Genomic DNA, 144,179 nt, shown 5'->3' with positions numbered 1-144,179 from the left:
CCCTAGCAAAACAATCAACAATGCGGACACATGGATATGCTAGCCATATCCACGCCCTATAAAATTACCAGATGTAATTTGAAGAAGCTTGCAGCAGCCAACATTTAAAATGTAACTCTTTCACACTTGAAGTAACAGAAACCACCATAAATTTTTTCCTGTGTTTGAGAGAGTATGTAGACTACACAAAATTAAGAGTACTATATGTTTCTTTCACAAAACAAAATGGTCAACTGGAAAATGTATGATTAAGAATCAAATGATAAAGTTTATAATGTCTCACTTGGCCTTACATTAATCAAAATAATTTTTTCATAAATATGTAATATCAATCATTAATTAAACTAGAACAACTCTACACTCCAAATATAATAATTCACTCCCATTTAGAGTAAACCAGGTACAAATCACTAAGTCAGTTAAGAACTAAGTAATTGTTCAAATTTTTATTTTGATGCACAGTATGAGGAATGAACTCTTAAATCAACTGAATTTTATAGAAATGAAACAGCAAATAAATTAGACCCATGTTAAAATAGAAGGTCAGTTAAATGTCCAAATTTAAGGACATAACAGCCACAGATAAACTTCAATTCTATATTCTTCTTTCAGGAAGTCAAAGTCTTTCAAACACAACTTTACTATGAACTGGTCCAGAGCTCAACAGCATACGGGAATGCTTAACAGGGGTGGTGATCAGGGACACGCTTCCTGTAAGAATTAAAATAGGGCAATAGTGAAAATGAAAAGCATGACTGTAACCGAAGGTCTATATTAAATACAAACGCAGCTAGAGTACTACTTTTATTAAAACCAATTTTAAATGTGTAAAAAGGATGTTTCTATCTCACAGTTAACATCCCTTAATTATTGTATTGTTAAGAGAACAGGAAAAATCTGCAGTGTGCGGGTTGCAGGTAGGTACTCAGCAGTTCTCAGCTTCTCACCCAAACAACCTACTTACCAAATATATACTTTCCAGAAAATGGTTAGTTCATGTTTTTAGCTTATGCTAGTTAATTTTACGAAATGAGTCAAAGATGGTTCTCTCAGTCAGAAGTTGTAAAATGACAAGTCTTTGGGGTTTCTAAATTAAAACTTCTGGGTCACTATTCTAAATGAATGAAAACAAAAAGTTGGTGATGGACTTGGGTAATTCACTCAAGTATGTCAACAGTACCTCCCACATCTTTAATGTTAAATTTTTATTCTCTGGTAACCATACAGTGAATCAGGAAGGGGGCATGGTAGGGGTACTAGTGAAATTTTCTTACTTCCTGACTGTGGAAACACTACTTCATGAGGCAAGCACAACAGTTAAGAGAAGCGAAAAAGCATAAAAACAGATCCAGACTAAAACATATTAGGATCATATAGAGATAAACCTTCCAATTTATGGGAGTATGACCAAAGGATGTCAATAAAGAAAAAGTTGTCAAGCATCTGTCACTAAACACTCCCTGGAGATTAATAATGAGTATGAAGAGAAGTCCACAGTCCAGTATGTTTGGGAAGCACAACCAAGTTTTAAAAAATTCATATTTCTTTACTGCAAATTACTCAGACTGTCTAATATTTTTAAGACACTTGAACTTCAAAAACAGTGATACCAGCTCAAACAAGGTACTATAGTTTGTATTTCAAATGTGGTTAAGGGAGCCAAGTTATTACAAAAACTTCTGAGGCAGCTATGCGACCTTGCCCCCAAGTCAGAAAATTTTACCTATGTAACTGTTTTGCCTTGCTATCATTCTACTTGAAGACAACAAAAAATGTAGCAGTATTTACCCATCTTTGTTGGCACTGCTTCCAAGAAAATTTTGTCAACTTTTCCTTCCCTCGTTAACTTTCCATTTCAAAATGAGTGCTCCTCATTACCCTATTCTCCCAATGCTAGAAGAAGAGAGAATCTAGATTTTGTAGCCCAGTCCTTTCCACTCACCACAGTGGGAGATCTGAGTATCATTTTAGCTTTTCTGTCCACATCCAAATCACTCTTTTCTACTCTTTCCTTCCTCTAACAGAAAGAGGACAGCTGCCATTCATAGGAGAAATCCAATGGAAGGAGTGCTGCAGGGGCACGAAGAACTTCGTCCACGTGGGACATCATTTCCTAGTAACATTCCTACTTCCTCCCGTTCCTCCTCTTGTTCCCTAGGTCCAACAGCAGCTGCTGGCGGACTGCGCCCCTCTTCTGCATCCATCACTTCCTCTTGATGAAACTGCTCCCAGATGAACACACTCAATTTTCACAGAAATGACCACACCTCCTCTAGCTACCATCCCACTTCTCTGCTCTCATTCACAGTAACATTCCCTGAAAAAGCAGACTACATACAATTCCTCTTTCCCCAGACTCTATCGAATTTACTTCAAGCTTTTGCCCTCTCTATTCCACTGAAACTGCCCATTAAGAACACCAACAACCTCGATGCTAAATCCAATTTTTAAGATCAATTTTCAGTCCTTACTTGACCTATTTGCATCATCTTGGGAGCTGATCACTCCTCCTCCCCAAATACATTACCTGGCTGCTACACACATTCCTCCTACCTCAGGGGCACTCCCCCAACCCAACCTTAGACTTTTGAATTATGGGAAACTTCAAAAGTATATAAAAGTAGAGACTGTACAATGAATCCTCATGTATCCATTATCCAGTTTAATAAAATCCTTCTTACTGACTCTTGACGGCTGTTCTAATTCAAACTTATTACTGGAATTTCAAGCATTCAGTCCTTTAAAAAAAAACAAAAAACCCTTTCCCTTCTCTAGATACATTCACGCTTTTGGGAACTCAATTAGTAGTGTGACCTTCTATACTACCACATACAGGCTGACAACTCCTAAAACTTTAACGATAGTTGAATTTCTTCCCTAAATTACAGGCTCAATGATCCAACTAATCGCTTTCTCAAAGATTACTATCTCAAATGTCCAAAGCTGACAACCCCCATCTTTCCTCCCAAAGCCTTCCTCCACCTCAGTTAAGAGAAACTTCTATTTTCCACAACAAAAACCTTGAATGACGTGGCCCAGTATTGTTTTGTTACTGTTATTTTAGTTGCTGGGAATTTACATGTTTTATTTCTGAACTAAAAATGTTTAATACTGTCATGTTAAAACATAACTGAGATATTTCTGACAAAATTTAGAATTTCCCCCCACTTCCCATGAAGTGGGAATATGCTTAATGTATTGGAGAAATGTGGCAATTATTAAGGAGCTTTGAATAAAAATCTTTAAGACTGCCCCCTCAAAAACCCACCCTTGAATTATCAATTCCCTTTTCTCACAGACCTTATATCCAACCCATCATCAAATCCTGCTGACTCTACCACCTAAAATAGATTTATTATCAATCCCTCCTTACCACCTTCACCTCTATCTGCCGGTCCAAGCCACCATCCCCTCCCATATCCCTGAACTTCCCACTAATAAAAATTAATGGTTTTGGTAACTAACTAGCTACAAGCAGTTAATTTAATTAAAATTATTAACTGAATCTTCAAATGCTAAGATTTTTCTGGCCACCTAGTCATTTTTGCGTGAATGAGTTTCATCTGAGAAAAGCTGCTGGAGGGATTTCCCTGGCAGTCCAGTGGTTAAGACTCTGCATTTCCACTGCAGGAGGCTCGGGTTCAATCCCCGACTGGGGAACTACAATCTCGTAAGTAATGGCCAAAAAAATGGTACTGGAATAGGACGGGGAAATAATGGAAACAGTGACAGACTTATTTTCTTGGGTTCCAAAATCACTGCAGATGGTGACTGCAGCCATGAAATTAAAAGATGCTTGCTAAGATGCTTGCTCCTTGGAAGAAAAGCTATGACCAATCTAGACAGCATCTTAAAAAAGAGACATTACTTGGCTGACAAAGGTCCATCTAGTCAAAGCTACGGTTTTTCCAGTAGTCATGTATGTATGTGAGAGTTGGACTTTAAAGAAATCTGAGTGCGGAAGAATTGATGATAGAACTGTGGTATTGGAGATGACTTTTCAGAGTCCTTTGGACTGCAAGATCAAACCAGTCAATCCTAAAGGAAATCAATCCTGAATATTCATCAGAAGGACTGATGCTGAAGCTGAAAACTCCAATACTTTGGCCACGTGACGTGAAGAACTGACTCATTGAAAAAGACCCTGATGCTGGGAAAGACTGAAGCCAGGAGAAGGGGACGACAGAGGAAAAGATGGTTGGACGGCATCACCAACTCGACAGACCTAAGTTTGAGCAAGCTCCGGGACAGGGAAGCCTGGCATGCTGCAGTCCATGGGGTCGCAAAGAGTCAGACATGAACTGGAATAGGACACATTCCAGTCAGACTGAATTGGAATAGGAACATGTAAGGAACTCTGCACATTATGTGCTGAAGAATATATACATATATATAGAAATATATGAAATATATAGAAATACTTTTCTATATATATAGAAAAGTATACCCAGACATAAAATGACTGGAGCCAACTCATCCTGGTAAACAGACATCATTTCTTACTACTACCTCCCTACCTATATGCTCTCTGGTTTTAGACTTTCCGAAGCCTACTCTTTTGTGCCCTTTCAATCTTGAGGGCTACCCTGTGTTACCCATATCCTTCTCCCCACTAAGCTTTTCTGGTTTAAATCTAAGAGTTGTGACCACGTATTTTAAGTAACTGGCAAAATACTGCTATCTAGACAAAATGGCTCCACTTCCCATCAACTACAATTAACAAAAATACAGCTGTTGTTTCCATGTTAATTTTTCCTAAGAGATGGTTTTTAAAGTGTTACAATACCTTGGTGCTGCCTTGATGATGTTGTCCACACGCAGAATCACCTCTGCTGCTTCAGCTGCACTTAAAAGAACTTGTCGCTTCACCTGGAAACTTTCTGTTATACCCAGTACCGACATATCTCCAATGGTACCTTCCTTCATATCTGAGAAATATTCACTAGATAAACAACTAGTCTTAACTAAAGTATCAAAACATATCTAATAACAGAACACATTAATAAAATTAAACCTGACTTATAAAAAAATATATAATTACAAAGCCAACTATTCAATTTAATTAGAGTATTCTCATCAGATTATCACTCAAGGAAAACCTTTTAGAAAATTAAAAGATCAACTACTGATTATCTGTATTAATGAAGGGTAACTATGTCAAATAATAGAAAATTTATATGCAACACATCACCTATAAAACTGAAGAAAATTTGTTCATCACGACTACATCATGGAATCTAAAGAACTGAAGGAGAATTTAAATCATCTATTTTTCTTATTAGACTCCCCCTTCATCTTCTGTAAGATCGTTATTCATTAACTCTCTTTTGTCCAGTGCCAGGATTACCTACCCTTAAAAATATTCCTTTTACGTCCTAGACCATTTTATTGGGAAAATTTTCAATCTGAAGTAAGTCTTTTTTAGGCCACTTTCCCCCTGGTGGCTCAGTAGTAAAGAATTTGCCTGCCAATGCAGGAGACATGGGTTTGATCCAAGGGTTGGAAGATCCCCTGAAGAAGAGAATGGCAACCCACTCCAGTCTTCTTGCTTAGGAAATCCCATGGACAGAGGAGCCTAATGAGCTACAGTCCATAGGGTCAAAATGAGTCAGATACAACATAGCAACTAAATAACAACATAATGGTTATGAAGGCAAGGGTCATAGGAATCTTTTACATGGTTGTTATGAAAATTCACATTAAAAAAAAGAACTTGGTAAAGAGCTACTCTTAAGAACTCCCACAAGATGCCAATCACTTTCTTACCCAGTCCAGCAGTTGTTTTGCCTTCACTATGGGCAGCTCGGAGCTGTGCCACCAGGTCTGCACTGTCATAGCCCGCATTGTCAGCTATGATGGTTGGCAACTACAAAGTGAAGAGGACATGGTTAACTATCTACTCTACCAACAGAGTTCATTTACCAACTAGAAGAAAAGCTTTCTAAAACTGTACATTTAGAAATAATGTAAAATCTGTTTCCTCTTAATTACTGCTCATGAAGAGGTTTATAAACTCCAAAATCGAATTTAAGCAGTGTAAACCATTCTTTTCTTAAAGCCAAAAAAGGAAACATTTTCTGTCCAAGATAAAAGAATGTATAAATTCAGGGCTCCCTTTTTCATTAACTTACCATTCTCAGTGCTTTAGCGTAAGACTCCATTGCAACAGCTTCTTTGCCTGGTGTTCTACTGGCAAGCTGTGTCACGGCATGAGCCATCAGCATCTCAGAACAGCCTACAGATTAAAATTCCAAGAACATAAATCATTACACTCAGTTGCCTCCAAGACACTAAATAAGACTTCAAGATCTATTAAAAATTAAGTGCACAGGCAGTACGAAGTAAGAAGCATTAAAAGTCAAAAGCCACTACTACACTTCAATAAATAAAATATTTTCAATATTTTTCAAATGCTTACCTCCTCCATAAACTGTTCTAGAATCTTTCACAGTCTGGGCAAGAACACAAAGAGCATCATGCAAAGATCTTTCTGCTTCATCTAAAATTTGCTGAGTGGCACCACGCAGAACAATGGTGCAAGCCTCACCTAAAATTAAAAAGAAAATAATGTTCTCATGTCACAACGAACTCAAGCTGTAAAACATAAAAATTTGCCTTCTATTATTTAGGTTATATTATGTGGTTTTGAAAGCTGATATGTCTTTTATTGCTGCACATTCTCTTTGCTAACAATCCACATTCCTAGCAGTTCTAAATTATCTGAAACAATTACATTGAATATGCATTGCTCACAAAGACAAGGTTAACAGGCTGCCCTCAAGACACTGAAATTAGCATACACCATGTTTTTTAAGAATTAAGACATATATTCTAGTAACTGTAGTAACTTTCTTTCACTTCAACAGAGCCTAAACAAAAGGTTTAGGAACCTAAACCAACAGAGCCTAAAAGGTTTAGGAACCTAAACAACAGAGCCTAAACAAAAGGTTTAGGAACCTAAACCAGAATCTACATAAGCACTCACCAAGGGCTACCCCAGAAAAGTGAATGAGTTTGTCTTCTCCAATCATGACCTCCTCAATAAGTTTGCAACTTCCAAGCTTCACTAGTTCTGGATGGTCAAAGGTAGAGGCAATTTCACCACCTATGAACAAAAATATTCATTAATTAAATGCACAATAGGTTTGAAATTTCCGCTTTCTTACAAGCAAAAATGAACAGAAAACATATTAAGTTGACTGCTTACTATATGCCAAGCACTCTGAAGCACTTTATACAAACTAAATTATTTAATCTTCACAACAACCATAAGAAGACAGGTTTCATTTATCACTCCATTTAGAAATGGTAAAACTGAGGCAAGGAAATGTTTCGTTTTCATCTAAGGTTACATAGTTCAAACAAATATGAAACTGAAATTCAAATACAAGCAATCTGGCTTCCTCTATGCATGTTATATAATTCCACCTTAACTGAGATTTTGACATTTACCTTTAAGGCTGAATTTATCAACAAATTCAGACTTTCTTCTGAATTCAGTCTAGAAGACTAGTATTCTATGATCTAGTATCACCAAACATGAAAATATTTGGCTAATCTTATTATATCAACAGGTGCACTGACATTAGGAACTGCTTCAAATAGTGAGCACTTGGTATCTGTGAATTATTACAATAACTGAAGTGTCAGAAAGCTCCTGTAATATAAGGCCTAGAGAAGGGGGAAATGTATACTGAGGATTTCCCAGAGCAAACTTAATGAGAAGGCAAAAAAGCAAATTCATTTTCTTCCTTAGGTCTTCCCTTTATTCCTATCTTCCCTCCACCTTCCATGCTATAAACATTTCCTTTCCTGGTTCTTAATTAAGACAAAGTTAGGCTTCCATTTTAAAATCCTTTTCTCAGACTTCCCTGGTGATCCAGTAATGAAGACTCTGCTTCCACTTGAGGGGGCATGGGTTCGATTCACGGTCTGGGAACTAAGATTTCACTTGCTGCGTGAGGTAGCCAATAAAATAAATAAATCAAACAAAACCCCTTTCTCTAGCTCTTTACTCTCTCTCTTAATAAGATACCCTCAATCATCAACCCAACCCCTTTTCCTACACCTTACCGATAAATTGGCTAAATAATTCATGCTTTATTTCTACTGTACAATTAACTTTATAAAAAGGACTCTGGTCTTCCCAACTCTACTAATTTATACTCACTTGTATAGCTGAAGCTCTTATTTTTGGTTGGCAAATTCCAGAGACAGTTCTGGAACGTGAGACACAATAGATGTTTGGGATATCATATGCCCCAACTGAGACCAATTTGGCTTATGAGAATTTTCACTGATCCTACACTCACTCACTCATGTACACCTGCTTACAAAATATTTAAAGTCCATTTGCAAGACCCAATTTCACACATCTTGACAACAGATGAGTTTACTAAGGATGGGAGCCACCATGGAGTCTAATTCACAGCCAAACAGCTGGTGTGCTTGAAGCAGTAAATCTTCTGAATGTATGTGGCAATTTCACATTATCAAGTCCTTGTGATAATAACTTATACCATGAATGTGCTATCATTCACATTTCTTATATCTTTAATTTTGCTGCATTAAGGAAGTAATTAAATAAAATGAACATCATAAGATTTATCACCTAAGTATCAAATATGCAATAACTTCTAAAGGAAGTAAACCCACCTCCAAGTAAAACGTCTCTTTTTAGGTCAGAAGACTATGCTTCTCAAATTATTGAAAATGGCTTAAGACGTTATTTTGAAGTAAGTCCAATCCTACCATCTACTTAGTATAATTTCGTCTAATACAAATAGCAGTTCCAAACTGAATGTGGTGTTCCTTGTGGCTTTACATCTAAACCCCATTCGTGGAATTCTCACTGCCAGATCACAAACCAACTTTCCAACCTATACATTGTCAAGCTCTTGAAACAGGATAAATGTTGTTATACTTAGTTTTCAAGGGCTACTTAGCAGTTACCACCACTAAAAAAGTGAGTAACTGCACTGTATGTCATTTTGATGTAGATATATCTGTAAATGCACTTTTTAGTCTACACTGTGACTATAAAACCCATACCCGTATTGAACGATACTGGAGTAAACCAACTTTTCATCATACACTCCTGGACTGTTTCACACTTATTCAACATTTATTACTTTCATAAATTTAAAAAAGTTAACAAAAACAATGTTTAAGTATTTGACCCACTGTCTGGCATATAGTTAAATGTTCAATAGAGTACTATTCACCAGGCACATAGAGTGAACAGGGAGTACCACACCAGGCACAAAGTGAATACTACTCACTTAGCATTAGAATTAAATGAATAAACTAAAACTCAAGACTCCTTTTTTTAAGCTTCAGTTTATCTAGACTATGTTTAGAATAGCGGTCCTGAGTGTTTGTGAGAAAAAGATATAGTACCTTTAAAACAACACAGCAAAAATAAATCTAAACCTACAGTGAAGCTGGCATTTGATATGTTAAAAATGAATGTGACTAAAGATATCAAAGATTGTGAATAGCTGTTTAGATTCTAGGGACCATAAGGGCACTTTAAGGTACCCTTTTCAGGTACGAAGTACTTTCTTTTTACTTTTAGAAATGAGTTACATACACTAATTCTCAATAAATCCAAGAGTGATTATTTGTTAGAAGTTAATGTCTTTTTTCCATACCTGTGACAAGAGCGAGGCGTTCCACGCCTACAAAATCTGCATGCTCAATAGCCATAACACCAGCAGCACCAAAGAGTTGTTCAGGATAATTATAAATTAGTTGCCTATAAATAAAAATATGAAAAAACATTGTTCAAAATTGTTACTTCACAAGATAAAATACATCAGATTAAGAAAAACATGAAAACATTTTTACCTTGCCAGCAATCAAAGAAATGCAAATCAGAAAACTGCTATCATTGATAGAGAAAAGGTTTCATAAAGCATATTAAATGATTTAGTAAGGCAACTGCCTTGCTGTACAATCTTACTTATATTTTGGGGAAAAAACCACTTCCTAAATAATAAACAACTAAATTCTATAAGAATTTTTCTAAATCATTCCAGAAAAACAAGGCCCTTTCTTGGATCATTATAATGTTAGCAAATACAAACACACCTGTTAATAAAGCAATTTATCCCATGCTTAAGAATACGTTCAACTTTCTCCTTCATTTTTTCCTTTTCTGCGTGTTCTATTTCAGCAACCTTTGCTGTAGAATCAACTCTCACCCGGGAACCAAATATCTAAAACAAAGGAAAGCATAAAAAATAGCATCACTTTCCTTAAGTTTCACAGCATACTTAAAACTTTTTAATGTAAATACAACAAAACTGTGTGCACTGTGAACGCACACATACAATATAAATACACACTCATATATATTCTCACACACACACACACACACACACACACACACACACACACACACACATATATATCAAGTACAACTGATTCCCAACCCAAGTTTACAGCAGCTAACAATCAGAAATCCAGGAAATGTAGTTAATATACCTTAATTTTGTCTGTATCCATACCAGTATTTGCAATAAGAATTTTAGCATTTTCAATTCGTTTTGGTTGATTTACACCAATTTTTTTATCCAACAGAAAGCCTGTTAAAACAGAATTTTATTAAATACTTCAAGGCTGTATCAATGAATCTTTTAAAGTAATATGCTTTATCAAATTACTCTTTCAAAGAACGCCATTTCTAGTCTAATTCATCAAGCTCCTAGAACCTAAATTGCATTCCACACCAGTGACCATAAAAATTAACTTAGCAGATTATTTAAAAAATAACATGCAAAAAAGAAAATATGAGGCACAGTAGAAATATGAAAAGTAAACAGACCATTTTTTTGTACAACTTATATACTTCAATAAAAATGAGCTAATTAAAAAAAAGTTATTTTTGAATCTTTTATCTCAGATACATATTATGTTTGCAGGTGTGTGAGTTGCAATGCAAACTTATTAATCCACTTTCATTAGCTTAAAACCAACACAAAACAAGCTCTTAAGATTCAGATAGAGACTACTGAACTTTTTAAAAAACTGAGGCTGTGATTAACATGAAACACCATGGAAAGCAGTCAGACAAACCTGTCCCCCTCATGCTCATGCTGCTTATGGGCTATGTATACAAGCTTGGACCAAATTTCCAACCCTAACTACTCATCTATAAACAGGAATATCAACAGTAGCAGAGATGTCATTAGTAGCCAAGGGGCCCAAAATGATCATACGAATTGAATACTGTGTTAACTGTATTCATACGAATTGAAAATACTTGTGTTTAACTGCTTCCTTTAGATACATCTTTTATCTTTTAACTCATTTATCACACCTTGGGTTTTCTGCTATATTCAGCTGAACTTAATTCTCATTCAATGGATCAACATCATGATAAAGAAATGAGATTTTGAGTACAATTCCAGTAGAATGCCTGGCACAGAGTAGACATTCAATGGTCACTATTCTTGCCTTAATTCTTTCTCTACCACCAAACTCGATTAGAAATGCTATACAGCCCTTGCCTATAAATTCAACCTAAAGTATTTTCAGAATTGTTACACCTGTGAAAGAGAGACAACATGAATTTCTGCAACTAACCCCGACTCCAAATCACTGACTAGTAAAGCAGAAACTATAAAACATAATTTATTCCTTTTTTCCCCCCTTCTCTATAGAATGCCTACACTGTCTACAGGTCCCTTTGTGAAGTAAATGTACTGTGAACATACTGTAAGAAGAAAACATACTATTATTAAGGACATAGCATAAAAATACTAAGACATTTATCACTCCTCAAGAACACCAGAAACTGTGTCTTCAACATCTGTCAACCAACATGACCTACCCAGACCCTTCCTAGAGAACACTTTCAATCCCATAAAAAATACCATTTGACAATAGCTGACTTTAAGTAGAAGAAAACTAAGTCTCTTTATTAGAAACTGTAACTTACTTCATAGTATAAACTAAAACCTAGAGGTTATCAAAGAAATGCTGGGATAGTATGAGTAGGTCAAGTACACTGTCAATATAACAAGTGGATTAAGATGACAAAAATCATTGCAACATGATTTGTTCCCTTAAAGTCAAGTTTTCTCGCTTTGTAAAGTGTCACTAGTCCTGACTAAATAAATAAGGATTCACTCAGTATTTAGCTTTCAACATCTAGTCAACACATCTTTTCCCATATACAATATATACATACCTTCATCTAAATAGGAATCTGCCAGACTTCCTCCTAGCTTTTTGATAACATGAATTGCCTCCAGGTTACCAGAGCCTTTTAGTCTGAGAACAGCTTCCACAGCTAACTTAGTAAAGTGGTCTTTATGATGAGTAAGAAGTTTTGAGGAAAGTGTTGTTCCTGCAATGTTCATTAAATCTTGACGGAACTTAACTTCATCAGAACTAAAATACAAACCAAAAAAAAACCAAGCAAAAAAATTCACGTCAGGTCTTAAAATGCTTCTCCAAAGTTATCAACTTTGCTTTACGTTTCCAAAACTTATCCAAATAGTGTTTGCCAATAGATACTGTTACCTCAACCAGTCAGGGTTCTTTAGTCATAGAAAAAAATTAAACCTTATCAGTAATCAAGAAATACAAACAAACTAATACTATTTTCCCCACCAAGCTGGCAAGCTACCGAAGCAGAGACACAAGCAAACAAAAATTTCAAGAACACGGGGAAAGAGACAGTTACACAGCCAGTGGATCTGTAAATTAACGATCTTTTTCTAGAGAACTACTTGTAAGGTAAACAAAGGACCCAGAAATTATACTACTTTTTTAAGTAACGACTTTGTCACAACATTATAAAATAAAAAATTGTCAAAACTCAAAATCTCCAATTACAGATAAGTGAATTACAGCAGTAACATAATCAAATGCATATACCTCTACTAAAATTAATAAAGTACACCAACACCTAAAAATTGTGCTTGCTATTCAACTAGGTTAAAGAGGCTAAAAAATCTTCTATATAATACTACTTTATTGTGATTATATATGCAAAAAGCCAGAACCCCAAATTTTAACTTAGGGACTACCTCTGGCAGGTAATGTGGGGCTTTTCTGGTTGCTGTTGAGGCAGGATGAGGTAACAGAACCATGTCCCTGTGTGCTTTCCACTGCTCTCTAGACTTCCTGAACTAAGTATATTTTGAAAAGAATATTAAATGTTTAATACAGTAGTACTGTGGTATACCAACCCATGGTCGACTGCAGAATTCAATAGAGCCTGTCTTGCTGCCTTTGTGGCTTCTCTCCAACCCGCAATAATGGTCTGTGGATGAATCTTTTTTGCAATTAAGGATTCTGCTTCCTATTAATAAATAGTGGAAACACACATCAATAGCAAATTTGTAATAAGAAAGAATCTGATTACTTATGACACTCAATACCAGAGTAGGAAAAAATATCCAGCGAGATGAAGTTACTCAGATATTCTTACCCTTAGCAATTCTGCTGCGAGAACAGTAACAGATGTAGTGCCATCACCAACTTCATCATCTTGAACCCTTGACATATCTACCAGGAAAAAGCTAGTTAATAACTCACTTATATGTGATTCTGCTTTTGAAATTATTAATACTTCTTGGTACCTCATCTAATTCTCCAAACATACTCACTACCAGTCTAAATCTTACTTATCTAGGTGTCCTCACCTAACAAATTCTTTGGAACTCTTCAGTCTGAAATACAGTAGTTTCACCATCAGTAAGTACATCACACTCCAAGACTCTATTTAAAAAATTTTGCTCAAGTATAGTTGACTTAAAATGTTAATTTTTATTATACAACAAAGTGATTCAGTTGTACACATATTCTTTTTCATATTATTTTCAGTTACAGCTTATCACAGGATACTGAATACAGTTCCCTGGGCTATATATTAGGGCTTTGTTGTTTATCCATTCTACATACAATATAGTTTGCATCTGCTAATCTCAAACTCCCAATCCTTCCTTCTTTCACCTCTCCCTTCTCTCCTGGCAACCACAAGTTTGTCTGTGTATCTAAGTCTGTTCTTATTTCATAAATATGTTCATTTCTGTCATAATCCACAAATAAATGATATCATATGGTATTTGTCCTTCTCTAACCTACTTCACATAGTTTGATAAGCTCTAGGTTCATCCATGTTGCTGCAAATGGCATTATTTCATTCTTTTTTACGGTTGAGTAATATTCCATCATGTATATGTACCACATCTAGGAGTTTGTATTTTAATAATGATAATTATCAGTAAAAAAGTAGACATCGATTAATCAAAAGGACAGTCAGTCAACACAGTCTGTTTAAAAACTGTTTCCAAATGCTAACAAATGCTGTCCTAAGACTCACCAACTAGAACTTTAGCAGCTGGGTTGTCCACACCAATGTTTTTTAAAATAGTTGCACCATCATTGGTTACCATAAGAGATGCATCTCGTCCACTGCTTAACAATATTTTGTCCTGAAAGGAACATATTTGCTTCAGGTTAAGACAGAAGTACATCTGGAATGATGCATGGATTAATCAGTAACCTCAGATTGCTAATGTGTAAATACTCTGAAGGGTTATATGGCAGACTCCAAACTGTTTCACTGTATATACCCGCTCCCAAAGCAAACCTTGATGTCCTACCCTTCTCCAGTCCTAGAGACACTAGAAGAGCGAGACATTAACAAGGCTGTTTGAATACTGTAAGAGAAAAACTAAGTGTACCTCACAATACAATAATAAATACAAATGATAAAATAAGCAAGATGCAGAAAAGTATTTGACAGAGCAGAGGGAGTATATCTAGTTATACTGAAAAAAAAACTAAAAAAACAGAAGCTACAGAAAAAGTACACATCAATCCTATCTTTGACGAGACAAAACATCGTCATGAAAAGAATATATAAACAAATGTCTTATAATTCATAAGATACCTGTACATCCACATAAAGACAGCCGTTAGATTTATATCCAAAGGATATAAGTGGTTATCACTGGGGAAGGGAGTGGTATTGGGGATAGTGATCAGAAGGAGACCTTAGTCCTAGGGGTACGGTCTTGATTTTCAGTAAGGAGAATGTACCTATGTCTGAATTTTTATAATTAACAGTTAAGTTTTAAATATGAAAAAGCACCCACAAGTTTTTGTATTCCCAAGGGCTCTATAACGACAGTAAAATACTAAAATTCCCTGTTTTTCTTACCATGCCCTTGGGTCCCAACGTGCTCTTTACCAAGTCTCCAATAGCAATGGCACCAATAAAAGAAGACTGGAATAAAAATCAGAGATGACCAAAATAAACTTCAGTCTTAAAATCGTAAAACAAACAAAAAAGCACTCTTCTATCTTTGTAAGAACGAGGAAAAGGCTTACCAGGCGAGCTGTCTCTGCTCTCTCTTCATCAGCTCCAGCCTTGAAGATATTAACAGGTGCAAGGGAAAGGGACGCCTAAAATTGAAAACCAAGAATCAGTCTGAATACCAGTATTCTTTAACATACATACTTAGATGAGTTTCACTAGACTTAGAAGTAGATACCTAAAAGAACATGAATTTAAAGAAGAAATGTTCCTTTTTAAACAAATGAAGCACTCCATGATTAGGCAGTCATTTATTTAAAGCGAAGGGAGCGACTTAGGTGACATTCCTTTTTTGGATATCTTAAGCGCTCCGCGAAAAAAATTCTACACCGAAGACACGGACTCTAAGTATGGCAGGACCAAAGACCGCAAAAATGATTTTAAACTAAAAATAAGGATGCCGCCAGGAGGGGGAGGGAACGCGACAGCCTGGCTTCCATCACCACCTTCGGGCCGCTCCAGGCTCCGCCCTGAGAGGGAGGGAGGGGCCCAGCGCGATGACCCGCCCGGTGCACTAGAAATTTCTTAGCTTAGGGTTAGTCCTAGGTTTCGAGGTTCTGGGCCTATCCAGAGACCGAGTCAGAACAAATGCCAGCCTTCAGGCCCACCCTTCCTTCTGGCTCACAGGGAGGGCCTCACCCGCGGGCCCGGCGCAGACCACACGCCGCGGCCTGCGCCATGTGCAGCGGACCCGGGGTACAGGCACAGCGATGCTGGGATACAGATGGGGCAGCGGACGGCGGAGGACAGCAGAGGGCGGCGGGGGACAGCAGAGGGCGGCGGGGGACGGGAGGTCTCGGGCAGGGACTATGGGGCGAGACTCACCATGGTTCCGAGGAGTTAGGCACACACGTTATCCCCTCACAGCTCGCGCCCGCGACCGGAGGGACGAGAGGGCGGAAGTGACGCCACACGCTCTGCCGCAAGGGGCGGAGCCTCGACAGCCGCGCTTCACGTCAGGGCACCGCCCTCACGGGGGATGGGAGGGGGCAGCATTTTGAGGGTCGGAAAGCCTGCCCGTCACACTGGAGAGGCGGGGCCTTGACTAAGGCCTTGCTTTCTGCTTTGGCACCTACTGAAAAACAGGAAGGGGAGGGCTGGACATCTTGCCTGCGGCCCAGAGGTTTGAGAGTAGAACCCGCAAAGAGAAAAGAAGTTGCGCTGTGGGCTGTTGCCATAGCAACGGAGTTTTTTCTCGCAGGTTTTCTTCTAAATTTAGCCTTTAAAAAAATGTTGCCTTAAAGTACTGCATATACAGAATTTAAAGCGATATATATTAATGTAATAGGGGCCAGACAGGCATGTGGCTGTTACCATAGGTCTCTCTCTCTCTCTCCCCTCATCCTCTGTATAAATGGAACCTGAATTAGGACTGAGGGAAGATGGTCTTTTGAGACACTAGTCTGTCATCTTCTTGGTCTGCTAGCTTCCCAATTAAATTCATTATTCTTTGCCTGAACAACTCATCTCCTGACTTATTGGCCTGTTGTGCAGCAAACAGCCACTCCAGTGTTCTTGCCTGGAGAATCCCAGGGACGGGGGAGCCTGGTGGGCTGCCATCTATGAGGTCGTACAGAGTCGGACACGACTGAAGCGACTTAGCAGCAGCAGCAGCAGCAGCAAACAGAGTAAACCTGGTCTTGGTAAATTTTGGCAGTGCCAGTCAGGAACCTTTGTTGTTGTCAGCTGGCTCCAGTTTGGGAATTTTTAGGTTAAGCCCTAGCAGCTTCCTGAACCACTCTTCCTGAGGATCTTACCTTCAAAATTCCCTGAAGTATTACCAGCTGCCCCTGCGCTTGGCAGTTGGAGGAAAGAATCCACATTTGGGAAAGGGCTTCTCAGGTGGCACTAGTGGTAAAGAACCCACCTGCTAATGACCACAGACCTAAGAGTCGCGGGTTCGATCCCTGGGTCGAGAAGCTATCCTGGAAAAGGAAATGGCATCCCACTCCAGTATTCTTGCCTGGAAAATCCCATGGGCATAGGAGCCTGGCAGTCCATGGGGTCGCGAAGAGTCGGACACGACTGAGCAACTGAGCACACACAAGCTCCATATAGTAAGTTGTAAGTTGCTTGCTGTATAAAACCGATGCCATCAGCCCACAGTTTCTTTTATTGTTTTCCTGCTTATTAGCCTGGTGCAATCTTTTCCCCAATGTTATTCCTCCTTACAGTAAGTGCACTGTTTCTTCCCTGATGGTGGCTCACCTCTCTTTGGGTTACTGGCCTTCCAGGAATCCAATGCTGCTGTCAAAAAAGTAGCGTTCCATCCTGCATTCTCTTGCTTCTGCTGTTGTGCCCTATTGTTGAACACTTTAAAAGCAACATCTACCAATTAAGAAGGGTTCATTCCAATGTACCATCTAACTTCAGTAGTTTTCTTCTTATATCGGGGGTGCTTTGCCCAACAAATGTCATATCTAGCATTCTCTTATTTCTGGGGCCCTTGGGTTCTGCCTCAGTGTCTATAAGCTTGATAAATTCTTTCTAAAAAACATGGATGGATCCTCACTGGATTTTTGGTGTATCTCCTGAATTTTGTTTAAGCTCCTTTGCCTAGGTACTCCCTTTCAAAGACCCGCTAAGGTACACTTCCTACAATGCTGCAGGTGTGGTTGCATATCTCCATCATTAGGATCCTAGTCAGGCTCGGCAATAGGAGCTGCCAGATTTGCTTTTCTGCAGTTACATCTGGGAATCTGCTAGATGATGCTGGTGTGCTTCCTCCCTAGTGTCAATGACCATCCTCCTCTCATCCCCAGAAAGCATCTTATTCAGGAATGTAAATATCTGCCCAAGAGGGATGGTGAGTGGCAAAGACAGAAGGGAAAAGTTCAGTCACATGGTGGGGGGGGGGGGGGCAGTCTTTCAGTAAGTAGGGTTATGGCTTTTTAGTTCCTCTTCACTTTCTGCCCATAAGGGTGGTGTCATCTGCATATCTGAGGTGATTGATATTTCTCCTGGCAATCTTGATTCCAGCTTGTGCTTCTTCCAGCCCAGCGTTTCTCATGATGTACTCTGCATATAAGTTAAATAAGCAGGGTGACAATATACAGCCTTGACATACTCCTTTTCCTATTTGGAACCAGTCTGTTGTTCCATGTTCTAACTGTTGCTTCCTGACCTGCATGCAGGTTTCTCAAGAGGCAGGTCAATTTTCCACAATTTATTGTGATCCACACAGTCAAAAGCTTTGGCATAGTCAATAAAGCAGAAATAGATGTCTGAAGAACTGCAAGTTAACTAGAAGTTACATTCACCCTGGAGACCACAATTTATAGGAAAACCCAAGAAAATGAATTATACATTAAAAAGGAACATTGCTAAAATATGTTGAGACCAACTTAACTTGGGATATAGCCTTGCCAGTTGCCCTTATATGCATCACAACGGCTCCCAGAAGCAGGCTTAAATTAAGCCCCTTTGAAATATTGTATAGTAGGCCATTTCAGGTGTCTGCCCAGGCATGAGAATCTATAAATGCTTTGAAAGATCTAGCAGTTGCCAATTATGTTAAAACGCTGGGCACTGTACTACTGTTCATAAGTTTGCTTCCAGCAGGTCTGCCTATCCAGCTGCGATAGCCCTACATCCTTTCTAGGCTGGAGACCGAGTCCTCCTTAAAACCTGGAGAGTACAGGGGCCTGAATACCACTGTATAAGATCACTGAATACAAGTGATCTTACCTACCAGGCACTCATCTGTCAAGTTAGCGGCAGTAAAGCTGTGAACTCATCACACTCAGGTTAAAGCAGCCCCACTGTCATCAGAAAATGACCCAACTCCTAAGAGACCTTGAGAGCAGTGGATTTGTGAACACTTAGAAGATTTAAAGTTGCTCTTCAAAAAGGGTAAGGACTGAACTTAAAATTTTCATTGTAGAAAGAATCTCATCAGATTCAAATAATTGTAGTTTCAGAAAAAGAATTGTATCATTTACTAAAAATTTTAAGGAATATTCCCAACCTGAAACTCATCAATTCCATTTCACAATCACCCCCTCACCTCCCCCATTTGGCAGGAAGCAGCAAGAAAGATCATTGCCCCCTTTTCTACACAAGATTATGGAATGGACATTTGACAGTAGGGAATTGTAACGGAGCAGGGCAGGGGCTGGGCTGTTAGAGCAACTGGTCTTGCTCTGCCACTGGCATCACAGCACACACCGTCCCCTCCCCTTCCTCTGTATTAAAAAAAGCCTGAATTTGGACTCAGGGAAGATGGGTTTTTTGAGACACTCATCTGTCTTCTTGATCTGCTAGCTTTCCAACTAAAGTCATTATTCCTGCCCCAACAGCCTCATTACCAGATTCACTGGCCTGCAAGCAGAGCAAGCTTAGGCTCTGTAACTAATAATGGAAAAATGTAATTCATCATCAGCATTGATTCCTCTCCCCAGAAGCAACCACTTTCAACTTCTTTAGGTTTTTAAAAAATTTACCATCATCTTTCTAAATAATATTTTATTGCTATTTTAAACATTATTGAGTAAGATGAAGACCTACATTTCTTTTATTAATTTATAAAATGCTGTTTGTTCTTTTCTAATTACTTTTGGCCACGCTGGGTCTTCATTGCTGTGTGCAAGGACTACTCCCTAGTTGCAGCACACAGGCTTCTCATTGCCATGGCTCCTCTTGTTGCAGAGCATGGACTATAGAACTCACTGGCTCAGTAGTAGTTGCTCCCCAGCATGTGAAATGTTCCTGGACTAGGAATCGAACTCATGTCCCCAGCAATGGCAGGCAGATTAACCACTGGATCACCATGGAAGTCCAAATGCTGTTTTTATTTGGATGGTCCGGGACGAGGTCTTGTGAGCTCTGATGGAGACATTTATTTTGTCCTGCTTGCTCACTTTCAGGAGGTTTTGCCTTTCACTCATTCCCCACTCCACACAACACACAGCTGTAGAGATGACTAACATCCTTTTACATAATGGCTTGGTAGAGAGCAAAATCAATCCCAAATATTCCCATTTATTAAGAATAATTTTATACTTTCTCTAAGTTGACCCCCTAGGATATTTAAAACAAAGTTTTTGTGCTTAAAAATAATGTTTGGCTTTGCATCTGATACCTTTTTCTCCCTATGGCTGATCTCTTATCAAGTTCTTGTATTTTGGTAATTGTTAACATTGATAGCTGCTTTCAATTTTTAATCTTTTGTACCTTTGAGATGCATGCTAAGAGGGTTAGTTTACCCCAGGGATTGAGAAACCATTGGGAGCCAGATCCAACCTGCCACCTGATTTTATATGACCAGAGAGTTAAGAATGGTTTTTTACATTTTTAAATTATTAGAAACATAAAAACTGTTGTGATGCATTAAAATTATATGAAATTTATATTTTGATGTCCATAAAGCTTGGCTGTAACACAAGCAAATTCATTTTTATACTGAACAACACAAAACAGTTATACAATGGAAAGAGTAGTTGTGACAAACTGTGTAGCCCATAAAGCCTAAAACATTTACTATGTAATGTTTTACAGAAAAAGGCTGCTACCCCAGTTTACACTCTTTCCAAGGTCCATCATGAAAACGGATGTTCAGATTGGACAAATTATTTTAAATCAACCAGGAGTTTGTGTTCTTTGTCTGAAAGTTTGCTCTTCTTTCAGGGAATGCACCTCAACCAGAAGATTTCAAATCTCACACTGGAATGAGAAGAATTACAGGAAGGTAAGATAGCTGCACAGTATTGAAAACAGCTGTTTTTATTATGGGCAAAACCACATTATGTGGAAATACAGATTATGATGTCCTCTGGCAGGCAAGCATGAGACTATGGGTGATGGAGAACCCAGGGCTCCTTGCCTGCTGGCCTCTGGAGGGGGCACTGGGGAGGAGAAACTTAGTCAGGGCTTTTGGATGGGGACTAGGAGGCAGGCTTTGCCACCTGTGGAGTGGAGGCCAGAGACAGCCAGAAGCAGCCCCCTACATGGGGACTTCCAGCAATTTGTCCTTTCTCCTGTGCACGTGTTTTTTACTTTTCCTCCTTTACTGTGTTATTTGGTGTCACCCTGTACCTCCAGGGGCTGAACACTCAAGTTTCAGGAACCAGGCTGCATAGGTTTGGGTTTCAACCCTTCCATATATTAGTTTTGTAATTTGGGGTGGGTTCCATATGCCTGCCTACTCTGATCTATAGCAATGTGAGAATAACATGATTTGTTGCTTTAAGCCACTCAGTTTTAAGGTGGCTTGTGGCAGAGCAGCAAATAACCTCAAAACTCCTTTAAAAATACCTTTGAAAAAGCATTTATCCAGTTTTACCTCCATTTTAGTCTCCCTCCATTATTAAAATGTCATGTCCTCTACTGTATCCTCCATGTTGATGTCAAGAGTCATTTTTATAAAATGTTGTTTCTCCAATGTTTAAAATCCTTCAAATTCTCTCACTTGACTTAAAGTAAAACAAAAACTCTTGCGTTCTAAATCTATGGGATGTCTCTAATTTCTCCCTTCTCTATGCCCACAAACCTGCCTTTGCGCTCTATGCTCCAAGCAAATGGAATCTTTGCCATCACTGAACACTGTGATCTTTCTATACTTCTGTGCCTTTGTACTGGGTATTTCTTCTCCCTAAGATATCCTTGGGGAAGGAAATGGCAACCCACTTCAGTATCCTTGCCTGAAGAATCCCATGAACAGAAGACCCTGGTGGGCTGTGCAGTCCATGGGGTCGCAAAGAGTCGGACACGACTGAGCGACTAATGCACACACAAGATATCCTCTCCACCCTGCCCTAATTTGTAAAATCTCTCATCAAACACCTCAGGGATTACCTTCTTCAAAATTTTCTTAAAAATTAAAAACCTTCATTCTCAGGCTGAGTTAGATGCCTTTCCTTTGTACATGCCTTTATCACAAATTAAGAATTGGAATATTTTTTTTCAATTCTCCTAAGGTATATAGCTAGTATTATTCTAGACGTATCAGAGAGATTGTAATCTTTTATATATAATTTATATCTTAGGGTTTATTTCTCTAGGGAGAGGAAGGGCACTGCCTCCAGTTAGAATGGCTGTTCTAAACTACAGATTCTTTTGAGAACAAGAATTAACTATCTTCATTACTAACAGAGGGCCTAGTTTGTGCTTATTCATTAAACAAGAACATGTGAATAGTTATTATCTTCAAAGGAACTCAAAGGAAAAATACAGAAATAATCCCCAAAAGTTTTTAATTTCTGAGAATACCCAAGATACCTAAGATGTGGTCTCTGTCACATCTTAAACCGATCTATGTGTTCCACAGTGTCTGGTACATAGTAAGCACCTGATCATTTGTGGACATGTCTATTCCCTTTACTATTTAAATGATCTACATCTTGAGTTGTACCCAAATAGGCTTTGCAGTGCCACTAGGTGACAACAGGTTTGGAACCCCAGCCTAAGAACTAACTACTAGTTTGAATGACCAAGAAGATAAAAGTTCTTGAGAGTCTGGCAAATACTCAAAATTTCATTTCACTCTGAAACCTAATCCTTGACCCATGATATGTTCACTTTGAAAATGGAGGTGGTGATATGAGACTAAGAAATAAAACCTCTTATCATAAAGTCTCAAGAAACGTGTAAAGTATAAATACAGTGAAACTTTAAACAGGTAGCCAACCAAACTTTTATTGGGGTTTTATTGCAATCTACTTTCGGCAATAAGGGGAAAGTAATCATAAGAACTCTGATCAGATTTTATTAAACAAAGCAGTTTTTCATGAATGCTTAATGTTAGTTGTATAGTCAAGCTCAGCTTCCAGTATCAACTTGAGTACCTTGTCATGGGAATTTATGCCAGAATGACAACAGTAAGGCATTGCAAGATCCTAAATCATCTAAGATGAAACCATATTTTACATATAATTTTTAGGACAGTATACTAATACTCTACAATAAATAAGGATTTAAAAAATGTGTTGCTTAGCCCTTGTTGAACTAAATTCAGTTATTAGCTCATTCTTTACGTACTCCAGTTAATAAAGGCTTGATTGTACTTCCAGAACTCTGACTTTCCCAAAGATAAAAAATTAGTTAAAGACAAAAATTAAGCTTAAAAGCAACATTCACACTTGTCTTTAAAAGCATGTTCACATCATATACGAGATAATTTCCTCATGCCTGGAAACATGGTTTATGTGGCAGAAAGTCATATACAAAGCATAACTAGAGGGCAATCCTCCCATCTCCATATCCTCCAAAAAGCCACACTTGGCCTCAGTGTAAAAGTTATATTTTATTGCCATGCTACAAAATGTATGAAGTTGGCACTGACAGGGAGAAATAGAGAACAAGGGTGGGGAGGGCAAAAGATGTTGTTACATATACAACAAGGTTTAATCAACAGTGGTAAATTTTGCCAATATTAAAAATGCAAACCAAAATTTAAAATGCTGATATGAAACAGCATTAAAATACCATTTATGCATAGTACAGTATCACTTATGTCTTATTAGAGAAATACGGAATGTTTAGAAATGAAATTAACCGTAAGGGGTAAAATTCATATTTCATGTACAATTTGGCAATGGTAGTCCCACTGTTAGACAATTTTTTTTATAAAATACAAAATCAAAAATCTAATAAGCTACCTTTATACAAAGTTGCTATATTTATGCCTTTATGTAGGAAAAAAACATTTATAATGCAAATTAGGACATACAATAATCTTACAATATTATACAATGTAATGAAAATAAAAACATAACACAAAATTTGTCCTTTATAAAATGTATATTTTGCATTTACTAATGCAAATGTGGCACACTGGTGACTACTGTACTATTAATACCAGTCCGTTTCCATGCTGTTATTATCCAATTGTCATAGAATTGCAATTGTAATGATGCTACAAAAGACTTTTTATACCAAAAAAACGAGGAAGTAGGGATGGGGAAGAGGGATGTAAAGAAGAGCAAAGACAGGGTGCTGGTTTGGGCAGAGTATATTATGGTATGGTCATAAAATATTTGTTAGTTTTTCAAGCCAAAAACATTTTCTATACATTCTGTGATTTCGTACCAATGCCTTTATTCAAATTTGGCAAACATCAGGGAAAAGGTAATTTAGTACCATATACCTCACATATCAGAGATAAGAAAAAGATGCCAATACATTAGTTACTTCTGAATGTTGTCTCTGATGGTATGTCTGTTTCAAGGAGATATACATATATATATATGTATATGTGAATATACATATATATTTATACACACACACTATACATTGCACAAACACTTGGACATTATGGGTTAGGAACAGCACAAGGGGAAATGGGATGTATTTTTTAGCCTGCTAAAACCTTTACCTTGAGGCAAAAATATGGTGGCACATTATTGGGAAATTATGAAAACATAAGGCCCCTGTCCCATTTTTAATAGAACATTATTGAGGTACATTTTTATATGTTGTGCCACTGATATTTTGGGAGGGGGTGTGATAAACACTAGCTTGACTCATTGAACTGTGGGGTCAACATTAATATCTATAAAAACAAAGATTGCTTGGCAAATTTTCTTAAGTCCCAAATGTGATCTATTCTGGATATACTGAGAAGTGAAAAGCTTTTTGCTGAGTCTTCAAAAGTAAAGTGCATGTCTCATCACTCCACAGCAGCAGTAAATTAAAGGAATTATTTGCCAATCTTCCTGGAGGGAGGGAAGGCACCATATTTTCATTTTTAAAGGAAGATGAACCTGGGAAATAAAATACACTGAGAAAAAAACACATGTAATACCCATATCAGTTTCCAACCCTGGTCTGGGATAAAAGCTGCTATGATCCATACAGATAAGAGAGGATTCCATTAGGGAGAAAACACATGATCAATGATTATATTTCCAAAGCCAGAAAGTGGGATCACATGATCTATCAACAGAACAGAATATCTAAAACTAGGTCTGTCTCAGAAAATCTGAAACATATGGCCACAATTATATCCCAATAAAATATCTCATTCTAAAATGTACCAAGTAATTGGTACATTCTTCCAGGACAGAGCTTAATGCCCATTACTAGACTACAGCAAAGGACAAGTAGTGTTCTACATTACTTTTTATTAAATAGGGACACGGGATTTCCAGAGATATCTAGAAATTAATACCAGTTGTATACATCTTCCCTAATACTCGTAGTACCTAAAAATCAAATTCTTAACAGACAAACTGGTCCCATTTTCAATTTTAAAGCACACAGTATTTAAAGCATAAACTGCAATGGTTATATTATAGTTGCTTAAAAAATATAAAAAGTAATCAGAATCTGGAAGGAAAAATGAAAAGGCTGAGAGAAAGAAAGAAAAAAAAAGTACCCAACCTCCAAAATAAGTAAATAGGTCAGCCCTTTCGTTTGGAGGTTAACGTTCGGTCTTGACTGCTTGTTTCCGAGAAAACCATATGCACTGGTTCCGTCGTAATTCTTATTCCACGTTACAAAGATCATCACATAAATTTGGCACAATTAGCAATCTACTCAGAAGAAAGCATAAATGGAACAATACATGAAAATGGAAGCTGCACACCTATACCACTGTACTCTTTTTAGAGAACAGTGAACACTTTAATAAGCACCAAATTCACAGGAAAAAAAAAATTCTGCTATGCACATAAACCAATGGCACTGAAAATGATAAAGACACCTTTCATAATTTATTTTCTTTATAATGGTCCCACCACCCACTGTCCTATAATTAGGTCATTTACGGGACAGGTTGGATGCTATATGACTGAAACTTTTTTATGCTAAATTAACCTTAATTACATCTGATAAATCCAGATCATAATCTCAGAAACTTCCTCATTATTTAGAGGAAATAGTGACATATTTTGCAAGGTTATCCAACCTTCTTTCCACTCTACCTTCTCTTGTTTCTCTAGGATTTGGGAAACTGGAAAATTCTTGACTTTCCAAGAGCTAGACATATGGACTCTATAATCAGTTTACATAAACTTCATTTTCAATCCTAAATTATGACACAATCTCATTGCTATAAGACTTCCACTGTACCTGCTATGCTGGCAATAATCTTAACACTCTATTAAAATCAAGGGATAATCCAAGATCAGCTGTGAGTGAAAGGACAGAAGAGCTGAGGAGCAATCAGTGGGCGAAGTGTAACTGCAGCCCTGTGACTGAGGGGATCACTGCTAAAGTGCTGGAGAGTGCCCACAGAGAAGACACAGTACCTTTAGGGAACTTTGCATGTTAAAAGTACTTCCTTTTTTTCCCCCTCTCTTCTCAGCTGCTTAAGAGATCACCTATGGACACAAGTGAAATTTAAAATTGAGAGAATGCTTTTATCAACATGAAAAGTAAACAGCATATAAATAAATACTGGACAAGGGCAACCCTGTTACAGAATAACAGTTAAGTTCCAAATGAACCTTCAAAACCACAATTGGGCAAAAATGCAAACTAAACAACAACGAACATATACCAATTTCAAAACTATGTACAAACTCAAACATTTTAAATTGAAAAAGACATGAAGCAACAAAGTTAGACATCCCAAACACCAAAGGAAAAACTGAAGGTAAATGGTAATCTAATGGCACAAATGCCTCCAGAGGACAATGTTACTGTAAATAATCTGTAGGAGAGAAACTTTCAAGAGATCATGGTTCAGATTTTTCAAATGTTTTTGGATAAAGTGACCTGAGACTGATTCTTGAGCCTGTTTATAATTCTGATTAAGATACTTGGGCATGCCCTTCAAATGACATCATGAGATGACGAAACAGAAAATCTCATCTCTTTCTTGCCTTTCAACACATCAACGGCACACCATGTTCATGAATGTAGAACTTTCTAGAAATGCTGAAGGCAAAGCTGACTGGTACGTAGGAGGTGTGGTACTTCTATTTCCATTACATATGTTTTGGCTCAAGTCAAAAAGCCTACAATTAATGAAATAAAGGATTCCTGATGTTACATGCTGGAGGCCACATACCATGAATAGTGAATCTACAAATAGTACTTTCAAAGCTACAGTTATCTGTTAGCAATGCATGTTATCAAGAGGCTCTGTTTTAAATGCCAACCATGACTTACACATGAATGATACATGAGTTCAGAATTTTGATAAAAATCGACCAGCATGTCACTCACTTCAACTCTCATTTTAAATAGGCACTGTGAAAATGGGAATGCTGCTGTACAGTAATGAGTAGTATATAATGAAATTAGTGTTCTTTTATGAGTACCTGCTCTACATTAATTCCCTTTAAAGAAGCACATGAAATATTCAGAAAAAATTTTTTCTATCAGTCTACAAAAGGAGTTAGTGTTCAGAAATAAAAATGAAGCACTTGCGTCTTCATTTTTTTAAAAAAAAACTTCACAAAGGTGCAAATAATGTAAATGCTTTCCAGGGCTCACATCGGCAGATCAGTACTATTGTGTCTAGTTTTCCTAGATGTACCATCATCTCGCGGCAGTGCTTTCTGCAAATTGGACATAGCAGCAGTTCTCTCGATGTCTATCACAGCATACAGCTCTGTGCGCCTGGTAGGGGTCTGTGGAAGGGGAGTGGTAGGCGTTTTTGGAGTCTGAGGGTTGTCAGAGTCACTGCCACCTTCCAAGTCAACCTGTATGTAATTGAGCTGCCTGTGTTCTAAACTTGGGCGTCTGATATCAAAGTTAAAGACTGTCGGCGTACAGTCCCGACGCCTTGAATACTCTATTTTGTGAGCACTCGCCGGCACTGTTACATTCTCTGTATTTACATAGTTATGCATTGGATCTAGATTATTATGGTAGCCATTCAGAGATGGGGTCTTTGGTCCTAAGTTGTCATCTTCATCCCTACTTAGCTTGCGGGCTTCCCAAACAGGAGGCAAAGATGGTAGATTTTCGTAGTTTAACAATGCAGTTCTTCTCTGAGCTGAGTTGTTGATATTCTGGGTATCTGAGGTACTGGTGGACGGCAGACGACCTCTCCTGAACCCTGAAGCACTGGGGAGAGATAGGCCATTTAGATTTTCATACACCAGTTTGTTAACAGAGGGCACATCTCTTCGCTCATCACTGTCATAGCCAGTGTCCCATTCTGTGTTATTTGCACCACTTCCACTGATTTGATCTCTTCCAAGTTGTTCCAGTTTCTCTTTTTCCATTAATTGCTTTTGAACTGGTGTTGGTCCTAAGACAAATTTGACTCCTTCGGGTTCAAGAAGAATCTGAGGGTCCCTGTCCTCAATATTACTTGACTCTTCTTTTGGTGTGTTGCTTTCAGCATTAGAAACTCTTGCCTCCAATGGGACATGCACACTTGTGCGGTTTTTCCGTTCTTCTTGCACACCTGTAGTGTTGACATAGGTATGTACCTAAAACAAAACAGGAAAAGTGAGTAGCTTGGTTAAAAGAAAAGAAAAAAGAACAAAAAATCTGCCTGACTATATCAATTAATTAACTTTCTCTCTATATTCTTCAAAGCTTTTGTACCTGTTTTTTACTAATAAAAAGGTTGGGAGGAGGTGGGAGAAATGTAGAAATGTCTTCCTAGCTGGATAAAAGAATAACTACTTTAAAATAGATGTGATGGTGAAACATGATAAGCATTCTATAAAAAGTCAGGAACAAACAGGGATTATTACTTTGATGTTCTAGAAATTCTCATCAGTGCATTAAAACCTGATTTAGAAATAGGAAATAACAACTATTAAAAAGGAAGAGAGAAATTTATCATTATTTATAGATCATCTGACTATATAAAGAGATAAACCTTATTAGATTAATAAGAGTTCTATAAGATATATAGATATAAAATAGGTTCCACCTAGTAGGAAATTATCACTATTTAGAAAAGCTCATGGTATTTGGGGGAGATAATATATTAGTCTTTACATAAAATCTGAAAAACAAAAAATAAAATTCAAAAAGAGGGATATTTAATTATAGTAAGAACTCATTTAACAAGTAAAAAATACAAAGAAATGTATTTTAAAACAGTGAAAATTTCTTAATGATAAACAGTTATACTGTTGACAAAAGATAAGTACAGCTAATTAATACACAGACAATGTTCAACCAGGTACATCATTCCTAAAATGAAAACAGATTAGTTGGGAATATTAAAGTGCTCTGTTAAAAACACTGACAAAATCTGCCTTACTGCTAGTAGTGCACTATTTACAAAAACTGTACTATAAAAAGCTTTCCTTTGATGTTACTGTAAGAGAACTGAGCATTAGTTTGGTCCGTCTTCATCTATAGATGCACCTCTCCTGTGGACCCACAAACTTAACTGTAATGCTAAGTTTCCTTCAACACCTATACATATTTGGGTATATGTCAGCAAATATATGCTTTGTCCTCTGAATCTTCACTTCAAAGGTCATATACAAAAATGACAACTAAAATTCAAATTGACTAAAACCTTCAAGTGTTAGCATAATACTCTAGCCCCACACAATGCCACTGGACAGCAGCACATGCTTACTTGTTCCTCGGCCACCAGCAAAGGATGCGTAGATTCTTCACCTACTGAGGGCAGGCGGGCACTTCCCACGGAAGGATGTCTGCTGGAAGGATGGGATGAAGCATCTCCGAACGAGGGATATCGGGGATATCCATTGGGTAAGTTCTGAGCAGCAAACCCTGGAGCTGAGTTTGCGTTTATTGGTTTCAGAAAGAATGCAGGGGTAGGGCACAGAGAAGAAAATGAATGAGGATACAATCAGAACTGAGAGGTTTAAGGAGGTGTTTCTGGTAAGATACATAAGAAACTAGAGCAAAACAGAACCTCCCTCCACTTTTAACTTTCCACTCACATTTAAAATAATATGAAACACTTTGTGTTTTCATATTTAAAATGTTTACAATTATAGCTAAAAGTTTTTCAAAACTCACAACCACTATATTTATGTTAGCCAATGGTAATTTCTAACATGGTATAGATTAAATATCCATAGTCTACAGTTTATAATAGAAGAGGGGAAAATGACACTTACTTGTAGGTGTTCGAGGTGTCCTAGGGACTTCCAATTCTGTCTGATGGTTATTCCTTTCAACCACGGGTTCCTCCACTACATTTATACTATTATTCTGCATAATCTCTTGTAACATATTAAATAATTCTTCTGCACGAGCACACTTAAAGGCAAAGATTCCTACAAATATAAACCAGAAGAAAAAAACATGGTCACGACATCTAAAAAAGACAAAGGAACACCTGTCAAAGAACAAAATTATAAAGGAAGCATTCTGTGTACCAATAGCAAGAAAGGCCTTTCAAATAAATGTTTGATAAATTAATTATATTCCCTGTTTCAAAACACAAACCCAAAAGAAAGTTCACAGAATAATTTTCATTTGTCCATGGGTGATGGCTCAAAATAAGGAAGGCAAAAACAAGATTTGCACACTTGCTCTAGTCTGCTTTCTAACAGCAGGGGGAGTCTAACCTATCATTACCACAGGAATCCACCATTTGATAGGCGCTTGCTCTGTGGTTTACAATCGTTACCTTGTTTAATTATTGGGTACCATTCCATTCTGATACAGAAGGAATTTGATGCAAGAGGTTCCCCAACTTGTCCAAGGAATTTCAAGAAGTAGGTAGCAAAAAAATAAAACTATGTTCTGCTTAACTCCAAAGTTTAAGTTCTTTCCCCTAAGTTGTAACAGTAAAAGTGAAAGTCACTCAGTCATGTCAGACTCTTTTGCAACCCCATGGACTAGGCTAGGCTGTCAGGCTCCTCGGTCCATGGGATTTTCCAGGCAAGAATACTGGAGTGGGCTGCCATGCCCTCCTCCAGGGGATCTTCCCAACCCAGGGATCAAACTCAGGTCTCCCGCATCGCAGGCAGATTCTTTCCTGTCTGAGCCACCAGGGAAGCCCTATAACAGTAAAAGTGAAGTGAAAGTGAAGTTGTTCAGTCGTGTCGAACTCTTTGTGACCCCATGGACTGTAGCCTACCATGTGAAAATCCATCCATGGGATTTTCCAAGCAAGAATACTGGAGTGGGTTGCCATTTCCTTCTCCAGAGGAACTTCCCAACCCAGGGATTGAACCCAGATCTCCCACATTATAAGCAGAAACTTTACCGTCTGAGCCACCAGAGAAGTGTTATAACAGTAAAGACAGACAGAAGCAATTTACTGGGACTAATTCATTTACTTACTTCAAATCTTAAAGTTAATATGAGCCAAAATTCTAGACATAGAAAACATGCTTAATAAATGCTTGATAAGTGAATACATAGTGTACTATATCTCCTTTTTAAATAATCCGCTTGAGGATTTTTTTTCATTCAGCATAAAAGTAAAACAGTAATTTAAACATATATAAAATAATTGAATTACAGAATGATATTCAAATATGATGATGTTTGGAGAAAAAATAAAGGCTCTACCTACCTTGTCCAGTTTGACACCTTCGACCACTTTCAAAAGAAAAGAGATTCGAATCATAACCATAGCGTCGGAGGCAGAGGTAGTGCCATTTTACCGAGTCACGTTTGCGAGTGTATAAAATCAGTTCTGTGTCTGTAAGTTCCATTATGCCAGAACCTAACTCATTTCCATCATCATCCACATTAATGACCTAAAAAAAAAGTTTAATTAGTACTAACTTAATGCTCCTCTCGACAGTCATGCACATATTTCACTAATTTCAGGAAAATGTACTATTGCTGACTGGTTCAGTTATTGTTATTTCATTCAACAACCAATGTTTTTGTATGGCATGGATTATGTAGCAGGGCAATACCTGGTTCATAACTCCAAAGAACTCACATTCCCACTGAGGAAGTAAGATACACAAAGTCAACATCACAGAATTGTAAATGCTTAACTAACCTAACAACTGAGTACAACAGACCCTGCAGAATGCAGGAACTATAGCCAAGGGTTGTTAGAGAAGCCTTCACATATGAAGAAAAGGGACTTGAGCTGGGTTTTGGGTATAAGTAAGTTTGCACGCATGCATGTTCTGTCACTAAGTTGTGTCTAACGCTTTGCAGCCCCATGGATAGTACTAATAGCCCACCAGGGTCCTCTGTTCATGGGATTTCCCAGGCAAGAAGGAAATAGAGAGGGTGAGTTGGTGGGTCAGGACTTAGGGGGCGCAACCCTGAAGATACAGTGCTATAGCAGAGACAAGGTACATCTCAGACAGATCAAGACAGGACTGGCACTGAGTTCTTGTCAGGGAAGGCCTTACACTACTGAGTTTCAGAAAATGGCCAGAGACTTTAAAGAACAGATAACACTTAGGGAGAATTTACTATACTCCTGGGTTGGGCCAAGTGCTTTACTTGTATTTTGTCATTTAATGCCAATCTTAAACTGCAGGTAATACTATTGTCTTCATTGCATACAAATGAACAAAGACTTGGTGACAATGTAACTTGTCAAAGGTCACAGAGCTATGAAGCAAGAAGGTTGTGATTTACACCAAGGTTTATGTGATCCAGAGGCTGATTTATAGCAGACTGAGGTCAGAATATGAGAGGCATTAATAGCTGTGGATGAGTAAGGAATGGAGCACTTAGTGTCTAAGTAGCAGAACACCACTGAAGTTTTAGAATAACGCAAGAGGAAGATAAATCTGATGTCAACTGCAGGATGGATCACAGAGGTGACTGGAGGTAGAGTTCAGTTACGAAATTATCCAGGCATTAAACAATGACTGAGAACTAGCGACAGGACTGAAGAGGCACCTATAAAATGGCATTTTAAAGACAATATTATCAGGTCATTTCAAAGAGGGCTGATGGGACCAAATCCAGGGGCTCTTATCACTGTGACCAAAGATTGAGTTCTCCAGGGGGTGTAACAGTCACTCAATAGTGCTGTTGTTTTCCTGACGGAGATACAAGATTTAGCCACTCATATCCACAACTGATGATATAGGAAGGTAATAAATGTACATGTCTTCTAAGTTGGGGGAAAAAAACGAAAGTATTATCAGAATTGTGTGGTTCTAATTGGACACAGAAGACCAAAGGAAAAGAGGATTTCACAGTCAATAAAAAAATGTTGTCCTTGTTGGTTAAAACAAGAAAAGGAAGAATGGACAAAAAGGAAAATAAAGAGACTCTGAAGATACTAGTGAGGAAATAAGAAGATGTGTTAAGTGAAGTAAAAGAAGAGCATCCAGGTAGGCAGCAAGAGCTACAACTCATCCAGTTTTTACTGACCTTAAACTTGTTCCGATGGTTATCTGGGACAGTGTCTTTATCTGGACAGCTACAACAGCTACCCATGGCTTCTTCAGAAGACCATGTGAGCACTACATGAAAGATAATTTGCAAAAAATTATTAGATATAAGATATGCAAATCACAACACAGAAAAAGACTCTAGAAATCACCTAATAGTCCTGTATTATTTTAATGAGGAAAATTAAGCCCAGGAAGGTAAATGGCTAGAGCTAGACTTCACACAACTAGCTGGAGAATTTTACTCAGCATCAACAAGAATAAGTTTGTTAGGCAGACTTCATAGAAGCCTCATATTTAGTTTGCAAAAGTCTGCCTATTTTAAAACTATCTAAAAGAAACCAATTTAAGGTTTCATACATAACACTATTATACTTAAGTCATTCACGGAATTAACCCTTTATGGCTTACTAGGATTTCATGTCTATTTTCATTAATAAATTTCCAAAAAGATGACAGACTTCTGGCTTGGCAAGTATTTTGATTCATACTATGCACTGTCATATTTTTTATGGATCCCTCCAGACAAAAGTGGTTAATAAGACACAAAAACAAATCTGGAATAGTTCATTAAGAGAGAAAGAAAAACAGTAACAGAGAATATTGGCAAAACTCTAAATGTGTCTATCTAATCCTTTCCCACAGAGGGTAAGAGATAAGTGGTTATAGTTATATTAAGTGTTCAAGAACACTCCAAGTGAACAAAGGAAACTTCACTTACAAACAAGGGAAAGAATCAGAATGGATGTGAAAGTATTTGAAAAAAGGGGAAGGGAAGGAAGCATAAGAAGTTACTAAACATTAAAAATACAAAACTGATTAAAGCTTGTCTAGAATTCTTCAGCAGATCTTTACTACCTTCAGGAAAAAAAAAAATGCAAAAGCTCAAAAAGTCGTTTACCTTATGGTCCTTGTCTACAAATTCAGTCTAACCTCTCACTCCTCTCTGCTTCAAGCCGCACCCAGTCATACCAAACAGTTTCCCTAGAGCGTCTTGTTTCCTCACACCTTTCCATGCTGCTCCTTCCTCAAGATTCAACTCAGAAGACAGTGCCTTCAGGAAACCTTTTCTGACTCCAATCAACTGGGCAAGTTATATTCCTTATGTCCCTTATATCCCCAAAGCATCCTGAGCTTCCCAGTATCACAGCCTCTTTCACAGTTTACTTAGTAGAAATTGTGATGGACTGTTCACTTATCAATCTTCTTCCCTCCACTTTGAGCTCCTTTCCAGTAAGGATGGAATTTATTCATTCCTGCTATCCCTGTGCCTTACATAATAACTAGCACACAGTAGACACTCTAAGTCTCTTGTAAGTTAAATGAACCGCACTAAAGGAAGATAAAGAATGTTGGCAGGTATAAGGATTAAACCAATTAAAAAAAGTAAACTAGTGTATAAACCAAAAGAAGTGATAAATAAAATAGTAAAGTTAAGACTCATATTTTGTGGTGTCCTCACACTAGTCAGAATGGCCATCATTAAAAAGACGGTGTGGAGAAAAGGGAATCCTACTACACTGTTGGTGGGAATGTAAGTTAGAAGCCACTATGAAAAACAGTATGGAAGTTCTTTAAAAAAACACACACACACACACACACAAAACGAAAAATAGAATTGCCATATGATCCAGCAATCCTACTTCTGGGAAAAAATATATGGAGAAAACTCCAATTTGAAAAGATACATGCACCCCAATAATCATAACAGCACTATTTACAACAGCCAAGACATGGAAGCATGCTTAATGTCTGTTTAATGATGAATGGATCAAGATGTGGTATATACACCTTAAAGTGAAAGGTGCTCAGTTGTGTCCAACTCTCTGCGACCCCAAGGACTATACAGTCCATGGAATTCTCCAGGCCAGAATACTTGAGTGGGTAGCCGTTCCCTTCTCCAGGGAATGTTCCCAACCCAGGGATCAAACCCAGGTTTCCCGAATTGTACAATGGAATACTACTCAGCCATAAAAAAGAATGAAATCTGGCCATCTGCAGCAACATGGATAGACCTAGAGATCACTTACTTACTAAGTGAAGTAAGTCGGACAGAGAAAGATAAATAACACGTGACATGTCACTTATATGTGGAAACTAAAATGTGACACAAATGAACTTACTTACAAAACAGAAACAGGCTCACATACATAGAAAAAGAAACCTACAGTTACCAAAGGGCAAAGCGGGTGGAGGGAGGGATAAATTAGAGGAGGTTTAATAGATAAAACAACAACAAGGTCCTACTGTATAGAACAGAATTATATTCATTATCTTGTAATAACCTATAGTAAAGAAAAGAACCTGAAAAAGAATATATATATAAATAATATTTATATACTATTTACATATATATAAACTGAGTCACTTTGCTGTACACCACAAACTAACACAACATTATAAATCAACTATACTTCAATTAAAAGTTAATAAATTTATATAGGGAAAATGTGTGATGACATAAATAAAAAATCTTGTTACATAAAGGAAAAAGACAAAGACTCATATTTGGTATCTTGTAACTAATATGCCAGCTAAGTATCACGGTGTAAAGATGACAGTCAATCGTGTACCTCTCAAGAGTCATGAGTCTAAAGGCAAAGACAGAGCTGTCAACAGATAATGCATTATGATAAACCTTATATTAGATTATAAGAAGAGTTCTGTGGACACAGAAAGAAGCAACTAACTTTCTGGATTAGGAAGGAAAGGAAGCAGCATTTGAGCTGGTACTTTAAAAGGTGAGCAGAAACAGTGTGCTAGGCAAAACACAGAAATAGGCACTAGATAAAAAAGTAGGTGCAAAGATAAACGTCCTGAAAGGTGGTGCTATACTCAGGATAAAGTGAGGGATCCAGTACAACTGGAGTGCAGGGCAGGCTGAAATACAAGCAGAAGCCAAAGTACACATCCTGAACAACAACCTAGGGGTCTGGGATGCCAGCTAACTAACCTGAAGCCCACCTGTCCCCACCGCCCCTGCAGTCAGATGGACATGACTCCACCATGGCACTTATCATACTCTACTGTAATGTTTAGCTGTCTCACCAGCCACATCACTGTGTTCTCCATTAAGAGAGGAACCTTGTCTTCTGAATTTTCTAGGGCACTAAGCATACTGTTTGACATAGCAGATAATTATTTCATAAAAGTTTAATTTTTAAAAATCAAATCACTAAGTGTTTGGGACTTCCCTGGCAGCCATACTTCCACTGCAGGGGGCATGGGTTCAATCCTTAGTTAGAGAACAAAGATCCCACATGCCAGACAGCACAGTACAAAAAAAAAAAAAAAATTTAGTAAGTGTTTAATAAATTATGAGGAGGCCAAAAGAATATTTTTCAAAAAATTTTAAAGCAGAGAGATGACAGAAACAAAAATACAAAAGTCTTCTTGAAATTGCTTATCCATACTCACCACTAACTCCTCAAGAAAACAAAGAGCTAAATGATTACTACAGTGTGGCTTTTGCTTAAATAAAAAAGTCTCAAATGAATAGTTTTCAACTATTTCCAAAAAGGAGTAGAAAAACCATTCTTCCACTTGACATCTTCATAGGCTACCTGTTCAGGCAGCACCTCTAATTCTGTCAGGGATATATGAATGGTGGTACAATCTACTTGGGGACTCTATCTACATTGAGTGTTTCAGTTCAATGCAAACATAATTAATGAAAAGCCTAACATGTGACACGAAATCCTTATATGCCATTGCAAAGAGTAAAAATTTCATCCTACTCAAGATGGAAAGCCACTTAAGTATTTTAAGCAGAAAGTGAGGTGGTCAGGACTTCATTTTAGATAAAATTTTACCTTGGCTCAGAGGAAGGGTAAGCCAGTTAGAGACTACTGAAAACTGAAATATGCCAAAGACTTAAAACTGGAGCAGCAACAGTAGGAAAGATGAAAATGATGAATTTAAAAAATATTTAGGAAATCAAGTCAGCAGCACTGAGTGTCCAGCTAGGGATACAGGAAGTAAGAGGCAGTTTTCAGTGCAAATAAACGGTGCTGGTTCCATTACCTGAAATAGGAAAAATCTTTTCAGAGCTTCAAGAGGAAGTGATGGTGGTTAGTTCAGTTTTAGACATGTTAAACTGCGATTCCCAGAGAACAACCGAAAGGAGACATGTAATAGAGTTAAGTACATCAGAATGGGCTTGAGGGAAGAGGTAAAATATTGGGGCGCATGGTATTTGAAACTATAAAACAGAAGATCCTGCTCAAGAACAGGATGAAGAGCAGTCTGCTGAACCTGAAATTCTAGGGAACACAAATGTGTAAATACTAGAGAAAAACAAGTGAAGGAGAAGAAAATCAGAATGGTACAAACTAAGAAAAGAAAGTGTCAAGAAGGAGGGTCCTCTCCATGATGGAGTGTTAGGTAGAGGCAGAAGCCATTATGCCGTGAGCAAATGGAAGATGAGGAGTAGTCCTCCAGAAAACAGAAAAGGCTCTTTTAAGAACACAATGAGAAAGGAAAGCCTCAAGTGACAGGGTGTGGTTGGACATGGTTTCAAAAGAAAATACACTTCTTGAGTTATTTGTTGTTTTAAGATGACACAGGTTTGTGCAGATTTGTAATCAGTATGTCAGTAAAGTTTAAAGAATATAGGAAAAACCAAAGGAAAGAGACAGCCAGAAGACGGATCAAGACAAGCAGGGAGACGAGACTAGAGCTGAGTTCTGGGACCCAGACTCAAAAGCGTGCCCAGAGGAGAAGGAATGCCTTGTGATCTGAATAGATGTGAAAATGAAAGTCACTCAGTCATGTCCAACTCTTGATGACCCCATGGACTACGCAGTCCATGGAATTCCCCAGGCCAGAATACTGGAGTGGGTAGCCGTTCCCTCCTCCAGGGGATCTTCCCAACTCAGGGACTGAACCCAGGTCTCCTGCATTGCTGGCAGATTCTTTACCAGCTGAGCCATCAAGGAAGCCCTCTGAGGAGAGATAGCAGAAAAGAAAGATGAGTGGAACATATCAGAGAAGCTGAAACAGATAGTATCCATCATCTTACATTTCTTTTGTAAAATAGAAGGCAAGTTTGCAGAATGAGGGACTTGAGGAGAAGGGTAGGATTTTTCACTGAGGAGCTACACAAGAAAAGCAGCAGGATTATTAAGCAGGCTATGCTGAGACTGAGCAGAAGCTGGAGAATAAGTAGAAAAATAATATATTTTTCTAGCTGTGCTCAGCAGTCCAGAGGGTAGACAGATCAACTGACCCGAGTCAGAGGGCAAGAGGACAAATAAATGAAAGGATATTGGCAATATAGGGGTTTGAAGCGATGGGCCAACAGGTCTGCTCAGGAAAGAAGCAAAGAAAGAAGAGGGCTGATGAAACAGGAGAAAACAGAGGGAGGCAAAAAGGAACAGGAGGCCTCAGTATGGTTGAAAAATAGGCTTAGTATGAGTGAGAGTCTGAGGCCGTTCTGGTCAATCTTCCAACACAGAAGGAGACTTTTTTTTAATGCAGAGTTTTCACCCACGTCTCTGACTCCTCCTCCTGAAGCATAAACTCCCAGGCAGGGGTTAAAACAAGACACTAGACAGTCTACGTCTATGACAATCACATAAATACTTGGAGACAATCTGAGTTACCTAAGACCTACTAATATGCATGAATACTATAAACACTTGATGAGAAACTACATGATCTCATAAACTCATTCAAGTTTATAACTCCGCAAAAACACAAATAGATGTACTACACTCCCTCTAAAGGTAGCCTCTGTTTGGGAAGACCAACATTGCAACAACTGTGCCAGACATTTAAATTAGTAAATACTGTCTTCTTAAAGTCAACTGTCCTTATTTTGAGGTCTGGGAGGTAACAACGTAGTTTTTTAATCACTCAGTTGTGTCTGACTCTTTGCGAGCCCATGGATTGTAGCCCACCAGGCTCCTCTGCCCATGGCATTCTCCAGGGAAGAATGGGAGTGAATTACCATTCTTTTCTCCTGGGGATCTTCTTGACCCAGGGACTGAACCCAGGTCTTCTGCATTGCAGGCTGATTCTTTACCATCTGAGCTACCAGAGAAGCCCAAAGTGGTATCAGGAGGCAAAATAATTGCATTCAAAATACCATTATTAAAATCTCCAGTTCAAAAAACTATAATTTGTGGACTTAATGATTTTTTAAAAAGTAAACTTCAACTTACCTAGATCTGGCCATTAATATTCTTAGCCTCTGCTGCAGCATCAGGAGTTTAATCATACTTCAAAACACCATGTTTTCTTTGTTTGCTGACTTAACCTAAAATTAACAAGAAAACGTCAAGAAATTGTTATTTCTTTAAAAACAGTTTTTCTTATGAGACTTCTGGCAGCACTGTTAGTTCTGTTAATCTATTTAAACAAATAAAAAGTCTAAATTTTTATTAAAATGTAGTATTTTAAAAATTAATATAATGTCTACATGGTACCAATTAACACAGCCTTTTAGAAAGAAAAGTAAAAATGCGATAGCTCTAAAAGCCCATTTTAGCCAATGGCAGGCTAATTCTCCACCTCCAGTCACTTCTCTTAAACCTCACTGTCACTCCTCCTCCCAGAGTTGACTCTAGAATCCACGCTCTGTATCTTCCTAATCCACAAGAGCCCCCAGAATAAAATCAGAAGAGTCAGTCATCAGAAAACAGTATCAACAAGCATGCCATAGAGCCTCAGGATAATGACATAAATTATAGCAATAAATTACAATCTAGAGTTTCAAGAGATTACAATATACTTTTGAAAAACTTCTGGTTAATTTATTCACTTTTTACAACACATGAAAAAAAATTAAATTCAAAGGTGAGCACTAGCATTTACTAAATAGCTATACTATATTAGGCATTATGTTAGGGGGTTTTTTACAAAGCCTCATTTTAATCTATATATTAACAAATATGACTGATACCCAAAACACACATTTCTAAAACCATGAACCCACACACAAACAAAATTTTTCATGCTGGACTTCTAACCTATACATAAAACTGGCGATTCAGGTAGGAGTTTGCTCACACTTGTGAGCTGCTGCTACACCCTACATTACAGTGGGCAGCAACCAACTGTTTTTTCCTTAGCAGTTTTTTCTCCCCTCCAGAAGTTTAACATACATCATGCTTTACCTCTAGCTTATAAAACTGTCCACCTAATTCTACCATAAATCGTTCCTCTTACGTGATGTTTGTCCAGCTCTCTAAGAGATTTTAGCCAATTAACTAAGAAAAAAAAAATCTCTCTTCTTTTTACTTGATCCACTTATAAGCATCCCACAACCCCTATCCTGAAAAGAGTTTATTCATAGTAAACATGATTAAGAGATGTATTCCAATACCAAGGAAAAGTCATAAGTTCTAAAAGGAAGTTAAACATACAAAAGAACCAGTGTGCAAATCTACAAAGCTCTTGATAATATTAAAAATCCTCTGTGAGAAACTCTGGAAAATTTATATTCTCACCTTCAGATCTTTTTTAATTCTGATTTTTTAAATTGTGGGAAAATACACATAAAATTTACCATCTTACCCATTTTTAAGGGTACAGTTTAGTAGTGTTAAATATATTCACTACTGTACAACCAATCTCAAGAACTCTGAAACTCTACACCCATTAAAAAACAACTCATTTCCCCTCCACCCAAACACTAGCAACCACCATTCTACCTTCTGTTTTCATGAGTTTGACTAAACACATCATATAAGTAAGACTGTACAGTTCAGTTCAGTCGCTCAGTCATGTCCGACTCTTTGTGAGCCCACAGAGTGCAGCAAGCCAGGCTTTACCTGTCCTTCACTATCTCTGGAGTTTGCTCAAACTCACATCCATTGACATGACATGAGACTGTACAGTATTATCTTTTTGTGCCTGCCTTATCTCACTTAGCATAATGTCTTCACGGTTCATCCATGCTGTAATTATGTGTCAGAGTTCCTTTCCTTTTTTTAAAAAAACTTTTTATTTTGCATTGAGGTACAGCCGATTAACAATGCTATGATAGTTTCAGGTAAACTGAAAAAGGACTCAGCTATATATATACATGCATTCTTGCTCCCCCAAACTCCCCTCCCATCCAGGCTGCCACATACCACTGAGCAGAGTACTTTGTGCTATGCAGTTATGTCCTCATTGGTTACCCATTTTAAATACAGCAGGGTGTACAAGTCCATCCCAAACTCCTTAACTATCCCTTCCTCCCAGCAACCGTAAGTTCATTCTCTAAGTCTGTGAGTCTGTTTCTGTTTTGTAACTAAGTTCATTTATATCATTTCTTTTTGGATCACATATATCAGGGATATCATGCAAGATTTCTCTTTGTCTTACTTCACTCAGTAAGACAATCTCGAGGTCCACCCATGTTGCTGCAAATGGCATCATTTCGTTCTTTTTAATGGCTGAGTAATACTCCATTGTGTGTATGTGCCACATCTTCATCCATTGCTCTGTCGATGGACATTTAGGTTGCTTCTGTGTCCTGGCTATTGTTAATAGTGCTGCAATGAACACTGGGATGCATGTGTCTTTGAATTATTTTCTCATGGTATGTGTCCAGTAGTGGGACTGCTAGGTCACATGTAGTTCTACTTTTAGTTTTTTAAGGAACCTCCTTACTGTTCTCCATAGCAGCTGCACCAATTTACATTCCTACCAACAGTGTAGGAGGGTTCCCTTCCCTCCACAACCTCTAGCTTCATTGTTCGTGGATTTTTTGATGACAGCCATTCTGGCTTGTGTGAAGTGATATCTCACTGTAGTTCTGATTTGCATTTCTTTAATAATGAGCAATATTGAACATCTTTTCACATGCCTCTTGGTCATCTGTATGTCTTCTTTGGGGAAATGTCTGTTTAGATCTTCTGCCCAGAATTCCTTTCCAAGACTGAATAATATTCCACTGAATAAAAACTTGCTAATTCATCCACTGATGGACATTTATCTACCATCTGGCTATTGTGAATAATGGTGCTATGAACATGGATGCACAAATCTCTCTTCAAGACCCTGCTTTCAATTATTTTGGATACATACCCACAAGTGGTACTGCTAGATCATATAGTAATTCTATTTTTAATTTTTTGAGAAACTTCCATACTGCTCTCCACAGTATGTCTTCTTTAGAGAAATGTCTATTCAAGTCCTTTGAACATTTTTTAAACAGGCTGTCTATTCTTTTTGTTGACTTTTAGTATAAGTTCTCTATATATTCAGGATATTAATCCCTTATCAAATATATGATTTGCAAATATCTTCTCACATTCTTTGGGTTGTCCTTTTCACTCTGTTACATACTGTTTGAGGTAACAAATTTATTTCTCAGTAAGTCCAGTTTGTCTACTTTTGCTTTGGTGCCCATGCTTTTGGTGTCATATCCAGGAAAGCACTGCTGAAACCACTGTCGTGAAGCTTTTGCCCTATGTTGTCTTCTAAGAATTTCATTGTTTTATGTCTTACATTTAGGTCTTTGATCCAGTTTGACTTAATGTTTGTATATGGTGTTAGGTAAAGGTCCAAGTTCATTCTTTTGCATGTGGATATCCAATTGTCCCAGAAGCATTCGCTGAAGACTCGCTTCCCCACTGAATGGTCTTAGTACGCTTTTCAAAACTTATTTGACGAGACATGTGAGGGTTTATTTCTGGGTTCTCTATTCTATTCCACTGGTCTATGTCTGTATTTATGCCAGTACCACACTCTTTTTACTATGTGGCTTTGTAGTAAGTTTAGAAATCAAGAAGTGTGAGTCATCCAGTTTTAAGGTTGTTTTTGTTATCCAGGGTTCCAAGATTCCATATGAATTTCAGGATAGGCTTTCCTATTTTGGGGGGAAAAAATCATTGGAATTTTGACAGGGATTGCACTGAATCTGTAAATCTCTTTGGATAGGACTAATGTTTTAACAATATTGTGTCTTCTAATCCATGAATATGGGATGTGTTTTTATGTCCTCTGTAAGTGGTATTCTGTAGTTTTGTGTGTTCTGCCTCCCTGGTTAATTCCTGAGTATCCTATTTCTTTTGATGCCACTGTAAAAAGAACGGTTTTTGTAATTTTTTATTCACTGCAAATTTATAGAAACGCAACTAATGTTTACATGTTGACTTTCTACCCTGAATTCATTTATTAGTTCTGAAAATACTTTTTGTGTGGAATCTTTAGGGTTTTCCACATATAAGATCATCTCAGCTGCAAACAAAGATTATTTTACTTCTTTTCTCTCAACTTGGATGACTTTGCTCTGGCTAGAACTTCCAATACTATGTTAAATAAAAGTCATGAGAGTGGGCATCATTGCCTAGTTCCTGATCTTGAGGGAAAAGTTTTCAGTCTTTTACTATTGAAAATGATGTCCGCTGTGGATTTTTCATATATAGCTTTCATTATGTTGAGGTGGTTTCCTTCTATTCCTAGTTTTTTGAATGCTTTTATATGAAAAGGTGTTGAATTTTGTCAAGTGCTTTCTTTGCATTAATTGAGATTTTTTTTTCCCTTCATTCTCTTAATGTGGTGCATTATGTTGTACTATCCTTGCATTCCAAGAATAAATCCCACTTTGACATGGTATATAATCCTTTTATTATGTGACTCAATTTAGTTTCCTAGCATCTTGGACATTTCTCAATGTTTATAAGAGATACTGGCCTGTAGTTTTCCTGTAATATCTTTGTCTGGAATTGTTATCAGGGTAATGCTGGCCTCACAGAATGAATTGCAAAGTGTTCTCTCCTCTTCAAAATTTTGGAAAAGTTTTGAGGACAGACAGTAGTTCTTTAACTGGTAGACTTCACTAGTGAAGCTAGGGCTTTTCTACGTGAGAGACTTTTTATTATTGATTCAATCTCCTTATCTTATAGGTCTATTCAGATTTTCTATTTCTTTGTGATTTAGCCTTGGTAGGTTTTCTATTTCCAGGAATTTGTCCTGTTCATCTAGTTTCTTCAATTTGTTGGCATACAACTGTTCATATTACTCTCTCATAATCCTTTTTATTTCAGTAGAATTGGTAATGATGTCACCAGTTTCACTTCCAGTTTTAGTAATCTGAGTCTTTCCTCCTTTTTTCTTAGCCCATCCAGCCAAAAACTTGTCTATTTTGTTGATGTTTTCAAAAATCACACTTTTGGTTCACAGACTTTGTTTTTCTATTCTCTATCTCATTTCTCTCTCCTTTAATCTCTACTATTTCCTTCCTTCTGCTAGTTTGGTTTTAGTTTACCCTTTTTCTATTTCCTTAAGCTATAAAGCTATAGATCTTTTTATATTTTAACATAAGCATTTATAACTACCCAAATCCATTGTGTCCTGTTAAGTGTTGGCATGTTGTGTTTTCATCTTCTTTTGCCTCTAAGTATTTTCTAATTCCCTTTGTGATTTCTTCTTTTATTTGTTGTTTAAAAGTATGCTGTTTAATTCCTACAATTTTGTGAATTTTCCAGCTTTCTTTCTGTCATTGATTTCTAACTTCATCCTCTTCTAATTGAAGATGATACTTTGTATGATATTTATCTTTGAAAATCTTTTGAGACTTAATTTGTGGCCTAACATCACAGTCTACCCTGGAAAATGTTCCATGTATTCTTGCCCTACTGAACATTTTATCACTATGTAATATGTTCGTCTCTTATAACCTTTTAAAATTTAAAGTCTAGTTTGTTTCGTACTAATACAGCCACACCCGCCCTCCTTTTGGTTACTAAATGCATGTATATCTTTTCCATTTTTGCGATTTTTTTTTGTCCTTGAATCTCACATGAGTCTCTTATAGGCAGAGTATAGTTAGATCATGTTTTTATCCATTTGGCCAATCTGTCTTTTAATACTGATAAGGAGAGCTTTGTTATTGTTGCTGTTTAGTCACTACGTTGTGTCCGCGACTCTTTTGCGACCCTGTGTACTGTAGCCTGCCATGCTCCTCTGTCCATGAGGTTTCCCAGGAAAGAATACTAGAGTGGGTAACCATTTTCTTTTCCAGGGGCTCTACCCAACCCAGGGATCAAACTCGTGGCTCCTGGACTGGCTGCTGGATTCTTTACTGCTGAGCCACCAAGTATTACTTCTATCATATTACTGTTTGCTTTCTATATGCTTTAAGCTGCTTTGTATTAAGCTGTAGTAAAATGTTTAAATTCCTTTCTCAGATCCTTTTGTGTATATTCTATGGTTATTTTCTTTGTGGTGACCATGGGGACTGTATTTAACATACTAAAAGAATAGCAGTTCTACTTGAATTTATACCAGTTTAACTTCAACAACATACAAAAACTACTCCCTTACAACTTGATCCCCACTCCTTTCAGTTCTGATGTCACAAAATTGTATCTTTATACACCATGTGCCCCAAAATGTAAACTAATAATTAAATGCACTAATCTCTTAAATTACGTAGAAAATAATTACAAAGATAAAACAATATGAGCTTTTAGGCTAATAATTTTTTCCTTTTAATGTATTAACTTTTAAATCATGTAGAAAATAAAAAGTATAGTTATAAATCTTTGTTACAATAGAATTAGCTTTTATATTTCCCTCTGTATTTACCTTCATTGAGATTTCTCTCTCTCCTTACAACTGCAAGTTGCTGTATAGAACTGTTCACCTTGCAGAACTTTCTTGTGCATTTCTTGCAAGGCAAGTCTAGAGGTAATGAATTCCCTCAGCTTTTGTTTACTTGGGAATACCCTAATTTCTCACTCACTTCTGAAGGACAGTTTTGCTAGATAACAGGATTTTTGATGGGTAGACTTTTTCTCCTTTTGGCGCACTGTGAATATATCAGCCCACTCCCGTTTGGCCTCCACAGTTTCTGATGAGCTATCTGCTACTAATCTTACTGAGAATCCCTTGTAGTATGTGACAATTAAGTCTTCTTCCTGCTGTTTTCAAGATTTCTGGCCTTTGTCTTTTGGAAGGTTTATTATAATGTGTCTTGTTCTATGTCTCTGTGACTTAATCTTTCTTGGAGGGAAATGAGCTCCTTGGATGTTTATGTTCATGTCTTTTATCAACTTTGGGAAGTTTTCAATCATTATTTCCTCAAATGTTCTCTCTGCTCCTTTCTTTTTAGGACTTCCACAGAATGTCTGACAGTGTCCCATAAGTCCCTCAGGCTGTTTGTTTTTTTCTAATGTTTTCCTTGGGAATCTTAAATCTTTGTCTGCTGATTCTTTGTTCTGCCTGCTCAATGCTGCCTTTGAATTTTTGTACTAAATTTTACATTTTAGTTACTGTACTTTTCAGCTCCAGAATTTCATGATGCTGCAAATGGCATTATTTCATTCCTTTTATGGCTGAACATAAAAGGAATTTTATGTTCGGTATTCCACTGTATATAAACATATGACATCTTCTTTATCCATTCATCTGTCAATGGATATTTAGGCTGCTTCCACATCTTGGTTATAGTAAACAGTGCTGCTATGAATATTGGGGTGCATGTATCTTTTGGATGTAGTTTTCTCTGGATATGCCAAGGAATGGGATTGCTAGATCTTTTAAGGGTGCCACTCCTTTAAATTTTCTGGATATCACTTTAGTAGGTGGGGGAGGGGCTTGCAACAATGAGGTATGTGCAACAACAGTAGATGCTCACCTTTGTCTATACCTCTGTGACTAGAAGCAGCAATCTCTGACCCAATTACAGATTGCTGATATTTGGAGAAGAGGGTACTTTTTGCCTACTGTGTCTCCAAAAGCTGTATGAAAAGCTGCACAAAGGTGGCAAAAGAGAATGGCTACAATTTTACACCTGAGCCTCTTCCTGGCAGCCTTCAATAGTTCCATAGTTCTAAAACAGTTGTATCAGATTCTGCTATCTAGGTGGGGAAGACAGATTCCTGACGCTTCCTACTCCAGCTTCCCAGAATCCTCTCTAGGGCTCTTCTTGGGGATCAATATTATTTAGCTTCAGTGTTTTACTTTACTAGAAGTGCCAAATATTGTGACTTTTTTGCTTGCTTTTTTACTGCTTTTCAGTGCAAATATACAGCATATCAGTTGTATCAGGAATTAAATGACTTTATGTGCCTTATTTAAAAGGATGTGCTACACTGTGCGTGGTGCTAAGTTGCTTCAGTCGTGTCCAACCCTTCCCGACCCTATGGACTACTGTAGCCTGCCAGGCTCCGCTGTCTGTTGAATTCTCCAGGCAAGAATACTGGAGTGGTTGCCATGCACTCCTCCAGGGGATCTTCCTGACTCAGGGATTAAACCCATGTCTCTTATGTCTCCTGCATTTGCAGGCGGGTTCTTTACCACGGGCGCCACCTGGGAAGCCCATTTAAAAGGATACTTCCTATTAAAAAAAAAAATACATTCTGAGTTCCAAACAAGTGATATAACACAGCACTCCTGGAATGAACACCCTGGGTAGACAGAGGGTATCTTGCCTTTGACTTTGGAACATGGATGCCACAGATATCTTCTTTGGTTTCTTCTGACTAGCAGAAGGCTTGGAACTGAAAAGTGATGGGGAGGTAGTGAGAGGGAAGAAGTAGTTTAGCTACTATACAGAGCTATAATCTTGTAACATGGATGTTTTTCTATAGAACAGTTATATATGTGTTTATATACACACACAAACACACACACATAATGAACTGTGAGTTTATACTCAAGGGGAATACAATGATTTTATCAGAAAAATTATCAAAGAGCTAAAAGTTACACTAAATACAGTCAACTAACATGCTTTTTAAATAAATTGGTTTTAAAGCCCCTACTTTATACCTCACCTAGAGCCAGACATCCTGGAATGTGAAGTCAAGTGGACCTTCGAAAGCATCACTATGAACAAACCTAGTGGAGATGATGGAATTCCAGTTGAGCTATTTCAAATCCTAAAAGATGATGCTGTGAAAATGCTGCACTCAATATGCCAGCCAATTTGGAAAACTCAGCAGTGGCCACAGGACTGGAAAAGGTCAATTTTCATTCCAATCCCAAAGAAAGGCAACACCAAAGAATGCTCAAACTACCACACAATTGCACTCATCTCACACGCTAGTAAAGTAATGCTCAAAATTCTCCAAGCCAGGCTTCAGCAATACGTGAAGAGGAACCAGAGATCAAATTGCCAACATCTGCTGGATCATCAAAAAAGCAAGAGAGTTCCAGAAAAACATCTATTTCTGCTTTATTGACTATGCCAAAGCCTTTGACTGTGTGGATCACAATAAACTGTGGAAAATGCTGAAAGAGATGGGAATATCAGACCACCTGACCTGCCTCTTAAGAAACCTATATGCAGGTCAGGAAGCAACAGTTAGAATTGGACACGGAACAACAGACTGGTTCCAAATAGGAAAAGGAGTACGTCAAGGCTGTATATTGTCGCCCTGCTTATTTAACTTATATGCAGAGTACATCATGAGAAATGCTGGGCTGGAAGAAGCACAAACTGGAATCAAGATTGCCGGGAGAAATATCAATAACCTCAGATATGCAGATGACACCACCCTTATGGCAGAAAGTGAAGAGGAACTAAAAAGCCTCTTGATGAAAGTGAAAGTGGAGAGTGAAAAAGTTGGCCTAAAGCTCAACATTCAAAAAGTAAAATCATGGCATCTGGTCCCATTCAGTTCAGTTCAGTCGCTCACATGTGTCCCACTCTGCGACCCCATGAATTGCAGAATGCCAGGCCTCCCTGTCCATCACCAACTCCTGGAGTTCACCCAAACTCATGTCCATTGAGTCGGTGATGCTATCCAGCCATCTCATCCTCTGTTGTCCCCTTCTCCCCTGCCCCCAATCCCTCCTAGCATCAGAGTCTTTTCCAATGAGTCAACTCTTCGCATGAGGTGGCCAAAGTATTTGAGTTTCAGCTTTAGCATCAGTCCTTCCAAAGAACACCCAGGACCGATCTCCTTCAGAATGGACTCATTACTTCATGGCAAATAGATTGGGAAACGGTGTCAGACTTTATTTTTTTGGCCTCCAAAATCACTGCAGATGGTGACTGCAGCCATGAAATTAAAAGACGCTTACTCCTTGGAAGGAAAGTTATGACCAACCTAGATAGCATATTCAAAAGCAGAGACATTGCTTTGCCAGTCTAGTCAAGGCTATGGTTTTTCCAGTGGTCATGTATGGATGTGAGAGTTGGACTGTGAAGAAAGCTGAGCACTGAAGAATTGATGCTTTTGAACTGTGGTGTTGGAGAAGACTCTTGAGAGTCCCTTGGACTGCAGGAAGATCCAACCAGTCCATTCTGAAGGAGATCAGTCCTGGGTGTTCTTTGGAAAGGCTGATGCTAAAGCTGAAATTCCAGTACTTTGGCCACCTCATGTGAAGAGTTGACTCACTGGAAAAGACCCTGATGCTGGGAGGGATAGGAGGCAGGAAGAAAAGGGGACGACAGAGGATGAGATGGCTGGATGGCATCATGGACTTGATGGACATGAGTTTAAGTAAACTCCAGGAGTTGGTGATGGACAGGGAGGCCTGGCATGCTGTGATTCATGGGGTCACAAAGAGTCAGACACAACTGAGCGACTGAACTGACTGACGGACTTTATACCAGACATAGATTCACTTGGATTATCTCAATGCACAGGACCACCCTGTGAGGTACGTACTGCCATTATTTCTGTGAAGCAAATAAGGAAACCAAGGCTTGAAGAGGCTAGGTAGCTTTGCCAAGGTTAACAACTGATAAGAGGAAAGGCCAGAACTGAAGCCAGATCTAACTACAAAGTCCAGGTTCTAATTAATATATGTAAATAGCTTAAAATAGAGCTCAGCATATAGTAAGCATGTAGTAAATGATAGCTTCTGAAATAATAAGAATAATTTATTATAACACAATATTGTATGCCTTTGGCACTCAGTCAAAATTTCTATGCCTAAAATTTCTTATTCATAAGATTAGGACACCTATTTCACAAAGTTGTTTTGAAAACCAAATAAATTATGGCTATAAAGACATTAGAAAATATACAGTGCTTAAAAAGACAGTCATTATTATATCACCACTATATGTAAAATCCTGTCTCATATCACAAAGGAGCCTTTTGCATTGCAGACACAAAAGCCCAGAATTTAAGCACCATCCTTGTAACAGAAGTTACAGTAATAACTTTAGTAAAGCTGTCTTAAATGATTTCAATATAAATTCTTGCAGAATGACAGGCAAAGAGGACACTGAACTCTATTCATGAGCATGATTATACATTTATTGCTCAGCAAGATATATTTACTCTTTAGGTTCACTAGCATGGAGGGTGAACTTGGCTTTTACTACAGTAGTTATGTTCAAATACAACCATGACAGAATATCTCTAGTTAGAAGCATAACAATATAACTATATTTTGGGCACAGCTGTCATATTTATTGATAATTACATTAAGACAATCAAGAGAACAGCATTCAAAAACCGTATTCTTTGTGTCAGTGGTCTGGTTGACTGTTTTTAAACTACTGGGTAGGTCTTTTCTAGTTATCATTTTTATTTTTTTTAATGTTTATTTACTTATTTGGCTGTGCTGGGTCTTAGTTGCAGCAGGCGGGATCTTTTACTTGTCACAGGTGGTTCAAGTTGAACCTGCCCCCTGCATTTGGGAGCACGAAGACTGCCACTGGACCACCAGGGAAGTCCCTCTTTTTTTCTGTACTGATATACCCTGGTTTTCTGTTTATTCTTAACATTGTTAAGGATTTTTTTTAATTTACATTACTCTAATGAAGAGAAATTTTTAAAAAAGTTAAGGAAGGAGATTCTCGGTACATTCTGCTAGTCACTAAATCAGAGCCATTCTGTAAAAAGTGAGGATACATGCAACAGTTTCCTTGCTTAGCTGAAATTTTAAAATACACATGTATACAGTAAAACAAAAAAGTACTCAAGTATTTTAAGCATCTATCCATGAATATGGTTGTATCTGCATAACTCTAAAATTTTCTTCAGGTTTTTTATTCTACTAAGGGAAATGTTGGTGAACCATTCCCTTTTTTAACTCTCAAAAAAGTCAATTACATTACTTAAAAATCACTTCAATATCTAGTACTTTATTTTCTGGAAACTCCTTATGTTTAATCTAAATTCCTTGTATTGCAACTTAAACCAGATTCCTCTCATTTCAGTCTTCTCTGTAAGAGACAAGTAAAACCCGGATTGTCAAAAAGATGAAGTACATGCCTATACATATTTGAACAGCCAGGAACTGATTTTACTAAGGATAAATCTAAAATATTAATAAACATTTATTTCTTACTTTAGACATAGTTTTTTAATTAAGCTAACAAAAAGTTACTTAGTAAATAAAAATGATTATAAACAGCTATCAATAAAAATGAATTCATTTTTCCATCTATACAATAAAGCATCAAACAAGTATTTTCTGAGCACCAATTCTCTTTGCCAGGCACCGAGTTAAATGTTAAAGAAATAAAGATGAGTACACATTCCCTGATTCCAAGAAATATACTGTTTAGTGAGGGAGGCAGACAAGAAAAGGAATACAGGGCAGAGTTACAGATCCATGCAACAGTGCAATGTGAACATTTAACTCAGAGCAGAAGGAAAGGCAGAAGTGATCATGGAGCCACTAAGTCAAGTCCCAAAAGAGAGATGGGAGCTTGCTAGGTCAAGGGCAATCCAAATTAAGAAGAGTGCATACTATTAGGTTAGTAAAAAGTAACTGCAGTTTTGCATTGCTGAAATTTTCCAGTTGCTATTAGAATACATTTTTAAATAAATGTGGTTATGGTACACATCATTCTAATGTGCATTCCTCACTTTATGTTTTGTTGTTAGTGACTTATCACATGCTACTTATTTTACATTTATTTTAGACTATGGAAATGATGTTAAACAAAAAGCAAATTTGAGAGATTTTGTTATTCGAGTTCAAAATGGGTTGTAAAGCACTGCGGAAAACTCACAACATCAACAATGCATTTGGCTCAGGAACTGCTAACAAACATGCAGCGCAGTGGTGGTTCAAGAAGTTTTGCAAAGGAAACAAGCGTAGTGGCCGGCCATCGGAAGTTGACAACGACCAATTGAGAGCCATCATCAAAGCTGATCCTCTTACAACTAAATGAGAAGCTGCTGAAGAACTCAATTTTGACCATTCTATGGTCATCTGACATTTGGAGCAAATTGGAAAAGTGAAAAAGCTCAGTAAGTGAGTGCCTCGTGAGCTGAAAGGAGATTAAAAATAATAATAATAATCGTCATTTAAAAGTAAAAACTGCAATGCCTGCAGTTCATGGTCGACTGAAAGGGCCCAATTCTTCACGACAACACCCAATCGCACATCGCACAACCAGCACTTCAAAAGTTGAACAAATTGGGCTTCCAAGTTTTGCCTCATCTACCATATTCACCTGACCTTTCCTGCCAACGGACAACCATTTCTTTAAGCATCTCGACAACTTTTGCAGGGAAAATGCTTCCACAATAAGCAGGATGCAGACAATGTTTTCCAAGAGTTTGCCGAATCCCAAATTTTTACACTACAGGAATAAACAAACATATTTCTCATTGACAAAAATGTGTTGACTGTAATGGTTCCTATTTTGATTAATAAAGATGTATTTGAGAGTAGTAATAATGATTTAAAATTCATGGTCCGAAACCGCAATTACGTTTGCACCAGCCCAATAAAGCACAGAAACCTAAAAGAACTATGACAGCCTCCAAAAGCAAATAGGTCCTTTTAGTTGGAATGTAGGGTATGCATGGGAAAATAATAGGAGACAGTCAGGAAGGTGGGCTCATGCCATTTCATGAAGTGCCAGTTTATACTGCTGAGGACAGTTCACATTTTCCCTTACAATCTTAAATTGTAAATTCTACCAAAATACTTTCCTATAGAAGAATAAAGTCTAGAATAAATACAATGAGAATATCTAATTCCTAAGAATAAAATTAAATTCTACTAAATTGCCTGAGGTCTAACCAGTAAGTCACAGCATCTGTCTTTAAACAGAAACATACTTCCAACAGTATCCAGACCTGCAGTGAATGTCACTGTAAGATCATGACCTGATCATCAGATTCTCCCCATTTCATTTCTGGAAAATGTTACCCACTTTAACACACTGAATTTGACTATATCACTTTCAATCATGCATTTGGATTTAGGATAGAAATCCAAGAATCTGTATGTATATCTTTATCTCAGTTCAGTTTAGTCGCTCAGTTGTGTCCGACTATTTGCAACCCCAAGAATTGCAGCATGCCAGGCCTTCCTGTCCATCACCAACTCCTGGAGTTCACTCAGACTCATGTCCATCGAGTCAGTGATGCCATCCAGCCATCTCATCCTCTGTTGTCCCTTCTCCTCCTGCCCCCAGTCCTTCCCAGCATCAGAGGCTTTTCCAATGAGTCAACTCTTCACATGAGGTGGCCAAAGTACTGGAATTTCAGATTCAGCATCATTCCCTCCAAAGAAATCCCAGGACTAATCTCCTTTAGAATGGACTGGTTGGATCTCCTTGCAGTCCAAGGGACTCTCAAGAGTCTTCTCCAGCACCACAGTTCGTTCAAAAGCATCAATTCTTCGGCACTCAGCTTTCTTCACAGTCCAACTCACATCCATACATGACCACTGCGAAAAACCATAGCCTTGACTAGACAGACCTTTGTTGGCAAAGTAATGTCTCTGCTTTTCAATATGCTATCTAGGTTGGTCATAACTTTTCTTCCAAGGAATAAGCGTCGTTTACTTTCATGACTGCAGTCACCATCTGCAGTGATTCTGGAGCCCAAAAAAATAAAGTCTGACACTGTTTCCACTGTTTCCCCATGAAGTGATGGGACCAGATGCCATGATCTTCGTCTTCTGAATGTTGAGCTTTAGGCCAACTTTTTCACTCTCCTCTTTCACTTTCATCAAGAGGCTCTTTAGTTCCTCTTCACTTTCTGCCATAAGGATAGTGTCATCTGCATATCTGAGGTTATTGATATTTCTCCCAGCAGTCTTGATTCCAGCTTGTGCTTCTTCCAGCCCAGCGTTTCTTATGATGTACTCTGCATATAAGTTAAATAAGCAGGGTGACAATATACAGCCTTGATGTACTCCTTTTCCTATTTGGAACCAGTCTGTTGTTCCATGTCCAATTCTAACTGTTGCTTCCTGACCTGCATATAGGTTTCTCAAGAGGCAGGTCAGGTGGTCTGGTATTCCCATCTCTTTATCTACCATCCATATTACTATCAGTCAAGAATTGTATGTCTGTGTGTTTAGCAAATACTGAGAAAAAAGTACTAAAATGGCTTAAGATACAAAACACAACCTCTACCTTTAAGAACACCAGTCATAATTAAACCCTGGAATCATCTATAATCTTGGAACATACTTAAACTCAAAAACACTGGTGATGAAATTTACACAATTAAATCTACGTGCCCATAATCTCTGCCCTAAGATACAGAAACACACCTACAGATGTGCAAACCCAGTACATGAGTCACACTCTGCCTTAGATAATCCAGTACTGTAATTAGTTCCAATGGCAACAATCCCAGCACCTTCAATCACAAGAAAATTATTATCAGACTCAGGAACTCCCAAAGAAACTCTTAGTTTAAGTCTTCTGTTGTAATATAAAAATATATACCAGAAAATCATATCCAGCAATCAAGGGGTGCACAATCTGTTCAACAGATCACGTAGCTCTCTACACTAAAAATTCACAGACTGCACAACAGAAAGAAGATACATGATTGAAAGGTAGCAGCAAAAAGAGTATAGGTGTTCTCCATAAAGTATTTATCATAACTCTGAAAAATGGGATGATTACATATATCAGATCTCACGGAGACAGTGCATTTAATTTTCTGTATTTATAACAGAATGCTGTGTTGGTGTTCTTCAACTCAGTGATTATTTCTACATATCAATTCATAAAACTGTGTCAAATTAACCAATGACTGCTTGATCCTTATAATAAACCTCTAGTTTATAAATTTAGTAGTAGATACTAACCCCCTAGCAGGGACTGAATGCTATATAATAACTACTTAACTTAGGAGGTTTTACTAAACTGACCAACAATAAGAGGTAAAGTCCAAATATGAACTTTATAATCTTTTCCCTACTATGACACAACTAATAGTTCTTTAAAAGCTTTTGGCTTTATGGCTTATTCTTTAAAACAACAAAACACTAAACACAAGCAACTTGTACTTCAATTTCATGATAAAGAAATATACAAATTACTCAATATCAATCCAAACTGGTGGCTCACACGGTAAAGAATGTGTCTGCAATGTGAGACCTGGGTTCGACCCCTGGTTTGGGAAGATCCCCTGGAGAAGGAAACGGATACCCACTCCAGTCGGAGAAGGCGATGGCACCCCACTCCAGCACTCTTGCCTGGAAACTCCCACAGACGGAGGAGCCTGGTAGGCTGCAGTCCATGGGGCCGTGAAGAGTCAGACATGACTGAGCGACTTCACTTTCACTTTTCACTTTCATGCATTGGAGAAGGAAATGGCAACCCACTCCAGCATTCTTTCCTGGAGAATCCCAAGGACAGAGGAGCCTGGTAGGCTGGCTGTCTACAGGGTCACACAGAATTGGACACAACTGAAGTGACTTAGCAGCAGCAGCAGCAACCCACTCCAGTATTCTGACCCGGACAATTCCATGGACTGTACATGTACAGTCCATGTGGTAACAAAGAGTCGGACATGACTGAGCGACTTTCACTTTCACAAATATCAACGTAAGATTATAATAGATATACAAGAAAATCTCTAGGCATCTTCACTTTTTATATAATATGCTTTCAGTTCAGTTCAGTTCAGTCGCTCAGTTGTGTCTGACTCTTTGCGACCCCATGAATCACAGCACGCCAGCCTCCCTGTCCATCACCAACTCCCCGAGTTCACCCAAACTCACGTGTATCGAGTCGATGATGCCATCCAGCCATTTCATCCTCTGTCGTCCCCTTCTTCTCCTTCCCCCAATCCTTCCCAGCATAAGGGTCTTATCCAATGAGTCAACTATTCGCATGAGGTGCCCAAAGTATTGGAATTTCAGCCTCAGCATCAGTCCTTCCAATGAACACCCAGGACTGGTCTCCTTTAGGATGGACTGGTTGGATCTCATTGCAGTCCAAGGGACTCTCAAGAATCTTCTCCAACACCACAGTTCAAAAGCATCAATTCTTCAGCACTCAGCTTTCTTCACAGTCCAACTCTCACATCCATACATGACCACTGGGAAAAGCCATAGCCTTGACTAGACGGACTTTTGTTGGCAAAGTAATGTCTCTGCTTTTGAATATGCTATCTAGGTTGGTCATAACTTTCCTTCTAAGGAGTAAGCATCTTTTAATTTCATGGTGCAATCACCATCTGCAGTGATTTTGGAGCCCCAAAAAATAAAGTCTGACACTGTTTCCACTGTTTCCCCATCTATTTCCCATGAAGTGGTGGGACCGGATGCCATGATCTTCATTGTCTGAATGTTGAGCTTTAAGCCAACTTTTTCACTCTGCACTTTCACTTTCATCAAGAGGCTTTTGAGTTCCTCTTCACTTTCTGCAATAAGGGTGGTATCATCTGCATATCTGAGGTTATTGATATTTCTCCCGGCAATCTTGATTCCAGCTTGTGCTTCTTCCAGCCCAGCATTTTTCTTGATGTACTCTGCATGTAAGTTAAATAAGCAGGGTGACAATATACAGGCTTGACGTACTCCCTTTCCTATTTGGAACCAGTCTGTTGTTCCATGTCCAGTTCTAACTGTTGCTTCCTGACCTGCATATAGGTTTCTTAAGAGGCAGGTCAGGTTGTCTGATATTCCCATCTCTTTCAGAATTTTCCAGTTTATTGTGATCCACACAGTCAAAGGATTTGGCATAGTTGATAAAGCAGAAATAGACGTTTTTCTGGAACTCTCTTGCTTTTTTGATGATCCAGCAGATGTTGGCAACTTGCTCTCTGGTTCCTCTGCCTTTTCTAAAACCAGCTTGAACATCTGAAGTTCACAGTTCACGTACTGCTGAAGCCTGGCTTGGAGAATTTTGAGCATTACTTTACTAGCTTGTGAGATGAGTGCAGTGTGTGGTAGTTTGAGCATTCTTTGGCATTGCCTTTCTTTGGGATTGGAATGAAAACTGACCTTTTCCAGTCCTGTGGCCACTGCTGAGTTTTCCAAATTGGCTGGCACATTGAGTGCAGCACTTTCACAGCATCATCTTTCAGGATTTGAATAGTTCAACTGGAAATCCATCACCTCCACTAGGTTTGTTCATAGTGATGCTTTCCAAGGCCCATTTGACTTCACATTCCAGGATGTCTGGCTCTAGGTCAGTGATCAGACCATCGTGATTATCTGGGTCGTGAAAATCTTTTTTGTACAGTTTTTCTGTGTATTCTTGCCACCTCTTCTTAATATCTTCTGCTTCTGTTAGGTCTATACCATTTCTGTCCTTTATTGAGCCCATCTTTGCATAAAATGTTCCCTTGATATCTTTAATTTTCTTGAAGAGATCTCTAGTCTTTCCCATTCTGTTGTTTTCCTCTATTTCTTTGCACTGATCCCTGAGGAAGGCTTTCTTATCTCTCCTTGCTATTCCTTGGAACTCTGCATTCAGATGCTTATATCTTTCCTTTTCTCCTTTGCTTTTTGCTTCTCTTCTTTTCACAGCTATTTGTAAGGCCTCCCTAGACAGCCATTTTGCTTTTTGGCATTCTTTTCCATGGGGATGGTCTTGATCCCTGTCTCCTGTACGAACCTCTTTTCCATGGGGATGGTCTTGATCCCTGTCTCCTGTCACAAACCTCAGTCTATAGTTCATCACGCACTCTATCTATCAGATGTAGGCCCTTAAATCTATTTCTCATTTCCACTGTATAATCATAAGGGATTTTATTTAGGTCACACCAGAATTTTATTTAGGTCTAGTGGATTTCCCTACTTTCTTCAATTTCAGTCTGAATTTGGCAATAAGGAGTTCATCATCTGATCCACAGTCAGCTCCTGGTCTTGTTTTTGCTGACTGTATAGAGCTTCTCCATCTTTGGCTGCAAAGAATATAATCAGTCTGATTTCAGTGTTGACCATCTGGTGATGTCCATGTGTAGAGTCTTTTCTTGTGTTGTTGGAAGAGGGTGTTTGCTATGATCAGTGCGTTCTCTTGGCAAAACTCTATTAGCCTTTGCCCTGCTTCATTCCGTATTCCAAGGCCAAATTCGCCTGTTACTCCAGGTGTTTCTTGACTTCCTACTTTTGCATTCCAGTCCCCTATAATGAAAAGGACATCTTTTTGGGGTGCTGGTTCTAAAAGGTCTTGTAGGTCTTCATAGAACTGTTCAACTTCAGCTTCTTCAGCGTTACTGGTTGGGGCATAGGCTTGGATCATTGTGATATTGAACGGTTTGCCTTGGAAACAAACAGAAATCATTCTGTCCGTTTTTGAGATTGCATCTAAGTACTGCATTTCGGACTCTTTTGTTGACCATGATGGCTACTCCATTTCTTCTGAGGGATTCCTGCCCACAGTAGTAGATATAATGGTCATCTGAGTTAAAATCACCCATCCAGTCCATTTTAGTTCGCTAATTCCTAGAATGTCAACGTTCATTCTTGCCATTTCCTGTTTGACCACTTCCAATCTGCCTTGATTCATGGACCTGACATTCCAGGTTCCTATGCAATATTGCTCTTTACAGCATTGGACCTTGCTTCTATCACTAGTCACATCCACAACTGGGTATTGTTTTTGCTTTGGCTGCACCCCTTCATTCTTTCTGGAGTTTTTCTCCACTGATCTCCTGTAGCATACTGGGCACCTACTGACCTGGGGAGTTCCTCTTTCAGTATCCTATCATTTTGCCTTTTCATACTGTTCATGGGGTTCTCAAGGCAAGAATACTGAAGTGGTTTGCCATTCCCTCCTCCAGTGGACCACATTCTGTCAGACCTCTGCACTATGACCCATCTGTCTTGGGTGGCCCCACACGGCATGGCTTAGTTTCAGTTTCATTGAGTTTGACAAGGCTGTGGTCCATGTGATCACATTGGCTATGACAGCTGTGACGGACCTCGCAGAAGCACAGCCGAGAGGAGCTACCCCATGCCCAAGGTCAGGGGCAGTGACCGAAGAGTGCCAGGCTGCCACGGTGAAGGAGTGGCTGAGAGGAGGTCAGGAGGGGCGACCTCGTCCAAGGTAAGGAGCAGCAGCTGCGTTTGCTCGAGCAGCCATGAAGAGATACACCACGTCCAAGGTAAGAGAAACCCAAGTGAGACGGTAGATGTTGCAAGAGGGCATCAGAGGGCAGACACACTGAAACCATACTATGCTTTACATAGAACTAAATAAGTATTAATAAAGAATAACAGAAAAGTAAATAAAAAGATAAGTTTTCAAAACTGAATACACAGGTATATAAGAGGAATATACCATGAACCTGTATTTTCAAACCCAGGTGGTTATCATTCTAGTTACTAGACTTATTAAAATCTAAATATTGATTACATGTATGTAAAGCATACACACATATTCAATTTACTCAAAATACATTAAACCAAATGCCAAGCAACTCTTAAAAAAAAAAGAAAGAAAGAAAACCCTCAAAACAAACTGCTTCATGAATAGGTCTGTCTCAGTCCAAACAAATTATCTAAAGAAATAGGCTTGATAATTTATTTTACACTTTTAAAGCAATGTCTTCAAAAATAAAAAAGAAAATCATTCTTTTAAAATGCAATATGGTGTTCTGGACTGAATCTTGGAACAGAGAAGGACGTTAGTAGAAAAACTGGAAAAATCCAAATAAAGTCTGTAGTTTAGTTTTATACCAGTGTTAATTCCTTAGTTTTGACAAGTGTACCCAAGTTATATAAGATTAACATTAGGGAAAACTGAGTGAAGGATATATGAGAATCACTGTACTATCTTTGCAACTTTTTTGTGATTCTAAAATTGTTCCAGATTAAAAAAAAAAAAAAAAAAAGCTTTATTCTAAAAATCACCTTGCATGCTCAGTAGTAAGTTTGAGAGGATTTTCATTTTTAAAAATAACACTTACACTTACTTTTCTCTCCATCACCCCTAAACAAAAGGGAAAAGAAGATCAGACTAAAAGACATTAAAATGTTAACACTGGCTCACTCAGTAGTAAGATGAAAAGCATTTTTCTCTTCATATTTTCTATAGTGTGTGAACCGCTTTTATAATTAACAATAAATAGTTAACTAAAGAATATACAAACCAATACATTATTAAAGGCTCCTTCAGAAAGAAAAACTACAAATGTCTAAGCAGAGCCCAAAGGCAGATGACATACGAAACAGGTTACGGCAGAGTGTGAAGAAACAGTGGCAAGAAAGATTGCCAGGAGAATCTAAGTAGGCAATACCTAACTAGTAAACGCTGGAAACCTGCCAATCCACAGAGCTTAACATCTACTCTTAGGCCAAAGGTGCTCACAGTAAGCAATGTTATGCTCAGAATTCATGTCTCAGGGGAGTGTCACACAAGACCCCCTAATACCAGGAATTTATGGGATACATACCTTGGATTTATCCCAAACAAAAATGCAGTTGGACATGCACAACTTCCCAATGAGAACTTCTAGAAATACTTCAGGACGACAGTGTGTTCTCTACATTTTTCTACTTGTTCTTTCCTAAGACCTTCCTACAACTTATGCCCAGTCTTTAGCCCAAAGATCTAAAAATGGTACTCTGACGCTATTCAGCAACATGGACAGAGACCATCAGGATAGCAGAATCAAATTCTATTCTGGAAGTCTGAGAGGGGAGTATCACAAAAAGTTTTCAGTTATCTTCAGAGCAAAATATATTCTGACAATCTCATTCAGCCATAAGAGGGGAAATTTTAATCAACAACAAATGTTGTTTAAATGTTAAACAACAATCAAAGTAAAATACATCTGTCCCTTAAAGGGAAGTGCCAGTGGAATCAAACAGACTGAATTTTGATAAAGAACCTCTTTAAAGCTATAATCGGGGCAATTTGTATGTGTCAGGCTTTCTGTCTAGGTTTGGGGTTGTTTTTTAAAAACAGATTTTAATTCTTTATTTATGGTCACCTTCACTCTCAGTTGATAGTTAGCATGTCCTAGAGCTGTCACTTAATAAACACGTATACACATTTCTTTGTTAAGTTTATTCTTTCAAATCCTAGACTCTGCAATCAGACACCCGTGCCTATTGGGAACAGGTGCTAAAAAAAAGCCCTCTACTCAGAGACCACACATTTTATGTTCAAGAACATAGTCATCACTTCACAAGCTTCTTAATGGCAATTCTAAGCATCAGAAGACTCTTCTGCTTATTTTCCAATTCTTGGTCGTGTTTAAGAAAGTAGAGGTTACCAAAAAAGTGATGTTCAGAAATGGTGACTGCAAATATTATCACTGTTATTACTTCTAATACCAATGAAGATATATACCGTTTTCATCAAAACCGAGACACAACTGATTTTAAGACTGATATTTTGTATCCCACCAAGAAACAGAAGGTGTCAAACTACAGCATGCCACTGGTTGTAAGATACACCCAAATTTCAGTGAATAAAACTGGAAAATGTCCCTTGGAATCAATGAAATACCACACAATCAATGAAGACTATCAACTAACACTAATGAAATGATGTTTAAAATATCTTTTTCTTTATGCCTTCCTATACACCAGACAATAGTTACAATCAAGTAACAGGATTTTGGGGGCTTCCAAGATGGCGCTTCAGCCCTGGGTGTTCTTTGGAAGGAATGATGTTAAAGCTGAAACTCCAGTACTTTGGCCACCTCATGCGAAGAGTTGACTCATTGGAAAAGCCCCTGATGCTGGGAGGGGCTGGGGGCAGGAGGAGAAGGGGACGGCAGAGGGTGAGATGGCTGGATGTCATCACCGACTCAATGGACGTTGAGTTTGAGTGCACTCTGGGAGTTGGTGATGGACAGGGAGGCCTGGCGTGCTGCGATTCATGGGGTCACAGAGTTGGACACGACTGAGCGACTGAACTGAACGGACTGAAGATGGCGCTAGTGGTAAAGAACCGGGCTGCCAATGCAGGAGACATAAGAGATGTGGGTCAATCCCTGGGTCAGGAAGATTTCTGGAGGAGGGCATGGCAACCCACTCCAGTATTCTTTTTTTTTTTTTTTTTTCAGTATTCTTGCCTAGAGAATCCCATTAACAGAGAAGCCTGGTGGGCTACAGTCCATGTGGTCGTAAAGAATGGAACACGACTGAAGCAATTTAGAATGCACAACAGGATTTCAGTGTCTAAGACCCAATATTCTTTTGAGCCGTGATAACTATTTGTCCAGAGAACAATCTTGTATTGCAGACTGTTGGTAACTATTTTCTTCATCTTCAAATGGGGAACTTAAGGGAAAAAAAAAAAATCAATCAATCAAGATTTTACTGAAAGATAAATTTAGAATTTTTTACTGTCCCTGTCTATAACTTTAACAAAGACAATATGCACTCTCTCCCTAAAGATTTGGTGGGGTTTTTTTGCTTCAGATTTATCTTGATCTTAAACTCAGAATATCAATCATCTGTGATAAAGAGAATTCTGAAGAGCTGTATTCGAAACTATAGCTAAGGTCACTGGGACTATTCCCTCTGAGCACAACTTACGATAAAACAGAATTTGAAAGCAATGGCTAGAACATCTCCTTTCTTTTTTAAAAAAGACAAATGAGGAGAAACAAATCTCTATGGAAAACAGTCAGAATTTCTAAGATGTTTTCCTCTGTCACACTTTCAAAATGCTTCTTCACTAGTACTGGCTGAAGTTATCTACCTTAAATTCTCTTAAAAAAAAAAACACTAAGAAACCAAACCCTCACCCTAAGAAACAAACCAAGAACTTAGTTAATTCAACAGTTAACTACAAAGAATATGTCTCATAAAACATTCTTGTGAGAGCCTTAAAATTTTTAATTTTCTGCATGCAAATTCCAAATTTGAATTCTCTGAAACTATTAACCCTGCTAAAAAAGAAAGTAGACTGTTTCTAAGGCAAGAATTTTAATCCTCATATAATGAATAAATGACCTACACCAGGTCTGCTTTCTGAATGTATTTTGAAATACCACATTATGATCTAAAATAATGCTTCATTTTAAGCATTCTAAATTCCTCCAATAGAAGGCAGTATCAATCTATGATAATGCTATGATATAGTGCAAATATGAGCCTTAGAACTAGAAAGAGCTGAGTTCTTACTTACCATCTTTGAATCTATGTTTCCCCATAGGCAAGTTAAAAACACCACCACTGCCTAACTGATATGATTTTTACAGGTTTAGAGGCTGCTGCAGAAATCTGGAGTCTAAATTAGAGTAGTGAACAATGAAGATGGAGAAAGATGGATGGATTAGAGCAATACTCAGAAGTAAGCATCAACAATTCCTGCTAACCAAGTAGATTAGGAAGAAAAGCAGGAGTCAAGGAGCATACCTACATTTCCACACAGGAAAACACAGGAATGACACAAGGTTTAGAGAAGCAGAGAGCTCAATTTTGAACACATTGTAATGCCTGTATATCCAAGTGGAAATGCTCAAAAGACAAACAGAAATACAAGTACAGAGGCAGAAGAAAGATCTGAACTGGAGATAAGGATCTAAGAGTCATCAGCTTATGGATGCAAGGCAGAGGACAAAATGAGATTGCCCCAGTGAAAAGAAAAGTAAGACCTAGAGAAACTCAGAAACACCAGCATTTAAGGAAACTATAGAGGAAGAGAAGCCCACAAAACAGATTGAACAGGCACTAAGCAGCAGGAAGAAAATCACCAATAATAAGGTATCACAGGAGCCTAGAGAAGACAATGATTCAAGGTGAGATGGGATACAGGGAACAGTCTAGTATCAATCAGTAAGGTAAGACTACAGGAACCATAGTAAGTTAGTTTGGAGAAAATAGTATGTAGCAATAAGGAGGAGTAAGTCACCTGTCTTTAAGCTTTTTGTTTTACGGTATAATGGACTGAACTTAGACAAAACCACAGGCATCTATGAGAATAACATAGATTTCCATCAATCTAACAAAGAACTGATTTCACTTTAAATGTTGAGTTCTTTCTCAATCACTACCAGTGCAGTAGATGCTGCTACTGGTTAAGAATTTGGATGAGATGACTTGAGTTTCTTACAACTGAAGTAAATTTAAAAAACTAAACTAAAAAATACTTTGCATTAAAAAGAACACAGGGAAAGATGTAAGAAAAAAGCTTTTAAATACTTAGAAATATAAAGTAATGGTTCTATGCAATTTAAAAAACCGTATTCAATTAATCCTAAGCAAAATGCAAAGAAAAGATAAAGGAAGGAAAACGAGACAGAGATAAAACCCCAATGAACAGCAAGATAGAAAAACTGTTCATCATTTTTTGCCCATTTCAATGAAAAGTTGTCTACAGTCTTGCCTGACAAAAATCTTGCATGGCTCCCCCTATTCCCCTGAAAGTAAAAATTAACAGCCTGGCCTACAAGGTCTCAAACACTTTAGTATGGTTTTCTGCCCTTCTGACTCCAGTACTGATCACAGGTGCTTAAACAACTCTCCCCTCCACTCTGCTCCAGCCACACAGGCTGGCTCCTGGCTGTTTCTGAATACGCTAAGTATGCTCCTACCTCAAGGCTTCTGTAATTGTTCTATCTGGAACACTCTTCTGCCAAATACCCACATAGCCTGTTCTCTTACTTGTCTCAGGTCTTTGCTCACAAACCAATTCTTAGAGAACTCTCCTGAGCACTCTGCAGAAAACACCTAAATCTTTACTCCACAATAGCAACCCCCATTCCTATTATACTGCTTTGGTTGGTGGTTTAGTCATTAAGTTGTGTCTGATTCTTGTGACTCTATGGAGCCCACCAGACTCTTCTGTTCATGGGATTTTCCAGGCAAGAATACTGGAGTGGGCAGTCATTTCCTTCTCCAGGGGCTCTTTCCCATCCAGGGAAAACCAGTGTCTCCTGCATTGCAGGCAGATTCTTAACCAACTGAGCCACCAGGGAAGCCCTATTACACTGCTATGTTATTCGCCAAATGACTATTACCAGCAGCAATGCTATATTTTAATTTCTTCTTTGATTCTTCCCTAAAGCCACAACAAAATGTAAACTCCGTGGGGGCAAAGACTCGTCTTCACTGCTGTATCCCCACTGGCTTAAGAGTGCCATACACATGTTAATTGCTCAGTTTTACTTTGAATGAATAAACACCCTATTACTGGATAATGTCTCATATTAGCAACACACATATGATAAATGCTGCCCCGAATTTCTCCAAATATTAAAACATATCGATAAAACTACAAACAAATAATCTCATATTTCTACTGGTTAATATATTACTTAATATTTTTTTGTTTTTCTCCTACCAGTTGTATTGAGATGTAACTGACATACAGCATGTATAAGTTTAAGATGTATGGCATAATGATCTGACTTATAACATGAAATGATTACCACAATATAGTGAACATTCACTTTCTCACACAGATACAAATAATTTTTTTCTCCTTATCATGAGAACTCTTAGGACTTACTCTCTTAACAATTTTCATGGATAGCATTCAGAGGTGTTAATTATATTTATCACATGGTACATTACATCTCTAGTACTTATCTATCTTCTAACTGAAAGTTTATACATTTCAGCTACTTGCATTCTTTAAAATAGAGCTTAAAATTATCACTTAGATTTGTGTAACACTAACAGTCACTTCATAAAAAATGCTGTGAACTTTAGTATATAATGCCACAAAATTTCTCTTAGAAATAATGCTATCATGTGGTTTAAAAGTGGGCAAGTATACACACAAGATTCAAATTGTATCAGATGTCTTTCTTTTCATACTACATAAAGACTGCCATCTGGATTGCAGTTTTTATACATGCAATGCCTAAAGAGTCTATCTGGGTAAGTTAATTGCCTAAGAGTCATTATCCAAGCTGTATCAATTCCTCCAAGCTAGGTCAGTCCTTGAAGTTCCTGAAGTCTTGGGATGCGCCTACTTGAAGAATACTCTAGGACTGAGACTACTGTTTGTATTAACCTTCAAAGGTGCCTAATATTAACTAGTATTGTCTTAATAGCAGTTGAACTACCTGTGATGTGCAATTCCAAAACCAGTATCTTTGGTCTAATTATTTGATATTTCTATGATTTAGTTACTTGGGAGTTACTTCAGCTAAAAAAGGAATGCAATTACATAAGTGGAAAGCACAAGTTTGGAAAATCACAGGCTACTGAAATAATGATTAAGCTACTAACAATATATTAATTTCTTCAAATATTTTTTCTCTGCATTAATTCATCCAAAAATCTGTTTAAACATTCAAAGAATAAAGGGCTCATCTTTTTTTCTCTTCATCTACAAGTAAGCCAAAAGTAAACCTAAAAAAGGCTGTAAATTCCTATCATGATAATGCTGAAATTTGTTTAAGATTGGGTTAGCTACCGTGCACATTTTCACTTTAATTAAATTACTAAAAAATATCGTTTATTTGTTAAAACTAAGTATGCTGATAGAAAGGGAAAATATTCAGAATATATTACTCCTCCTTGTCACCAGCCAAGAAATATGTGGATTGGAGGCAACAAATGCTGTTTTCCTAATGTATGGACCCAGTAACACTTGCTGTAGTAATAAAAAAGATAACCAATTAATCATTCAAGTCTCCAAGGCAAAATTGTTCTGAAAATAGAAAAATAAGTTACTTATTTGAAATCAACATCTCTATTTAAATTACTAAAAATAAGATTATATTAAAGAGTTAAGAAAGAACTTCTAGGCAACAAATTACTCATTCAAAGGTATTGTCAATATTTCTTACAAGAATTTTGGTTGATTTAAAGATCAAAAATTTTTATGATAGTAAAGGACTTAGATTATAATAAACACAACTTTCTAACATTTGTGAGTAGGCTTTCAGCTGGCAGCAAATGCAGCGTAATAAATGTTGGGCCTGTTTGCAAGAACCAGTTATGCAATATCCTCAAGCAAATTACTCTTTTACTAGATTGTTTAAAACTTTTGTTGCTCCAGGAGTAAAATATATTTAAGAGTGGAATATGAGCAAAAATCTGGTAAAAGTTGTGAAGCACATGCTTTCTGGGTTTAAAAAAAATTTGAGGGTTCAGTAAATTTTTTAAAATAAACTTTATTTTTAGAACAATTTCAGAAAAAAACTGAGACGATAATACACATTTCCCATATGCTCCACACCCAAAGTTATCTATTAACATTTTATATTGGTATCGTAACTTTGTTACAATTGTTGTTCAATCAATCCCTCAGTCTTGTCTGACTCTTTGCAACCCCACTAACTGCAGCATGCCAGGCATCCTGTCCTTCACTATCTCCTGGAGCTTGCTCAAACTCATGTCCACTGAGTTGGTGATGCCATCCAACCATCTCATCCTCTGTCATCACCTTCTTGTCCTGCCTTCAATCTTTCCCAGGATCAGAGTCTTTTTCTAATGAATCAGCTCTATGCATCAGGTGGCCAAAGTATTGGAGCTTCAGTATCAGTCCTTCTAATGAGTATTCAGGATTGATTTCCTTTAGGATTGACTGATTTGATCTCCTTGCAGTCCAAGGGACTCTCAAGAGTCTTCTTCAACACCACAGTTCAAAAGCATCAATTCTTCAGTAAGCCTTCTTTATGGTCCAACTCTCATATCCATACATGACTACTGGAAAAATCATAGTTTCACCTAGACGGACCTTTGTCGGCAAAGTAATGTCTCAGCTTTTTAATATGCTGCCTACATTTGTCATAGCTTTTCTTTCAAGGAGCAAGCGTCTTTTAATTTCATGGCTGCAGTCACCATCTGCAGTGATTCTGGAGCTCAAGAAAATAAAGTCTGCCACTGTTGTTTCCTCATCTATTTGCCACGAAGTGATGGGAATGGATGCTATGATCTTTGCTTTTTGAATGTAGAATTTTAACCCAACTTTTCACTTTCCTTTCATCAAGAGGCTCTTTAGTTCTTCTTCACTTTCTGCCAGAAGGGTGGTGTCATCTGCATATCTGAGGTGATTGATATTTCTCCTGGCAATCTTGATTCTAGCTTGTGCTTCCTCCAGCCCAGCATTTCTCATGATGTACTCTGCACAGAAGTTAAATAAGCAGGGTGACAATATACATCCTTGATGTACTCCTTTCCCAATTTGGAACCAATCTGTTGTTCCATGTCCGGTTCTAACTGTTGCTTGTTGACCTGCATACAGGTTTCACAAGAGGCAGGCAAAACTTTCCATTTATTGTGATCCACACAAAGGCTTTAGTGAAATCAATGAAGCAGGAGATGTTCTTCTGCAATTCTCTTGCTTTTTCTATGATCCAATGGATGTTGTCAATTTGATTTCTGGTTCTCTGGTTCCTCTGCCTTTTCTAAATCCAGCTTCAACATCTAGAAGTTCTTGGTTCACTGTGAAGAAGTACTGTTGAAGCCTAGCTTGGAGAATTTTGTGCATTACTTTGCTACCTTCTGAAATGAGTGCAATTGTGTGTGCAGTAAGATTCTTTGGCATTGCCCTTCTTTGGGGTTGGGATGAAAACTGACCTTTTGCAGTCCTGTGGCCATGGCTGAGTTTTCAATATCTGCTGGCATACTAGCGCAGCACTTTAACAGCATCATCTTCTAGGATTTGATTCAAATTTCTTGGTTTTTACATAAGTCTTTTTGTATCAGGATTCTACCCATGATACCACATTACATTTAATCATCATGCTTGAGGCTCCTCTTGGCTCTACAGTTTCTCAGATTTTCCTTGTTTTGGATGACCCTAATACACTTGGGGAATACGAGTCAATTATATTGTTGAACGTCCCTCTAATGGACTTATCTAATGTTCTTCCTTTTTTAAAAAAATTCAATTTAACTAAAAAAAACAAAAACAAAAAAACAGTCCATTTCTCCCACCCTCCACCCACCGCTTCTGGCAACCACTGCACTCTTCTAAGAGCTGGGCATGGTGAGGTATGGGTGATTGGTTTCTTTGTTTTTAGATTCCACATATAAGAAGTTCTTTTACTGATAAGTCTTTTACTGACTTATTTTACTTAACATATGCCAAGTCAATCCATGTTACAAACGTCAAGATTTCTTTCTTTTTGTGGCTGAATAATATTCCATTGCATATAAATACCACTTCATTATCTATTAATCCATCATGGATACTTACATTATTTCCATATCTTGGCTATTACAAATCATGCTACAATGAACAGGGGAGGTGCATATATCTTTTTGAGCTGGTGCTTTTATCTTCTTCAGATAAATACCCCAAAATGAAATTGCTAGATCATATGATAGTTCTTGGAGAAGGGCACAGCAACCTACTCCAGTATTCTTGCCTGGAGAATCCCATGGACAGAGGAGCCTGGCAAACTACAGTCCACAGGGTTGCAAAGAATCAGACACGACTGACAACTCAGCATGCATGCACACATGGTAGTTTTAGATGTGAGGAACCTCTATACTGTTTACCGTAGTGGCTGCAACAATTTACATTCCCACCAACATACACAAGGGTTTCCCCTTCCTCCACATCCTCACCAACATCTCTTAATTCTAGTCTTTCTGATTAGAGTCATTCTAGCAGGTGTGAGGTGCTATCTCATTGTGGCTTGAATTTGCATTTTCCTGATGATTAATGACATAAAGCATCTTTTCATGTACTTGCTGGCCATCTGTATGTCTTCCTGGTAAAAAATGTCCATTTGGATTTTCTGCCCATTTTTTAAACTGGATTGTTTTCTGCTATGGAATTATATGAGTTCTCCATATATTTTGGATATCAACCCCTTATCAGATATATGATTCGCAAGTATTTTCTCCTACTCAGGAGGTTGCCTTTTTTGCTGTTGTTGATGGGTTTCCTTTGCTTAGAAGTTGTTAGTTTGATGTAATCCCACTTATTTTTGCTTTTGTTGCTTTTGCTTTCAGAGTCAGATACAAAAAATCATTACCAAGACCTATGTCAATAAGATTCCCAAGTAGACAACATATTCTTAGTACTTCCAAATAATTCTAAAGTTAAAAGTACAAAATAAACAATTATCAGGAACACCTCATTCACTTGGGAAACTATTACCACAGTATACATGACTGAAAGGGATACGTCAGAAAGAACATGTATCCCAAGATAAATTTTTTTATCAACATCAAAGTATAAGCCTACCAAGCAAAATAAACTCATTCCCATTTCACCAACCACAAAACACCCTTCCCTTTACCCAAAACACACACATATATATACACAAGGTAAACATTTTAAACCTAAACTGTAAGCCTCTGGCTCACATGAAAACAAAACTAATTTAACCACACAAGCTCCCGCACTCAGACTTGCAGTTTCTACATGCTGCCCACACAGCACTTGGTGAGCATGTGATTAGGAGGAATGATGCACAATCACACCACATTCCTTCCCTCAGCTCACACATCAAGAACTTGCCCTCTCAGCTGCATTCTTCTCCAAACAGCCATGGTCACCTTAGCAACCCTATGCTCCTAATATGGACAGCTGCTCCATTTAAAGTCAGCCCTTCTTGGCAGGGAAAATGCTTGTTCTTCAAATTGGGGGAGAGAGGAGAGGTTTTCCTTTCAATACACATTGCAGGGGTTGATTTAACTTGATCAGCACTTTTGTTCTGCAGCAGCAATTTGTGTTGAGTTTCAACCTACTTTGAGTTTTGCTTTTTTTTTTTTTAATTTAAAAGCAAATGGCTAAAAAATAAAATCAAAGCAGCTAAAATGGAATTCTCAGAAAGAGTGGAACATGAAACAAAAAGGTATCTGAAATAACTGTATTTTATAAAAAGATACAGCTATCTATATTTTTTAAAGTTAAAATTTACTTAATCTGAACCACAACATCTGAAGCCTTATTATACAATAAGAAGTCAGTCAGGAAGACCTGTCATAGCCTATTTTTGAACAACAACATTGCTAAGCTTCAAAGTGCTGTAACTCCAATCTATTTAATAGGCAATCTGAACCACAACATCTGAAGCCTTATTATACAATAAGAAGTCAGTCAGGAAGACCTGTCATAGCCTATTTTTGAACAACAACATTGCTAAGCTTCAAAGTGCTGTAACTCCAATCTATTTAATAGGCTATGAGTCGATCTGTTTCCCTTTATCCCACTACCTACATGTGAAATCTTTCCACAGGCTCAAATGTAAACCAGATACTGAACCAAATGACTAGTATAATCCCAGGACCCTCTAGACCTGGAATGACCTAGCACAGCACTGGATTACTCAAAACCAACCTTGATCTGTGTGTGTACCACTAAAGCCAGGCCTGAACCAAAGTAAGTCTCTCAGATTAAAGATACAGGTTTATAATACAGTTTGCCTGATTTTCATACTAAAAGCAAATTACTGGGGGAGGGGAGGGGCTACCACATTCTGAAATATGTGAGATCAAATTGCTTGTTCCATACCCACAAAAGGAATCTAATTCCTACCGGTCAAAATTAAACACTTTATTTTTGAGTAAAACTATGTTCAAACTAAAAAAATTCACAGTATTTTTATATTTGTTCTAAGTTGGAAAATTGCTGAAATAATTTTAATATGGGCAAAATCCATATTAATTTATTAAGTACTATTATAGTGAATGTTCGGAGAACTCAATGGCACCCCACTCCAGAACTCTTGCCTGGAAAATCCCATGGGTGAAGGAGCCTGGTAGGCTGCAGTCCATGGGGTCACTAAGAGTCGGACACGACTGAGCGACTTCACTTTCACTTTTCACTTTCATGCATTGGAGAAGGAAATGGCAACCCACTCCAGTGTTCTTGCCTGGAGAATCCCAGGGACGGGGGGGCCTGGTGGGCTGCCGTCTATGGGGTCACACAGAGTTGGACACGACTGAAGCAACTTAGCAGCAGCAGCATAGTGAATGTTAAGTTCAATGAACACCATCTATATCATTTATTGGTTATATTTTCGTGTGTATATTGTGTTTTTTAAACTTCTCAGGCTATGCAGTTCCTTTGGTTAGAAACATTTCTTCCACATTAAAACAATCTTTGTAATTACATCTTTTATACAGAGCAAAATATCCATCGATAGGGTGGCAATGTAGATTGGTAAAAATAAACTAAAGCTGATTTTATGACTGGTTTCCTTATTTGTAAAATGATAATACTATTTGTTCTAATGATGGCATGTGTTAACATCAGATGAGATCAGATCAGATCAGTCGCTCAGTGTCCGACTCTTTGCGACCCCATGAATCGCAGCATGCCAGGCCTCCCTGTCCATCACCAACTCCCAGAGTTCACTCAGACTCACGTCCATCGAGTCAGTGATGCCATCCAGCCATCTCATCCTCTGTCATCCCCTTTTCCTCCTGCCCCTAATCCCTCCCAGCATCAGAGTCTTTTCCAATGAGTCAACTCTTCGCATGAGGTGGCCAAAGTACTGGAGTTTCAGCTTTAGCATCATTCCTTCCAAAGAAATCCCAGGGCTGATCTCCTTCAGAATGGACTGGTTGGATCTCCTTGCAGTCCAAGGGACCCTCAAGAGTCTTCTCCAACACCACAGTTCAAAAGCATCAATTCTTCAGCACACAGCCTTCTTCACAGTCCAACTCTCACATCCATACATGACCACAGGAAAAACCACAGCCTTGACTAGACGAACCTTTGTTGGCAAAGTAATGTCTCTGCTTTTGAATATGCTATCTAGGTTGGTCATAACTTTCCTTCCAAGGAGTAAGCGTCTTTTAATTTCACGGCTGCAGTCACCATCTGTAGTGATTGTGGAGCCCAGAAAAATAAAGTCTGACACTGTTTCCACTGTTTCCCCATCTATTTCCCATGAAGTGGTGGGACTGGATGCCATGATCTTTGTTTTCTGAATGTTGAGCTTTAAGCCAACTTTTTCACTCTGCACTTTCACTTTCATCAAGAGGCTTTTTAGTTCCTCTTCACTTTCTGCCATAAGGGTGGTGTCATCTGCATATCTGAGGTTATTGATATTTCTCCCGGCAATCTTGATTCCAGCTTGTGTTTCTTCCAATCCAGCGTTTCTCATGATGTACTCTGCATAGAAGTTAAATAAACAGGATGACAATATACAGCCTTGATGAACTCCTTTTCCTATTTGGAACCAGTCTGTTGTTCCATGTCCAGTTCTAACTGTTGCTTCCTGACCTGCATACAAATTTCTCAAGAGGCAGATCAGGTGGTCTGGTATTCCCATCTCTTGAAGAATTTTCCACAGTTTATTGTGATCCACACAGTCAAAGGCTTTGGCATAGTCAATAAAGCAGAAATAGATGTTTTTCTGCAACTCTCTTGCTTTTTCCATCATCAATACAATGTAAAAATAATGAAATTATTATGCCATACAAAAAACTCCAAAGTTTAAGCGACCAGACAAAGGGACTATATTACGTGAGGTCTAATTCCCTGAATTGCTATTTTTAAAAAGAGTCAAGGGAGTATTCAACAATGAATGGAATACCAAATCAGTATCAATTTCAAGAGGTTCCAATCTTCCAACCAAAGATTTTACAAATATTTAAGTGCTGACATACAAATAACTACTTCTTTCAAAAAGCCTCAACTCTAGCTTTTAGCAGATGTGAATTCCCTGACCCTTTTCCATTCTACTACTGAATCAATTCCACATTTCCTCCTGTCCCCTAAGATCCTCCTCCCACCAAAAGAACACTGCTCCCAAATAGCTCATTATCTTTTTCCATCTGATAGAAGCCCCTCTCTGATATGATCAGTGCTGTCATTATCCTCCTTAATGTCCGGGTCCATCTTATCCTCTCCTAGGAGTTTCTCCCTCTCCCCTCTTCAAGGCTACAAGGAATATCATCACCACAAACTGGGAGATTCCTAAGTCTCCACTTACAGTATTTAGTTAGGGGATCCAAGAGAAGTTACTTCTGCTGACACTGTGCTTACCACAGATGAAAATGTCTCTCTGCATCTCAAATTTAGAATCTTGCATTTGTACTGTTCTTATTCTGTGTTAAGATTCAGTGATGGGGATTCAAAGAACATGATTCTGCTTCAATGAAGTAACAGAAAAAAGAAGATGAATGTTCATACATAATTTAATGCAGAAATTAATTAACAAGCAATAAATAATGAACAGATTCTCTAATATTACTGGTATTATCTTTCAACTATTGGGCTTTTGCCAGCTAATATTGAGACCTAAGCATTTTAACATACTGTTTCTAGAAAAAAAAAAAAATGTATGTTTCTCTTAGGCCCTACAATTCTTTTCTTTGAAAATTCTAACAGACTCCTAGATAGACACTCTTCTAAATAGATGTTTATATTTCCTATAATCTTCCACAGGATCATAACTTCTGTTCTAATTCTTAACTTCAATTCTAATATAAAGAAATAAGCATAAATTGATCTTTACTTAAATGAAACTTAAATGCTCATTTTATATGCCTTATACGTTCAAGAAATTTTACATCTAATAGCTTCATTTTAACAAACAACCTGGAATACAATATACCAGCTGGACAAAACAAATTAGATGACCACTCAGCCAGATCTTAGAAAAAATATAAGAGAGGAAGGTGGAGGGGACTATAAGAATTAGATTAATACCTAATGTATAATTAAAATATAAGCATATAAAATAATAAAACCTTTAATAAGATAAAAACAAAAGGATACACAACAAATACATTTAAAGGTCACTTATATAGGGACTAGTTAGAAAATGGAAGAACAATCCTTTAATTAACCAATGATAAATGGATATGACACAAACTGAGGAATATCGCTAACTCATTATTCCTAATCGTGAGGTTAAAAACTAGTACTTAGTACTGAATAAGATAATCATGTGACTGCTTAGATACGTGGCCTCTCTCTCATCATTCATCGATCATTCATCCCATTGGTGATCACTACTGAATTATTACCACTTTATTTAAATCCATGGTTGTCTGTGGGTCCTTTTTATCACCCTGACACTTCAGGACATGTTCCCATTTCAGTATAGTAATATTTTGTAAGGATTACTTTTTCTTCAACTCTCAGCTTGACACTTTTCTTTTTAAATGGCACTCCAAAATAAGGTACAATAGCTAGTATAAAAAAGGTGCAAATTTTTGAGCATTTTAAATTCTGTATGCACCTAAATTATGTTGTGTCTCAAGCAGGAACATATGTTTTGATGTACAATTCTAGACTAGTCAACATGAAATCCTCTGCCTTTCCTCCTCTGTCTTCAGTGGAGAGCAGAAGTTAAACCTGTGTTACAGACTATGGAAGGGTTAAGGGGAATTCCGCAGGCTTAGCAACATTGGAGGCTAGAGCTGTTAATTCAGTCTAAAGGGAAGTGTCATGACCAGGACCTAGAAGAGTAGTGGCAGAAGAGGGCCTCTTGACAGAGGCCACAACAACAAACTGCTACTTCAGACAAAGCCATCCTCTTTCACAATAAACAAAAGTTGCCCCAAATTTTAAAATTCTGACAAAATATACATAACATAAAATTTATCATTTTTAAATGTAGGGTTAGCAATAATTTAACTTGTCATGTCCTTTTAATACCTTTAACTGTGTAGCAGAGTGATACTACATAAATGTGAATAATCCTTTTAAGATTATTTTTACTCTAAAAAAATTATGAAAACATCTGGATGTGTACAAAAATATAGATCTACTCAATACATATAGGTGAATCCTATGGGCACAGACAACATATATACAGACAAGATATACATCATCAACGTATCATACTTTTTATTGATGTCTGACATTTAAGTTTTATTTGCCAAAAGAACAGGGTCAAAGATGTAACAGATCAGTTCACTAAGATTAAATTTTTTGAAATTTCCATTTTAACTTTTAAGCATTGTGGTCCAGGAAAAAAAGGATCTGGATCTCTCCTGAAGTACTGCCTTTCAATAATGCCCTGGAAGATCAGACAGTGCTATTCAAAGGTTCAAAGATCCCCTCCTTTAACCCCCGATAAGTAGAAGAAAAAATAGGGGGAAAGAGTTTCACAAGAAACTTGGAAATGAAAGCTTGGTAATTCGCCCTCCCTTCCTCCTTATCAGCTGATGGGTCCCCTTTATTTTCAGTTATCAGGATAAAAACTGACTTGATTAACTAAATCTGTGGCAGATACAAAATAGGTAGAAAAGATGTGTGTTAAGTGTGCATGTCCCCCTCAGGACAGAGGATACTGAAAAAGGAGAAAAAATGAGAAAGTTATTTGATCTGACAGATTGAATTAATCTGTAGTGATCACTACTACCTATGCCAAAAGTTTCTGAGAAAACTTAACCAAATAAATTCTTAATGCTGCCAAGCAATTGATTTTAAGTTATCTGGTAGAGGGTAAGCACACTGATAATGAAATTTTACTATCTATTCACTTGAACATGTCATCCTTTATAAATCTAAAGAGAATAATAATGTACATCAATGAAGGTTTAAACTCCATTGTAAAGGTGATCATTCAGGATTTTTTTTTTTAAATACTAGATGTTGTTCAATCTTTTACTACTTACCTGGTAGGAAGCATTCCACTTTTTAAATAAAGGAGTTATACATTTTCCATAGATAGAAGCTTAGCCAAACAATCTCCTTTAACTTACAACCCCTAAGAGAGTTCCTATGAACCCACTTTATAGTGAAGTCATTAAATAGCACTATCCACTGAGGTAAAAGGTAAGTGGGCCTCAATGGAAAAAAGAATTTTTTCCTCAAAATGGTCAAACCTACTCCTAAAGATGCTAGGAATGAGCCCTGACTATGAAAAGCAGTATTTGAATTTCAAGGTGACTATTTTAATCAGATCCTTTTAATCCTAACTTTAAATAAGATGACCTGTGTCCTGCTAACAAATTCTGAGGTAGTAAAGGAATAGCTAATAAATCTGTGAGAATCTTATAATAATTAAGAAAAGACATGAAATAAGTATGGGGAAAGGATAAAAAAAAATCCAGAGCAATTAAGCCTACATTTATTTTATTATTTTATTAACAATGTCTTACCTTGTGGAATTCTCTTCTGAGAAAAACAGATACAATTTTGTCCCTAAAAAATGTCAGGGAGAAAAGTTGAAATGTTAGTTTCAACCAGAAAGTCTTCTGAAAATGAAGTTACAAAATGCTGGCATAGTACGTTTGTATTATTACAACATCTGGTATTAAAAAGCTTAAGAGACATTAAGTCTCAAATAATAAAAGCATTCACTATCTTCATTAGAACATTTATTATAAAATTGATTATTGTATTATAAAAATACTTATGATTCTACTGACAAATCATTTTTGCTAAGTATATAATAATGTACATAATAATGAATGGCATGTTCTCATATTCTAAGACATCAGTATTTAATCGGATTTTACTCTTGCCGAGATTTGATATTCTGAAGTGTACTTTTTTTTAGCTATAATATACATGTCATAAAATATATCTCTTTAATATGTAACAGTCACAAGTTTTTACTGTAATCACAAAGTTATGCAACCATCATCACCACCTAATTCTAGAACATTTTCATCACTCCAATAAGAAACTCTGTACTGAAGGGTATTTTTATTCCCAGGAAGAAACATCTTAACAAATTTAATTTTAAAATATATACAAAAAGCATATTCTTTACAACACTACGGTCATAAGTTGTTGTTGTTTTTTTTTTAATGTGCAGAACAAAGATCAGGGAAACAAATACCTAAAAATTCTAAGAGTGGCTGTATGTGGACAGCAGTATTACAGTTACTCTTTTTCTTATATTTCCTCAAAACTAAAATTTTATATTACCTTTATATAGCTCTTAAAAAAGGTACAGCTAAGACATACATTTTCTAGAGCTATATGCTAGAATTTGTACTGCAATCCAAAAGAAAAACAAAAATACAAGTTGACACTTTTTTAAGTCAACTACATTTTTTGTTAAATGTTTTTCAAAGTAGACAAAGTACATATAAAGCTAAAAAAGAATTTTAAATTTATACACTTACTAATCTGGTTGAAAAGCCACAGCTGCATCTTTATGACAAATTGACTGTTTCATCACTTTTGCATCTGGGCATCTACTTCTTAAAGGTCATTTCTGAAATAAAGATGTAGTAATTAAGAACATATTATAACAAAAATATAAAATTTTTAAGGACAATTATCTAAATATTAGTGACTACAGGGAACTGTCAAGAGTTCTTAACCAAGCTTCTAAAAAAAATTAACAGTGTTGAGGATGAGGTGGGAGGGCCCCAGAATTAAACAGTTAATACTGTTTAACTGTTTTTATACTGAGTATAAAAATCAACAATGTCTTCAGTCCTCAATCCCTTTCACCCATCAATCGTGCAATTCCTAAGGATGCCACTTTCGACAGGAAAACGAGAAAAGGAAGAGGTGGAAAAGGAATCCTGAAGTTGCACATTTGGCTTTTGGGCCTTTTTTTTTTTTTTGGCCTTGCCTTGCAGCTTAAGGGATCTTAGTTTCCTGCCCAGGTATGGAACTTAGGCCCATGGCAGTGAAAGTGCCGAATCCTAACCACTGGATAGCCAGGGAATTCCTAAAATTGAATGTTTGAAAATAATATAATAATTGCTTATTTATTAAGCTTGTCTATTTCCCCCTCACATCTACAGAAACCTAAGCTCCAGAGCAGATTTTTCTTCTCTTATTTACTGCTATCTCTCGAGCATCTAAGACAATGACTGCCGTGCCCTAAGTGCTCAGTAAACAGTCACTGAAAGAATAAATAAAACTATGAATTATTTAATGTTAATTGATGAAATATTTAACCTGACAGTATGTCAAAGCAGCAACGTTTCAAAACATCATTTCTTCCACACATACACCATTAATGTTAGTGCTGACTACTGAATACATCTTTAGTATTGTTTCTTTTCTCCAACAAACAAAGTCCATAACTAAAAGACAATCAAGACATGGACCCCAAGCTTCAAGGAACAGAATAAAGCCATATATTTTGTGATATTATTACTGCAACCTCTGGGTAAGACTCCTAGAAGAGAATTGCTGGATATGTGACTTTCCTAAATGTTGCCAAATGGCGTGGATGAGGGCCTTTTTCTTTTTAAACATGTATGCTCTCTGTTGTGGGACTTCCCCAGTAGCACTGGTGGTAAAGAACATGCCTGACAATGCAGGAGATTTAAGAGATGCGGCTTTGATCCCTGGATCTGGAAGGTCCACTGGAAAAGGAAATGGCAACCCCAGTATTCTTGCCTGGAGAAGCCCATGGATAGAGGAGCCTGGTGGGCTATATTATATTCCATGGGGTCGCAAAGTGTCAGACACCACTGAAGCGACTTAATACGCATGTTCTCTGTTGTGGAGACAGCTAGGAATATAAGAAAAATCTTTTATAGGGAGTGAAAACCTGACTGATCTCAAGAAAAACCTTCAAGGAACCCAGTAATATCCACTACTTCCCATCCTGTAGCTGAATTAGTATTCCACACAATGATGCTCTTTCAGTAAAAAACTGAGGGGAAATACAAATATTACTATAAAATTGCTTTTCTTCCTTTCAAAAAGCAGTGGAAGGATAAACCAAAATCCTTTTTAAACGGTTATCTATAGAGAAAGAGAAAGCAGGTGTAGAAGACAGGGATGGAAGTTATTCTTCTTAGAATATATCTCACAGTTTTTACTCTGAAGACATGTTTTAAAGTCAAATGAACATCAAATGATAATGACATTTTGAACATCCAAATTATAATGACTACAACTGAAACAGTAAATGTATTTTAAAAACTCCATCATCATCTTTCACAGTTACTAGAGCAAGAAGTAATTATCCTGAAAACTAATAATGGAAAAGAATCAAGTATTTATCCTGCTGTTCTTACATGAAAGGTACCCCAGAGTAACCAGATCATCAATAAGTGAAAGCAATCTTTTATAGGATTCCAAATAATGAATGTAGAAAGAATGGCAGAATTATAAAATACCCATTTTACAATCATTAATGAAAAAATAAACCTAATATTTATCCTGGGAGTTTCAATTTCAAAAAATATCCATAATATTACCACTTCCACCACCTCCACTCTTACAATGGTCCAAGCCACCTTAGTTCTCATCTGCATTAATAGTTCTCCATCTGTTCTCCTAGCTGCTTCTCTTGCTCACCTAAACAAGATAGTCAGATTAGTTCTTTTCAAAAGAAAATCAGATCATGTCAGTCTTCTGCTCAAATCCTCTAATTGAGTCCATCTCACCAGTCTAAGAAGCTTCCCTGGTGGTTCAGATGGTAAAGAATCTGCCTGCAATGCAAGAGACCTGGCTTCGATCCCTGGGTCGGGAAGATCCCCTGGAGAAGGGAATGGCAACCCACTCCAGTATTCTTGCCTGGAGAATTCCATGGACAGAGGAGCCTGGTGGGCTATGGGGTCGCAAAGAGTCAGACACAACTGAGTAACTTTCACTCACTTCACACCAATCTAAAAGCAAAAATCCTTACAAAGACCATAAGGACTATGATCTGATACTTCCCTTCCCTATCTTCCTAACCTCACCTCCTACTACTCTCCCTCTTGTTCACTCCATTCTAGCTACACTGGCTTCTTTATTCTTACACTCATCAAGCACATTCTCACTTCAGTGCTCAGGCGTTGTACTAATTAACTCCTTTACTTCCCTTAAGACTTGGTTTTTAAATCATCTCATTAAAGAGATATACCCTGGTACCCTGCTGCTGCTACCAAGTCGCTTCAGTCGTGTCCAACTCTATGCGACCCCATGGACAGCAGCCCACCAGACTCCTCTGTCCACGGGATTCTCCAGGCAAGAATACTGGAGTGGGTTGCCATTTCCTTCTCCACCTGGTACCCTAGGCAAACCCGAAATATCTGCCTTGGATTTCATTATGTGGTAGAGAATATGTAAGAATAAATCAGTCATAAATTTTGAAGATGATAATCACTGAATCAATGAAAAAGCTGGCTTAAAACTCAACATTCAAAAAACTAAGATCATGGCATCTGGTCCCATCACTTCATGGCAGTGAAGCAGTGACAGATCTTATCTTCTTGGGCTCCAAAACCACTGCAGACAGTGACTCCAGCTAAGAAACTGAAAGATGCTTGCTTCTTGGAAGGAAAGCTATGACAAACCTAGACAGTGTATTAAAAAGCAAAGCCGTCACCCTGCCGACAAAGGTCCATGTAGTCAAAGCTATGGTTTTTCCAATAGTCATGTACAGATATAAGAGTCTGACCATAAAGAAGGTTGAGCGACAAAGAATTAATGCTTTTGAATTGTGGTGCTGGAGAAGACTCTTGAGAGTCCCTTGGACAGCAAGGAAATTAACGTAGTCAATCCTAAAGGCAATCAACCCTGAATATTCACTGCAAGGACTGATGCTAAAGCTCCAAAACTCTGGCCACCTGATGCAAAGAGCTGACTCACTGGAAAAGGCCCTGATGCTGGGAAAGACTGAAGGCCAAAGGAGAAGAGGGTGGCAGAGATTAGATGGGCAGATAGCATCACCGACTCAACTGACATGAATTTGAGCAAACTTCAGGAGACAGTAAAGGACAAGGAAGCCTGGCATGCTGCAGTCCATGGGGTTGCAAAGAGCCGGACACGACTGAGCAACTGAACAAGAACAATCATTGAAACACAAATGTAGTCCATTTTCATATCTTTGTGTCTAAACATCTATGGGCTTCCCTGGTGGCTCAGACGGTAAAACGTCTGCCTGCAACATGGGAGACCTGGGTTCAATCCCTGGGTCAGGAAGATCCCCTGAAGAAGGAAAGGCAACCCACTCCAGTACTCTTGCCTGGAAAATTCCATGGACAGAGGAGCCTGGTAGGCTACAGTCCATGGGGTTGCAAAGAGTCGGACACGACTGAGCGACTTCACTTCTTCTTTTTTTTCTTTAAACATCTATGAAGCTATACTGTCCCTTTTAAAAGATTCTTATGTTAACAACTTCAAAGAATTAATGAAATACAGTACCATAATGTGGGTGGCTTTTTTTTTTCAGGTTTGATTTTGTTTTTAAATCATCTGTATCATAACCCTAGAAAGAAGTGGTGAAAGATTTGCAGTATATGAGTCCCATTAAAAAGCAGCTAGCAAAATAAATGGCATTCCCTTTCCTCCCGCTCCTGTAGGGATTTGTTGGAGAATACATTATAAAATTCCAAGTAAACTCAAGAAAACTTTGACTCTTTCAAATTTATCTGTTACCTTTAGGCACCATGATCACCAGAAAGAATCAAAGGAACTCAATAACTCCAACATGACTAGACTAGCTATGACATGGTAGGGATGTTTGAACTGAATAATTTTTTAAAAATAAACAAACTCCCCGTGGGCTAAGGCCTACTCTGCCTTTTAAACATCCTGTGTGTGGCTGGCAAGCTTCAGGGTCCTAAGAGAGATAGCCAGGGGACAGAGAAAACAAGTATGACTCAATGATCATATTTAACAGTCTCTGAAGACCAAAACAAAAGATACCAGTTCTGGCAAGAGTTCTCCAGAATTGCCCCAAAACTGACTTATCCACATACCTTTCATCTGAACAATCTATTTTCACTTAGTTTAAGGCTCACAAAGCATTTGTTATGTGCCTATCAGACCTCATATACAAAAGTAAACCGAAAGTATAATGAAAACAATCATTTGGGGTTCTAAGAGTTGGATAATGAATCTAATGTTAAAATCTGCTTTGTTTGGGGAGGGAGGTGAAGAGAACTCTTCAATACTGTTGTGTAGCAATGCCCCCACTCATTGGAAATCAGACTTCAACCACTTAAAAAAAGGCTAGTGATATTAAAGGAACCTTTACTGAGCAACTTCTGTGTGCCAGATATTTATATTAGCTTGCTTAATTCTCAGAACTTCCCTATAGGAAAGGGATTAACAAAACAGAGTGGTTAAATAACTTGTCCAAACCAGAAAGAAACAGCTTCAGAATGCAAAATCTCAGTCTCCCTTTTTCACTGTTATAATCTGCACTAAACTAGAATAAAATGATTAGTCACAAATACCACATTTGCCCCATAGGAGTAACATGTAACTCCAGGCTGCTCATTTGAGAAATCTATTCTTCCAAATTTGCTTTTAATAAGACAAAAGAGGAAGGTCCACTATTATACATTAATAAGAAACATGTAGCATTAGGGATGAACCAGAAGAATATGTTACATTTATCTCTAAAAGAACTGAGTAAAAGCACAGCTCACTAATTAGTATTCATTCATAATGATTAACCTGAATCACCCAAGTATCTGATAGCTATTCCATATTCTCTGAGAAGTCAGGGGGGAAATCTTAAGATTTAACAGAGTAGGTTACACAGATACTGATCAAAATAGCTTCTGTACTTTTCTGGATGTTTGAAATCCTTGTCTCTTTCTCTCTTGTTATATAGATATATACATACACATACATACATTAAAAGCTTTTCATTAACTTCTTAAAATTTACAACAAGATTGTTAGTTATGATTCCTAATTTTCCTTTTCTGGAAAATTCTCTCATGTGGAACACCTTCCTGACACTATAACACTTACTGACTTCAGTTCTTTTTATTGTTGTTGCTATTTACCCAGAAGCAATTTTATTTTTAACTGGAGGGTAACTTTTTTCAAGACTTCAGTTCTTTATACTCAATAGAATCTAATTTTTAACATGTCATTATACTTTTTTCTAAATTGTACATCTGTTACTAGATGCACACACTGCCTATCAAACAATGAAAGCATCGTACCTGTTATAAAATAAAAATCAAGGTGATTAGTTAACTATCAAGACACATTACCCAGGAAATGTCCTCAGTTATTTGGAGAACATGAAGATTCCTTGGAACAAATTATCCCCATTGACTAAAAAACACGCCATTTAAATAAGCTTACTGCTTTACATAGAACAGAGACTCAACAGATTCATGATTTAAAATTCCCAAAGCCCTAATACCTTGATTGTGTCTTCTAAATACTTGATTGTGTCCTGGGAATTTTCAGCATAAATTAACACTTAAAAAAAGAAACCTCCCTCACAATCTCAAATCATTGCACTAATGGTTAAGAATGAAGAAGGGAAGAGGAGGACACACTCTTCCAGGGCACTAATTTTAAATAACACAACTTTCACCTACAGGGTTTGCTGTTTTGTTTTGCATTTTAACAAAATGGAAGTGCATCGCATATAGAGTATGTATTGCTTCTTGAAGCTTTGTCATACACACCTCCTCTCCCTATAGTTAGTGTTTCTCTCTCCCCTTCCCTTCCTTCCTCTGGTACACAATACAAATAATTGTTACTTTTAAGAACTTTTTAAAAGTCTTTCTTGAAGTTGTTACAATATTGCTCCTGTTTTATGTTTTGGTTTTTTAGCCCAGAGGCATGTGGGAGCGAACCCACACCCCCTAAATTGGAAGGCAAAGTCTTAACCACTGGACCGCCAAGGAATTCCGTTAAAACTCTTGTTTTATATACAAACATGCTACTCACATTCAGACCATGATAATAAAATATATTTCTTAGTTAAAAAAATAAAAAAGACATCTTAACATATGAGTCTATGTAGAATATTAAGGTAAGTATCTCCTGAGTTAGTTTTCTTCTATGTCTTCAACATTCTATATAATGAAGAGATATATACAAATCTAAGTATCACAGAGCCTGTGGCTTTACTGTTTTTCATGAGTTTTTAATGTAACACAAAAAAATACTCACTATGGAGAATAGTTTGGTATGAAGGCAGATTTACTTTGGCTTTATTCCAGGGGGTTGAGTTTTCTGAATACCAAGAGTATTTGATAGTCTCTTCTTGAAGATGCTGTAATACGCATGTGTCCCACAAACTGTTACCCAACTGCATTAACTTCCTAAAAAATGGAAACAATTTTTATAAAGCTCACTTTGGCCCTTGTATTTTCTAGGGGATAATCAGTAATTCAAAAATAGAAGTCAACCTTCTATTGAAGAAGAAGAGTTATACTTTTTTCTGAAATTCCTTCTTTATCTGCTAGGAGGACTACTATTTCCATTCTTTAGTAGTTCTGGTAGACTCTAAATATTTTCAACAAACACAATAGACACAAATTTTCCCCATAATCAAACTCTTAATTAATTTCTCATGGTGGGCACTTCACAAAGGAAAATGAAAGAAAGAACAACCAATGCCTTCAATCAGTTTTCAACAAAATGAAAAGCAGAATTCATGTTTCACGATAGAACCTTCAGTAAATCCATAACCCAGGGGACTCAAATAAGCTATACCTGTTTTCTCTGAACTACAGCTATGAAATATTGTTTCTCCTAAAATCCACAAAACTTTCACTTACAGCCATCTGATAATTCAAAGGAATTCAGTGACCCTCTATAACTTTGTACTTCTTCACTATATTGATACATAAAGAATTTCCTAAAAATTCTGTATTTAAATGGTATGTAGAGGGGGAAAAATGGTAAGGAGGAGGGTGAGAAAGACAAGCCTCATAAATTGGCCATATTAGAAATAACAGAACGGATTTTGAGAAGGGGGGTGGGGGGAGAAACCTGTGAAATAATTTTATATTTTATAGGTGAAGAAAATGAAGCAGCAAATAAGCAAGGAAAGATGTGAAGTTCATATTATAAACAGTATTTTACCCTAGAATTACCAATTCCAACAAATCTAAAATAGGTGCTTTAGCTTAATACACACATACTATATATATGTATATAATCAGAACAGATCAGGATGTTTAAGAGTTTAAATGAATGCATGTATTCTGAACACAGAACACAAGTTAAGGGAAGTCAGAAATGGCCTATGTATCCTTTAGGGATGACAGAATTCCAGTAAGTAACCTGATTCCTTGGTACAGTTCTTTAGGACAGTCTGCCAGATGGATCACTGCTCTGGCCCAGTATGACATTTTTCACTTAGATGGCTAATTAAATGAACCGTTAGCTAATGTTTATAAAGATAAGAAAGAGTATATATGCCAACATCCTGTTTTCAACTTGGTAGTTTCATAAAAGGACTACTGCCCATTTGAGGATTGCTGGTCCACTAAACCTGTTCATGACAGAGGAGTAAATCTCAAAGTAAAGGAGTGGAACAGCAGACTATATATACAACATCAACTGCATTTAGACAAAAACCCATTGTATACAGCCTGCACTGAACCAAAAAAAAAAAAAAAAAAATCATAGAGAAATGAGTTCTCAAATTTAGATTTATATTCTAGGAAAGATTAGATTAGGATAAGGACAAAGGCATATTATATTCAATATTAAAAATATAATACTTAAAGAGAACAAAAGTCACTTTTAATTTCATGGACATTTACCTTACATTAAGTATTTCTCTAGTACCAACTCACATTTAGACTTCTACAAGACTGTGTGTGTGAAAGGAAACTTGGTCTACTCAATTTCACAAAAATTACAGCCTCCCATTTAGTCCCAAAGGTACAAGTGAACAAAATAACATTATTATAAAGTGCTGTTTTAGTAGCACAGAAAAGTCTGTAGAACAGACAGACTCATACTAAAGGAATAATTAACAAGAGGTTTCGGTTCATGAAGAAATACTCTAGCTTGGGTGACATCAGGGTAACCATGAGAGTATGAGGCGGGGAGAGGTGCTATTTCCTCCCTCCTCCATCTTGGCCATGCTATGTCCCCTCTCCTTCTTGCTAACAGCTCTTACACTCAATTACTGGGCAAGCACCAATACTCAGAAAGAAAACATTTTATCAGATTGTAGCCTGTGGCAAATAAGAAAAATAGCCACAAAGTGAAAAATGGAAAAAAAATCATTCAATTAGTTGAAAATAGATAAAATTAAAGCTATAAATTTTCATTCCTTTAAAATGCCTAAATACACAGACATATAATACAAACTACTTTAATAAACTTAGTAGAGTTACTCTAACAGATTTATTTATGGGAGTTTGAGTGAAATATGTTGGGAGAAGGGTTATTAAAAAGAGTTAATTTAAGGACCTCCCTGGTGGTCCAGTGACTAAGACTCCATGCTTCCAATCAATGCAGGGGGCTCAGGTTTGATCCCTGGTCAGGGAAGGCAATGGCACCCCACTCCAGTACTCTTGCCCAGAAAATCCCATGGACGGAGGAGCCTGGTAGGCTGTAGTCCAAGGGGTCACGAAGAGTCGGACATGACTGAGCGACTTGACTTTCACTTTTCACTTTCATGCATTGGAGAAGGAAATGGCAACCCACTCCAGTGTTCTTGACTGGAGAATCCCAGGGACGGGGGAGCCTGGTGGGCTGCCGTCTATGGGGTCGCACAGAGTCAGACATAACTGAAGCGACTTAGCAGCAACAGGGAACTAGATCCCACATGTCACAGCTGAGTTCTCATGATGGAACTAAGACACGGTGCAGCCAAATAAATAAATATTAAAAAAAAAAAAGTTAGTTTAGTACAGCAGTTATGAGCACAGGCTTTGGAATCAACTTTGAGTTCATGTCCCAGCTCTACAATGACTAACTGTGTGATCTTAGCCCGGTTACTTACTGTCTCCCCTTATCACTTCATTTCTAATGTTGTAATAATGTGATAATGCTTATAAGACAAATTTGCATGGTACCTAGCACACAGTGAGAGCTCAGCATACACTACATGTAAAACACTAGCTACAGTCAACGCTTTTCACTCTTTTTGTCTGCCTAGCATCTGAATTCCCTTATTAAGTTTGGGAACTTCCCCACCTTATGGTTTTAGAAAGTCAAAGAGTTTCTCACATCTTAAATTTAAGAACCTCACACCATTTTATGATTTCAAAAGGTGAGACACATTTCCACGTGTCCTGTATAGCCAGGACACAGGCTCTGCCAAACACAAAAAGCCCAGCCCAGAGTAGAAATGGGCATCTAACGGGCAGGAGAAGAGACCAGAAGGAACTCTCTCTGATACTAATGGTGGAGCAACTACAGGAAGGTCAAGTCTAGGGCAGAGGTAGCAGCACTTGGAGTCAACCAGCGCTGGCAGTGTCACTGGGGCAGGCTGCGGCGTCTGTCAGTCTGTCTCTAGATGGTACAGGCACCCTCATGGGAATTGTTGTGCAATGTGATTTCGGGCATTGTTTCTGGCTGCTTAGTCCTGAATCTGGTTCTCTAACTCTCAAAACAATTTGATGAGCCACTGAGCTCTATCCAATATTCTTTTAAAATTCACAATATGCTTTAATTGGTTTTTACTACCACCAAAAATTCTGACTGAAACAATCCATTCTTATCTGCCCCAAACTCACAGGGGAAAAAAAGACTGTTTTTAATCTCTCCAAAGAAATACAAAAGTAATGTACATTTTCAACCAATGGATTTATCCTGTGAGGTCTTGAAAATCTTAGTTTTATAAATTTTGGATAATTCCCCTAATTTCAAATATGAGAAATGTCTAATCTATTTTAGATTTACTTCTAAGGAACACAGTCAAGGAGAAGTAATGACACTGGAAAATAGCTATATGCAAAGTAGTAGGTACCACCATGGTAAACAGAAATTATCCCAACTTGCCTGAGACCACCCTTGCTGTATTCCCAACAGCTTTCTTGCCAGCAGATTTTTCCTTGGGGTCCTATAATCAAGGGAGTCCCTCCTCCTCTTAAGGGTTATTTTAAAGACCAAATTTTTAAATTATCATCAAAAGGCCTTAAATATTCCTATCTTATCAAATAACTCAGCAAAATATTTGTATGATACAACCACCTAACTCTCTGTTGCAACAGTGCAGAGCCAGTCAGTGCCTGATTGCCACAGGCTAATTTTTCAGTACATAAAACAATCCTTTCCCTCTGCCAGATTTCTCTGCCTGGCCATTTTGTAGTTCAGTAATGCTTTTTCCATTGTTTAGAATGTTAAGCTCAAATCTGTTAATTTTATTATATGTCAAAATAAATGTAATGTAAGGTTTGTGGGGATTAAGAAAATGGGGGTCTAAATTTTTTTTTTCCATCCCAGAAACCTGCTACCATATAGAGCCAGAACTATGTTTTAATGAATAAAAGAGCAATCTAAACAAAAGAGCAATCTTTAAAAAGTGATAGTCTTTTCGGACTAAAATCTGGAAAAAAGAATCAAGCGTTTAGAAATGTACACTGACATCTAACCTATACTTACCATATTAAAAACTCAGCAGAAAAAAACCTGAATTTTGAAAGAGATTTGTGAAAGAAAAAAAAAAGGCCACAGAATTTTAGGGCTTATGATAGTTAGAGCTATGTTGTAAGACAGAAGCTGTTGTGACCCTGAGAGTTAAGTTATTCAAGGAACCGATCTTTTGATTCCTAGCTGAGTGATGTCATTGAAACAGCCTGCCCTTCAAACAGTCAAAATAAAGTTAACTGCACACCACATGGTATTAATTCTTGGATTTAAAATACCAAAAAAATACTAAATCCAAGGCAAGCAATTTTAAAACTCAACTTTTAATACTCTTTAATATAAAGTTTTGTTTTATGATAAATACCCTGGACTTACCAGTGTAGAAAAAATCATCAAGAAAAGTAAAAATTTTTCATAGTGTCCATAACTCCCAAGTAGTGTAAAAATCAGTTTTGCCTATGTGCTGAGGGATGTTTCATTAATCACCAGTAATAATTTATTGGTTGTTATTTCCTGGCTGCTATTAGAACATAAATTATACTAAATACCATGAATTTAAATTTATGCTATTTAACAGTAACAAAAAAACTGTTGTTTTTTTCTGGTCATAATCTACCTGCCCTAAAAGACACCATAATCCCTTATGGAAAAGTTTCTTTGTATTTGGTCATATTAAAGGTAGCAGAGATCAAATTGCCAACATCCGCAAGAAATGCTGGGCTGGAAGAAGCACAAACTGGAATCAAGATTACCGGGAGAAATATCAACAACCTCAGATATGCAAATGACACCACCCTTATGACAGAAAGCGAAGAAAAACTGAAGAGCCTCTTGATAAAAGTGAAAGAGGAGAGTGAAAAAGTTGGCTTAAAGCTCAACATTCAGAAAACTAAGATCATGGCATCCAGTCCCATCACTTCATGGCAAAAGCATGCAAAAATGGGCTCAATAAAGGACAGAAATGGTACGGACCTGACAGAAGCAGAAGATATTAAAAAGAGGTGGCAAGAATACACAGGAGAACTGTACAAAAAAAGATCTTCACAACCCAGCTAATCACGAAGCTAAGATACTCCCCATCAAAACAAGGGGTAAGAACAAAAAATACCCGATACCCAAAAGAGAACAGAGAGAATATATGTATAAAGAGACAAGGTTTACAGCAAAATGGCAAACCTAAGGCATATGTACTGCTATTTCCCCTTTTTCAAAATTGGCTGACACAGGTAACAGGTGACAGCTCTGCAGAAGTCGCCAAAAGCCACAAAAACCTCTAGATGGCTATTACAAAGCAATGGGAGTTATGAAACCAAGCAAAATATTGTCATTTCTGGTTTAAACTGACAGGAGGCAGGTTACAGAGAAAAACTATTAAGAAGGGGAAAACAATAGTAGAGTCACAAAGATATACTATTTATTTTATTTTTAAAGGTTACATTCAGTTTCATTTGGGCCTCCCCAGTGGCTCAGCACTAAAGAATCCGCCTTCAATGCAAGAGTCACAGGAGATGGAGGTTCGATCCCTGGGTCAGGAAGATCCTCTGGAGGAGGGCATGGCAACCCACTCCAGCATTCCTGCTTGGAGAATCCCATGGACAGAGGAGTACGGCGGGCTACAGTCCATAGGGTCACAAAGAGTCGGACAGGACCGAAGCAACTGAGCACGTATGCACAGTTTTGTTTAGTCCTCGTGACAAACTTGTGTGTTAGTCACTCAGTCGTGTCCAACTCTGTGACCCCATGGGCTGTGGCCCACCAGGCTCCTCTATCCATGGCATTTCCCAGGCAAGAGTGGGTTGCCATTCCGTTCTCCAGAGTATCTTCCCAACCCAGGGATCGAACTCAGATCTCCTGCATTACAAAAAACAAGTTTACAGAATTTTAAAGAACCAACTTGCCAGAGTCATACATACCTACAATCAGTGTGGAACAGGGGCTCTAACGTGGACCTGAGCACTTTATCACTCCCTTTAATGTACTGAGCAATTCAACTGACCTAACCCTCTATCCATCCTCCCATGTAAATCCACCAGAACAGATTTTTTTAAAAAAATAAAATTTTAATTATATAAGTGACAGCATGCCTCTAACTGAAAGTCTGGAAAATATAATGGATGTACCAAAAGTCATATCTTTTTTTATTGCGTTTATAATTAGTATTTTAATGAACACCTTGTACATAAATCTTTGTGCAGTTTTATTCCACATTTATAAAGCATTATAAATGGAATTCTGGGTCAAATAGTGGGAATACAGTCTGCCAGAACATCTGACTTTAATATTGCTGAACTGACAAAGAAATTATGGTTCTTTAAGAAAAACAGCTATGCCTTATTTTCCCGTTATCCACAATGCCTAAGCACATGAGCAAGTGTTCTCATGACTGCTGAATAGAGGTTTCTCTCCCCTTAGTACACAGTCTCTGAAGAGAGAAATAAACAGAGCAGGCTCTCAAATTAGAAGACAACAATTGTGCCAAACATCAAACTTATGGCTGCATAAAACTCTTTTTAGTGAGAAAAGAACATGAACATTAACAATGCTATTCAATATATTTCCATGTGTTTAAAAGACTTTGGGTATTTATAGTTTATTTTTAAAATACAGTATTTTAGTAGGTATATGGCATATACTGAAGACACTGTTTCTTCCACTTTACCTATATGTCTTAATCTACTATTGTCCATGGAAATAATTTCAGAACATGTAGAAAATTCAGAGAGCTGTATATTTTAATAATAACTAGATTTCTTTTACTTTGATTTTCTGTCAAAAATCATCGTCGATTTTCATCAAGTTCTAATGATATTATAGCAGGCAATGTCCCCAGAAAAATGAAAAAGACTGACTACAAAACAATGTGCCAGCAGGCACTGAACTAGCACTTTAGATGCATTAATTTAAACTTTACAACATTATATTATATTATTATTACTATTACCTCTATTTCATAGGTAAACTCAAACAGAGAAAGACTGAAGTTGCTTGTCTGGGGACTTCTGATCCAGTGGTTAAGACTCTATGTTTCCACTGCAGGGGGCACACTTACTTCCACTTATTTCTTGGCTGGGATATAAGATCCCATATGCCATGCAAGTAGGGCCGAAAAAAAATAAACTTGCTTGTTTTTCTGAATCTAGGTATTCTGGCCACTTTTTTTGAACCTAGGTATTCTGGCCATTACTTTGCCAACAAAGGTCCATATAGTCAAAGCTGTGGTTTTCCCAGTAGTCAAGTATGGACATGAGAGTTGGACCAGAAAGAAGACTGAACATCAAAGAACTGATACTTTTGAACTGTGGTGCTGGAGAAGACTCTTGAGAGTCCCTTGGACTGCAAGGAGATCCAACCAGTCAATCCTAAAGAAATCAGTCCTGAATATTCACTGGAAGGACTGATGCTGAAGCTGAAGGAAGCTCCAATACTTTGCCAACTCATTAGAAATCAGACCCTGATACTGGGAGAGACTGAAGGCAGGAGGAGAAGGGGAAAACAGAGGATGAGATGGTTGAATGGCATCACTGACTCAATGGACATGAGTTTGAGCAAGCTCCAGAAGATAGTCAAGGACAGGGAAGCCTGGCATGCTGCAGTACATAGGGTCACATAGTCGGACACGACTGAGCAACTGAACAACAAATTCTGGCCTCACTTCTAATCACTACACAAAATTGACTCTCAATATCAAGCAAAAAGCACTGAATAGCTTTCCGTGAACACTGGTGGTACAGGGCACGATGATAGTATGCTTTCCAGAAAATAGGAAATTCAACCAATCCAAATGAATTATTTATTCATTAGGTAAAGAGTTATTTATTATAGATCAAAAACTGTATCAAAACGTGGGAACGTTCTCCAAACCTTAAGAAATACTAGGTCTAAAAAAGTTGGAGAAAGATCAATGTAAGGTAGATTTCTAGTTAGACAGATCTAACCTAGTTAGATTAAAACAGAATTATTCACAAGTGTCAAGGCATAGAAGGAGTAATTAGTTCTGCCTAGGGCATTCAGAGAAGTTGTAGAGAGGAGGAAATACCTCAACTACACCTTGAGTAACAGACTTCTAAGGGAATTTGTAGGTAATAGTCTGTCTCCCAAAATCACTCCCCACAGAAGGGTCAGGTTCTCACTGCTATGAAAACTGCTGCAGTAGCAGAGAACATGTCTCAGCACAAAAGAACCATCTTATGTTGGCTGGAGGAGAGTATGGGATTGCAATAGGTACAAGTGATCAAACCCCTGTCAACTATGGGAACCATCAATAAGAAGGAGCCTATCTATCAAGCTTAATTTTATAGCCAACATAGCTACAAAACTGCCTTTATTTAACATATTTGTATTTAAATTCCTAATTTTAGAAAAACCTAAATTTTAAAACTAATAATAAGAAATCGGTGTGGGGGGAGCAGACCTTCAGTTAAGCACGACTGGCCTTGACTCTTTCCTGAAACCTCATCTTAAAAAGTTAAAGGACATTTTAGAAACATAAAATTCATAAGGATATGAGAATGGGGAAGGACACAATAGAAAATAAGAGAAGTCAACAATATTCTGGATGCTAGAAATGTGGCAATGGGAGAGAGGTAACTAAACTAACTAGAACAAAACAGGTGAACCCTAAACCTGAAAGGAAGAAGTCATCAAGCTGATAAACACAAAAAGTTTAATAATGGTCACCAGGGGCTAGAGGGGGGGAGGGGCGGGGGGGGTAGGTGTGGTTAATGAGTATTTCTGGGTTAATAGGTACTGAGTTTCAGTTAGGGATGATATAAAAGCTCTAGAGATGAGGGACAGTGGTAATGGTTACACAATAAGGTGAATACACTTAATGCCACTGAACTATACACTTAAATGATAAATTTTGTTATGTATATTTTACCACATTGCCACAATTTTTTTAAAAAAAGCAGCAGCAAGATGACTCATGCTGGAGAGATTCAGGTATTAAAATCATGATGAAGACAAAAATGCAGGGTGCGGCTGGAAACTAGATGACTGGTTGAAAGTTCATTTAAGTGGCCTCACCCCAAAACTGATCTTCTCACCATCGCTGGAGAGGGTGGACCACAGACTCTGATCTTTGGAACATAGGCCAAAACTGAAAGCTGGACAAAACAATTACTGAAAAACAGGAGAATTATTTGAAGGTCTGTATTCTACATAGGCAGAAGGCTGTCTCCAAGAAGAAAAAGGAAATAAGAGATTATCTGATTATCTGATGTATCCAACCATATTATAGTTTATATTTGTTAGAGAATTGCAAATGAATAGGCACAAAGTACATAAAATTTCAAACTCAGATAATTATTTGAGAAAACATTAAGTTGGATAAGAAAAGAAATACGATCATAGTGAATCTTGTGACACAGCTGCAAAAAAATTTGCATAGTCATAAAAATTTAAATACTAAATAAAGAATTTACCCCCCCCAAACCCGATATCCTATAAAAGGAAGAATAGAGAAGAAGAAATATGTATAAACGTTTGCAGGCGGTAGAGAGATTAAGATGACTAATCCTCATTTTTCTTAGAAGGAAGTGAGTAGTTACTGTCTAAAATAAAAAGCCAACAAAATGCAGAACTGACTTGGAAAAATGAAGGCACAACAGAACAGCTGAAAGAACTGAAATCGACTGCCCCTAAAGGCTAGGTACTGGATGTGAGATGAGAAGAGATGATGCCCTGCTATTTTTATAAGCCTTGAATTTTTAAAACTATATATGTACAAATATCATTCTAATTTTAAAATAAAAGTTTAGAGAGGCAAAACAAAATTGTAATGATGTTATTAAAAAGATCTAAAATGGTCTATACTGACTATACACCTTTTCTTTTTTTTTCAAACTACTGTGTTAGCTTTCTGTAATTCTTAGAATTTTCGGTCATATTGAGGTCAACCATGCTACTTGCTGCTCTGCCTTTCAATGCTGCTGGGCTTCACCAAGATAAGGCTCCAGCAGGAGGAAACAGTGCTGAAGATGCTGCCCCTGACCAGCATGCTAACCCACCAGGCAAGAAAAAAGTGATGGGGGAAAATCCTGTTGCCAGGGTGACCAGGCAGAAGAGGAGGAGGAGGAGAACAAGGAGGAAGACAACATAGGTGGGGAAGACGTACCTGATACCACGTGAACTGAAATGCTTTAAAATGGGACTGAGCTACAAAGAGTTTTTACATGGGAAAGAATGCTAACGGTAGAAGGATCACTAGTGTTTCTAGAACATGTCATCTGGGTGGTGTCTTTAAATACACAGTTCATTCTTGTTTATGCATTTTGCCCTGACCACACTGGTCATTTCTCCATTGTTCGTTTGGGATTTGAAGAACACATCCAAGCATCTCATTTTGAAGGCCTGATACAACCATAACTGGGTATATACTTTTAGTGATAAAACTGATACTTTATCATGGCTTGGCAACACTTGTTAGATTTCATAGGTCTCCTCGCTTGCTATGAGTTAGCTATGCTGTTGTTAAGGTCTCTTTGTTATCCATGGCAGAAAGAGTGTTCCCTCTCATCTGTGGCTGGGGGCTGGGTATCTGTTCCCTGGAAATGTCTGATGCTACTCTGAAAACTCATGTTTTTGCAAATCCCATGGACGGAGGAGCCTGGAAGGCTGCAGTCCATGGGGTCGCGAAGAGTCGGACACGACTGGGCGACTTCACTTTCACTTTTCACTTTCCTGCATTGGAGAAGGAAATGGCAACCCACTCCAGTGTTCTTGCCTGGAGAATCCCAGGGACGGGGGGAGCCTGGTGGGCTGCCATTTATGGGGTCACACAGAGTTGGACACGACTGAAGTGACTTAGCAGCAGCAGCAGCAGTGGGAGAGGTGTCTTTTCTGGTTTGCCTCCTTCATTCTGTGGCTAAGACAGATACTTCAACCTGGTGTATTTTGGTTTCTAAAGAATCTGAATGATCTAGATTTCAATCCCCAGTACAAGAAATGATTCACTTGACTCTGTATACATATCTTCCAAAATTTATTTGGTCAGTCACTGTCTTTGGGTCCTTGTCTGCCTGGTGCTTTTGCTACCTATTTGCATACTTGGTCTGTTGCTTCATTTTTTGTCCACACAGTGTCATGCTCTACAGTGATGCTCAGTGAGTGTACTGTCCCACGAGCTGCTTCTGCTTCAGGCCCCCTTACCAGCGTTACTTGAATGGGGATGGATGCAGCAATGGCTGAAGGGGACGGTGCCAGCAGAGACTCTTACTGTGGGAAGCTTGCTGGATCTCCATTCCAATTTGTTGGAACCAGGAGGAAAATGAGAACTGTGCAAGCCAACCAGTGAACAATAACCAGCGTGTCTGAAGTAGCAACACTACCCCTGTGGTGGGGGAAGGTGTGCATACAGCCCACCTAGCCATACTTCAGCAGGGTGGGTCTGCTAGGTTTCAGCGTTGCATAGGCCTTCAGTTTTTCCACTCGGATATTTTTGTTGATTGCCTTCATATACAATAACCTTACTGATCACCAGCCTCATCTGCCTTACTCTACCAGTATTTGCTAGGCATCAGTTAATGTCACTTTGGATGGAGACTGCCAAAATCCATGAGCTCTGCACAGCTTCTTATGATTTCTACATTTCCCAGCTAACCATAGGGCAGTGATGGTGCTGGCAGCACAGATGCCACACAGATACAGTGACCTTGAGAAGGGTAAAGGGTAGCTGAGGACTTTGATAGCTGCAGTGCTGCTGGCTGGAGTTGTCCCACTTCTACGGGGCTCCTGTTTGAGCTGGCTATCGTTGCTCACCCAAGGGTTCCCTTGGCTCAAACTCCTCGTTTTTTCCCACCACAGGACCAGGCACTTGGAATCCTGCATACCAAAATCACTGCAGCAGTAACATTGAGGGGTCCTCGATGGTACTTGAAAACTGTTAATTGAGCAGGCTTAGGCAAATGGCATCCAGAATTTTGACCTTCACTATACCTGTCAGTGCCAGCAATCTCTGTGTTCTTGCTTTCCATATGTGTACCTTATATCTGGCACTGTTTCTTTACTAGGTGTTACTGCAGAAATGCAAAACTTGGTCTACTGGCAAATTTACCCATTTTTACTGATGGTCATGGTATTGATAGGAATCTTGTCCTTCCAGATCTGCCAGTTTAAGTCCCTTTATGTGTGTGCATGCTCAGTTGCTCAGTCATGCCCAATTCTTTAAAACCCTATGAACTGTAGCCCACCAAGCTCCTCTGTCCATGGGATTCTCCAGGCAAGAATACCAGAGCGGGTTGCCATTTCCTCCTCCAGGGAATCTTCCCAACCCAGGGATCAAACCCGCGTCTCCTGTAGCTCCTTTACTGGCAGGCGGATTCTTTACCACTGAGCCCACTGGGAAGCCCTTACGTGCCTTTATGAACATATTTAAAATGACAAGTACCTTGCAGGCCAACACCTTGTGAGTATGAACGGAAATCTGGCAAACAAGGCACCTCCACAGTCGTCCTAAGAACAAAGTGTATTAACTACCCTGACCTTCCCCTTGTGTTTATGTGCCCTTTTTTGTGGACTTTTCAGAGATTTTTCCCAGTGACATCTCAGCACTGTTTTTAAGTTGAATGTATCTGACTTGTGTTCTCAGCATTCAGAGAGCAGCAATATGAGGCTCTGCTGCCCTTCCTGCATCTTCTGACCTCACTGCTGTCTGGGGTCTATATATGTGTAAATAGAATTTCCTGGATACTTTAAAACCTTGGATTAAACAGAATGCGCTTTGTACATCTTTAAACAAAATGTATATTAATTTATTAAATCTGCTTGTTACTTTTTTAAAAAACACCTTTCTTATAGCACAATTCATGAGCTGATACAGTATGCAATTCACTGGAGAAATACTCTGGGCATGTAGCAATTCTAAAGCCTAACTGTTTAACCACTCTACAAACACAGTATTTTATTTATTCATTTCCCCCTAAGAATATATATTTGGGTATATTTATATAAAGGCTTATATTATTTGTAACTCTTGGATCAAATCCAAATTTTGACATTTTGAATGACTAACATTTGTAAGCACCAGTGATGGTAGAGCTGAATTTAAATAAAGTCCGGGTGTCAAATGATACAAATAGACAAACTGAAAGGCTACTCATGGAAAAATATATAACAGTACTAAATATGCAAAAGAAAACAGGAAACAATCTTATCTACAAGAACTGTACAACTTGCAGCTTTTTAAAAGTCACATTCTTGTGGGCACAAATTCACCAACTAAATATAATCTAATTAACATATTCCTTCTACACAGTTGAAACAAGAACTTCATTCCAGAAAAAGAAAATACTTCAAAGCGCAAGATTAAAACCATGAGCAACTACATCAGAACCTACTGAATTTTTTTTAATTAATAAAGTTCTTTTCATATAAAGATAAAAACTATGAGACCTGGTTTGCTTTTCAGCAGTACGAAGGAAAATTATGAGCAACCTAGATAGCATATTGAAAAGCAGAGACATTATTTTGCCAACAAAGGTCCGTCTAGTCAAGGCTATGGTTTTTCCTGTGGTCATGTATGGATGTGAGAGTTGGACTGTGGAGAAAGCTGAGTGCTGAAGAATTGATGCTTTTGAACTGTGGTGTTGGAGAAGACTCTTGAGAGTCCCCTGGACTGCAAGGAGATCCAACCAGTCCATTCTAAAGGAGATCAGCCCTGGGTGTTCTTTGCAAGGAATGATGCTAAAGCTGAAACTCCAGTACTTTGGCCACCTCATGCAAAGAGTTGACTCAATGGAAAAGACTCTGATGCTGGGAGGGACTGGGGGCAGGAGGAAAAGGGGATGACAGAGGATGAGATGGCTGGATGGCATCACCGACTCGATGGACGTGAGTTTGAGTGAACTCTGGGAGTTGGTGATGGACAGGGAGGCGTGGCGTGCTGTAGTTCATGGCGTCGCAAAGAGTCAGACATGACTGAGTGACTGAACTGAACTGAACTGAAGGGGACAAGAGAAAATGAGATGGTTGGATGGCACTACTGACTCGATGGGCGTTGAGTCTGAGCAAGCTTCGAGAGTTGGTGATAGACAGAGAGGCCCAGCGTGCTGCAGTCCATGCGGTAGCAAAGAGTCGGACATGAATGAGCGACTGAACTGAACTGAATGAACTGTGCTCATCTACAGCATATAGCTGCTCAACTTCATGTGTCAACTACCTAACAAATTTACAAATACTTAAATAACTCTCACGAAGGTTTAAGAGCATTAAAATCATATGTGTTATACTGTTTATACTGTGCATCCATATATTCAAACAAGAAATAAAGAGAGCAACCAAAGAAAACCTCAAGTATTATCATACTCACATGTCAGAGAGCATGACAGAGAGAAATGCCCATAAGACAAGCCTCCTTCACTCAAGGAGTCTGGGATTCAGCAGTGCAGAAGGGAATAAGAAGTGAGTGTGGCAGAGGTGCCAAGACCAAGATAGGAAAACGACTCATGAACAGTATAAAAAACTAAATGATTGAGTACTAAACTACAAAATATAAAGGGTAAATTTAGAGAAAAGGAAGATAACAGTTGCCCTGACAAAAAAAGTAGGCACTGAACTGGTCTCAAAGAAGTAGAGAAGCATTTGAAAAAATAAACAAGAAAGATCAACATCTCTGTCTCTGTCTCTCTTGTTCTCTCTCTCAAGATGTTACCATATACTTAAAATTTTTCATATGAAATACCAGAGACAAATGTATGCAAAAATCAAAAAAGTAATCTGAAAGAGAATTGGCCCAGAAAAGAGAAAATAAATGAAGTAGTAAACAGAGGGAAAATTATCCACAAAGAAAAAAAGAAAAATCTTAACAACCATACATGTTGTATATCAATAAATGTTCGCATTATTTTGATTAGCCTGAACCCATTATTAGAGGGAAAATGAAATTGTTATAATCTCATTTCCACAGTAAGAGACTGACAAAACAAGTTTAAACAACAAAACTATATGAGATTTTCTGACTGAGATTTTCTGACTCCCAGCCCTACATGTATCCATGACAATACTACACACTATTTTATGTGTTAAGTATTTTACACTGGACTGACTTCATGACCAACCTCAATTTCTTATAACCAAAACATTAGAATGCTACTGAAAAAAAAAAAAGCAGCAGCAGCCCATCTTAAAGTAAGTATGCTGTAATACACAAGAGCCAAATGGGTCTCAGTTAAGACCAAAAAACTTTAACAACCAAAATGGTGGCCTTTCCAGTAAATTGCTATGTTACTATTCTAGAACTATTCCTCTAGCCAACAGGCCACTCTAGTGGGAAGACAAGGAGAGGGTACTCCCCAAGCAACAAACTTCAGAGCTGCAGTCACAGTCCCATAAACAGAACTTCTTGTTTATCTAAATTATTTTGACTGTACGCTGACAGCTACCTAGAGATTGAAAATCAAAGAAAAATAATAAATATAAATGAAACACTATAAAATAAACACAATAATGAAATGTACAAGTTACTATGCCATACAGTTATTAGTTTCAAACTTACAAGGTTTCTCAGGAATCACAGTTAATATTACTTTTTACACCTAAACTATGGAGAAGGAAATGGCAACCCACTCCAGTACTCTTGCCTGGAAAATCCCATGGACGGAGGAGCCTGGTAGGCTACAGTCCATGGGTTCGCAGAGGGTCAGACACGACTAAAGTGACTAAGCACGCACACCTAAACTAAAATTTTCCTTAAGTTGATAATATCATATTAATTTAAATGGTTATCCTTGTACCCAAACCTAAATTAATATTCATCACAAACTGAAAAATACTCATTGGTCAAGCACCTGAGAATCATGATCCCTCACATTCTCTCTCACTTCTTTCTCTTTTCCAACATCTAAAGGCAGAAGAGTCTCACACTCTTCCATTACACTCCTACCTAAAAACCCTGAGCAGCAGCCAGGTCCCACCCCCTTCCGTGGGGATCCACCACTGAATTAACTGACTACCTGTTCAGAATACAGAAGGGTGTAACTAAGCTTTCTTTCAATATTTTTACCTGTGTTTTCACGTGTGACGGAGAAGAGTAGGGAAAAGGAGTTCTAAACGGAGGCACAAAAGAGCCAAACAACCTTCAGCCCTCTAAGGCAGCTGCGGCACAATACGAAGCCATGTACCTGAAGTGGAAGGGTTGTAAGCCCAGCTCTGCCACTTAACATTTCTTAGTGAGTGAGTTCTTTCGCTTAGCAACTCACCCTGCCATGTCCAGCCTAGCAGACTCCTTGATAATGCTCTCAAACACCTCCACTAAACAGCCATGTATTTGTGGATATGTTCAATGGATCACTATTTCTACTTACCTTTGGATAGGGTGGCTCAGACGGTAAAGCGTCTGTCTACAATGCAGGAGACCCAGGTTCGATCCCTGGATTGGGAAGATCCCCTGGAGAAGGAAATGGCAATCCACTCCAGGACTATTGCCTGGAAAATCCCATGGACAGAGGAGCCTGGTAGGCTACAGTCCATGGGGTTGCAAAGAGTCGGACACGACTGAGCGACTTCATCATTTAATAGGTTCATATAAGAGCCTATCACCAAGGAAATAATTGTCGTGGATATCAAGAGCAAAACACAAACTGGGAACAGTGTTTTATCAGTAATATTCAGAAAATCAATAATGAATAATAACACTCACTAAAAGTACCTCATTAGCCATTCACGAATTTATTATTTTTAATTCTCTGAAAATGTTATCAGTTCATACAGAGAACATGGTCTTTTATGTATTGTTACCAATCTATTTCAATGACTACAGATCATGCTAATCAAATATTTGACCAACAAACTGGTATATTCTAATGGGATTAGACACCATTTAATTTTAATTACATTTCACTAGTAACTGTAAAAAAGGCTATACAAATTTCTATAACTTACCAAAAATTAAATTATACAAAGTTCTGGGCTTCCCTGGTGGCTCAGATGATAAAGAATCCGCCTACAATGTGGGAGACCTGGGTTCGATCCCTGGGTTGGGAAGATCACCTAGAGGAGTGCATGGCAACCCACTCCAGGATTCTCACCTGGAGAATCCCATGGACAGAGGAGCCTGGCGGGCTACAGTCCAAGGGGTCACAAAGAGTCGGACACGACTGAGCAACTAAGCACAGCATAGCACATACAGTGTTTTACTGCTTCCACCACAAAGTTTTATCTAAGAGCTGAAAGCAGTATTAACTTTTACCAAGCAAAAGAATCTGCCTATAATGGAGAGGAGACTCAGGTTTGATCCCTGTGTCAGGAAGATCCTGGGGAGAAATCTACTCCAGTTTTCCTGCCTGGGAAATGCTATGAACAGGAGTCTGGCAGGCTACAGTTCATGAGGTCACAAAAAGTCAGACATGACTGAATGACTGAATAACAACTCCTCCTTAAATACATTTAATAAACAGTATTAATGTATTATTAAAATTATTTCCACTGAAGAATACATATCAGTATTTTCCCAACTGATCAGCATAATTATATTCTAAGTGCTATTCTAAATTACTGGATAAACTAGAAAGAAAACTAAAAGTTAATTATAGTATCTTGAAATATCTGGGATCAAACCAAATGTTAGAGAACTCAAGTAAAACAACAAAATGAAACATATTCTTTGGAGATACAGAATAAAAAAATAAGACTTCTGGAATTCTTATTAACACTAAGACAATAAACTAAATTCTGAAACAATTCCTAGAAGTGTTAATACCAGAAATGACTCTTCTCCCAAAAGATAAATTTATGCAAAATAAGTATGTCTTAAAAGCCAACTCAAACAGTGCTAAAGTGAAAATAAAAGACATCTGAAGATAACTTTACTGTCTCAAAATTTTATTAAAGCACTAGGAGAAAATTTAAGGTTAAAGTATAAACATGAATCCAAGTAAATATGAAGATAAAAATAAGAGGGAAAAAACTGATGAAACACTACTGGAACAGAAGGGGGAAGAGGATTCTTACTAACCAAAGATGAAAATAACAGGAAAAAAAAAAGATAAGTAACTCATGTGCAAAAACATTTTTGGAATCTCATTGAAAATTAATCATATAGAGCAATTACTATAAATACGAGGTCCCATCCACTGTACTAAAGCATGAAGAGCTTATATCACATTTTTCCATGCACACTCAATGAAGACTTTTCCTTCACTATAAATCAACAAAAGGTTTTTGTTGGTGTAATTTACTATGCCTATTCACAGCCCTAGGGATATTTTTGTACCCAATCTCAAATTGGAAATGGGATGCTATCTGTCCTCAAAATGTTGAGTTATTGGCAGAAACATAGCTCCATGTCTAATAAGAACTTTTATGCTCCACTACATGTCTTTTAAGTGGTATTCTTGTTTAGATGTAACAGAGATCTGTATATTTTAAAATATAAATAAGAACTTATGGGATACATTGCTCATTGATATAACACATCTGAACCACCATTACCCATATCACTCCTAGCACTGAAGAGGAAAATGCAGATACTGCTCCACCACTTGGCCACTTCCTGCTAGCTACTTCTGCCCAAACTCCTCGTAGGAGCCCAAAGGGAAATCTATTACCATTGCTGCAAAAGCTCATGATTTGTAGACCACTGATAAATGTACTGAGGAGGACTAATACAACAGAGGCAACTGCAACACTTATTGTCAGCCACACAATGGGGACTGCCTACACAGGCAGAAAACTAAGGCCCAACATCCCTGCTCCCTAGTGTACTGACTGCCCTGTATAATCCTTGGGGCTGCAAATATAATGGGATTTCACTCCCATGATTAGGTTAACTTTAAGAAAGTTAACTTATGAGGAGGAATTATCCAAGTGAGCTTGAACTAACCACATAAACCCTTTAAATTTGGGTCTAGAAATGAGAGACAATTTTTAATGGATCTCTACTGCCTATAATCGCAAGAGCTGCCTACTCCACCAGCTTTTTAGGGACTTCGGTAACCTAGCCCCAAACCAATACAAAAAGAAAAGAAAAAAATTATATTATCGCAGGTCAAATAGTAATGCTTTATCAGAAAGTTAAATATAAGTTTAACTACTTAAGACTCCAAACCTAGCGTATTATTAATAATTCTGTTAGGCACTATTGCTCAGTACTCCTAAAATTCAAGTTTGTATCACATACTTCATTTTGTAAAGACTCCATTCTAGAGAACTACCTAGACTGTGTTTAGCATGCAAGCTACAGTCCAGCTGATCAATACCAGCAGTTAAGTGCTAGACCACCAGGACAAATTAAGACTGAGGATATTCAATGTACCGTTTCTGCTCTAAGTTTTCACTAGTTCAATGCAACTGATTTCCTTGTTTTGTAAGGTATCACCTAAAGATTCTAAGCTCTGTACCACATGGAAGGTATTTACTTAGCACTTATGAATGCCATTTCTTAATAGTCACTTTGCCAAAGAGTATATATTCTAAGATGAGAGACAAATTAGGCAAAAAGCCCCTGCTCATTACTGCTCTTCAGCTCCCAAGGAACACCTAAATGCCTAGGGGATTTAGTCCTCATACTGTTATCAGGCAATACTGCATGAAGACCTAAAATCAATAGGCTGGTGTGGGAGAACTTTCTCAGATGTTGTGAGGATTGAAAGTTGGGTTAGCACTTAAAAGATCCTGAGAGTAAGTGATGCCTTAAATTTCGTGCTCCTGGTGCCTCCTTTCTTCACATATACTCCTGGCCCGGAGCTCAGCCAGGAATACTGCTAAACATCCTACAGTGCAGAGCAGAGTTTCCCACAACAAAGACTACGCTGGCCCAAAATGTTAATAGTGCTAAAGTTAAGAAATCTTGGTATAAAAGGAAGAATGCTAAATTAGAATCCCACCTTTATACTTTATCACCTAAATGACTTTCAGCAAATTATGTAACTTCTCGAAGTTTCCTCATGTATAAAATGGATAACATGCTCATGTTGAAGGATTTAGGAGGATAAATTGAAATAGAAACATTTAGACACTTTACAAATGTTTAGTTTCCATTCTTCAGAGTGAGTACAAAAATCTTCTCTATCACACTGGAGCCCTGGACGTCTCAAAGATTACTTCAAAATATGAATGACACATGGTACAGTAACTGATTTATTTTCTGAATCTCCAATCAAAGTCTAAGCAACTTGAAGGCAGTTCAGTTCAGTCGCTCAGTTGTGTCCGATTCTCTGCGACCCCGTGGACCCCAGAGTTCTTACTTATTGGACCTAGTATACTCAGCCTCTACAACAAAGTAAGCACTGAGTAATCATCTTTTAAATGGCCAAATGGGCAAATAAGCTCTAAGCTATCTACCCAACATAATAAAGCAGTCATCGTGTTGCACAGTGGAAAATTACCAAAGAATGTAAAAAACATAACTCATGTCATGAAGGAGTTTTGAAATAGGAAGAGATATCTAACAACAAAACAAAATATGTAGAGAGATTTAACAACAGGTACTCAAAAAAGCACCTGGGTAAAATTCACATGAACAGCTGAAGTCACAAACGAGTATTAGTGGGATGCATGAAAGATTAGAATTAAACAGATTTAATCAGGGAAAGGCCTGTGTTTAATTAGTATAATCCTTCAGAGTACCTGCTGCTAGTATCTTCCAAAAGGCAATGGTGCAATACACTTAAAATAACATCAAAACGACAAGTGATATCATTTGTCATTTTAGCAGTACTCAGCCAAATTTCATAATTCAGATGATGGTAGTGTATTTTAACAGGTTCAAACGTCAGTTTAAGCAATTTTTAAAAACACATTAGATTTTAATAGAAGTTTACCAAATTCCTGACATCCACAATCCATTTTAACTATTTTAAATGCTCTGAGACAGAATAAGACCAAAAAGGATGATGCTCAACTGTCTGAATATGCTGCTGAGAAAGCTGAGCTCAAGCATACCCAAAGTGTGTTAGAAGCAACTTTTAAAATGCACAAATGCAACAATTTTTTTAAACCAACAATTTTAGAAAAATAGTAGTTCCTATCTAAAGTTTATACAAATATAACACACTGAGTTTGCAAATGTCAGCAGTTTTAAGATCCCTTTCTAAAGTAATAGTCTCCTTCTGTTTTGCTTGGTATCTTAATTTGCCTTTAGTTTCAAAACTAAGTTTGCCAACACTATTCCTCTCAAAACCTCAGGAATTCCATTACTAGTTTTAAACTAAATTAAAGGAAAATAGATCCATTCAACCCATGGCAGAAGTATGCACAAAGTGTTTGTTGATGCTCATAAATAGACTGAGAAATTTAGACATGTCTGAAGGACAACGGCTCTATAGTCAACTTTGGTTTGCTCCACCATGGAATCAAATAGGAAGAGAATTATTGCTACCACTTCAAGTGAGACCCGCACAGATACCTTTAAACCAACTGAGATACACTACACAGAACATTCTCTTTAGATCAGAGCCTTAGCATACGTTTCCACTTCAGGGAAGAATGGTTAGAGTACTCTTTAAAAAGGTACACATGGAGCCAAGGTGTGACCAGAATCTCCCCCAAAACAATGCTAAAAATGCCCTCAACACTGCCCCCCTCACCTCAAAAAAAGAACTATAAAAACCTGACAAAAAGATGGTTCTCCATCTTACCACTGGAAACCTTTTCCATTTTATATCGCTAGTCTCAGATTCTATAAATCTTCCTGACAATTACAGGTATTTTCATACTCAGCCCTCTCGGGGATCTTCAGATTGTAATTCATCTCAACGCACCTGAATCCCAGGTATCAAGATCCTGTGAAAGGGACTAGTAAAAGAAGAAAGTACTTGAAAGAAAGGGAAAGAAAACCCCATTTCCTGGCTCCTTCTCTTACCCTGTCCCAGTACTGCAGAGTAGAAACAAATGGAAGGAATAAAAGCACCTTAAGTTCATTCTATTGCTGTTTCTCTTTTTTTTAAGCCCGAACTCATTCATTCCTCCCCAAGCATCACCCTATCTAATTCCTACTCTTCTGTCCCAGGTTATGGGACTCACAAAGGCCTAGATTTTGGGTAGACTTAGTTCCCTAAGAGAGGACAGCAATTGAATGAATGAATCTCCAGTGTTATAAAGGGTGATTCCAGTATATTGTGATATAACAGATTACAAACATTTTTTATTACTAGACCTAATAAGCTAAACACCCATTTTTATGATTTACTGGGGGTAGGGGTGTGATGTGGAGGCTCCTAATCCCAAATTCCCTATTTTTTTTAAGTCCCCATTTCCTCCACCCCCAGCTTCTAGCCAGTCTTTTTTAAACAATTCATTTACAAGATAGAGGCTACCTATATAAAAGTCAGTGATTGCCAATAATTTACACCAATACACTTTTCACAAATGAAACAAGTGAAAGCTAGCAGTTTGTGAAACGTAAGTGTACTATGCTTCAGTTAGATGCTCAGACATGTCCGACTCTTTGCAACCCCACAGACGGCAGCAGGCCAGGCCCCCCTGTCCATCGCCAACTCCCAGAGTTTACTCAAATTCATGTCCATTGAGTCGGTGATGCCATCCAACCATCTCATCCTGTGTCATCCCCTTCTCCTCGAGCCCTCAATCTTTCCCAGCATCAGGGTCTTTTCCAATGAGTCAGTTCTTCCCATCAGGTGGCCAAAGTATTGGAGTCTCAGCTTCAGCATCAGTCCTTCCAATAAATATTCAGGGCTGATTTCCTTTACAATGGACTGGTTGGATCTCCTTGCAGACCAAGGGACTCTCAACAGTCATCTCCAACACCACAGTTCAAAAGCACAGTTCAATTCTTCCGTGCTGAGCTTTCTTTACAGTCCAACTCTTACATCCATACATGACTACTGGAAAAACCATAGCCTTAACGAGACGGGCCTTTGTTGACAAAGTAACGTCTCTACTTTTTAATATGCTGTCTAGGTTGGTCAAAACTTTTCTTCCAAGGAGCAAGCATCCTTTAATTTCATGGCTGCAGTCACCATCTGCAGTGATTTTGGAGCCTTCCAAAAATAAAGTCTATCACTGTTTTCACCTTTTCCCCATCTATTTGCCATGAAGTGATGAGACCAGATGCCATGATCTTAGTTTTCTGAATGTTGATTTTTAAGCCCACTTTTCCACTTTCCTCTTTTACTCTCTTCAAGAGGTTCTTTAGTTCTTCTTTGCTTTCAGCCATAAGGGTGGAATCATCTGCATACCTGTGGTTATTGATATTTCTCCCAGCAATCTTGATTCCAGCTTGTGCTTCATCCAGCCCAGCGTTTCTCATGAGGTACCCTGCATACAAGTTAAATAAGCAGGGTGACAATATACAACCTTGACATACTCCTTTCCCTATTTGGAACCGGTCTGTTGTTCCATGTCCAGTTCTAACTGTTGCTTCCTGACCTGCATACAGATTTCTCAAGAAGCAGGTCAGTTGGTCTGGTATTCCCATCTCTTGAAGAATCTTCCACAGTTTGTTGTGATCCACATAGTCAAAGTCTTTGGCATAGTCAATAAAGCAGAAGTAGGTATTTTCCTGAAACTCTCTTGCTTTTTTGATGATCCAATGGATGTTGGAAATTTGAACTCTGGTTCCTCTGCCTTTTCTAAATCCAGCTTGAACATGTGGAACTTCACAGTTCACATACTGTTGAAGTCTGGCTTGGAGAATTTTGAGTATTACTTTACTAGCATGTGAGATGAGTGCAATTGTGTTGTAGTTTGAGCATTCTTTGGCATTGCCTTTCTTTGGAATTGGAATGAAAACTGACCTTTTCCAGTCCTGTGGCCACTGCTGAGTTTTCCAGATTTGCTGGCATATTGAGTGCAGCATTTTCATTGCATCATCTTTTAGGATTTGAAATAGCTCAACTGGAATTCCATCACCTCCACTAGCTCTGTTCGTAGTGATGCTTCCTAAGGCCCACTTGACTTCACATTCCAGGATGTCTGGCTCTAGGTAAGTAATCACTCCATCGTTGTTATCTGGGTCTCGTAGATCTTTTTTTGTATAGTTCTTCTGTGTATTCTTGCCACATCTTAATATCTTCTGCTTCTGTTAGATCCATACCATTTCTCTCCTTTATTGTGCCCATCTTTGCATGAAATGTTCCCTTGGTATCTCTAATTTTCCTGAAGAGATCTCTAGTCTTTCCCACTCTATTGTTTTCCTCTATTTCTCTACATTGATTACTGAGGAAGACTTTCTTATCTCTCCTTGCTATTCTTTGGAACTCTGCATTCAAATGGGTATGCTATGCTATGCTAAGTCACTTCAGTTGTGTCCGACTCAGTGCAACCCCATAGACGGCAGCCCACCAGGCTCCCCCGTCCCTGGGATTCTCCAGGCAAGAACACTGGAGTGGGTTGCCATTTCCTTCTCCAGTGCATGAAGTGAAAAGTGAAAGTGAAGTTGCTCAGTTGTGTCCCACTCCTAGCGACCCCATGGACTGCAGCCTACCAGGCTCCTCCGTCCATGGGATTTTCCAGGCAAGAGTACTGGAGTGGGGTGCCATTGCCTTCTCCGTCAAATGGGTATATCTTTCCTTTTCTCCTTTGCCTTTCACTTCTCTTCTATTCAGAGCTATTTGTAAGGTCTCCTCAGACAACCATTTTGCCTTTTTGTATTTCTTTTCCTTGGGGATAGTCTTGATCCCTGCCTCCTGTACAATGTCACGAACATCCATCCACAGTTCTTCAGGCAGTCTATCAGAACTAATCCCTTGAATCTATTTCTCACTTCCACTGTACAACTGTAAGGGATTTGATTTAGGTCATACCTGAATGGTCTGGTGGTTTTCCCTACTTTCTTCAATTTCAGTCTGAATTTGGCAACAAGGAGTTCCCAGTCTTGTTTTTGCTGACTGTATAGAACTTCTCCATCTTTGGCTGCAGAGACTATAATCAATCTGATTTCGGTACTGACCATCTGGTGATGTCCACGCATAGAGTCTTCTCATGTTGTTGGAAGAGGGTGTTTGCTATGACCAGTGCATTCTCTTGGCAAAACGCTTACTAGCCTTTGCCCTGCTTCATTGTGTACTCCAACGCCAAATTTGCCTGTTACTCCAGGTATTTCTTGACTCCCTACTTTTGCATTCCAGTCCCCTAGAATGAAAAGGACATCTTTTTTGGGTGTTAGTTCTAGAAGGTCTTATAGGTCTTCATAGAACTGTTCAATTTCAACTTCTTCAGCATTACTGGTCAGGGCATAGACTTGGATTATTGTGACACTGAATGGTTTGCCTTGGAAATGAACCGAGATCATTCTGTCGTTTTTGAGACTGCATCCAAATACTGCATTTCGGACTCTTCTGTTGACTATGATGGCTACTTATGATGCTTACAACCAGGTAATTAATAAAAAGAAAGAAAATAAATCTGGTTATAAAGAGCACAGCAACAACTAGTGATCATACTTTTGCAAAGAATGTATGATAATACCAATATTCTAACTTCAGAGATCAATTTACCATGAAGAATAATTTGGCAATACCTATCAAAGTTTTAATGCACAGATTTATTTGGCAAACAAATTTTACTTCTAAAATTTAAAATACTGATTTATTTATACAGGTGTGATATATGTATACAATACTCTGCTGTACTATTTATAAAAGCAAAAGAACCTATATGTCAACCGAAAAGGGAATGTACAGTATATTCAAAACAATGAATACCATGCAACCAATAAAAAGAGCAGATATGGCTGTAAATGTAGGAAGAAACTTGCTACAAGCAGTAGTTGCCTCGGGTGGGGGGGACCTAGTAGACAGGAAGGTAGGAAATGAGGCCTGCTTTCACAGTAAACCCTTCTGCAGCTTTAAGTTTTAAATCATGTACATATATTGCCTTTTATTAAAAATGAGTAAGTTGAGCCTCTCTGGTGGTTCAGTGATTAAGAATCCACCTGCCAGCTCAGGGGACACGGGTTCAGTCCCTGCTCCAGGAAGATCCCACATCACAAGGCAGCTAAGCCGATGTGCTGCAACTACTGAAGCCCATGAGCCCAGAGTCCGTGCTCTGCAACGAGAAGCCCAGGCGATGAGAAATCTTCACACTTCAACTTGAGAGTAGCCCCTCGAAGACCCAGCACAGCCAAAAATAAAATAAATAAGTGAGTTAAAATTTTATTAAAGAATTCAGACAATTCTCTCTGATCCTCTGATGCATAAACAGTTGGACTTCCCTCATCTGTTGTTGTTGTTCCGTTACTAAGTCATGTCCCATTCTTTGCAACCCCAGGAACTGCAGTACACCAGGCTCCCCTGTCCTTCACTATCTCCCGGAGTTTGCTCAAATTCATGTCCATTTAATCAAAAATGTTATCTAACCATCTATTTCTCTGCCACCCTCTGCACCTCCTGCCTTCAATCTTTCCCAGCATCAGGGTCTTTTCCAATGAGTCTGCTCTACGAATCAGGTGGCCAAAGTAGGAGCTTCAGCTTCAGCATCAGTCCTTCCAATGAATATTCAGGGTTGATTTCTTTTAGGATTGACTGGTTTGATCTCCTTACTGTTCAAGGGATTCTCAAGTGTCTTCTCCAGCACCACAGTTCAAAAGCGTCAATTCTTCAGTGCTCAGCCTTCCTTATGGCCCAACTCTTACATCCATAAAAGACTACTGTAAAAACCAAAGCTTTGACTAGACAGACCTTTGTTGGCAAAGTGATGTCTCTGCTTTTTAATTCACTGTCTAGGTTTGTCATAGCTTTTCTTCCGAGGAGCAAGTGTTTTTTAATTTCATGGCTGCAGTCAACATTTGCAGTAATTTTGGAGCCCAAGAAAATAAAATCTGACACTGTTTCCACTTTTTTCCCCATCTATCTGCCATGAAAGAATGGGACTGGATGCCATGACTTTAGTTTTTTGAATACTGAGTTATAAGTCAGATCTTCCACTCTCCTCTTTCACCCTCATCAAGAGACTCTCTAGTTCCTCTTCATTTTCTGCCATTAGAGTGGTATCACCTGCATATCTGAGGTTATTGATATTTCTCCGGGCAATCTTGATTCCAGCTTGTGAGTCATCCATCCCAGCACTCCACATGGTGTACTCTGCCTAAAAGTTAAATAAGCTTATTATATAAGCTATACAATATACAGCCTTGACATACTCCCTTGCCAATTCTGAACCATCTGTAGGCAACGTTAATTAGGACAGAGACTCTGGGCTAGTTACTAGTGAAGTGAAAGTCACTCAGTCGTGTCCGACTCTTTGTGACCCCATGGACTATACAGCCCATGGAATTCTCCAGGTCAGAATACTGGAGTGGGTAGCCTTTCCCTTCTCCAGGGATCTTCCCAACACAGGGATCGAAGCCAGGTCTCCCACATTGCAGGCAGATTCTCTACCAGCTGAGCCACAAGGGAAGCCCAAGGGCTAGTTACTAGAGGCTACCAACAGCCAATACACAAGGGTCGAGAGCTCATTTCCTCTTTAATAAGAATGGGTACAACTATGGCAACTCTGCATCAATCAAAACAAAGTATAACAGGTAAAGAAATAGGTGAAGAATTTATCTTACCCAAGGCAACCTTTAGTACAGAAATAAAATTGGATGCAGTAATTCATCAGCACTCTAAAACTGCTTTGCCAAAGGGGGGAAAAAAAACCTATCTAGTTGAAATTTCTGATTAGGGTCTAGATCTCAAATGGCTACATGCACCAGAAATATTCTGTAAACCTAAGAAGTGCCAAAATCATTAAAATCCAAAAAGGAGTGAAAAAAAGATAGAAGGGGAAGACAAAGTCATGGGCAATGTTTCAGATGTCAAAAGAACGTTTAAGATACCATTTTTCTAACACAATTTTTCTCTTTATCTCAGATTTCCAAGTAATATCGAACATAGCATTGCGTCAGTAATTAAAACTCAAGCAGTTGAAAGAAACAATTCAAATTCTTTTTCAACCTTGTTTTTAAAATGCTGTTATTTCATAGGATTTTTGGTTTTGCCACTAGATAAAGAGAACAATTAATGTAACAGCCACTAATACTAATCTGGTTCCTTTGATTCAACTTTATTATAATCTTAGCCTCCAATTATAAAACCAGAAAAATAGGGGAAAAAATGTTGAAAGGGAGTACATAACACAGTAACATTTAGAAAGAGGATTATTTATTTTTTGTTAAAAAATATCATTTAGGGGGTCTCTTATTAACAACACTATGAAATTTATGACTTGACCATCTCTTCACACAACTATATCACTGTGTACAATTTAAATTTTATAGTCTTAACAACTTGTCTTAAAAAAAATCAGGGCTTCCCTGGTGGCTTAGACGGTAAAGCACCTGCCCGTAATGCGGGAGACCTGGGTTCGATCCCTGGGTTGCAAAGATCCCCTGGAAAAAGAAATGGCGACCCACCCTAGTACTCTTGCCTGAAAAACCCCATGGAAGGAGAAGGCTGGTAGGCTACAATCTATGGGGTCGCAGAGTTGGAACGACCAAGCAACTTCACTTTCACTGGTGGCTCATTGGTGAAGAGTCCACCTGTCAATGCAGGGGACACAGAATTGATCCCTGGTCTGGGAGGATCCCACATGCAGCAGAGCAACTAAGCCCATGTGCCAAAACTATTGAGCCTGTGCTCTAGAGACTGGGCACAGCAACTACTGAGTCCTTGAGCTGCAACTACTGAAGCCCAAGCACCCTAGAGCCTATGCTCCACAACCAGAGAAGTCACCACAATGAAAAGTCCATGCATCGCAACAAAAGAGAAGCCTGCTTACTGCAACTAGAGAAAAACCCACGCAGCAACAAAGATCCAGCACAACCAATAAATAAATATATTTTTAAATCAAATAATATAGCCCAAAGGTTTGCTGTCATAACCAATTATTCTTCTAAACTCTAAAATATATTATCTCAGTAAGTGAAAGATGCTAGCTGGCATATCAAAAAATTCAGTATATTCCTTTGCTAGATTCAAACATTCGGACTAATGCCAAAAAAGAAAAAAAAAAATCACAAAATAGAGTTACACTTAAGAAGGGAGGAGGGAAAAGTGCCTTAGAATTAATATGTAGAGTTTACAAATCTTGACATTTACAATGCTCAAAATTCTCCAAGCCAGGCTTCAGCAATACGTGAACCGTGAACTTCCTGATATTCAAGCTGGTTTTAGAAAAGGCAGAGGAACCAGAGATCAAATTGCCAACATCCGCTGGATCATGGAAAAAGCAAAAGAGTTTCAGAAAAACATCTATTTCTGCTTTATTGACTATGCCAAAGCCTTTGACTGTGTGGATAACAATAAACTGTGGAAAATTCTGAAAGAGATGGGAATACCAGACCACCTGACCTGCCTCTTGAGAAATCTGTATGCAGGTCAGGAAGCAACAGTTAGAACTGGACATGGAACAACAGACTGGTTCCAAATAGGAAAAGGATTACGTCAAGGCTGTATATTATCACCCTGCTTATTTAACTTATATGCAGAGTACATCATGAGAAATGCTGGACTGGAAGAAACACAAGCTGGAATCAAGATTGCCGGGAGAAATATCAATAACCTCAGATATGCAGATGACACCACCCTTATGGCAGAAAGTGAAGAGGAACTCAAAAACCTCTTGATGAAAGTGAAAGAGGAGAGTGAAAAAGTTGGCTTAAAGCTCAACATTCAGAAAACGAAGATCATGGCATCCAGTCCCATCACTTCATGGGAAATAGATGGGGAAACAGTGGAAACAGTGTCAGACTTTATTTTTCTGGGCTCCAAAATCACTGCAGATGGGGACTGCAGCCATGAAATTAAAAGATGCTTACTCCTTGGAAGGAAAGTATGACCAATCTAGATAGCATATTCAAAAGCAGAGACATTACTTTGCCAACAAAGGTTCGTCTAGTCAAGGCTATGGTTTTTCCTGTGGTCATGTATGGATGTGAGAGTTGGACTGTGAAGAAGGCTGAGCGCCAAAGAATTGATGCTTTTGAACTGTGGTGTTGGAGAAGACTCTTGAGAGTCCCTTGGACTGCAAGGAGTTCCAACCAGTCCATTCTGAAGGAGATCAGCCCTGGGATTTCTTTGGAGGGAATGATGCTGAAGCTGAAACTCCAGTACTTTGGCTACCTCATGCGAAGAGTTGACTCATTGGAAAAGACTCTGATGCTGGGAGGGATTGGGGGCAGGAGGAGAAGGGGACAAGAGAGGATGAGATGGCTGGATAGCATCACTGACTCGATGGATGTGAGTTTGAGTGAACTCTGGGAGTTGGTGATGGACAGGGAGGCCTGGCGTGCTGTGATTCATGGGGTCGAGAAGAGTCGGTCACGACTGAGCGACTGAACTGAACTGAACTGACATTTACAAAAAAAATGGAAAAGAATGTTATCAACTGATAATTTTCATCTTTGTTCTGTATTACTTTGTATTTACTAGTAAACTATTTACTATGGCTAAAGAGTGCCCAAGCACTTAATAAACAACTCAACAGTACTACTTATCATAGTATTAGTTATAATCATATGAAAGTTACAAGTTAACAACTACACAAATAAACATTTAAATTCATATCAATGGTTTTCAATCCTGAGTCGAGTAACACCTAGAGTAAAACTGAAAGTTCTTTAAGCTATTTTCAAGATTTAAATAGCCTATCACATACTGTCAGAAATATATAATTTTTTATACCAATTATATATGTATATGTGTACATATATCCTTTTCTTTAAATTCTAATGGCTCTACTGATGCTCCATGAAATAATAAGTAATGATAGGGATAAAGATGAGTGTTTAGATTCCAAACTAAGAATGAAATTTAGCAGAAGAAAGAGCAAAGTTTATGTCTGCTGCCACTTCATTTTTCCCTTTTACATTCTCTTATTTCACAGATACTTCAGCAGTTACAACACTGCAAGATTTTAGTCTTGTTCTCACATACACAGAGCCAATATAAGATAAAAACAAACAATTATAAGCCTAATTTTCACGTTGGGATGCACCTTCATTTTTTAATTAGTACAAAAGAAACACTAAGCAGAAAAATGAAAGAAGGGCCCAAGATGTGGAATAACTGTAGAAACACTACCCCAAACATACCCAAAGACCACTCAAGAATATTTAATGACTGGGTAAACAAGATGACCTGAAAAGCATCTAGCACCTGCACAGGAGGTAAAGGACATGCTATATTTGAGCTTCATGCAGCCCTAGTATGTAGTAAGCACCCTAGGTACAGACCTTCACGTTGTGAGCTTTCAAAGATGCAAATGTGTGTTCACACGTCCAACAATGTAAGTTAGTTCGTGTGTCTGGCACACATGGTCGGGTGTGTGCATCCGCTACAAGTGGCTGTGCTTTTGTGTACTTCCCTGTATAATACCGTACAGAGTGCAGTAGTACCTCCTTGCCTGTTCCCTCGATGCTGGCCCCCGGACGCCAGCTGTTGTACTGTACTTTTCAAGGTACTATATTGTAAATTTTAAAATGTTTTCTTTATTTTCTATGTTTATTTTTCATGTATTATTTGTGTGAAAAAGTGTTATAAACCTATTACTGTACAGTAAGTCCCCTCCATACGAATGACTTCCATTTTGAGAGTGTGTTCGTAACTCCAATTTGTTCCTTAGTCCTACGGCTCCATCACTTAATACCTACCTGATCGAGGGAATCTTACTTAACCTTCTGAAGCCTCACTGCTTTCCTCTATAAAACAGAAATGAGGATTTCCCTGGCGGCACAGTGGTTAAGAATCCTCCTGTTAATACCGGGGACACGGGTTCAGTCCCTGGTCCAGGAAAATCCCACTTGCTGCAGAACAACTAAGCCCGTACGCCACAACTATTGAGCCTGTGTGTCACAACTACTGAAGCCTTTGTGCCCTAGCGCCTGTGCTCCGCAACGAGAGAAGCCACCACAATGAGAAGCCTGTGCACCGCAGTGAATAGCAGCCCCTGCTCACCGCAACTAGAGAAAGACCACACAAAGCAATGAAGACCCAGCACAGCCAAAAATAAAATAGATAAAAATTATTTTAAAATAACAGAAATCAGAATAATAATTCAGTAGAAACTCATTTAACAGACCTCTACTTTATCAACTTAGAGAAATAAAGAACTTAAACTCCTCCATAAATCACTTCCTGATGTTCCTCACAGGCCGACTACCGGCACCTGGCAGTCCTCTAAGTCAACCGCTTTCTTACAGTGTCCTCAACCTTCTACTCACCAAATGAGCTGGATGCTTAACAAGAGCCAGCTGTTTGTTCCCAAATTCACGTAAGCCAACTGTACTTGTTATTGTAATTATGTAATTTAAGATTATGTAAACTGATGAATTATGAGCGTGAAAGGGGTTGTTTCTCTGAAAATTATGTTGAAAAGTTCAAAAAGATTCAAAGGCTAATTATTTTCTGAAGTTATTATGGATTTGGATGTATGTAAAAACAGCTTTAAAAGAATGGTGGAAAAAGCATAAAACTGTAGAAGGATTTTATGTAAAACATTAAAACTGCCTTTAAATTCTGTTTTATTAGAAAGGGATACTTCATAGATAAATGCCTCATGGGTATGGATTATTCTAAAAAGACAATCCAGAACTCGAATGAAAGATCCATCCATAAAAAAAACCCTGACCCTATGGGGAACAAAGTGGTGAAAGAATGTCTATTCGAGTTAAAAATTAAAAATACATATCATTTTTTATGATCCCTTGCTAACCAACATGTCCAATCTCCTACTCAACAACACTTATGAGATCTTCACATGTAGCTACCTCAAAAATATGTAGGAATACTGTGACAACTAAAATAAAGCAAAGTGTTGGCATTAATGACATTCTACTTAAAACTTCTGTTTTAAGGGTTTTGTTAGTACTCTGATGGTCTGACTGGTACTCAAAGAATATAGCAATGCTTTCTTTCAAAAGAGAAATGTAAAAGGTACATAATTTCCTCATTATTCTGCTATTTTTGTATTTGGGTATATTTTACATACTCCACACATGATTAACCATGTAACTTCTGTGGTGGCCATCGAAAAAGTGAAGATGTCCAGTAGTCCTGAGACTGCAGGCTCCAGGGTTACACTGTAAGGATACTATTATGGTAATCCCAGGAATGTATTAATGTATCGGCGTGACCCAGCACCTAAGGCTGACAAGCAAGCAGGTAAAGTGAATGAGGTGCTGGTGTGGTGCCAGTGGAGGGAGCAGTGCTCTGTGAAGAGTTAACAGACAGATGGAAAGGACAAAGATTCAGACTGAAGAGACCAGCCAGATCATGGCAGAGGCCAGAGGAAGCAAAGCAGAAACTGGTAATCATTCTGTAGGTAACAAACCTATAAACTGAAGAGGTTACAGGCAGAGTAAAGAGAAGGAGCTGGTGACTCAACCTCCTGCACAGAACTGTTGAACACTGGCATAGATACTAAAAAGCTTTTCCAAATTACTTAAAACGAAAATCACATTTTTAAAAGTTCATGGCATTTTGATGTTACAATCAATTGTACTCTTCATAGAAAAACTGTTACATAAAGAAATGCACTCTAAAATTAGAACAAAGAAGTACCTTTTTCACCTTAAGGGGTAAAAGTTAACCCTAGTATCCAATCTAACAAAGATATAGTGAAACAGTACTAGTATTACCATGCTTTTGAAAAGCAATTTGACCAAATTCTCAGGATTAATAAACCCTCATATCCTGTGGCACCATATCACATATCTGGGAATCTGCTGTAAGAAAATGACTAAAAACATGAAGAAAAATACATGCTTTTAAGTGTTTTCTACAACATTCCTTATAACAGCAAAAATTATATATGATGATGACACAGAAATAATGTTAAATTTTAAAAAATCATAGAAGGGAATTCTCTGGCAATCCAGTGGTTAAGACTTTACGTTTCCACCGCACAGGGCATGGGTTCGTTCCTGGGAACTAATATACCACATGCTACACAGCACAGCCAAAAAATGTTTAAAAAGCAAACAAAATTGAGCATACACTATAAATATGTAAAACATCATATAAAATGGGGTATTAAAAAAATCAGAATGATGACTGTATTAGGGTGGTAGATTCAAAATCTGTTTTTCCTACCATCTAACCACCTTTCAGAAAAGTTAATTTTACATTGAGAATTAAAACAAATTGTATTTTTAAAGCATGCATTTCAAAAGGTTACACACTATACTTTCACTCATACAACGTTCTCAAAATGACAAAACGAGGGATGAGGGGATGGGCTGTGAACACAAAGAGGTAGCACTAGGGAGTTCTGTGGTGACGGAACAGTTTTGTATCGTGACTGCAGTGGTGGTTAAATATAGAGATGGGCTAGCACTGTGCAGAACTACACACACACAAAGAAACGTAGATCGTATCTGTACATGGTCTGTATTCTAGTTAACAGTACTTGTGCTTAGTCGCTCAGTCATGTCTGACTCTTTGCAACCCACTGGACTGTTTGTAGCCCACCAGGCTCCTCTGTCTGTGGGATTCTCCAGGCAAGAATACTGGAGTGGTTGCCACTTCCTTCTCCAGGGGATCTTCCCAACCCAAGGATCAAACCCATGTCTTCTGTGTCCCTTGCATTACAGGTGGATTCTTTACCTCCTGAGCCATCAGGGAAAGTCTATGTTATCAGTAATGTTAACATATGGTTAACATTACATATGGGAAACTCTAGTTAACCGTAATGTCTCAATATCAATTTCCTCATATTCCTATTGTATGACAATTATCCAAGATGTCAATATTGGGGAAACTGAGTGAAGAGTACTATTCAGGGCCCCACTATTTCTGCAACTTTCTGTAAGGCTCTACCTCAAAATAAGAGTTTTTTAAAAAAATACATGCATTTGCTTGTGTAACATTAAAGTTTGTCTGAGTGAGGGGGAGACAAGGGAATGTCAAAGAACCATGTAATACATTGACATAACTTCCAAGACACTACTTCTAGTAACTATTCATAAAACCCCATAGGAGGCAAATAGCAGTCTTTATAGCATCTGTAATTTACTTAGGTTAGGCTTTAATAAAAGACTTCAACTGAAATTAAAGTTATCAATTTTCAGAACACACTTACTGAGTAGTTTTCAGTCTCAAATTCTATACTAACACAATCCATTAAGGGTCTCAAGAATTTTCTCTCTGGCCAGGAAAATTTCAGCCGATATAAGTAAGATTTTCTTAGAAATATTCAATTTAAATATATAAATGACTAACACAGACAAAGGGATATAATAGTTCATCACCTCTGAATTGTGCTCCATGACAACTGCATCTATCTAGATTCACCATTTTCACCTCAATACCCAGCATGGTTCTTGATACCTAGTAGGGTCCCAATAATTGAAGCCAAGGGGTGAACTTGTGTCTTAATCAAGGTTCTATGCCCAAGTCCCTTCGGCTTTAACCAAGAATGGAAGGTGGAAAGTCAGAGGTAAAACGGGAGAAAAGGTGAATGTGGATAGGGCCCAGCATCCACCAATTAACCAGGTCAAGAGATTACTTAACCAATACTACATTCTAGTAATATACTACATTCCTCCAATCACCCAAATCTTAAAGATTTGCTTAACAATTAAAAAAAGAATTGAACTGATATCAGAAAATCTGCCTCACTTATCTTTATCATCTAATGCCTTCAAGAAAGCCAAATGCGGGGGAATTTCCTAGCAGTCCAAATGGTTTAGGACTCCACACTCTCATTGCTGAGGGCCATGGTTCAATCCCTAGTCAGGGAACTAAGATCCCACAAGCCATGTGGTGCAGCCAAGAAAAAGAAAGCTCCAAATTTTCTTCATTAATGGCAAATCCATTTACTTTTTAATCTAAAAAAAAAAAAAAATCTTACCTAGAGTTATGCAAAGCTTCAGAAAAACCTTTCACACAAGCTTTAAGCTCTAAGCAACTACATAATAATACTTACAGGAGAAGGGGATGCCAGAGGATAGATAGTTAAATAGCATCACTGACTCAATGGACATGAATTTGAGCAAACTCTGGGAAACAGTGGAAGACAGAGGACCCTGATGTGCTGCAGTCCATGGGGTAGCGAAGAGTCAGAGACAGCTTAGTGACTGAGCAACAACATACATACACATTATCCATCTGCCTACACTTATATATATATAAGTATAAAATGTGAACAAATACAATTACTTTAGAACTATTACCATGTAAGACCCTTACGTCAGACAGCAACTCCTGTCTGTATGTTATTTATTCACTCAACCATCCCAGGTACTGACAACACAGGAGACAAGACACAGACCATGCCCTAAGTTAACAGTCAATCTACCAACTTAGAAGGCAACTGTAGCTAGTTTAAAAAAATAATCTTAAGAAAACTTTAAGGGTTTGAATTCCAATGCTGCCTCTTATTAGCTATGTTTCCGAGTCTTAGTTTCCAGAACTATAAAATATGTACTACTGCCATAAAGATTAAAATAAGGTCATAAAATACAGGCATACCTAAGAGATACTGCAAGTTCAGTTCCAGACCACAACAATAAAGTGAGTATCACAATAAAATGAGTCACACAAATTTTTCTCATTGCCCAGTGCATATAAAAGTTATGTTTTATGTGATCCTGTAGTCTATTAAGTGTACAACAGCATATCTAAAAGAAATGTGCATACCTTAATTTAAAAATACTTTAAACCAACTATATTTCAATAAAAAGTTGTCTTAAAAACTTTATTGCTAAAAAATGCTATCAAATGAGCCTTCAGCAAGCCACAGCAGTTAACATCAGAGATCACTGATTACACATCACCATAACAAATATAATAAGAATAATGAAAAAGTTTGAAATATTGTGAGAATTACCAAAATGTAACAAAAAAGACATGAAGCTAGCAAATGCTATTGGAGAAATAGTACCAATAGACTTGCTCAACACAGGGTTGCCACAAACCTTTGATTTGTAAAAAAATGTAATAGAGCCAAGTACAATAAAAGCAATTTTTTTAAAGAGCAATAAAACAAGGTATATATAAAAATGCCTGGCAAACTAGAAATCTTTCATACCAATGAAAGATATATTATTACTGTACTTATCTTTTTTTTTATTTTGGTGAGGACCATTTTTTAAATCTTTATTGAATTTGTTACAATATTGCTTCTGTTTTACGTTTTGGTGTTTTGGCCTCAAGGCATGTGAGATCTTAGCTCCCTGACCAGGGATTGAACCTACACCCCCTGCATTGCACTGGGTTGCCAGGGAAGTCCCACTGTACTTATTTTTTCAAGAAGAACAAAACACTAGGACCTCCCTGCAGATTGCTTATTAAATGTAAGGAGAAAAATAGTAACTACACAGTGAATAAACCAGTCAACACTCTGACCAAAAGTAAAATCACTAATGAGGGGCAAATGGACTTAATGTATATCCAGATGTAATATTCTGAGAGGGGCACATACCTTTTGTAGTAGTCTGACTGATGATAAATTAATAACCTGAAACCATGAGACAAATCCAAGTTGAACATTTTTCTATAAAACAACTTATCTATATTCTTTAATTGCATAAAAGACAAAGACAAGCTCATTTTGCAGGAGACTAAAAAGAAATGACAACTAAATACAAGATATGATCAAATCTACAGGACTGGAATTTAACAGACTAAAGTATTTACCAATATGGAGACTAAAGTATTTACCAATATGGAGACTAAAGTATTTGCCAATGTTAAATTCTTGGAATTTGATAATGGTACTGTGATTACCTAAAAGAATATCCTTATTCTTAGGAAATACACACTGAGCTATTAAGAAGTAAAAAGGTATGCAACAAACTCTTCAGTGGTTCACAAAAACAAATAATAATGTGTCTTTATGCCATAAATCAAATATGGCAAAATGTTTAAAAATGGATAAACATGGGTAAAGGATATATGAGTCTACTATATCATTCTTGCAACTTTACTGTAAGTTAGAAATCATTTCAAATTAAAAAGTTTAAGAACACAGGATACTAATCTCCAGGGGCTTACTTATAAGCTCTAAGCTATACATTAATCCTACTTTTTAAAAATCACTCTGCAAAATTAATACAGAGAACGTTCTAAGGAACTTCACAGTCAGAACACAAAATGAGTTAGGAAAGCACAGCACTACGAGCAAGAGCAAGCAGGACAACAGACTCACATTCGCAGACTTCAAACACTGGGGTTATCACACACAGTAAAAAATAAGCATATGAAGTAGATGTTCAAGAAATAAAGTACCTGAGAACATGACTAAAAAAAGAATAACTATTTTTTTAAAAAAAGAATAATCTTTAAAAGGAACTGAATACAACTTCTAGAAATGACCAAAAAAGATAGTAAATGAAATTTTCAAAAACTCAATAAACATGGTAACACAGACGAAGACATTATGCTGAGTGAAATAAACTAGACAAAATGACAAACACTGTATGAGCCACTTATATGATCATACAGAATAAATTCACAGAAGTAAAATAGTTGTTGCCAGGGGCTCAGTGAAGGGGGAATAGGGGCTTACTGTTGAATGGGTACAAATTTCATGATGATGAAAAAAGTCCTGGAGATGGACAGTGGTGATAGCTGCACAATAAGGTGAATATATTCAATGTCATGACCTGTATGCTTTAAAATGGTAAATTCTATTTATGTGTATTTTACCACAATTTTTAAAAAAGATATAATTGATAAAATAAAGTGAAAAAAACTAAATGAAACAGGTGAACAAAACTGAGGTGAGAATTAGCTAACTGGAAGAAAAGGCACTAATTGTTGAGAACACAATACAAACAGATACAGAAATAGAAAATATAAAAGACCAATTAAAAGGCCCAATGGGTAGAGTAAAAAGATCTAACATACTTCAAAACACAAGTTCCAGACATGAAATAAAGAAGATAAAATTTGAGGAGAAAATAGCCAACAGATCTCCAAAATTGACATCAATCTTTAGATTCCAAAGCCTACTGAATACCAAACATGATAAACAGAAGAAACCATCTTTCAGACATATCAAAATAAAAGTGCAGAACACCAAGGGTAAAAAAAAAAAACAATGTCAAAACTAGCTCTCATGAAACAACAGAGACAGTCATCCCTCAGTTTTCCAAAGGGGAATGTATGATTCCAAGACCCCAGAGGACACCCTCCAAAGTTCAAGTCCCTTCTACAAGACAGTGCAGTATTTGCATATAACCCAGGTATGTCCTCGGAGAAGGCACTGGCACCCCACTCCAGTACTCTTGCCTGGAAAATCCCATGGACAGAGGAGCCTGGTGGGCTGCAGTCCATGGGGTTGCTAAGAGTCAGAGACGACTGAGCGACTTCACTTTCACTTTTCACTTTCACGCACTGGAGAAGGAAATGGCAACCCACTCCAGTGTTTTTGCCTGGAGAATGTGGGCTGCTGTCTATGGGGTCGCACAGAGTTGGACATGACTGAAGCGACTTAGCAGCAGCAGCAGGTATGTCCTCAGGTATACTCCAGATTACTCAAAACACCTAATACAATGGAAATGCTATATAAACAGTTGCCAACATGCAACAAATTCAAGTTCTGCTTTTTAAACTTCCCATAATTTTTCAAATATTTCAGTTCATGGGTGGTTAAATCCAACAAGGCAAAACCTGCAGATATGGAAGGCCAACTGTATCTTTAAAGCAATGGCAAATCACATGGATTACTGATTTTTCAAAAACAATAAAAGCTAGAAGAGAATGGAGCAAGATCTATAATAAAAATAATAATAATTGCTAGCATTGAATGCACACACAGGAAAGTCACCTTCGGGAATAAGACTTTCAAACAAATAAGAAGTTTTTCAGATAACAGACCCTGTAAAGGATGTTCAGGGAGAGAGAAAATGATCTCAGATCCCAATAGGAAGTTCAAGACACAAATGAAAATGAGCAAAGACATTTGTATGTATATATGTATGTATGTATGTATGTGTATGTGTGTATTACACAGGGAAATCAAAGCAACAGTGCTTAAAACAAAAAGAATGTATAATTTGTTGGAATTCAGGGAGAACTAAAATAAAGGGAAACTACAAACTTCCAAACATGAAGAAAGAGGAAAATGGATTTTTAAAAAATACATTAACCAAAATTAAAAAGAAAAGCAAGGGAATGATTAACACAAAATTCGGATCATGGTGATTGAGGAAGCATGTCAGAGAACACAAGTGGTGATAAGTACAGAGGGGCTTCAAAGAGGCAGTGTTCTACTGTTTAAGCCAATTTAAGCTGTACATGTATTATCCTATATGCTTCTGTAATAAAAGTAAATTTTAAAAATCAACACGAAAAAAAAAAAACAAGGCTAGCAATCATTCCCTAAAAACCTAGAATATGCCCCAGAGTTTGGTATTCAAAACTGAAACAATAAAAAGACTCATTATCTTCTTTAAGAACTATTTGTGGAGTGCCTATAACTGAGCTGAGAGGTGGCATGAAGATTACTAACCTCTCTTCTTTGTCTTGTCTTCCTAACCCTAGAGAGCAGCACTGTCTAATATAGTAGTCAAAAGTAGCTGTTCACATTTAAACTCATTAAAATTAAATAAAATTTAAAAATCACTTCATCTGTAACACTAGACACACTTTAAGTGCTCAGTGGCCCATATGAGGGCCACTATATTAAATAGTACAGATAGAGAACACTTCCATCATTGCAGTAAGTTCTATTAGACAATGCTGCTATATTTTTTATAACATTAGAAATACACTGATGACTGAGCAATGTTCAATTTTTCAGATGTTCTTACTTTTATAATTATTCAATTTCCTTTCAAAGTCATGTTATTTCTATGAAACTACAGCTCCTCAGCAGTTTAAAATAGTTTGCTCTTTGTTGAGAAAAATACAGAAAGTGTGAAGACCTTTTCACTATCTCTCATGTTCCACCAAAACCATCAGAACACAAGATTTTTGTTTTCAAGAGCCAAAATTAAATAGTCAAGCATAGTGCTACTAAATTGTAATACAAGCTATGTCAAAACGAATACAAAAATCCACAGGATGAACATATGACCTTTCTTGGGGGCACCAATTTTAGCTGGCAGCACTTTAAAACACTGTTTACATACATATAAAATAGCAATGCAAAATTCATAAGAATTTTTAAAATTAAATGCTACAGACATCATGAAATTTTCACTCTGGGCACTCTGGGCTACAGCTCCAGACTTCTGAGCATACCATTCATTTCTGCCATTAGAAGCACTTTAGAGGAAAATTGCAAGCATTATTAAATAAATGAATATACGTGATTTTTTTTCATTAACCAGAATCAAAGATACATAACAAAACTATAAAACAATAGCATCCTTAATATCTAAAGGAGCAAACATCCAATTTTCTTTAAAATTAAAATACAGAGGTCCTAAGCTATTTCAGCTTAACCTGAACATTTTGCTTTAGGCATTCTAACACAAATTAAGTATTTCTACAGCACTCCCAATTTTTTAAATTACCTAACCAAAAACACTCAACGGAAACAAATGCTAAGCCTTAATTTAACAAGCTAGGTTTGCAACTTAAGTTTTCTCCTAAACTCTAAGTGAACCAGGGGGTCAATAAGCTTCTCATCTAAACAACTGAATGCAATTTCAATAACCACTTATGCTAATAATTGTTTTGTGTCCCCAGGAGGACTTCTGAGGCTCCACTTACATAACCAATTATGCAAAGCACTGAATTATTCTCTTTCTCTAGAAAGCATTTTGAATACTGATATGCATACAAGGTTTACTTGCTACATTAAATAAAGGCTTACTTGCTACATTAAATAAAGCTTTTCTAACTCTAGCTTCAACAATTCTACAGAAGAGGTGAAAAGGAAAGCCAGTTTCTACTACTTCACTATGTCAAAGGCGAGTGACTTATTTATCTTCTTGGCTAATCAACAGAGGAATGACTGACACCAGCACCCCCAGGCAGCCCCCACAGTTCACCAGTTTCCTCCTGGGACTCTGGTTGAGAAACATAGCTTTAAACAAATAATTTGGAGCAAGTTGTTTGAACTCAACTGAAAACAAATTTGAATTGCTCCTTGAAATATGCTGTAGGTATTCATGTAAAACTTGACAAATTCAAATTCAATGAGGTGAGAATCACAATACAGCCCCTATAGGGTAATCGAAGGGTAGAATGTAAGCCAAACCTTGAATATGCATAAATATGTTGAATGAGTACTCTTCCCTAATCTCCTGGTTTTGTTTAACCAAGATTTTAGATTTCACAGAGCCATAATCTTAAAAAAAAATAAAGGGGGGGTGAGGGGGGGGGGGTGGGGCTGGTAACTTTTATTCTGCCAAAGACATTTAAAAAGAAAATAACTACCAATTATTATCTCCATTATTTCATTTAAAAAATTAATATGCTGATACCAAAAATGGTAAAAGATAATTTTAGAAAAACATATTATCTTCTAAATTCAATAAATGTAGCTTTATGAGAAGTTCATTCATTCTCATTTCACTTCAGACAAGTGACAACTCTGTCGTGGACTGACACCACTCCACAGTCCAGCACTTGGGAACCACAGGTCTAAGCAGTTAACCTCCATTTGGAAAAAGAGAGCAACAGTAGGACATGCCCAAACCAAATATTAACCTATTCAATAATGAGGAAATCGAGGCGTTCTCCACTGGAGGGGTTTAGAGGCTCTCCCAAGATCACAGACCAAGAATTCTGACATCAGTTCAGTTCAGTTCAGTCGCTCAGTCGTGTCCGACTCTTTGCGACCCCATGGACTGCAGCATGCCAGGCCTCCCTGTCCATCACCAACTCCCGGAGTTTACGCAAACTCATGCCATAGGTCTGTCTTATATTGACATAGGTCTGTCTTATTCCAGAGTCAGAGTTCCTAATCACTATGCTAAATTTCCTCTAATATTCTTCCAGTGGTTTAAAAAAAAAAAAAAATCCATCCTAATCCAGTCACCTTTGTGACCAGTGACAACCGAGGAATTTCCAAGACAGCTGGCAGGAGTGAGAGGTGTACTCCCTGGCCATCGCTCAGACTGAAGCTAAATGGAACTCCTGACCTTTGCCTTATTAATACCAGACTCACTGCAACGACGCTAACCAGCCCAGACAAAGCACACACAAACCCCACTGCCTCCAACAACACTGACACAGGACTCGGGATGTTCCCAAGTGCCTGTGACAAGAGTGAAAAACATACGCCTAAAAACAACAGGCATATATTAATTCTCAAGAAGGAAATACACACTTCCATAATAATTTAAAAATATTCAACTTGCCCTCAAAAAGTTACAACTCTAAGCCCCATTCTGCAAATAACTACCATTTTTTTACACACTGATATACAGGTTCCCTTAAATATTTAAACAGGAAACCACATGAAATTCTATAAATCTATATAGTTCTTAAATACTTTCAAAATTAAAATGTATAGTTTTTAATATATGTATCATTATATGGTAAGTGTCTTATCATTCTCTCTAAAATAATCCAAACGTTAGAGACAAAACTACTCACGTTAATCAAAAGTCCTTATAAAAGGGAGTTGGAAGAAAAATATGCAATTAAATACCATTTTCTATGAAAGGCACTTTGTCTTTGAATAATCAGAAATTCTTGATATTGAAACCAAAATTGAAAGTCATACATATAAAGAGAATACAATGACAGAGAATTTTCCAAATCCTCACATATCACTTGCCAACAAATGTCCAAAAGAAACGACCTAAAGTAACCAAAGACTAACACTGAACCAAATGAGTCTGAAACAGTCCCTCCTCCCTGAGATAGAGTAATGATAGCACAGTATTCTTGGTAGTACAGCAAGAAAGTTGTTTCCCGATCAGATTTTCAATGATCAGATTCTTTCTATGCCATTTGAGTCTACAATGCGAGGGAGCAGTACACAGACTACCAAAATTTTTACTCACTGAATAAAACTATGTATTTAGTGTCTTTTCCTTCTGTTTTAAACAGATGCCATCTAAAATAAAGGGTTCTTCTTTTTTTTTTTCTGTCTAGACTCTCCCTTGACTCTTTCATCTTCTTAAAGATTCAACGAATACATCTTATTTATATTATTCTCTACACCAATGTTTAATATATGCCTGGCACTGACCTCTCTCATGAACTCCACACCCATATTTTCAAAAAATTCTATTTTCAGTGTTTGTTAAGTATATAAAAAACTCACTATATTAAAAACTGATCCCATTATGCACCTCCTTGCCCATACTTTTAGTAATAATACCACCAGCGCCGTCACCTACAATTAAGTCACCTACAATTAAAATGAGTGAATCTTCAACCTCCACTTCCTCCAAATCTTTCCCAACAATCCCTCCTCCCGCCCACCTACCTAAATCATGATACCACCACTGCCTTTTCCTATTATTTATATTCTCTTGAAAACCGGCTTTCTACAACAAATCATTCTACATGCTACACTATTAAACCTTGGTAGTTTCTCATTACCTCCCCAATACTCCAAAATACAGCATTTAAACATGTTCTACAGTCTAGCCCCAATTTATGTTTCAAACCTCATCTCTTATTCCTCAAAATGAACCCTATATTCTGGGTAATCTGGTCCACTTACTTTCCTCTGAGTACATAATGAACTTTCCCACCTCCATACTTGTGCTCACATCATTCCCTTTATTTAAAAAGCCTTCTTCATCCACCTACTTCCAGCCCCTAAATTTTTGTCTTAGAAAAGTCTTACCCTCTGTAATGTTGAACTCAGGCTGCTGGTTTATTGGGATTAGCATGTTGTAGCAAAAACACACAAGTTTTGGCACGAGACAGACTTGTATTCAAACTAGGGCTCAGTTACCTGCTACTACAGAGTCCAGATAAGTCACTTAAGTATCAGTGACCTCATTATTAAGAAATACGCTCAGATATTGTTGTGAAGCTTAGAAAAGGTATGTAAAGCAACTAGCATAGAGCCTGCTATGCATGAAATGCTCAATAAATAATAGCTTCAGAGCTAACTTTAAAAGTATTACTACCACCTTCCATTTTACTTTAGATAAAAATGAACCCATTTTCCTTTCGTACAACTCCAAATTTAGGTCAAACCACTCACATAGGAAGTATTTATTTTTATATGCTGTAAAGTATTATACAAATATCTGACATCTCCTAGATTTCAAATTCCTGAAGACCCAAGACTTAATGTTTGCATCCTCTAATGCCTAGCAGTGGTTTTCATGAAGCACAAAGCACTCACCTCCAGTTAGAAAAAAAATTTAATATGCCTAAATATTTAATACGCTCTTCATGACTTCTGACACACCTTAGAAAATTACTGCCAAAACATGAAGCTTAGTTGTTATGGCTGTATCTTTTCTTGCTCCTACATGGTTGCCTAACAAAGTTTGATGCCTAACATGGCAATATCTGTTGAACTGACTTGAATAATATAATTTCCAATGCAAATGTTCAGTATCTGCTTAACAAATGTGAGCATAATTAAATTTACTTTGGGCATCTGATTTTTCCTTTTTCTATTCTTACAATTCTTGAAATCTTTCCCTTCAAAACACACTATCACACCTTCAGTACGAATTCATAACCGTATCTAACCTGACTCCTTTTCCAGATCCTCTCAATTTCAATATCCCAAGCACCTCAAATAGCTAAGAATCTAGTTTCTATCTAAATCTAAAAGTTGGGCAACTAGTCTTCGCTCCACAATCTTTTGCAGGGACTTTAAAAATCATCCACCCTTTACCTGTAGAAGATCAACAATGGTGAAATAAATTTTCTTGTGCATAAGACAGCTCCCTGAATCGTCACTTAAGTCTAATTTTCCCTAATTCATGAGATTACTCCCTTCCCGTGGTGGAAGGAGAATGAAATAAGTACTCCCAAAAAACTAGAGCATAAGTCCTAACACAAGCAAAAGATGAGAAGTACAGGAAAGTGTCACTGGTTTCACAAAGGTGGCATGCATATACTTCACAATGCAGAAGTAATGGTTATCTAATGGCAGTCAAAATCAACAGTAACTGTATTCCTTTATGATCATAAATTTAAAATCTCTAGTACATGTGGGAAATCCTATTTCCTACAAAGCTTTCAGGAGTAGTTTATTACCTAAAACCTGTTCGCTAAAAACAACTACCTACATCACTTTCTCCTCTACGAAAGACTCAATTTATCTGAAGTAAACACCTAATACTATAAAACAATAGCAAAAAACAAAACAAAACAACAACAAAAACACCTCTGGCCACCTGTGTGAACCTCTGCATTGCAAAAACAGCTGTAACAGTCTAAGGAATCTCCTTGGAGTTACAGGGCACAATTTTTCTTTAAAAGTTAAGAAAAATGGCAATTCCAAACATGAAGGTAAACAAGCTTTGAGAAAGGGAGGGTATAATAACTCTCCAGCCCTACGCAGTCAATTCTTACAACAACCGCAGACTGAACTCACCAAACCACTGTGACTTCAGATAGCCACAGAAATTAGGAGTGCAGATTAGAGAGTAGCATCATCTCCTAACGTCGGCGGAGAAAATAAGGGAACTTACCTGAACTCCTGATTTTCCTCAAGCAAGTTTGTTGTTTTAAGAAGTGACTTCAACAACAGCTTGAGTAAACTTCCCAGTGAGTAAAGATCATGGGAGGCATGCTGGTGCCACACTGCCCTACGCCTCCAACAGCGGTCCCAAGCGCAGTCCAAACCGATCCTGAGCAACCCCTACACCAGTCTAGACGGAAAGCCTTGCAGAAGATCTCTGGCGTCTACACACGTATCGCCCCGCCCTGGGACCGAAGAGACGACACTCCTGGGACCCCAGCTAATTACCGAGCCGGACGACAGACCTAGAGGTCGCCAAAGTCAGGAACTACAGCCCACGATTGAGTCTGACGTCCAGACTCCCAGCCCCGGGTCGGACACAGAAAAACCAAATCCCAGAGACAGCGCGAGGATATAGGGGAGCAGAAATGAGGGGGCTGGATGGACCGAGGCCCAGCCCATTCTTAACTCTCCAAACAGCAACAACAGCTCCGGGAACCCACTCCCTGGCTCCGCCCCGCCCACCCCACGGCCCCCACCGCCCGCTCCTTCCAGTCCCCCGGGCTCGGCGAAAACCGCGGCGGTCGACAACCCCCTTTCTCGAACCCCGACAGCCCAGCCCGCAGCCTGGAGCCCAGAGCTGGTAGCGGGGGCCCGAGAGCGCCAACCCCGACGCGGCCCGCGGCCGTCGCAGTTCACTCCCCCGGCCACTCACCGGCTGCCCGGGAGGTGAGAGGGGCCAGGGCGCGGGTCGACCGGCGCTAAACCCCGGGCTCCCACACGGGTAGGCGCCCCTCCTCAGAGCCGACCAAGCCTCAGCGGCTGTGCCTACAAGGCCTCTCTACGGCCCGAACCCTAGAAAAGCACTTCCGGGGGAGCGGGGGAGGGAAGGGTTTTGGCACCGGAACTGCTCGCGGGCTGGAGCTGCCAGGGCCTCCCAAGCGGGGCGGGGCGGGGCCTCTGCCGCTGGCGCCCGCAAAGCCGCCCCCGGGCTCCTTGCTAACCCTTTCTGCCCCGCGGCTCCGCCTTTCCCCAAACTCCGGGTGAATCGTTTACAGCTCTTCGACGTGTTCTACTCAGGCCACCTAATTTTACAGAGGAGAAAACTGAGGCTCAGAAGATTTAGGTGCAAGGTCCAGCGCCTTCACCCGCCTTCCGACCCTCTCCAGTATTCTTAGCACTGCAGTTTGCCTCCTTTAAAAATAATAATAGTTAACATTTATTGACCGCCTATTGCGTGATAGACACTGTATTAAGCGTTTTGGCACTTAGCTCAGTTAATCGTAATCAAATCCCTTGAGGTTGGTGCTATCCTTTATTTCTGGCAGAGGAGGAAACCGGTCAAAAGAGACCAAACCCGATACCGCAAACATTAGTTCTTGATTTTAACTCATGTTGTGTGTATAAATTTCACCCATCCCTAACACGAGTTTTAAGTTCTTTGAGGACAGGAATCAAATTATATTCCTTTATTCCATCACTTGAGGCCAAGAACTGGGAAACTGGAAGCTTACTGCCTGGGTCCTATTATTTTATACTTGTATTTTTTCATCCTGGGCAAGTTGCTTTACCTCTCTAGGCCTGTTTTCCTCCTTTGTGATATGTTTAATATAGTTGCTGTGTATGTGTGTTTGCATGTGCACACACGCACACATACATGTATAATCATCTCTGGATTGTTAGAGGAACTCAAAATGAAAGTGCTATGTGCTAAGTTGCTTCAGTTGTGTCCGACTCTCTGCAACGCTATGGACGGTAGCCCACCAGGCTCCTCTGTCCATGGCATTCTTAAGGCAAGAATACTGGAGTGGGCTGCCATGCCCTCTTCTAGGGGATCTTGCCAACCCAGGGATGGAACCGGTGTCTCCTGCATTGGCAGCCAGATTCTTTACCACTAGCACCACCTGGTCTGGGTAAAAATCAACCATTCTCATACCTTGTCACTAATAGGAACAAATTTTCCTCCAGTGGAATGACTCTAGAAGGAGGTAATTTGGATAACTACAGATTACTCATAGGTGATTGAAAAGGTTAGTGAAGGAAATAAGGAAATAAAAGAGTAGAGGGCTTCCCAAGAGGACCGGTGGTAAAGAATCCACCTGCAATGCCAGAGACATGGGTTTAATCCCTGGATCAGGAAGATCCCCTGGAGAAGGAAATAGCAACCCACTTCAGTATTCTTGCCTGGCAAATACCATGGGCAGAGGAGCCTGGCAGGCTGCAGTCCATAGGTCACGGAAGAGTTGGTGGTGGCTTAGGGACTAAACAACAGGTTTTTGCAATGGGAAAAATGAAGGTAGGTGAGCCAGACAATGTCCTGGGGCCAGCCTGGGTACTTGTGACACTGAGCTGAGACAGTTCGAGGACCCAGAGTCAGAGGACAGGCAGGAGAAGGAGGCGGAAAAGAGAAGGATTCCTCAGCCACAAAATCAGAAAGGCACCAAACATCTGAGGTAGTTTCTGTATTTGAGGCTAGATTCTGGGTCAGGGGCTGGCAGGGAGTGCTTAGCATGCATACTATCTGCCAAACAAATTTACAAGCATCTCTTAAAACTGTGGGGGAGGAAGAGGAAGATTTTTTTAATTTTCTACTAAGAAAGTCAGGGGAAATGAAAATAGTTCACAACTTGTTATTACGAATTGAAAGATGCAAACACTGCCTTTGCTTTTGGCTTTTTTTTTTTTTTTAACAGCGCTGCCTTATTTTATTTCTGTGATCACAGAAATGTTTGTAAATACTTCTCTAATGGCCAAATTTATCAGCCTTTCGTGCCTTGGAGTGTGAAGAAGTGAAAAACAGAGCCTGGGCTGGCAGGACTCACTGCTTTCCACCGAGGGCTTAGAGGGATAGCGAGAGGAACCCTGAATCGCAGACATTGTCAGGCTCCCTGCAGGATGCAGTGGCACCACAGGTTTGTCATTGAATCTGGTCATCTAACTAGTAAATGGTGCAGCCCGCATTTGAATGTGAGTCTTTCTCCTCAGCTGCTTTTCACCACTATGCCAGAGGTTCTCAGTCTTGTGAATGCGTCAGAAATCTCCGAATGGTCATGTCAAAACACAGAGGGCTGGACCTCACCCCCAGAATTTCACTTAACCATGCTAGTGCTTCTCTGAAGTGTAGTCCCTGGACTCCTATCATCAACATCATCTTTGAACTTGTTACAAATGCAAATTATTAGGCCTCACTCCAGACCTTGTAACTGGTGTGGGGCCCAGCCGTCTGTGTTCTGACAGGCCTTCTCAGTGGTTCTGATATATTCTCAAGCTTTAGAACCTCTGTACTCTACTACCTTGTCTTCCACAAATCCCCACCCGCACCTTTTTTTTCTAATTATCCCCAACAGAAATAACTCTACTGAAGCAAAAGTTCTTCCCAGTAAATTAAGTGATTTATGTATTTATGTTTTGCTTTCAGTAGGAGAGGAGGCTAGAAAAAAATTAATAGGATTCTTTTTTGATTACTGTCAATTTGTACTGAAATTTAACCAGATACTACTGGGTTGGAGGTGGAACTAATCTCATTTGCAAACTACTCTGTGCAAGGGCTTAACCTGCATTTTCTAAATTGATCTTCACTACCCCACTATGAGGTTTTATGGCCTTAATTGTACAGAAGAGAAAAACTGAGGTTTAGATGAAGTAATTGACTTAAAGGCCACATTCTTATTAAGGGGGAGAAATCAGCGTTGTTCAAACAAAGATCCCTCTAATTCCAAAACTCATGATCTCTCTACTTCGTGGCAGGAGCTTGTGGAACCAAATTCCACTGTGGGCTTCACCACCCCAACTATGCAACATTGAGTAAGCGATTTAATCTCTATTTCAATTTCTCCATCTCTAAATAATGTTATCATAAATCTGCCCCTCCCACACTGGAATGTTAGAACAAATGAGGAAATAAAAGCATAAGTGCTCTGAACTTTTTTGAAGAAAAGCAATAAAAAGACAAGTTATTATAGTGCTAATATGTTTAGCCAAGTGTTGCTATGTGAGCCTGAGCACTGACTCTTTCCTGGTTATCTCCCGATTCGTACATAAGAAGTTCAAAGATTGTAGCTGATGCCACAGAAAAAGCATTGACTTCATTTATCAGTATCTACTGGAGGTTAAAGAGGATAACAAAGGCGTATACGTATCTCTCTTAAAAATTACAAGAAATCTCAGGTTCATAGGCTCCAGGTTGAGCCTATGAATGGGTCACATTACTGGCCCATCCTCATCTTAGACATCTTTTCTCCAAACCCTTTTCTTTTCCACATTACAAGCATCCCTCCACCCTCCTGCCTCCACCCCCTAGGCAAAGACTTAAAATTCCTCCCACTTTATTATGTAGAAGGATTTAGCTCTCAATCCTCCTCTCAGACCAGACTCTAGGCCTATCTTTGTTGACAGAGTTGCCAACTTGCACAATTCCAGGAGGTACCATTCACAAAGAATACAACCTAAATGGTGCTCAAGGGGGTGCCAATTGCACAGGGCACAATAGGAATGGTCCCCCTGGAACTGTGCAAGGCTGTCGCCCCGTCTATGCATAGCTCCCACCCCAAAAACCCATTAAGGTGTTTTGTTAAACAAAAGAGCCATCTACTTGGGTGTCCACCAGTTTGCCAACTTTTGAAATAATGGGGTTCTTTGTGGTTTTTGTTTGTTTTAAGTAGGCATGATCAAATACTTAAATCACCAGGCTTAAGTCCTGGGTTCCACACTCTGCTATGCCATTTTTCACTCTGTTCTGTGACATTATTGCCTACCGCTCCACTAGACTTGTGAGTTTCATGAAGGCTTTGTCATATTTCATCTTCTTTACCTTTTATTCATGTCTTGGCACAAGTGCTTTAAAAACTGGTTTGAATAACAGCACAGCGTACTCATATCTATGTACTAGTATATTTGGCAGAGATTTGACAAATGGCCTCAACTGTGTTGTTTGACCCACAGAGTTCTGTACCAAGAAACAAATTGAGTCAAAAATCTTAAATTGAGTAATGTCATGTAAAATAACAATCCCAATTTCTGGCGTCTCTTAAAAATTTAGACACTATGGCAAACTGGGCATGCATCCCACAAAGTGTCAATGCCTTTAGCTCATGTGCAGCTCTTTATTCAGTAGTACAATGAGTTGGCTTCACTCACACATGAAATCTTCATGGCACACACTGAGGTTGGAGCCACTGGTGCGTGGAATCATATGGGAATCTTAGAGAAACAAAAATAGAATTCTGCCTTATATAATATGTATTTTGAGGTAATTTTAAATTGTTTTTCTGGGGTAGAAAATTGTGGGGTACCATGTTGTACCATTTCTAAACTAGCCAAGCAAGCGCAGGCATCAGATTATAAATACGATTACCACCAACATTTTACAGGCATTGTAGCTGATGTTATTTGTCAAGTGCCTTGGAAACAGAAATGACAAATAATAACAAATACTTGAATAAACTTCGTGATAAACTAACTTAATGGGTTGTGATTTTTTTTCCTGGATGAAGAAACAAAAGCACAGCTAGTTCAGGTAACATGCAAGTAATGGAGCCATGATTAGAACCCAGGCAGTCTGTCTCCAGAGACATGGTCTTAACCACTAAATTAACATTTATTGAGCCTTTCCCATGTGCTATGGCCATGACTGCCTCCCAACTGAAAGAGACTACTAGATTTATTGAAGAGTCCATGTATCTCTTCCAGGCCTTTTATAGGGTGCTATATTAAACCCATACAGATCCTTCTCATCTCTCTCCCCCTTTTATCCCAAGTCATACTGACACGTTTATAATCTTCAGTTTTGAAGTGTACAAACTGCAGATGTCCAAGATTTCCTTTAATTCCAATATAATTCTTACACAGTTTGTTTTTATTGCAAATTAGTCCTATGCATGTGGTGAAAAATAGGCATCTTTTAAAGACAATGGAAGCAATTTGAAGCGATATAATATTGACACTGGAAACCAGTATCTGTAGTCAAATTACGCTTGTGTAGAGAAATGGGAGATAGCAAGGTTGAATTTGAGCAAAAAAGTCACATTGACACAAATGCAATAAAAGCTTAAAAATAGAGGAATGGTCATCAACATTCTTCATCAACATTCAAATATGTCTTCAGCATTTTACATTTAATTTGTAATTAAAAATGGAGAAAAAATTTGGAACTTACATTTTCCTTTAAAAGGTGTAAAAAATTAAGGTATTGTCCAAAATGAGTTGTTTAGCAAGTTTCAGCAAGTTGCATACTACTTTCACACTTCCTTATGAAGATGGATGTAACCCATCTTACTCTGCCTCAGTTTCTCCATCTACAAAAATGCATGATAAGTGCGTCTTTATATTGTAGAGATGTGAGACATAGCTAATAAATGATTATAAAGCACAGCTCTTTGAAGTATAAAGCACTGCATAATTACTAAATACTATAATAATCATCCTCATAATCATAGTAATTTTCAGCCAACACATCAACCAGACCCAGATGCCTTTAGTCACCTCCCAATTAGACAAAAGTGTATATGCCAGCTATGAAATAAAGAAAAAACTTTAAACCACAAACTAGTTCCACTCCCTCCCTCTTTCCTATATGGAATCTGAAGTCAGAAGGCCGGAGACATAGCTCAGTTCCATCACTTGCTAGCTGTGTGGCCTTGCTTGTACAACATTGAGTTAAATCTCCCCAGCCTCTATTTCTTCAATTGTAAAATGACAATAATACCCACTTCACAGGGTTTGCTGTGAGAGTTCAACAAATTAATACATGGAGCGACTTCCCTGGAGTCCAGTGGTTAAGAATTTGCCTTGCAATGCAGCAGACACAGGTTCAAACCCTGGTCAGGGAACATGCCCCAGACAACTAAGTCCACGGGCCATAACTAGAAAGCCCAGTGCTCCCATGAGGATCCTGTGTGCCATGATTAGGACCCTGTGCTTAGTCGCTCAGTCTTGTCCAACTCTTTGAAACCCTTTGGATTGTAGTCCTCCAGACCAGTCTGTCCACGGGATTCTCCAGGCAAGAATACTGGAGTTGGTTGCCATGTCCTCTTCCAGGGGATCTTCCCAACCCAGGGACCAAACCCAAGTCTTCTGTGTCTCCTGCAGTGCAGGAGGATTCTTTACCTGCTGAGCCATCAGGAAAGCCAAATTATAAGACTTAGCAAATCCAAATAAAATTTTAAAATATTAAAAAAAAAAAAAATACACGCAGAGCTCTGTACCAGTGCCTGGCAGACTGAAAGAGCTCAATGGATGTTAGTGGTGATGCTTATTAGCAGTAACATAGGGGAAAAAAACTAATAGTGAGTAGCTGTCTAACCATGTTATTGGATGAAAGAGAAAGAAAAATCAATGCAATTTGAAGGATGATTTCAGCGGCCCTCTATATTACATTCACATGTATCAAATATAAGCACTTTAATATGAAATTTTGATAGAAAAAAAGGATGAGGTATTTTACTCTACTGGCATGTTAGTTTTTAACGACTGTGCATGAAATAAAATGACTATAGGTGATTAGGGGAAAAAATAGAATAAAATGGAAAAATAAAATGCTCCCCATTCCTCAGCCCACTTCTCAGGTGTAACCACTGTCAATGATTTGGCATGCTCCTTTCCAGACCTTTTTAAATGCATTTACATTTATATTAGCAGAATTATCCAAGAGGCAGATGAAGTATGTACTTAAGGCACCAGCAAACCAGAACCCCAGAAAAATTTTTCGTAAAGAATTTGCTATTTTTACAAATGCATAGATATAAAATAATTGCACCTTGTTGGGACTTCCTCACACTTATTTAACTTTAAGATGGTTTTAATCTTAAAGTAAATAATAGGATATTATTTCATATGCATTATAATCTCTTCAGTGCTTAGGACTTTTCTTAAGATCTTAATCCAAGCTTGCTTTATAATTAAGACCATAAATATAATCATATTGTGGTACTTATATAGTGACAATATAAATAAGAAAGAACTTTCATCGTCTATGTCATTTTACTCGAAGAACTATCTCTGTATAAAGGTCCTATTAGAACAATTTGAGTTTCAAAAGCTTCCTTTCTTGGTAAAGCAAATTTCATTTTCCATCACATTTTCAAGCCAATGTAATGCAATCCTTTTTTAATCTCCACAGAGTGTATGATGGATTGAAATCCTGCCGACCTGGAGTTTTCTAAATGGTGACTGTGGAGAGATGCCAAGGAAACTGAATGATGCCAAATGCAGAATCCTCAAGTTGCTCTCTAAACCAACAGAAATTCATTTGGGAGCTGGATTTCACTGAAGCAGGAAGTATTTCACCTACAAAGATAGTGCATGTGTGGAGATTGTATTTGGGATCAGGAAATAAAGAAGAAAAGTAAAGCTACATTGTATTTCACTACACGGTCAGAGGAGAACATTGCCTGAAGAGAAGACGGATGACCTTCTGTGAGGGAAGAAAGAATGCTTCAGCAATGGTTTATAACTACATGTATTTAAAACGTTTCCCTTAGAGTAAATTAACTGTGGAATAAGCTTAATGCATTTTGAAGATACAAGTTCAGTTCAGTTCAGTCGATCAGTGGAGTCCTACTCTTTTCGACCCCATGAATCACAGCACGCCAGGCCTCCCTGTCCGTCACCAGCTCCCGGAGTTCACTCAGATTCACGTCCATCGAATCAGTGATGCCATCCAGCCATCTCATCCTCTGTCGTCCCCTTTTCCTCCTGCCCCCAATCCCTCCCAGCATCAGGGTCTTTTCCAATGAGTCAACTCTTCGCATGAGGTGGCCAAAGTACTGGAGTTTCAGCTTCAGCATCATTCCCTCCAAAGAAATCCCAGGGCTGATCTCCTTCAGAATGGACTGGCTGGATCTCTTTGCAGTCCAAAGGACTCTCAAGAGTCTTCTCCAACACCACAGTTCAAAAGCATCAATTCTTCGGCACACAGCTTTCTTCACAGTCCAACTCTCACATCCATACATGACCACTGGAAAAACCATAGCTTTGACTAGACGGACCTTTGTTGGCAATGTAATGTCTCTGCTTTTGAATATGCTGTCTAGATTGGTCATAACTTTCCTTCCAAGGAGTAAGCATCTTTTAATTTCATGGCTGCAATCACCATCTGCAGTGATTTTGGAGCCCAGAAAAAATAAAGTCTGACACTGTTTCCACTGTTTCCCCATCTATTTCCCATGAAGTGATGGGACCGGATGCCATGATCTTCGTTTTCTGAATGTTGAGCTTTAAGCCAACTTTTTCACTCTCCTCTTTCACTTTCATCAGGAGGCTTTTTAGTTCCTCTTCACTTTCTGCCATAAGGGTGGTGTCATCTGCATATCTGAGGTTATAAACATAGATGTAAAAAGATTCAGAGTTATTTCAAATTTTAAAGTGTGTGTGTGTGTGTGTGTGTGTGTGTGTATGTGTGTGAGTCCCTCAGTCGTGTCTGACTCTTTGCGACCCCATGGACTGTAGCCTGCCAGACTCCTTTGTCCATGGGATTCTCCAGGCAAGACTACTGGAGTGGGTTGCCATTTCCTTCTCCAGTATATGTATATATTTGTATACATATTAATGTATATATGTATGCATATATTTGAAATAACCTTGGGTCTAACCTATTGCAAATATTTATTACACATTTATAGTGAACAAGACACAAGGATGTCAGGGAATACCAAGAACTCTAAGTCCCAGAATCTGTACTCTAAGAATCAAAATGCCAGTTGGGGAGATAAATTAGAGACACGATAATGCCAAGCATCCTGTGGTAAATGCTGAATAAATAATAGAGCCCTAATCTCTAAAACCTCTTCCATCATTAATGTTCTTGGGACCAAGTAAGAGGTGGAACTTGAATAGTATCTTAAAGGACTTGTAGAAATTATAGGGTAAGGAAGGAAATAAAAAGGATTTCAGCTTTCAGAAACACATGGAGGTAGGAAAATACAGAGCGCATCCAGAGACCTTGAGCAGATCCTTTTAACTGAAACAAAGATGCTGGATAAGGAGCTTGGGCCTGTAGTCTGAAGGGTCTGACTACTAAATTAAGACATTTGAATATTATCTTTGTAGGTAGTAAAGAATCAAAGCTGCAATTCCACTTCTAAGAATAGACCTACAGAAAATGAAAACAGGAATCCAACATGTTAAATATACTCCCATGTTTATCAGAGTATTACTCACAATAGCCAAGACATGAAAACCCACCCAAATACCCATAGAAGTATGAATGGATTTTTTAAAAATGATGTCACACCTATTGGCTTCCCTGGTGGCTCAGACAGTAAAGAATCTGCCTGCAATGCAAGAGACCTGTGTTCAGTCCCTGGGTCAGGAAGATCCCCTGGTGAACTGGTGAAGGGAGATAGTAACCCACTCCGATATTCTTGCCTGGAGAATGCCATGGACAGAGGAGCCTGGTGGGCTACAGTTCACAGGGTCACAAAGAGTTGGACACAACTGAGCCACTAATACTTCACTTTTCATTTCACAAATGCCCACTGATGGATGAATATGTTAAAAAAAGATGAGGTACATATACATAATAGGATATTATTCAGCCAAGAGAAAGGAGTATATCCTTCTATTTGCAATAACACGGACAAACCTTGAGCACATTATGCTAAGCGAGATAAGTACGGTATCACTTATAAATGGAATCTTAAAAAGTTAAACCTGTAAAAAAAACAGACTGAAATCATGTGTACCAGGAGCCAGGGCAGCGGGGGTAGGGGGTTTGGGGGATGGATAAGAGTCGTGGTGTTTAAAGGTACAAATTTGCAATGAGTAGTGAATGAGCCGCTGAGATCTAACACACAGAATAATGAATACAGACAATAACATTGCAATATAATTAGGTAATGTGATAAACACCACTACATCAGCAATCATATTACAATATATAAATGGATCAAAGTAACATGCTGTACATCTTAAACTTACACACATCAAATATATTCAATTAAAAAAAAAAGTCAAACCAGAACTTCCCTGGCAGTCCAATGATTAAGAATCACGCTTCCATTGAAGAGGCCAAGGATTCCATCCCTCTAGGGGAATGAAGATCCTCCATGCCTTGTGGCCAAGAGGAAATTTGGAAAACACAGAAAAGCATAAAAATCAAAGTCACCTGGAAACTCACCATTCAGAAACACAGTATACTTTTCATGGATAAACCAACAGCAGTTTTTCTGGTATATATATTTGTGTGTGTATGTGTGTGTGTAAACTGAGAGTATGCTTAATTCATTAACATTATCCTGCAAATATTTTCTTATTAAAAATTGTAACTACACTATATTTCATCATATAAATATAATATATTATACTTACCCAATTTTTCATTTTCATCCAGGTACAAATAACTAAAGTTAATCCAAGGTTAATCTAAGCAGTATGTTGAATAGATTGGAAGAAGGATGAATTGTGAGCAGGAGTAATAGTCAGGAAGCTTTGGTTGAGGACTGCCTATTCAAAAAAGGCATGTTCACAAACTAGAACCGTTTATAACTATCATATTACAACATAACTCTTATTTCAAAGAACGATGCTGCTCCATGTGTATTATTTCAGGATAAACTCCCAGATATATTTTCTCTTCTCACAGTTTCTTAGATTTGGAGTGCTCCAGAACTCAGTCCTTTCTCTTCTCCTCCATTTCCATCTCTTCCCTTGATGATCTCATCCAGTCCCAAAGATTTAAATACTGTCTACATGCTAATCACCTGTGGAAAGAAAGGGTATTCTATATACAGAAGTAGATACAAGTTTTATGAAAACGAATCCGAAACTCTAAGTAAAAAATAGCTCCTCCACTCCAATGCTATCCACTTGGAGAAATTACAAATACAAAATGCTGGTATTCTGCTCTGAGAGGGGTCCTTAGAAGTCAAGGGCCTTGAAACCGGTGGATGCAACAGCTTAATCAAGGGCCTGGAGACAGAAGCAGAAGCATATGATGAAGGAATCAGTAAGGGGGCATCACTTTTCAAAGTCAAGGCATGGGATGGTAGGAAAATTCCCCCATCAATTTAGGCAATTTGCTCTTTGACCTTTATTCATTTCAATGTTTGTTGAATAACAACCTGAAACCATTATTTGATTTGGAGTCCTAAAAATGATAACATAACTCATTGTGAAAGGCAGAAAGTTTCTGTGGGTTAATGACCAGAATAATGCTCCTGAGACAGAAAGCAAATGTACTTGGTTCTTCATTTCCAATACCTTCTCCATGTCAAAGTTTCTCTCATTGTTCCTATTTCAAGCTCTACAACAAGTTTCTTCAATCTTGGCACTAATGATACTTA

General features: G+C 38.2%; 2 protein-coding genes, 1 non-coding gene and 1 pseudogene across 4 annotated transcripts; 2 read left to right on the top strand and 2 right to left on the bottom strand.

The window, feature by feature from the left end:
• Positions 1 to 419: 419 nt before the first annotated feature.
• CCT2 (chaperonin containing TCP1 subunit 2) lies at positions 420 to 16,268 on the bottom strand. Its single transcript, XM_027542526.1, has 16 exons — positions 16,163 to 16,268; positions 15,352 to 15,426; positions 15,182 to 15,247; positions 14,339 to 14,450; positions 13,445 to 13,521; positions 13,203 to 13,315; positions 12,197 to 12,399; positions 10,489 to 10,589; positions 10,093 to 10,220; positions 9,654 to 9,757; positions 6,986 to 7,105; positions 6,419 to 6,547; positions 6,132 to 6,235; positions 5,767 to 5,866; positions 4,787 to 4,928; positions 420 to 711 (listed from the first exon to the last, which is right to left on the bottom strand). The coding sequence occupies exons 1-16, from the start codon at positions 16,163 to 16,165 to the stop codon at positions 681 to 683; spliced, it is 1,608 nt and encodes a 535-aa protein (XP_027398327.1). The 5' UTR covers positions 16,166 to 16,268; the 3' UTR covers positions 420 to 680.
• A 6,687-nt stretch (positions 16,269 to 22,955) lies between these two features.
• Positions 22,956 to 132,772, bottom strand: FRS2 (fibroblast growth factor receptor substrate 2). 2 transcript variants are annotated; one of them, XM_027542523.1, is made up of 9 exons: positions 132,617 to 132,772; positions 78,430 to 78,521; positions 77,455 to 77,497; positions 39,666 to 39,760; positions 33,482 to 33,573; positions 31,698 to 31,884; positions 30,289 to 30,447; positions 29,778 to 29,941; positions 22,956 to 28,662 (listed from the first exon to the last, which is right to left on the bottom strand). In XM_027542523.1, exons 5-9 carry the CDS (start codon positions 33,545 to 33,547, stop codon positions 27,712 to 27,714), a joined length of 1,527 nt encoding a protein of 508 aa, XP_027398324.1. In that variant the 5' UTR covers positions 33,548 to 33,573; positions 39,666 to 39,760; positions 77,455 to 77,497; positions 78,430 to 78,521; positions 132,617 to 132,772; the 3' UTR covers positions 22,956 to 27,711. The 2 variants fall into 2 exon arrangements, with proteins under 2 accessions (XP_027398324.1, XP_027398326.1); XM_027542525.1 differs by lacking the exon at positions 132,617 to 132,772 and adding an exon at positions 131,912 to 132,351 and having other exon boundaries at positions 27,712 to 28,662.
• LOC113893844 lies at positions 33,034 to 33,161 on the top strand. The gene has a single exon (XR_003511367.1). It is a non-coding gene; the product is annotated as a small nucleolar RNA SNORA25 (small nucleolar RNA).
• Positions 93,116 to 97,693, top strand: LOC113893538 (annotated as a pseudogene).
• Positions 132,773 to 144,179: the final 11,407 nt, after the last annotated feature.

This window comes from Bos indicus x Bos taurus, chromosome 5 (genome assembly GCF_003369695.1).
Source record: "Bos indicus x Bos taurus breed Angus x Brahman F1 hybrid chromosome 5, Bos_hybrid_MaternalHap_v2.0, whole genome shotgun sequence".
In the NCBI taxonomy this organism is placed as follows: domain Eukaryota; kingdom Metazoa; phylum Chordata; class Mammalia; order Artiodactyla; family Bovidae; genus Bos; species Bos indicus x Bos taurus.
Note: the sequence above shows the minus strand (reverse complement) of the source record. Positions and strands in the feature narration are given on the sequence as shown.

Bases quoted from the DNA above. Each gene is read 5' to 3' on its own strand.
- CCT2 (XM_027542526.1), bottom strand. The intron at 14,451-15,181 runs GTAAGAAAAACA...TGTTCCTTTCAG, and splicing joins CGTTGGGACCCAAGGGCATG to GACAAAATATTGTTAAGCAG. The intron at 13,522-14,338 runs GTGAGTCTTAGG...TTTTCCTGGTAG, and splicing joins AGCTGCTAAAGTTCTAGTTG to ATATGTCAAGGGTTCAAGAT.
- FRS2 (XM_027542523.1), bottom strand. From the start codon at position 33,547: ATGGGTAGCTGTTGTAGCTGTCCAGATAAAGACACTGTCCCAGATAAC. The intron at 29,942-30,288 runs GTAAGTGTCATT...ACGCAAACTCAG, and splicing joins GACACCTCGAACACCTACAA to CTCCAGGGTTTGCTGCTCAG. The intron at 28,663-29,777 runs GTAAGCATGTGC...GTTTTGTTTTAG, and splicing joins TGCTGGTGGCCGAGGAACAA to GTACATACCTATGTCAACAC.